The sequence below is a fragment of the Osmia lignaria genome, chromosome 7, assembly GCF_051020975.1.
Source record: "Osmia lignaria lignaria isolate PbOS001 chromosome 7, iyOsmLign1, whole genome shotgun sequence".
Lineage (NCBI taxonomy): Eukaryota > Metazoa > Arthropoda > Insecta > Hymenoptera > Megachilidae > Osmia > Osmia lignaria.
This window is the reverse complement of record NC_135038.1, coordinates 2,554,428-2,689,640: the sequence shown is the minus strand read 5'-3', so window position 1 is coordinate 2,689,640 and position 135,213 is coordinate 2,554,428. Positions and strand designations below refer to the sequence as shown.

At 38.8% G+C, this 135,213-nt stretch overlaps 8 protein-coding genes and 3 long non-coding RNA genes across 22 annotated transcripts; 7 read left to right on the top strand and 4 right to left on the bottom strand.

Moving 5' to 3' along the window:
• Positions 1-4,528: 4,528 nt before the first annotated feature.
• LOC117609699 (uncharacterized) lies at positions 4,529-8,799 on the bottom strand. The gene is made up of 5 exons (XM_076689154.1): positions 8,496-8,799; positions 6,412-7,622; positions 5,224-6,307; positions 4,894-5,124; positions 4,529-4,836 (listed from the first exon to the last, which is right to left on the bottom strand). The coding sequence occupies exons 1-5, from the start codon at positions 8,797-8,799 to the stop codon at positions 4,529-4,531; spliced, it is 3,138 nt and encodes a 1,045-aa protein (XP_076545269.1).
• Positions 8,800-16,979: 8,180 nt separating this feature from the next.
• LOC117609656 (uncharacterized) lies at positions 16,980-26,137 on the top strand. 3 transcript variants are annotated; one of them, XM_034336264.2, is made up of 4 exons: positions 17,733-17,812; positions 18,205-18,274; positions 18,653-18,799; positions 21,043-26,137. In XM_034336264.2, exons 3-4 carry the CDS (start codon positions 18,680-18,682, stop codon positions 22,891-22,893), a joined length of 1,971 nt encoding a protein of 656 aa, XP_034192155.1. In that variant the 5' UTR covers positions 17,733-17,812; positions 18,205-18,274; positions 18,653-18,679; the 3' UTR covers positions 22,894-26,137. The 3 variants fall into 3 exon arrangements, with proteins under 3 accessions (XP_034192154.1, XP_034192155.1, XP_076545057.1); XM_034336263.2 differs by lacking the exons at positions 17,733-17,812; positions 18,205-18,274 and adding an exon at positions 16,980-17,443; XM_076688942.1 differs by lacking the exon at positions 17,733-17,812 and having other exon boundaries at positions 18,150-18,274.
• A 25,532-nt stretch (positions 26,138-51,669) lies between these two features.
• LOC117609704 (uncharacterized) lies at positions 51,670-58,695 on the top strand. The gene is made up of 3 exons (XR_004582648.2): positions 51,670-53,694; positions 53,760-53,849; positions 55,023-58,695. It is a non-coding gene; the product is annotated as an uncharacterized LOC117609704 (long non-coding RNA).
• A 10,867-nt stretch (positions 58,696-69,562) lies between these two features.
• On the top strand, positions 69,563-70,699 carry Bin1 (histone deacetylase complex subunit SAP18). The gene is made up of 4 exons (XM_034336317.2): positions 69,563-69,941; positions 70,059-70,165; positions 70,276-70,470; positions 70,543-70,699. The coding sequence occupies exons 1-4, from the start codon at positions 69,870-69,872 to the stop codon at positions 70,628-70,630; spliced, it is 462 nt and encodes a 153-aa protein (XP_034192208.1). The 5' UTR covers positions 69,563-69,869; the 3' UTR covers positions 70,631-70,699.
• A 546-nt stretch (positions 70,700-71,245) lies between these two features.
• Positions 71,246-73,094, top strand: LOC117609701 (ciliary microtubule associated protein 1B-like). The gene is made up of 4 exons (XM_034336316.2): positions 71,246-71,381; positions 71,670-71,882; positions 72,168-72,372; positions 72,839-73,094. Exons 1-4 carry the CDS (start codon positions 71,333-71,335, stop codon positions 73,092-73,094), a joined length of 723 nt encoding a protein of 240 aa, XP_034192207.1. The 5' UTR covers positions 71,246-71,332.
• On the bottom strand, positions 72,930-78,792 carry LOC117609703 (uncharacterized). Of its 8 annotated transcripts, XR_013062351.1 has the most exons (4): positions 76,730-77,950; positions 75,638-75,752; positions 73,712-75,577; positions 73,185-73,632 (listed from the first exon to the last, which is right to left on the bottom strand). It is a non-coding gene; the product is annotated as an uncharacterized LOC117609703 (long non-coding RNA). The 8 variants fall into 8 exon arrangements; XR_004582647.2 differs by lacking the exon at positions 76,730-77,950 and adding an exon at positions 72,930-73,068 and having other exon boundaries at positions 73,397-73,632; positions 73,712-76,621; XR_013062355.1 differs by lacking the exons at positions 75,638-75,752; positions 76,730-77,950 and adding an exon at positions 78,153-78,792 and having other exon boundaries at positions 73,712-74,861.
• Positions 78,793-80,351: 1,559 nt separating this feature from the next.
• LOC117609730 (ciliary microtubule associated protein 1A) lies at positions 80,352-86,229 on the top strand. 3 transcript variants are annotated; one of them, XM_034336371.2, is made up of 5 exons: positions 80,352-80,492; positions 80,642-80,836; positions 81,241-81,391; positions 82,296-82,495; positions 85,059-86,229. In XM_034336371.2, exons 1-5 carry the CDS (start codon positions 80,408-80,410, stop codon positions 85,121-85,123), a joined length of 696 nt encoding a protein of 231 aa, XP_034192262.1. In that variant the 5' UTR covers positions 80,352-80,407; the 3' UTR covers positions 85,124-86,229. The 3 variants fall into 3 exon arrangements, with proteins under 3 accessions (XP_034192262.1, XP_034192263.1, XP_034192264.1); XM_034336372.2 differs by lacking the exon at positions 85,059-86,229 and adding an exon at positions 83,401-85,049; XM_034336373.2 differs by lacking the exon at positions 85,059-86,229 and having other exon boundaries at positions 82,296-83,366.
• Positions 86,230-91,731: 5,502 nt separating this feature from the next.
• Positions 91,732-94,504, top strand: LOC117609737 (uncharacterized). The gene is made up of 4 exons (XM_034336377.2): positions 91,732-92,895; positions 93,874-94,064; positions 94,146-94,271; positions 94,343-94,504. Exons 1-4 carry the CDS (start codon positions 92,868-92,870, stop codon positions 94,463-94,465), a joined length of 468 nt encoding a protein of 155 aa, XP_034192268.1. The 5' UTR covers positions 91,732-92,867; the 3' UTR covers positions 94,466-94,504.
• A 4,386-nt stretch (positions 94,505-98,890) lies between these two features.
• LOC117609695 (uncharacterized) lies at positions 98,891-102,799 on the bottom strand. The gene is made up of 5 exons (XM_034336310.2): positions 102,777-102,799; positions 101,993-102,529; positions 99,238-99,604; positions 99,093-99,179; positions 98,891-98,974 (listed from the first exon to the last, which is right to left on the bottom strand). Exons 1-5 carry the CDS (start codon positions 102,797-102,799, stop codon positions 98,891-98,893), a joined length of 1,098 nt encoding a protein of 365 aa, XP_034192201.2.
• A 1,528-nt stretch (positions 102,800-104,327) lies between these two features.
• On the top strand, positions 104,328-109,520 carry LOC117609733 (structural maintenance of chromosomes protein 5-like). The gene is given in 9 exon segments (XM_034336374.2): positions 104,328-105,107; positions 105,174-105,501; positions 106,478-106,756; positions 106,825-106,953; positions 107,031-107,895; positions 107,972-108,101; positions 108,173-108,419; positions 108,496-108,903; positions 108,980-109,520. Coding segments are annotated over 9 exon segments (2,709 nt in total). The 5' UTR covers positions 104,328-105,048; the 3' UTR covers positions 109,244-109,520.
• Positions 109,521-115,537: 6,017 nt separating this feature from the next.
• LOC143305463 (uncharacterized) lies at positions 115,538-116,056 on the bottom strand. The gene is made up of 3 exons (XR_013062414.1): positions 116,036-116,056; positions 115,810-115,867; positions 115,538-115,737 (listed from the first exon to the last, which is right to left on the bottom strand). It is a non-coding gene; the product is annotated as an uncharacterized LOC143305463 (long non-coding RNA).
• Positions 116,057-135,213: the final 19,157 nt, after the last annotated feature.

The following is a 135,213-nucleotide window of genomic DNA, read 5'->3' as shown; positions in this document are numbered from 1 at the left end:
TTCCACTATGGAACTTGCTTTCTGTGAAATCTATTTGTAGTTTTTGGGATAGATTCATTAGCGGATTCTATAATAATATTTGTAAATGCATTCACTTTGTCATTTATATCAGGTAGTAGCTATAAGAAAGATAGGGCTTTTAGACTTTCTAATTTTTTGCGAAATAGCTTCTTTATATTTGTTGCAATCAGCTTTTTTAAGTAGCCAATGTGTGGACTTGGGATGCTCTGGGGGATCGAGTAAAAATTTTGTATCATAATAGGAAAATGGTCGCTACCATACAACACCCAACTAGTGGTCTCCCAACCCCCAGATATGTTGTGGTCCTCTAGGAGTTTTCCAATCATTTGTCCTTTCTGGTCAATTTTATGTGAGCCCCAAATATAATGATGACTATTTAGATCGCCTAATAGTATAAAAGGTTTCGGGAGTTTGTTACGCAGCATAGGATGCCGCTCGCGGATCTATAATAGCAGTCTTATAGTTTAACAATCTTACGGGTTTAACTATCGAGAGCAATAAACTCACCGTAAGACATCGTCCGTTTTGCCTTCTATATACCTGGTAAAAATGGTAACAACGGTGAATTCATGAACCGATGAATTTACTACATCAATTTAGAAGCACGGTCAGTCATGTTCAATAGCACATTGTCTAATTGCTAGAAACCTTTCTAAGCTGGTCGGTGTAGTATTTTGTCACGTACCAAATCAATCACCATGAAACTCCAAAAGGTCCAACAGTATACAGACCTTCTACAGTACAAGGCCAGTAAAGTCAGAACGTTTATTTGGCATTCGCATTGTCTGCAAACGCTCACGACGAGCAGTTTACAATCCTTTACGAGGTCTTGCCATTCACTTTACTTAAATTCTAACTCCTCTTCCGGGTCTTAAGCGGACCCCCTGCTGTGCATGTGTCTTGTGAGATCTACCAACCCCGGCAGGGTTCGAACCGTCTTGCGCTCTGTCCCAGGTACCACCGGTCACAAAGACCTTCAGAGCCCACAGTCGCTCGCATCTGGCACACAGCCTATACCTGAGCCATCAGTCGCTCTTGCCTGGGAGATATCGCCGGTTCTGTGCAAACACGCACCTTAAGACTCCCACGTGCACCGCAGCCGATGGGTTTTCGGCGAGCTTACACGGGAAATGTCCATCGACTACCTCCCTGCGGCTCCTTGCTGACCGTTCGTAAGACCCAGGAGAGGGAGAATACAAAACTTGGAACGAGACACCGAGACTCGAGTCCACTTACTGTCGATCCTCAGATCTGATCACTTCGTCAGCTTTCTTAAAGTCAATTTACACGGTCTTAACGATACACTCCGACGTAGCTTCATAGTTCAGTTTTAACATACCTCTGAGGTATTAGTTCTCCAAACACACACAAACATTTGTACAACATCTTCGAATTAAACATATCTGCTTTTAACGACTTATCTTAAGTCTCAGTGTAAATTTATTCTCCTTACAAAGGTAAAAGGTTGTAAGGAAGTACGCACCTTCCGGTGGTGGAATCCGCGTTACACAACGGTATCCTCTATCCGCGAAGGCGTACTGAACAGAGTTGGCTAATTAAGCCTTCTACTTCTTTTAGTGATGAGACAACTATTAGGAATGTATACATTACAAATAGATATACAACCTGATGCAAGTACGACACTAGTAACTACAGCTTCTAGGTTTGTGTTAAGAGAAATTTCTTGAGAGGCTAAGTTCTTTTTGACGAAGGTAGCAACACCACCACTGGCATGGTGAGCTTGAGTGCGATTTTTATAGAAGGGGTTGTACTGACGCAACGTAGAGCGGTAATCATTCTTAAAATTAGTTTCTTGCAGGCAAATAATAGTAGGATCATGTTTTCTTATTAGAATATCAAGATGTTCTTTTTGTGGGAAATAACCGTTTATATTCCACTGTAATGTAAGTTCATTCATTGTTCTTTGCTTCTATCTTCTAAGTACACTCGTCGATACTGCAATCGGAGGGGTCTTCAATATCCTTTGATAGTAGTGATAGTTTTTTAATGAGTCTGGTATATCTTTTCTTGATGCTTCTATCCGTAAGGAGAGGGTAAGCGTCACGAAGAGTAGAGATGATTGTATCAGTATTATCAGAGAATTCATGACATATTTCTTTAATGTCACTGCACCCTTTCGTCTTTTCTATAAAGCTCTTTAGTTGTAAGTAACTTAATTGTTGCAGGTTGTTATTTCCGGTAAGATACTCCTTTAGCGGAGATAGGAGTTCATCAATAGAGTCATGTTCAAGGTTGTCATCAGGATTATCTATTCTAGGTTTCTTCTTCTTGAGAGATTTCATTTTAGCTTCTTGGTCGTTTTTCTCATTGGGGAAATCATCCGAGGTAGGGTTCCAATCTGTTTTATTATTTGATATTTGTCAGGTTGTATATACACTGGAACTCGACGTTGATAATGGTCTTTTATAATTTGGAGGGGTTTTGTCAAGGAGTTTAAAGTCGTTATTAATATTGTCTGGTGGCTGTAATAGAGGTACCAAGCATTGGGTTTGAACATCATTTTGACTTAGTTCAATAGGGTTTAAGTTGTTGTTTATAACTATATTACTCTCTGTACAGTCCTTAGCAAGATGTCCAGATTGCTTGCAGTTGAAGCAGGTGACAACATCGGTAGATACATAAATCCAGAAGGTAGTGTCCTCATATACTATTTTCATGGATTCAGGAAGTTTATTTGCATCGTCGGAATGCACATATTCTTGACGGCGGAAACTCATAATATGAGCGTTTCATTATTCTCTGTGAGCTTATTTGCTATTTCTTGACTTGCCAAATACATACAAACTCTGTTTTTAGAAATTCTGGAAACAAATCTGATATTCGATGGGTTAATCAGTAATCCTATTGCACTAACGTATTCTTTTATAGTGATACCTTCCACAGCATTGGCAACAATTGCTTGATCTTTGGTTGGAAAGGTAGTAGCTTGAACAGCAGACGCATAGGAAAATACTTGTTGGTTTGGGCGATTCATTGTTGAAACAGTCGTTGAGTCTTGAGTATTTTGACGACTCCTGTAGTCAGAAGCCATCAAACTATTATTTAAGTGCTTCTACGAGCACTAAAATGACGATTTTATATCAGAAGTACACCACTAACGAGTCACTATATGTTTAACTTGAACACAGGAAACTTATCACGCGCAATAGAATGATACTCGCGTACTCATGTAAATATAAACACGTCCGCACTGTACGCCGTCTCGAACCCAAATCAAATGCTCTTTTTATTCACGGCCACCAGCAGCATAAAAATGTCTAAATACAGTAAAATCTCGGTTAGTGCATTTCAATCGGAACCGAATGCGAACTTGAATCGTGTATAGAACACATTTCTCGAGTGAGTTCAGCTCGCGTTTGATGTGATGATAGCCGAGAATCGAGGCAGAGTACAGGAGAAAAGCAAAATACCCAGATACGTGTGAAACAATGCTAACGCAATCAAAATTTTTGAACTTTTTAATGAAAATATTTGTTCGGGATTGATGGAAATCCCGGAAGGATTGCGCCGGTAATAACTGACACTTGCTGGATGGGTTTTACAAAGTGATTTATTTTAGTCAAACAGTAAAAATTGCAACAATGATTTGTCAGATCTGTCTCGAATTGAGCAGTGATTCGACAATGAATTGAACAAATGTATGATCGCGAGAACAGAAACTTGAATTGTCTTTGTGGTTTGAACAATCGAATACAAGAGCAATGAAATATACCGTTGAATGATTTTACCGTGAACTGTCGACGTTTAACAATATAGTTAATTGTATAAATTCAGCCCGCTGCTTTGATGATGCCCGTGAACGCGTGCGTGATCGACACGTGGTTGGCGGCTCGCGTGTTCAATGAATTTGGTGTAACTGATCGATACCTTTCGCAATCCTGCTGCTCTGCACAATAGCTGTGGATTCCTGAGGTCTTGTTGAGCGGTCTTGATCGTTTATCACTGCTGAATTGTACTTGAGTTGCACTTAGAAGGATGAACTGGTGAGCACGTTTTTCCGTTGTGAATCGATGATCAATAATGGCGTCGTGGCGCGCGAACCGGCGAGAAGACCCCTGCTCACGCGTTGACCGAGATGGGCGGCTCCTGATCGATAAATCGATCGACCGTGAGCGCCATCATGGCTGAGCGGATTCTCAAACATTTCCGCCCGCCATCAGCAACTCGTTGATGATGATTCTGCAGGGGTAAGCTCAGCTTGATGGTGAACAGGCAGGATGACAAGCTTGGTGATCGGTCGGACGAGAGTGGTGGTTGCAGTCTTCACAGTTGCAACCCTGATGAGGCCACCCTTGCCGGTGTGAACTTTGGTCACTCTTGCGAGTGGCCACTTGCTTGGTGGAAGATGCTCGTCCATGAGCAGCACCAACGAGCCTGTCTTGATGTCGTGAGATGGATGGTGCCACTTTGAAATTGACTGAAGTCTCTGCAGGTAGTGTCGTGACCATTGAGACCAGAAGTGCTGAACCCTTTGCTGGATTAGTTGCTATTTGGACAGCCGACCTGGTGAAACTTCGAGCAGCGATGGTTTTGGGATCGTATTGAGCGCTGAACCGATTAGGAAGTGTCCTGGGGTGAGCACAGAGATGTCGTCGGAATCGTCGCTGAGCGGCTCCAATGGTCTTGAGTTGAGCACCGCTTCGATCTGTGTCAGGAGAGTGGAAAACTCTTCGAATGTCAGTAAGAGCTCACCAATAGTTCTCCTCAGATGGTACTTGATCGATTTTACCACCGCTTTCGATTTTCCTTCCATGTGAGGAGCAGCTGGTGGGTTGAACATCCATTGAGTGCTGTCTGCCGACAGAATCGATGCGACGTGTTAGTGCTCCTTTGAACTTGACGTGAACAGACGTTTGAGCTCTGCCTGGACTCCAATGAAATTTGTACCACAGTCAGAATACAATTTGTGAGCGATCCCTCTTCGTGATGAAAATCTTCTGTAGGCTGCCAGAAATCCTTCGGTTAAGTAATTGCTGACAACCTCCAGGTGAACTGCCGATGAGGAGAAACATACAAAAACACAGATCCATCCTTTGATCGTTTTCGAGCCTCTTCCCTTTGAACTTTTCATTGTGATCGGTCCTGCATAATCGACACCGGTGTGAGCAAATAGTCGTGATGGCGTGACTCAAAAGAGAGGTAGTTGGCCCATCATCTGACGAGCACGAATCCCCCTCTGACGAGCACACACGACACATCTCAATATGTGAGATTTTACAGGAGCTCTTCCACCGATGACCCAATGCCGTTGTCGAATATATGCAAGCGTGAGCTGCGTTCCTCCGTGGAATGTTCGCTTGTGAGCGTCTTCAATGATGATCTTCGACAGGTAAGCGTCCCGTGGGAGGATCGCTGAATGTTTCCCATCCCTGCTGAGCGTTGTATTGGTGAGTCTTCCTCCTACTCGTACTGTTTCCTGCGAATCGATGAAGGCGGTGAGGCGACAGAAGAGGTGAGTTGTATGCAGGGTTGAGCCTGAGTTGAGCATCTTGATTTCGTTGGCGAAGTACAAGTGCTGAGTCGCTTTTATCCAAAAGAGCTGCGCCTTCTCCATATCGCAGGATGGAATGATGATCACGGGTGGAGCTTCGAGCTTTCTCTTAAGCCGCGAGGCAAACCTGAAACAAAGTGCAGTCAGTCTATACAGCTTAATAAGAGACGAATATTTGTAAATGAGATCCCAATGATAACTTAGCTTTTGAGCTGAAGCAAAGAGTGAGACATTAGGTCTCACTTCGAGCTCGCTGGTTAGAGTTGAGAATTCCTTTTGCTCCGGCCAATGATCGTGATCTAGAGCCATCCATGACGGACCTTTCCACCAGAGCTCTAGTCGTTGGAGTTGATCTGTCGAAATGCCTCGGGAAGCACAGTCGGCTGGATTAGAAGTACCTGGAACATGCCTCCAATGCGCATTTGGGGTGAGTTCTTGGATCTGAATAACTCTGTTCCGAACATAATCCTTCCAACGTGATGCTTGCGATTTGATCCATATGAGTGAGACTTGAGAATCCGTCCACAGGTGCGTTGCGTTGATCTTCACCTTGAGCGTTGTTTGAATATATTTGGCGAGCTTTGCCAGTAGGAGTGCTGCAGACAGCTCCAATCTGGGGATGGTGAGCCTCTTCAGTGGTGTAACTTTCGTCTTGGAACAGACAATTGACGTCGTTGAGTTGTTGGACGGCGAGCTAACAGTGATGTAAATCACTGCTGCCATGGCAAGTTGAGAAGCATCAGAGAACCCATGAATTTCCACCGTTGAAATATGCTAATGATGAACCATCGTGAAACAATTTGAGATGGTAATGGATCGTCCCAATTGATTTTGTGTAGCCAGAGCTCTTGTAATAGTATTTCAACTCGTACTATTACCGGTGAGACAAAACTTAATGGATCAAATATCCGAGCCACTTCGGACAATACGAGGCGTTTGGAACACTTACTTGGTTGATCAGTCAAGGTTGATGAAAAGCCAAATGTGTCGGTTTGAGGCATCCATTGAATTCCGAGTAATTTGGTAGCATAGTCGTCAAATGAGATGGGAGTTGACGATTGTGTGGATGACGAAACAGCCCTTAGTAAATCTGGGTGAGTCGCATGCCATTTTGCGAGTGGAAATCCGCCCGCGTTGCACAATGCAATCAGCTGGTGAGCGACCTCCACAAGTTCCGATATTGAGTCTGCTCCTCCAAAGATATCGTTTACATATCTGCCATGTGTGAGCGAAGACGTTACCAGAGGGAATCGATGACCCTCATCGTGAACCAGCTGCATAAGTGCTCGTGTCGCCAGGAAGGGAGCCGCCTTTGTGCCATACGTGATCGTTGTGAGCTGGTAAGGGATGACATTGCGGTCTTCATCGATCCAAAAGATTCGCTGGAGATCCCAATCATCCCTGTGAACTTTTGTGATGTCTGTGGCAAAAATGTGGTGATAGTGGCAAAGCCAAATTAGAACATCTGTAACATTCAAGAACAAATTAGCACCAGTATGCATTAAATCGTTGACTGATTTGCCTGATGTCGTAGCCTTTGATCCGTTGAATACAACCCTGAGCTTCGTTGTTGAACTGTCGAGACGTAGAACTCCATGGTGAAGCAAATAGTATGGTTGAAGGTGAGTAGAGGACTGAGGTGTCGAACCGTCAGAAGAGACCCTCAACCCTCCTGATGCCGAAGCATCATGTGCCAAGGTCATCTCCCTATCAGGCCCAATGTTCTCAGCCTCTCTTGATGTGATCCGTGAATGATCTGAAGCCTTTACCATGTGTCCTAATTCTTCGTACTCTTTCATGAACTCGACGTAGAGCTGGTTGTATGTTGAATCCTTGGCGAGTCGTCGCAATGTGCTTTGTAGACATCGTTGAGCAATCTTGTGTGAATTGCCTAGAAGTGATGCTGGTGCTTTGAGTGGGATGCGAACGATGTACCTTCCTGTGTGGTCACGAGAGTGAGTCGCACAGAAATGGGCTTCGCATTCTTCTTCTTCTTGGGTGAGCGAGCTTGGGGCGTCCATTGCTGACTCCTCTTGAACCCAGAAATTGGTGAACAGCTCCTGCAGATTGCTTTGATCTTCGTGAGCAACTGCAAAGTGTGAATAATTAGTATTTGTAGATGATTCGTTGACTGGGCCGATGACGAGCCATCCAAAAATGGAAAGTTGAGCAATTGGTGTTGTTGGTGATCCCTTGATGATGTTTGGCTTGATGATCTTTCCGTAGAAATCCGCTTCAATGATTAAGTCGACTTGGTCGGGGTGTCATGAAAACATTGTCCGCCAACCTCAATTTTTTTATGTGAGGCCAATCCGGAGTTCTCAGTGAGAACGATGGCAGGATTGTCGATACGGCTGTGAGCACGTGAGCCTGCATTGAAATAGCCTGTTGTGAGTGTGTTGACTGCAGCGTGATGTCCACCACATCGCAAGTTTCAGTTGATTTTGTTCCACCAACACCAATTATTGTGATGGATGATCGGTGTCTCCGAAGGTTGAGCAGGCTGGTGAGATCTTCGGAGATGAATGAAATTTCGGAACCTGGATCGATGAGTGCGCGAATTTGGTGAACTGTCGTTGAAGTGGTGAGAAGTGCTTGAGCCGTTACTAAGAGTGTTCGGTAATCTGTCGCTCTAACGACTGCACTGAGTTCCTACTCGGTGGTTTGTGCTGCCGATGATGCCATCTTTGGTGAACTGGCCGTTGTTGTCTGTTGCGCTGAGCGTTTCTGTTGAGCAGACATTGGTGGAGGGGGCACTGGCGGGGCGCCACGCAGCATTGTGTAGTGCCGAGCCGAACACTCCTTGCACTTTTGTGTCGACCGAGACAATTGAAGCATAGCCGATTCAGGTCGACACAGATTGCCCGGTCCCTGAGTGCCATCCTTCTGAAGTATTCGCATGACACAATGTAATGCGGTTCGCCACAGCAATCGCACTGTTCGAATGGTGATGGCCGCTCACAGCCAAACGGTTCTTGATACGAGTACTGCTGAGCCGGCGATTTGGCTTGAACTGGCGGTCTCGGTTGAGCTGCTGCGTAGGGTGGCCTACTGGCTGCGGCGTGAGCCAGTCTGCTTGCTCCTGCTAGTTGGGCTGCTTGCCTTTGTGGAACCGGCTTCGGTTGAGCCGTCTTCGCTTGATCTGTACTGAGAGACTCCAGGATCCGTACTCTCGCTGTTATGAATTCGACCAGTTTGTCAAATTTTGGATACTCTGTGGACGTCACAAGAGAGGACTCCCACCTCTCCTTGGTCGTCCTATCCATTTTTCGGCAAACTTGGTGGACGAGCATACAGCCTCCCAGTGTGCCAGGTTCTATTAGGTTGAGTACCGCGTTCCTCGTCTCAAGGGCCGTTGATACGATGGCTCAGGCTCTTTGCTTGTTCTTGGCCCATGACCAGTGGGCCTGCTGGCAGATAAGCGAGCTGGTCCAGGTGAGCCTGAATGAGGCGACGCTTATTCTCGTATCGACTCCTGAGCTGGGAGATGGCGGTATTGAGTGATGGCCCGGTGAGCGACAGGTTCGAGATGATCTGGAGCGGTTCTCCTCGCAGGCATCCCTTCAAATAGTAGAATTTCTCTATATCGTCCAGGTCCTCCCTTTTCATCACCACGGATCCAAACAAATCGATGAACGATGGCCAATCCGTGTAGCTACTGTTGAACATTGGCAGCTCAATGTCTGGCAGCTTGGATTGAGTCATCTTGGCTGGTTGATCTGTCTGCTGAACCGGTCGTTGAGCCGTGAGCCTGGTCTTCTCCTTCGCAATTAGGAACTTCGAATCGGAGTAGGCGCCCTGTATTTGAGCGAAGCATTCCTCATTGAAATACGGATGATCAGTCATCGAGGAGGGCTACACCACCTCGAAATGGGCATGCTCCTTGCCAAATGCCTTCAGAGCCTCGTCGGCCTGCTGCTTCAGGTGGCCAGCGTTGTCCTGAAGCTTGGTGAGCAGGCGCTTCATTGAGCGGAGTCGTCCCTGTTGCGTCTTGACCTTGAGCTGTAGGTCCACGGGCAGCGTGGAGGGTGCATTGGCGCGTGTTGCATGTGAATACGGTGACGGTGACGGTGTTGGCGCTGGTTCCGTGGCGGCCAGTGCTGGTGATGACCATCCTGATGCGCTTTTTTCCGGCACCTCTAACGACTCCTTGGAGCTGTCCATTTCACTCCACTTGTCGGTTGATATTGCCGTTTGAGCCATTGCTGTGTGGAAATGATCCTGTTGATCTGACTTGTTGATCCGGTGAGCGGGTCTTCTTTATCGACTGGTGAGTCGGTATGCTGAGCGCCACCTTTCGATAAAGAAGACCCGCTTATTGATCATCGATTCACAACAGAAACACGTGCTCACCAGTTCATCGTTTTAAGTGCAACTCAAGTACAATTCAGCAGTGATAAACGATCAAGACCGCTCAACAAGACCTCAGGAATCCACAGCTATCGTGCAGAGCAGCAGGATTGCGAAAGGTATCGATCAGTTACATCAAATTCATTGAACACGCGAGCCGCCAACCACGTGTCGATCACGCACGCGTTCACGGGCATCATCAAAGCAGCGGGCTGAATTTATACAATTAACTGTATTGTTAAATGTCGACAGTTCACGGTAAAATCATTCAACGGTATATTTCATTGCTCTTGTATTCGATTGTTCAAACCACAAAGACAATTCAAGTTTCTGTTCTTGCTATCATACACTTGTTCAATTCATTGTCGAATCACTGCTTAATTCGAGACAGATCTGACAAATCATTGTTGCAATTTTTACTGTTTGACTAAAATAAATCACTTTGTAAAACCCATCCAGCAAGTGTCAATTATTTCCGGCGCAATCCTTCCGGGATTTCCATCAACCCGAACAAATACTAACGTATTTGTGAGATTTTTCTGATTAAAACAAGATCAAACATGACATAATTTGAATTATAATTATTTATTTACTTATTTATATCTAAATAAGTAAAAATAATGCAAATTATATGGTGGTTGGTCTTATTTTAATCAGTAGAACCTTACAATTACATTGGTGAAAGTTTCATTTAGCAAAAATGAAAAATAAAAAAGTTATTGTTGAATTAATATTGTCTCGCTCAAATGTTTTTTCTCGGGCCGTTTAATTCTCGGACCTCTTTCTCTTCCGCTATTTATCCTTTTCTACGTTTGCCAGCATTGAAGAACTCGCTCTAGCCGTGTTGTTCTTCCAAGGTCTCATTTTCGTTACCTATTCATCAAATATTTGGGCGTAACGCAAAATCAGGCGAGTCCAGCATAATATCACATTATATGCTGAAAAAATATACTAACTTCTCTGTCTGAAAAAATGTTAATAAATCTGGCAACATTTATTTTCGGGATGTTTTTCAATCAGCATTTCACTATTCTCCTGTACAGATCGTGTGTAGCAGCAGTGGCTGAAAAATATAAAAAATCCAGGATATTTTATGCCGTTGAAATGAAATAAATCACTAACAATGAAAAAACTATCGATATAACACATTGAATTCTGCCTATAGATGTGCGTTTGCGACAGCACATGCATAAGTCAAAGAGGAGGTTGTTGCGAACCTCGCTTGTATGTACGAGTGCAGTATCGTGTGAATTTAGCTGCAAACCTGTAATCGCAGGAGTTAAATGAAATGTAATATGGTGACGATGCCATAAGAATATGGCTACAGCATGTCTGCGCTATGTTATATCAATGCTCATAAATTAGGAGCCAAAATTCAAAAGATTAAACAAGCAATAGATAAGACATTGTAAAACTTTCAACGCGGGTGATCGTGCTGGGAGAGAGAGTTGGAAATTCGGAGAAATAGAACTGTCCCACTTGAAATTTCTAAGAGACTAATTTATTGCGGGCTGTATCTAATTCGATACTCTTAACGAAAATCATGTTTGGTTCTTGAAACTGTCGAAGTCACTTCGACATCCTGTTTATCTACAGAGGGTTGTAAATTCTCTCAAGGGTTGCCTCGGCTCGCTAGCGCGAGATCTTTCATTTCCCGTTTTCTCTGGATCCCACGCTTTCTCTTAGTATTTAAATACGTGTGCACAGAATCGTTCTCGAGTCTTAGCGGAGCACCACCATTTCCATTCGCTCAAGGGTGGACCAAAGCCAGGGAGAGGGACCGCCTCCGGACAGAGATGGACTCCTCCACCATTGGACCAGGGATGATCCTGAGGGAGGATTCAGGATCCAGCGAGGAGGGGATGACAGCCAACATCGATCGAAGATCTTCACCGCCAAGCCTAGAACGATTCAAAGCTTCAACCCGTCTTGTTACATTTCTTGAAAGAATAAAGTCTAAAAATAAAGAAATACAAACTTCATTTTTTTAACGCAAAGTGTTTGTTTTTTTAAAGGCCGCACCGCGAGCAGAGTGCTCAGTGCTTCACGGGCACCTTACTCACGTCCCCAAAATCCCTATAACCTGGAACGGCGCACGCAACAAGGTATAACAAGAGGCGACACTCCCGGCGGCACCTTTGATGTCGACGATTCGCTGTCCCTTTAAATGGGTTGTATCAACGAGCGGGAAGTTTGAATGAATTGTATGTAATACTTTCTTTTCATAACAATCTTTTATATCTAAAAACCTTTTTGCGTCGTCAATTTTTTTGTATATTATTAATCGAAGTATTTACATTAATTTTACATAATTGAAAAGTGGGAAAGTAAGAAATATAATAAAATGATAATATTAGAAATTATATTTGAACATAAATTATACAATTATACAATAGGATGAGGGAAGGTTGCGGATAATATATTTGAAGACATTACAATATTTACAAATTTAATACAATATGAAGTCTATCTTTTTTAACGCAAGTTTTAAAATCCCTATTACTATATTTAAGTGTATAATAAATTTTTAATCTAATAAATAACTTTAATAAATATTCTAGAGGAAAATTGTTACAAGGATGAATAAAACCAGTTACATTTCTACATAATTGATACATATTTTTACCTACATGGGTGCGAAGTAAAATAGAATTCCTGGTTTATGATGGTCTGAAATGCCATAAACTCTTGCTTTTTGGAGCATTCTGACAAAGAAGTTTCCACAAAATAGGGTATGTACGTAAATCCACAGTACAAACTGATCGCGCGTTCGCGACTGTTCACGGCCGAAAACAAAGATTGCCGAATGGACCTTTAAATGGGTTATATCACTTTGTCTCTCTCTATAAGTAGTTTCTCTCTCAGAGTGTCGCCTCTTATTATACCTACTCTTTGCATAAGTGTTGGTTGCCATCCGCTGGCCATTTCTCTTCTGTTTAGAAACAAGGTTGCGGACCATAAAGGCTCCATTCATAACTGCATATACGAGATTTCAAGAAATGTGTATTCAAATTCAATTAGAAGTGAATATCATTGATGTGATGGGTTACGTTGCTGTCATAAAGCGGCCGGTAACGTTTTCCTGAAATAATAATATGTAAGCATAGAAACTGCGACCTGGAATATTAAAAATGCGTATTATAAATAATTTGTTATTATTTCACGAAAGCGTTGCCGACCGCCTTAAGGCGGCCGGATGTGCATATATACCATAACCTAACTGATTACATCAATAACATTCACTTGTAATTTAGTTTGAATAGCTATTTCTTGGAGTTTGGTATATACAGTTGTGAACGAAACCTTTACTCTCGCTCGACCCTCGTTTCTAAACAGAAAAGTGGCAACCAATTTGACGCATATCTATGTATGCTGTCACAGATCAGCAACTATATTTTTGCGAATATTTCGGAAACTAAGCGAGAACGCTCCTTATATGTATAAGAGAAAGTTGTTCAAAATATCAATTTTTATAACATATCAAAAAATCATCGAAATCGGGAAGGACGTATTTGTTCTGCAGTTTCACTAAAAAAAAATGTAAGAAGATAACTAAATGAGGTCAAAGGATGACAATTTTTAATAATCCGGCTTCGAGCGATACAATATGTTTCTTTACTAGACGATGCTATCCGTCGAACAGGCCAAACAAGACTGACTTTTCCGGTCCAGGAAAGTCGGCTTGTCTTGACCAGTCCCCAAAATCCTTCCGTACCCCTTGGGAGTCTAACTCACAAAAATCGGCCAACATCTGGGCGGCCGTGCAATTAGGCGCTAGGTTGTTAGCGCTCCAGCTCCGTCACCGAATTTTCTAACAAAAAGAATAATAACAGCAACAAAAAATAATGATAGTACGTCTTGTGACACATGGGTTGAAAATCGCTATCCTAGTCGATAGAACGATGCGTGAAAAAAAAATTTACGCGTCGGATATCAGCAATTTCAATATTTTATAACTTTTTGACGATTTGGGTAAAATACGGACAAGCACGCCATTCTTTAGAGCCTCCTGAACACATCCCTCAAATTTCTTTGCAATCTGTTCAGCAGGAACGAATAATGGTGTGTTCTACGTTCTAGCCATTTTTCTAGGGCGAACTTACAACTATGTATGTACTTACTTACTCACAGCACAGCCGACTCTAGTACTAGCCATGCTGAACAACGTGGCAACACCGCTCACGTGACAATCGGGAGTCCTATTTTCAAAAACAGAGTCCTGTGCTCGGAATTGTAATTAACGTCTTTTTTAATTAAAAGCTGTAGTAATATACACTATTTTGTGTTAATTATGTATAAACAATATATAAACGTTGCAACTATGACAAATAGAAGTGATGTATATATTTTGTGTACTCTCAAAGTAGTTTGGTGTTGTGAAGCATGATATTTGAAATATTTACAGTGGTTTCAAGAAAATTTAGGTATGAAGCAAAATGAAACCATCTTTGGATCAAATTGAAACATTTAAGAATTGATGAACGTGTATATAAGTTAACAAAAACCTTGAAACAAGCGAAATTATTGGAACGAAACCAAAGAGGTTATGTAAAGTCCAAAGAGTAGTCGGGAGTCTGACGACGTTGATTGGCTGAGAGTCTGGGAGTCCGGGAGGCAGATAGAGTAGGGTAGGTGTTGATATATTCAGACCGGACTCTCGCGGTGTTGCCATTTTTACTTCAGCACGGCTAGTACTCACAGCTAACTCTAGTAAGTACTAGCCACGCTGAAGTAAAAATGGCAACACCGCGGGAGTCCGGTCTGAATATATTGTTACGTGTCCGAATTACGTGTCCGCAGGTATGACAATCCGTGGAGCGCGGAGGCGCTCCGCTCGCAAGGCGCGGAAATGAAAATAATAAACAATTATTATTCTTTACTGAGCTTTAATATTTTAAACCTTTCAAATGGCTGACTTGAAACTTTGAATTTACAATACGTTTAAATTGCAGCGTGAGAACGATTTCGTAAAGTGAGCGACAAAATCATTCTGACGGTTCAGCGCTTGGCGGAGATCTTCGCGCGTCGTCGATAGATGCCCCTTCCTTGATGGATCCTGGATCCTCCCTCAGGATCATCCCTCGTCCCATGGTGGAGGAGTCCACTCCGTCCTGCGTAGGCCCCTTCACCCTCGGGCGCGTGGAAGTGGAGGCGCTCCGCCAAGGCGCTAGAACGTTGCAGCGCACATGTACTACGAGAAAGCGTGGGACCCAGAGAAATTAGGAAACGACAAGACCTTGTACTTGCCAAAGCAACTCTCGAGGAAATTTACGACCCTCTTAGAGTGCATGAAAAGACAGGATATCGAAAAAGACTTTGTAGCTTTTAAGGACGGTTCGTGACTTGATCGAAAACAACGAATTGGCTATGGTCTATCATAAATTAGTCTTTTAGGAATTTTCGAAGTGAAACTATTCCATTCTCTGAACTTCCGGCCTTCTCTCAGCTCGATCACCCACGTCGAGGGGTTTACAATTTAATCCTTGTCTATTTATATAAGTGTACGCACAGATGATCTTTGAATTTCGCTTTTAATTTATGACTATCGATACAAAAGGTCCTCGAAGAACATTCAAGACATATCGATACAATAGACTATCGATAAATATTCCCATGGCAGTGTCGCCACACCACTCTAAACATATTCACGTGATAACGTTTCACGTAACACCTACCCTACTCTATGTGCCTCCCGGACACCCAGCCAATTAACGTCGTCAGACTCCCGGCTACTCTCTGGTCTTCACATAACCTCCTTGGTTTCGTTCCAATAATTTCACTTGTTTCAAGGTTTTTATTAACTTATATACACGTTTATCAATTCTTAAATGTTTCAATTTGATCCAAAGATGGTTTCATTTTGCTTCATACCTAAATTTTCTTGAAACCACTGTAAATATCTCAAATATCATGCTTCATAACACCAAAGTACTTCGAGAGTACACAAAATATATATCACATTTATAACAATTTTATACTACCACGGTCGAATTATTCGGTCGACACAGGTACAATGAAATCCAGTTCAGGACCCGACAGATAGTAGAAAGAACGTTTTCCATGTCTTACAAGGGGTTTAACAACGAAGTTCTTATGTTCCACAGCAACGGTAGTTGCATGTGCTGTGTTGCATAATTTAGCCCTAATTTTCAATGACATTCTTGTAAAAGAAGGTGAAATTGAAAACCAAAATGAAGATGGAGAAGAATTATTAGGAATCGTGGAAAATGTTAATGGCATTGATGGATTTGCTACACGTGAAGCACTCATTGTCCTATCTTTCATTGAGTAATTGTGTCAAACGAAATATAATAAGGGGTTTTTTATGCCGCAAGGCTTTTTCCCCTTATTGTGTCTATCGAGCCAATAAATAATCATTATTCTTTCGGCTCAAATTGGTTCAATTTATTGATTAAAATACTCTCATCCACAGTCATATCACAACCTATACCTTCAACCACAGGATTTTTGCAATATCTTTTATACATATATACATATACTGCTGATTTATTAATGATCTTCAATAATCGATAAGTTTGCTACAACTACTTTTAATTCATTTTTAATGATTTAGAATTCTCAGTTTTATTATAAATATTTAAAAATTTAATTTTATATTTAATATTGTTTAGGATTCATAATCAATACAAAGAATTACATTAAAATTTTTTTTTAAAATAATTTCAGTCGTAAGTTTAATTTTGTGTTATTTTGTGTTCGTATTTCAGAATGAAACTTTAAATATAAGATATTTTTATAACGTATGTGATAACATTAATAATAAAATTGTTACTTTTTCAATTGAATTGATTTTTTCTTAATAAATTTAGCTCTGTCTATCGCTCGCTCAATTATTTGAATTAATTCAAGCGATAGTGTTAAAATTCAATTCAAAAAACGCGGCACTAACAAATAATGCTACAGTTTCAAAAATCATTTTGATTGGTTGTTACAGTAGAGAATCGACGAAAATAGCCGAACGTCAAATAAACATTGCTTAAGCATGGACTTCACTAAGCAAAGCTTAAGCATCGCTTCCTCAACTAAATCGGTCTTATTCGCCGACTGTGAATACATAGCGACTTAAACATTGCTTATTCGAATAAGACGATCTTCGTCAAGACCGTCTTAAGTCCTTGCTTAAGTTGCGACTCTGAATACGGCCCATAGAGTCGGCTGTGAACTACTTCTAATCTAGGGACTTTTACATGTACGGACTGACTAATGCCACAAAAATTACGCCAGTAAGCACACGTGTGGACTACAAGCTCTATCTACAGTGAATAATTGGATTTTATGTTGACGGTGATGTTCGATAGGAAATAAGACGCTGACCGCGAAATGTGAAATGCATTTATTTCTAAGTAACGAGAAACGCCGTGAAAATCTTATTTTACGTGTATCACGGTATTTAAGATAACAATGAGCTGGGAAATTAGCTGTGCCGATATGTGTCGTGCATGCATGAAAGTTGACGGCGTTCTTCTTCCGATGTACGATGACGACACGATTAGACAGAAAAATTTACCTGACAAACTTGCTGAACTTGCTTCTATACAAGTTAGTAAGAAAAACATATTTGTTATGCGTTTTTGATTGTTTAATGAATTGACCAATTACTCATTGCAATTAATTCTTCATCATTGTTGCAATATTACAACATAACCTCAAAATATTTTTGGAGATTCATTTGATAGATGTAATTTCTATATCTTATTTTGTAGAGATTTTTTTCATGTTTAATTACGATCAAATAATATTTATTGTAGTTGAAGTGAAAGTTTAAGAAACTTAAACTTCCTAATTATCTACATAGATTATGCGTATTATATGTATACAGTGCTACATCGGTATACGACCTTAATCCATTTCTGATGTTTGGACTGATACCGAATAGGACGTATACAAAACCAACCTTTCCCATAAGAAGTAATCTATAAATGATTAATCCGTTCTTAAGTAAAAAAAACTCCCATTGATATTATATCTACATTAATGGGGTTACAAAATAATTTAAACACTGTTTATGTCATGAACAGCATTTGAATGATTTCCTAGAAGTTTATAAAAAATATTCACTAGTTTATTTAACATAATTTATTTGTAAAATATAAATGTAACTTAATGATAAATTCTAAATTAACAAACCAAATGGAATAAATTTTATTGCCTTCTGTTTTGCGGTTATAGTTTGTTATATGATATTCTTACTTGTATGATAAGTTAGTCCAAATATAATTGATTATTAATTTAATTTATCCTCTGATATAATTATTTAAAAATGACGCAAAATTCACACAAAAAATTTATGTTGTATACAGAGTAAAATTTGTCACGTTCAAACAGGACTTATTCCAAATTGGATGTATTCCAAAGCAGACGTATACCGAGGTACCACTGTATTTTAATTAGTTACATAGTGTATTAGGAAATTATAAGCCATTAAAAGACATTATGAAAAGCTACTTTGCAATTATATACATCAAGTTAATTTAATTTTAGTCTAATTCAATATAATTAGAAAAGTATCTATAATACTTAATAGCAGATATGCCTTTGAAAGATTGTTATCCAACTATATGTTATAAATAAATTTACAATATTGCAACAAACTGCAAACTATCTTAGGAGTAACTAAGTTGAACGCTGTTACATAGGATATAATAAGATTTTTAATTCTTAATTGAAACTTGTTTTAATTTCAGTATCATATAATTTAAAATATTGTCTCAGATTTTAATGTATTAAAACGCTTTTCCTTTTTTACAGATTGATAGATTTGATGGCTTACCAAACATGCTTTGTGCAAAATGTGCTTATCGCACTGATGCATTTTACGATTTTAAGCTACAAGTTCAAGCTACTGAAAGAAAACTTCGTAAGATGTTTGAAACACAAATTCGTTGTGTTGTGAAGGTAAGCATTTTATATTTTGCTATTAATGTAACTAAATTACTTTGTTTTCTTTAATACTAATAACACAAAATGATAACAAGTGTGGGAAATGCATTTATTTTATTTTACTTAATCATTTCTTTTTTTTTCAATGATTGAAAAGATTGTGAAAGTATTTATGAATTATAAAATTCCAAAGAAATAGTTTACCGTGTTACATTGTTTTAATTAAAGTAATTTTGTCTTTTAATTTCACATAATTTACTTGCAATGTTTGAATAATTTATATTTATCAGTAAATTTCTTGTAAGATGGTACACAATTGTACTAATACAATTTAATGTTTTCATTACAGTTAACAGTTTCCATTAGAAATTCCTTTTTAACTACTGGCAATCATTTCAATTATTATTTGATTTTATAAGTTATAATAATACGTTTCAGCCATGTTTCTTACAGTAATTTTTGTTAGTGATTTTAAAAAAACTGAGAGCAAGGTTAAAAGGTGAAAACATAAATTCCTTGGTCTTATCTTTTTATCAGAGAACAAATCTAAAAAGTCGAGTGGATAAGTCTATCATATCATTTTAATACATATATTGTTATATGTTATTCATTTTGTTTAGTATTATTAAACAAAACTTTTCTGTTTATTTTGCATAAGCATTTTATTATGATTTTATTATTTCCATACGTTAGTTTTCTGAACTTTCACCTCGTTATTTATTATATGCAGAAAATGGTATAATAGCAGTATATAGTAAAATGTAATTTTTCCATATAGAAACATATTAAATTGCTTACATTTTCTTTTAGTAATTAATACCTATACTAATACCCACTATTTTATATTAACAACATGGTATTTCACTAGTTGTAACTGATAATACGTAAAATAGAAATTGTAAAGTAACTTATATACTGTCAAAATAATACTGATGATGAAGTTTCTTAAAAACAACAATATTTCACAATTTACAAGAGTATTGATATCAGTATAATAAATTATTTATATTGCATAATAGAATGAAAGTGGTAGGTTAAATTGGCTTAAATAGCAGTGATAATTTCAGTTGCTAGTTTTTAATTATAGAATTTAATATTTTCAGTTTTAATATTATTAAGAAATCAGATTTAATATTTGCCACAGAATTGCAACTTTTGTTTATTTCATTTCCTTCACAAACATGGTAATACTATCAAATATGTAAAATTGATGTTTCAGCTACTATGTTAATAACAAAACCACTTGTTTGCTTTGACTGCAATTTGAATACATAAAAAATTTCTACAATTACCTATAAAAAAGTATTATGCTATAAAAGTAACCTAATAAAATTTTGTTTACATATTAAATTTATGTTAACCCTTTTTTAAAAATGAAATTGCAGCAGGTTACTTGTTCAAATAATGTACAAATTACTCCTCCTCAAGAACAAAAGTAAAAATGGTAATAACAAAAATTAACGAAGCATTTATGCTTATGATAAATGATTTCAGTGGAAGATATGATATTAAATACTAGGAGTCAAATCTACATTACTAATTGTGTCTCTTTACATTATAATTCTTATAGTAGGTCATTAAGTATGGAATGTCCGATTACCTAAAGTACCAAGTTCGACACTTGATATCTCTATTGTTTCACTTTGATCGTTCTTTGTTTTTTTTTTTTTTTTTTTTCTACGTTTCGGTTTATGATTATCTGTCGAACTGCTTTTTGCAGATTACATTCTGTAAACCATGAATAAGTGAAAAATTCGTGTTATTTTCGAATATGAATTCCGCCGTGGAATTAATGCAGCGTAAACAGCTCGAAGTGTCAACGAAGTGTTTGGCAAAGATGTGGCTAATGAACGCACAGTACATCGATGGTTTGAGAAATTCCGATCTGGCGATTTTGATCTTCAAAATGAACCACGCGGGTGATCTGAGGCAGTGGAAGCGAATACATCTCAAACTACGCGTGAAATAGCAGCAAAGTTTGGTGTTAGTATTCCAACAATATTAAACCACTTGAAACAAATCGATAAGGTTAAGCGCTGAAGAAAATTGGACATTTCATACTTAATCACCTACTAGAATACTTTTTTGTTGCGTTATACTTTTTTATGTAGGCTATAGTTTCTCTTATTGATTCAATTCTACAATTTAATTGTGCGCTTGTGTTTCCTCATTTCCACAAACTTTCATGACACTGTGCATACTTAAACATTGTTTGGAAGCATTAATATCGTTTCGAATTGGTTCGTATTGCCTTTCAGGAAGAAGCAATGGGCAACGATTTCGAACAAGATTGCGCGGAACAGTCAAACGAATCACTGGTGGTAAAATTGTTAGATGATAAGCATAAAGACGTTAAGGAAGCGTGTAATACAGTCGATTCGGATGAATTTTTAGTCGAAGAAATTAGCGCGGGTGTTAAGGACGAACAGGCATTAGAGCTGGACGTGGTTCAACTGGTAGAAGAAAATGCAGAATTTAATAAAACTGAAATGTCTGAACTAAGAGGCATCATAATTTCAAAGTTGTCGGGGGCGGAAGTGGATCAAGATAAGAGATTAAATAACGAAATACCCGAGGAGATTTCGAAAATCTTAGAGTCCCAACAATTAGATTATACGATAATGTATATACCTGAGGAAGAGGTATCTTTAGAGCACATTAGTGCCGAGAATGTGCTTTCTTGCGATTCCACCATCAAATTAGATGATAATAAAAAGGTTATCGAGTCGGAGTGTAACGGCGATAGTTTACACGAATCGACGAACAACGAAGAGTTTCTCATAACCGTGTGCGACGATAAAATTGAGGGTAGGCAAGCGAATCACGAGGTTGAAGTGACCTGGAAATCTACGATTCCGGAAGAAAGAGTAAACGGTAGAAACGCGCAAAAAGTTTCGCTGGACTTGAACCAGCAACAAGCGGAAGGGAGCGGTGAGTCGGACTCGGATTACTTCGTTGACCCAAAAGACAATATATTGGGTAGCTTAAACGACACGATCACGAGAATAAAAGAGATCAAGCTGGAGGACGATATGATACAGTATCAATGCACGTTGTGTTTGCAAAATTATGATAAGTTGACTGGCGTTTTGTTGCATACCATAGACAACCACGTGCCAAGCAGTGGGCCATTTTTTTGCGTGGTATGTGAAAAGGACTGCGAAAGTCATCGCGACCTGCGGGCGCACGTGAAGACACACACCGGTCAGTTTCCCTATTCCTGCTTCATATGCAACAAAGCGTATACTATGAAGAGGTATCTGAAGCGACACATGGTGTGCCACACAAACTTCCTTAGGCACCGGTGTCCAAAGTGTGGTTCCAGGTTCAAGGTGAAGTCGGAGCTGGAGTCCCACATCGCCACCCATATACGAGGAGCGCCATATGCTTGTAGCCAATGTCCCCGTCTATTCAATCACAAAGGTAACTACAAGCGGCATTTGATCTCGCATCTGGACCCGCAGGGTCTTCATTTGCCTAAGTATCCCTGCAAAGTGTGTGGGAAGAGGTTTCTTAATAATCGCACATTGGAGACTCACATGCGTGTCCACACGGGCGAAAAACCGTTCAAGTGTGACGTATGCGGCAGGTCCTTCTCGCAGCAAGGGAACCTATTGAATCACGTAAGAATTCATTCGAATCCGCGAAGCTATACGTGCGAAGTTTGCGGAAAGCGCTTCAATCAGAGGGCTACCCTGAGGGACCATAGCCTGTTACACACTGGAGAGAAACCGTACGTTTGTAATGTATGTGGAATAGCTTTTACGTTCAGCGCTGCATTGAGGCGTCACATGTGGACTCATACCGGCGGGAAACCGTTCGCCTGTGAAACTTGTAGCGCTCGTTTCGTCGGCAAATACGATTTGCGACGACACATGAGGATACACACTGATAAACCCAGGGCGAAACGAAGGAAAACAACGATCAAATCGAACGACGTCCAACAAGAGGTTAAAGAAGAAAGTATTCCAGTTTCTGAACATCCTGATACAGAGACTATTCTAATCGAACAAGTCCTCCTTACTCAGGATGTCACGCAAGTTGTACAGCAGCAGGAATCTGAAAAAGAAAACGTCGATGCGCTTTTTAATCTAATACAATACGGTTAACCACTGCATAAACTGTTTTCTTTGTACATCTTTTTGAAGAATAGGATATACAGCTTGTCGTGTACTTATAGTCGAATGATTCTCCTCCTTTATAATTTTATTCTCATTTGTTTCGCCCTTTTTATTATTAGTTTTCTTTTTTTAATGAAAATATTATATTAATGTATTTTCAAATAATACTGTATATTTTTATCGTATGAGTGTGCGTGTGTGTGTGTGTGTGTGTGTGCAGTGAAAGATGTGTAAATTTTAAGTATAACACTGTCAGGTAACGGGTGTCAGGCTGGAGTAAGGAAAAATGAACTTCGATAGCAGTTGAGTAACTACATGTCAGCACGACTTCGTTTGTATTAGGAACGTTTTCCAAAATCTAGGTGCTCATTATCACTTATCTTTCAAAACTTAATCAAGAACATTTTAGAATCTGATTATTGATCATGGATCGTAAGCACTCATAATCAAAATAAGATTTATGATCAATTATTGCAGGTATGACTAAACTGTAGCTTGCGAGCCACTTTTAACTACTATCCCTACTTTCTCACTCCACTGAACCATAGGGAAATGCTCCTTACCATAGCTACTACTTGTATATGTTACAGTTAAAGTATAAAATCCAGTTAATGTATACATCCACTAGTTAATATATACTTCTACGTGAATTCTTAGACAAAGTATGAATTGAATAATAAAATGCACACTATACCTAGTTAAAGTATTCAATTCCTAGATAATGTATACATTAAAGGCGCGGCGAGGCATTAGTTACAGCGTGAATGTGGTTTAATATTTTTCCATGTGACAGCTAGGTATACAAATATTTATAAACATCATTTTAATCTCAAAGTATCAAAATTACGCATATGTTTAAACAAAGAACAAAATTTACTACTTTTAAATTAATTGATTTATAAATTAATGATTTATTATTTATTATTGATTTACTTATGTCCCTATATTTTTTGAATAAAAATAAGAAAAAATACAACTATAAACATAATTTATTACAGGAAATGAAGGTTTACAAAAAAATTATTTATTGCAACATTGCATACTAGTGTTACGTTCCACCTTATGGGTGGTTATTTTACTGTTAATACGTTCTACGGGTTTTGCCGATTAAAACGCTAAGGCGCACCTTGACCTTCCTTGCGGGTAGTATAGGATACAGGATTGGCATTTAGTAATCGTAATACACATACAGGGTGTCTCACTTAAACGGATACAGAGCTCTTATTCCGTAACTATTAATGATACAAAAAATTGTTGATATGGAAATTGCATGGGAAAAGGGGGTCTATGTTTTGGCCGAAGTGAAAAATCTTTTGCATTATTAGTTTAAGAGATATGATGGTCAAGTTTAATTTTTTAAATGGAACCACATATTTTTTTTCAGATCATGTAATAGTGCTTCTCAAGACGAATTCATTAAGCTATAATGTATACACTCGATTTTAATTAGTTTTCAAGATATAACGTTTACAAATTTCCCGATTTTCAGTAGATACGTCTCGGTTTGAGTCGTAAAAGTGACCTTATAAAAGTTCCTCCGAGATTGCGACTATGGTTTCATTCCCATATTGCGACTGGGTCTGGTCCCGCGCCTATGCGTGTGTTATTCCTACGCTTATGCTTTTCTCGCTCGAGTCAGTCAAGCAGTGTAACCCGATGCCCGTCGCGGTTCTTTTGATGTGAGTTGGCGCCTTAGCAATTCGTAATATTGCAATATAATTTTCTAATTTCAACGATTTTTTGTCTGAAACTTTTTTTAACATACTTTTGAGATTCTTCCGATTAAAATGAGACCAAACACGATATAATTTACATTATATTTATTCTATCCTCAGCCATAAACACACACAGAGCAGTCTTGGGTCCGGCGACTTGACCTCCTGGGCTTTCTGCCCGCAAACACAGCAGGGTTCCATTGTGCGGGGCGGCTATTGTGTTGCGCGCCGAGAGAATCTCCCTGTATAAACAGCTACAGGCCTATGGGTTCGATGACATCTGGACTATTATATTATTTTAAGTAAAAGGCGAGCGGCGGCGATAGAGTCTTGCTGCCCAGTTATCGAATTTCGAGTCTCCTCTACCGTCATTGCAACATTTCGATTCTGACCACAGTCGCAATATGGGAATGAGATCACAGTCGCAATGCCTCGGCTACTACAAAGCTGTTATGCTATCCTTCTCTTTTACGATCCTCTTTTACTACAAAGGCGAGCCGCGGCTCGCAAAAAAGGGGAAAATAGGGGGCTTGCACAGAAGGAAGGACTCGCGGCTCGACTTCGATCGGCCGTCACACCAATTTCGCGGGGGAATGCGCAAGGAGGATCGTCTTGGGAAGGGAGGTTTCAGGGTCTATTTTCAGTTCTACACGTTACGCATTGGAGGAGAAATATGGGGGGGAATTTCGAAGGGAGGAAAAGGGCAGTCGCGAATGTGGGGTACCGGACACGGGCAGAGAGATACGCGGACGAGAAGTTGCCGTTACTAGACTCAGAATTACAATATTTAATAATCGGAAGGACTTACCCGTATATTTAATAATCGTGGGCTCGCACTCGCGTACTCACTCACACTCCCGCTTCTGTACGGTCCGCTGTCTCTATATCGCTTATCTGATTCGCTTTCTATACTCTCCATACGACGCCGTAACGCTAATTGATGGCTCGTCGCCGCAGGAAAATTTTGGGGTGGGGATGGGTTAAGGGAAATTGGGCCATCTTTCGGGTAATAAGTCGATCGATGATCGATGAGCCGGTAACGGGGATCGATGGGGCTGACGGAGGCTCGATGGTGATGGCTGCAGGCTGGTGGTTCCCGGACTCGACGACAGGTGGTTCCAGGGGGATCCTTTTTTGGCCGCTGTTTGGTTGAGCCGGTTGGACGCCTACCGGTCCATCGTTGCTCCCTTTTCGGGGAGGGCTGTGCAGCAGTTGTCGGCCTCGGGACTCTTTCCACGAAGACGGGGGTGGCAGCTTCGTGGTGTGGCTCTCCGTCGCTTCCACCGGCCCGATACTGGCGGGTAGAAGAAGGGGGAAAGGGGGTGAGGAAAATTATAATAAGTTGTAACGGAGGGCACACGTGATACCACGTTACAGCACAAATTTTGGTTCATTCATACTTACAATTTTAGTCAAGCTCTTTTATCATTTTCTCACAGCGTTTTCACACACCATTTCCATACATAAAAATTACAATTACAATTACAATTAGTAAGACTTTTCCTGGCTTCCCTTGGGGAGGGGGGGGGGGGGGGGGGGGGCAGTATTCCTCTATACACCTTTTTATTTCCAAATTTCCATCAAGCTGATTTCAAATTATTTTCCCTAATTGTACACCTTTTTACAGACCATCAGACTACCCCTCATTATCAGATCGTGTACATCCGTTTCTGGCTCAAACCCTTTCCTTCCCAAGTAATTCTCCAACAGTTCCCTTTCCCAATAAAACCTGTCACATTCCCAAACTACGTGTTCCAAACTTTCCATCCCCCTCCTACGCGGTCATGCTGGGGATTCAACTACCTTTTCTCTATATAGCAACTCCCTCAAGTTAAAATGATTAGATCTAATCCTATTCAGCCTAGTTATAAGCCTTCTTTCCACACCCTTGATCTTCAAAATCCGCGGTTTTCTTGAGCCTATGTTTGGTTTTTGGCTCGTAAAATACCTTCTCCCTTTATTTTCTCCTACTTTCCTAGCCCTGTGTATTGCTCTCTTCCACGCTCCCTTCAGGATATACCTATCTATGTCCTTCATAGCGATTCCATACTCTATACTTTCTTCTCCTTTTGCAGCCTTCCCCGTAAGGAGATCTGCCCTTTCATTCCCTTCTATCTCTACGTGGCCTGATATCTCTGCTAACCCTATCCTTCCTTTTTCGCCTTTTTCCAATTGTTTTCTGTCCTCCTTCCCTCTCTGGGCGGAGGGCATTTCCATTAGTTCCTGTGCTATATCATGCACCCAAGGATTGTCACTTCTCTATTTCCCAGGTTCTGGATTTTAAGGCTATACGGACCCTTTTCTTCGGTAAGAGTTCTTTGGCCTGTCTAATTGTCATCAGGATGGCAAAAGCTACCGCTGAGAAGACCGAGGTGACCCTGTGGACGGACCAGTTCTAATCGCTAGACCCGCGTAACCAAGATTCTCTTGGTTCTACATCCCTCTGTGTACATTTCCACCAACTGGTCCCATTCTTCCCCCGTACACAATTTTTCCTTTGTTTTCCCCATCAACGTCCTATAGTTTAAGACCATCCTTTTCCTACCCATTTCCCATTCAATTCCTAACCGTCCACTATGCAGAAAACTTCCCATCTCTAACCATTCCTCTCTACCCAGCCAACCTCTTCGACCTCTTCTACTCCAGTCCTCCGCCCTCAGCCATGCTTTTGACCATGGTTCCATGTTTTTCAGCAAGTCCTTATTTCTAACTACTAAGGACCTTGTGAGGGTCTCCAACACCAGACCCGTCTCTTTTACTCTGTGTTTAGTTATAAATTTTTCCAATAAAGACTCGACCCTTGTCTCAAAGTCCATTATTCCCGCCTCTACATTCATCACATTAATCGGGGTCGAAATCCTGTATTCCATCGCAATCCTAATACCTGAATTGTGTAATTTCTGTAGTTTCTCCCTTCCTTTTTTGTTCTCCCAAAAAAAGAAGTATATCCCATACTCCAGAACTGATCTAATCAGGCCATCCCCTCCCAATATCCGACGAATAAATGTTGTATAGAAGGAGGCTCAGGACCGACCCCTGTGGTAGTTACCTTGTAATTCTACCTTTCTTATTAGAATCAAAGTTAAATTGTTGAACACTCAAAATGTCGGTAATACAATATCGCCGGTTTCAATACCACTCTTTCTTTTATCATCTTTTCCAACAATTTTCCCAAGCAATTAATCATTGAAATCAGTCTCACTGCTTTTTTCCCTGGCTTATCCAGGAACTTGATCATCACCTTCTTCCATTTCCTAGGGATTTTTCCCTTATCCCAAATGTCGTTATATAAATCCAAAATCAGTATCTTCATATCCTCATGCAGTCTGTTTAGGATGCCATATGATATATCATCCTCTCCGGGGGCCTAGGTTGCTTTTACATCCTACAGGGCTCTGTTCAGTCCCTGAGGCTAAAAGGATTCCCGCTCCCCTCCTCCTCCCCCTGCCCTGGTTCTCTTTTTCCCAGTACTCTTCTTGTCCTTCGTTCGCATTTTCCCCTTCCATTTGCTCATCTTCTTCTAATATCTTTGTAATTTCCTGTTCTTCCAAATCTTTTGGTCATTCCATTTCTGATCTGTCTCACCTTTGCCTACGCCTCTTTTAAGCTAGTATGATAGTTAATTGAACCTACAAATTCCTTCCAGGTTCTTTTCCTGTTAATCGGCTTCTTCATTTCCTTTTCTACTTCCTTCAAAAGCTCCCATTTCTCCTGACAGGGTCTTCTGATGAAGCTCCTGCCTTGTTTTATGTTTCAAGGTGCTATATTCTTCGTCCCACCAAACCTGTCTATTTACTTTTCGACCCATTCCCGTGTCTAGGGCCCTATCAGGTCCTCGGCCTTTTCTGGAGGCGGGTAGCCTTCCTGCTCCCCTGAGTGCCTTCTCTATTGCTTCCGTTATCAATACGCACCTATCTTCCAAGTCATAATTCTTCCACCCTCTAGCCAGCCAAGTCTGCCTAATTCCCTTTGCTTCCTTCCTAATTATACCACTAAATTTTACCCAGTCTATTTTATTTTCCTTAAACTTCCTTGTACTTTTCCCCACTAACTCCGTCACATATAATCCCCTCCCCCCAAAGGATAGGAATATGATCTGGTGATCTGACCCCATAGTTTCCTCTTCCTGAGTTGTCTTTCCCATTTCCATTAGCCTTTGCGTCCCGATAAACAAATCCAGATTCGAAAGGGGATGGGACCCTGACCCCACCCTTAACGTTGTGTATCTATTCATGACAAACATATTCGCATCCCTAACCATCTCTTCCAGGAATTTTCACTTTCTATTTTCCGATTTACAGTTCCATAATCTGCTTCTTGGATTGAAATCTCCCATTAATAGGGTGTGCACCCCATTTCTAACATTGGCAGACAGATCTGACCAATCTCTCCTGTGCCATATCCCACCCGGTCTCCTATAAATTACCAAAATATCTATCGGCTTACCTTCCCATCTTACCGTAATCCCAATCACTACCCTGTCCTCTTCCTCCCATTTTAAATCGTTTCTTAAAGTAAAGTCAATATTATCCTTAATCACGATCGCGAACCCCCACCATACTTCTTCTAGGATCCGACCTTATAATCCTATATCCTGGAATATTTATCCTATCACTTGTCTTCAGCCATGTTTCCGTTATTCCCATGATTGGAAATTTAGTTATATTTTCTTTTACCTCCCCCATTTTCCCCCACATACTGCCGGCGTTCCAGGTTCCTATCTTATTCTTACCTTCTACATTGTTTATCGCCATTTTTGCAAACATACATTTCACTTCTTACCGACCTTATCTATACGGTATGTTAGAGAAATTCTGTCCCCGTCCTTCTCCCCTCTCTTCTCTTCTCTTCTCTACTCCCCATGCAAAGAGAAAATATACAGATCACCTAGAATAATATTTTTATTATAAACTTGAAAAAGAAGGACGGAAACCCCCCTTCTTTAATGCCGAGAGCATGGCATGCTATGCTATAGAAGGCACTCTGTGGGTCGTCCAGAGTAACCAGGAAGTCACATGTGATGAGGTTGTAAAGATAGTGTACTCAAAATGCCTCTGTTAAGGAGGAAAGTTTTGGATCGTTTTGGAGAAACCAAAACTCCTGGTAAGCACCCAACTGAGGAGAATTAAGGCAAGAAATTGGTACATTCAGATCTGGCGCTGAAATACAACATAAGTTATCAACTCCTTGATATGATGACCTCGGTAGAGATTTAATTGAGGCAATTGTCTCTTTTTCAGAAAGAGCACAAGTCGGCTTTATTTATTTGTGTTAAATGCCCATAATGCTGATTGAGGCTTTCTTCAAACTTCTCTGTAGCCACCTGAGTTCTAACAAGGGGAAGCCGGGACATCTGGGACACGGATTTTGATGGGGTTTACATATGTAGTGTCGGTGTAGTACGACAACATATGTTTCAATGTTGGGTCCAACACTCAATCGTTTTCAAAATACTAATGACAAAAGGTACCGATGCGTTGAGGAACAAGTACGTTAAGCTTTGCTACCGTAATAGAAAGTAGCGATGCTGGTAACGTAATCGTTACGAGCCTGACTCGTAATCGAACGTCTGCAGTTCGATTCCGGATGAAGTCGAATTTTTCTTTTTTATTTTATCTTTTACATTCCAATATGTGACAATTATCATAATAACACATAAAACAATAAAATTCACGGCACCATGCAAATCTAATAAAGCATGCTAGATCGCACTTACATTTTTTTGTTTTAATTTCTCGTAGAAATTGCAATTGTTTAACATTTAAAGGAACTTTTCTATTCTGTGTCAATTTACTTCATTAATTTACAAAATGTGTTTGGTACTCGTTTTTTTTATCAGCCCATCGCCGGGTAATTTGATGCAACGTTGAAAGAGATGAGATTGACTCATTCTCCTGTCTCTGATATCGAATTTACCGGGTGTTATCTGCGTTTATTTAATAAACAGAAGGAAGCGATACAATATTTTGTTCAAGATACCTTGTTCATTTCGAGAGTCAGTTCTGGTTCATGCGTTGTCGAGTATCGAGAAATTAAAACAAAAAAATGTAAGTGCGATCAAGCATGCTTTATTAGATGTGTATGGTGCCGTGAATTTGATTGTTTTATGTGTTTTTATGATAATTGTCACATATTGGAATATGAAAAATAAAAAAATAAAAAAATTCGACTTCATCCGGAATCGAACTGCAGACGTTTGATTACGAGTCAGTGCCGTTACCAGCATCGCTACCTTCTATTACGGTAGCAAAGCTTAACGTACTTGTTCTTCAACGCATCGGTATCTTTTTTCATTAATATTTTGAAAACGATTGAGTGTTGGACCCAACATTGAAACATATATTGTCATACTACATCTACACAACAGCATATGTAAGCCCCATCAAAATCCGTGTCCCAGATGTCCCGACCTCCCCTTGTAAGATGGATTGGTTGATTTTGTATTTGAAGCCAAACCTGTATTGCTCTTATCACAGTAGGAAGGTCATCATCCTGAGTTACGACATATGCTGAAGAAATGACTCCTTTGAGGTCATCACACCTGTTGGTCAACACATAAGAGGTAAGAGGTGTATGAGGTTCGCCGTGTAGCTCCTTTTAGGGTGCATACGGTTTTCAGGTGATTACACCTCCGTATGCGGTCTAGTAAAATTTCGTAAGGGTTCTTCTCCGAACCTTCTAGCATATCTATAAATGCAGTGTAAATGTTGGTGAAAAATGAGGTATTAAAGATAGCATGGTAAAAAATAAGAGCCAAATTAACAAAGGAGACAGAGATGGTCTCATCCAAAGCCCTATCTTCCAACGGGGTGATACGATCTGTCACTTGACAGTTGTGGATCCAAAGTATACATTTCCTAGCCATTATAACTGCGTAAGGTGTCTCGGCATGTATTTGTGAAGGCAAGGGGTACTTCTCTTTTAGATCTTTCTGGTGTAGTTCAGTGAGACGATTCTGCAAGAGTACACCCTTGTAACTGATCCTCGTCCTTGCACAGGGTGTATAAAAATTATATGCCACGACCACCATAGCGGGATTCTACACCTCTGAATTGGTGATTTCTTTAAAAAATGGACTGCAAAATTGACCTTGACCTTGATTTTCAAGGTCAAATTTTTTTATTGCCCTGTCGTGTAGTGCCCGTCGAGAGAAACAAAGGTCTCAAAGGAACCATGGGTCCGAAGTCAACTGTTCTCTTAAAAAGCGATGTTAAAGTTTCGATGATTTTTAAACACTATATTTGTAATGTTCTTATAACTTCACCATTACGTATAGAATAAATAGTGTGGTATTAACGGAGCAACAGGAAATTAAAGGTTTGCTAGAGAAATATATCACTCTTTAGTGAGGAATAATTCTCCTTTGACACCACTCGACTTCTTTTGTTGGAGAGCCCTAGAAAAAATCTTATGAAAAATGACCATTAGATTATTTTTTCATACTATGTCTATATTTTAGGCCTTCGATATTATATTTTTGACACATACTTTATTTCTTCGGCTTCTGTTTCTTCGACGAATCCATAAAACAGCACCGTTTTGACGTATTAGTCTCAACAGTCATGCTTGTGCTCCAACCTCGATGTGGCCACCATTTTGGTCCAGGCAGTGTCTCAGTCTTATTTCTATATTTCTTCTTATTTTTTGGCTAATGCTCGAAATTGATCGAAGGCGTTGAGAAGCTTGTTCAATTCTATGTTTTAATTGTTCCACAGTTCAAAGCTCCTGGCTTGAAAGGTGTTACGTCCCGTCTTGCGGGGCGTTTATTATATGCTAAATACAATATACGGGTTCTGCCGCTTAAAGCGCTAAGGCGCACCTTGACCTACCTTTCAAAGATAAGGGGTATAGGATGGGAGACCGGTGATCAAAATACGCGATTGTGGTTATTCGAACGTGTACGTATATTTTAATTGGTTTGTATTACATACCCTTCGCTGTCTTCGGGTGTTGTCAGCAAATGCTTTCCTTGCACGCGTCGGTCACTCGCACACGAGGTCTCGCTTTACACTTAGTTCGCGGATTTGACGGAACACTAAACTCGCGGCGCGTGGCTACGACTCGACCCTGGAAGATGCAAGCGGTTGGTGGTGGTCCTGCACGGCACACGGGTGCACTCCTGGAGCTTGTCCTATTATGGGCCTGGAACCTCAGACCTCGGGGATACACTCGTGTTGAACCGTCGGCCGAGCACGTCGTTGATGATCTTCCTGGTTTCGAGTTAGCCAAAACGCGGGTCGCGAACGAGCAGAACTTCGTCTCTGCTTTACGCTATCACGGAACTGGCGTACTTGCGTTGCACCGATAATTTATACTCCCAAAAGGGGAGTAGGTCACGCCCTTTGCTTGCGAAAACCTGCAAGCAAAGGGTTTTCGCCATCGTATTCCGCGAGTTCCCTGATTTAGTGTCGCAGGCGTTGCTAAGCGAGAAAACGCTGATGTTTCGCGGATTCCAGAGCAAGACCTCTTTGGAATGGCGAAAGACGAAAATGGGTTATACCTAGGGATGTAACAAAGGTAAACGATTTGTTTTACTGCTCCCCAAAAAAAGAAGTCCAACGGTGTCAAATCTGGAGAACGAAGAAGCCACAAATGTGGAGCAGATCTGCGTCCTATCCATCGCGTTCCAAACATTTCATCCAAAAATTGTCAAACCGGTCTGCCATAATGAGGAGGAGCACCATCGTGCATGAAATAGACGGAATGATGTCTGTGTCGTGGTATAATTTTACGAAGTTTACTCAAGAAGCGAGTTCGTAGAAATCGTAGATATGTTGCACTTGTTAATGAGGTAGGCAAATAAATTGGGCCAATAATATGATTTTCAATCATTCCAGCCCATACGTTGAGGGCGAAACGTCCTTGATTGAACCTTTCAATCATTGCGTGGGGATTTCTGTAAGCCCAAATCCTCGCATTTTGTTGATTCAGAATGCTGCTACTTGAAAAACTGCTTTCATCTGTGAACAACACATTTTCTAAAAAATGTGATTTATTTTTGGTATGGTCGTAAACCCTCTTCACGGATTATTCGATGCACTGTCATATGATTGATTCCTACCCGATGAGCTATTCTTCGTAAGCCCATTAATGGATAAGAACGAGCGAGAGCAATAACCTGTTCCTCTTTACGCCAATGGATACGGGGTCGGCCTGCTCCCCGATATGTTGTAAAATGACGTAATATAATTTCTTGATTACTAAATTGTTGATCTAACCGCTGAAAGTCGCGCCGATCTGGCACTTCGGCTGCATGCACTGGTCTTCCATTATTATTCCTCGCTGCGATATTGCGATATACTTCCCGAGCAAGAGAATAATTTCCCGCTGCTTCGTCAATAGCACGCACCATGATCCGAATATTTCTGTAGCGAACCAGATGGTTAAGATATCTTAATATCAACAACACACTAAGAGACTGATCATTACTGCGGTGTTTGCGTGCAACAGTAATCCGTCTGTGTCCCTACTAGCTATTTACTTTAGAAACACATGAGAATGTAAACACACTGTAACTGTAAAATTATTCTCGAAGTTAAATCGAACTTTACATTGCAAAAAACGTACTGTTTCATGTACGTTCAATGTATGTCCACCGATTACTCTGAGATGGATGGGCAAATCGGAACGAAACCTTTTGCATCTCGTAGAGTATTTCTTCCACTTGGTCCCGCTAAAAAGGCATTTTGCATTTTTTCATTGCTAACGATTTTTTTGCATAGAACATAATGCTTGATTTACATTTTTCACCGGTTGCTCCGAGACGGTTGGACCAGTCGGATCGAAAATTTTGCATCTTGTAAAGTATATCTCCCGATTGGTTCCGCAAGAAAATTTTTGTAGTTTTTCATTCCTAACGACTTGAGTCGGTCCCAACCATTTGACGAGGGTATACATTCGGTAGAACAGCTGTTTTCATGGTCGGGTCAGTGAACTCCCTTCATTTATCGCACTTAGGTATGAATAATAGGCGAGGTATTTCCTCGTCGAATGTTCAGAATCGACACAGTGACCCAGTGACAAGTATCCGCTTTCAGCGTAGCAGGTTAATTTAGGAACGAATGACAAATAACGTGGTTAAATATACCATCAATGCCTCTGACGGAGAATCAGTGAACTATTCTTATGTCTATTTTACGTCTGATGCGTGCAAATCGTAGATTCCATTTTACGTCTTCCAGAAATGATAAATTGTGAAAAATCGAATTTCAGTGATATTGTGCTATTTCAAGGAAGCTTGGTCTGGTGTGTTATCAGTGAAAAAACGATTAAATCGTTCAATATTTGCTAAAATGTAGCCGAGCACAGCATTCGGCAGCCATGTTGTTTCCTTACAACAGCGTCTGTCTCAATCGTACAGTTTCGAAAATTCCATTTTTCTCAACGTATGGTGTTTATTAGTGTTCAAGCGGACCAGGCCGACCTATAGCGAAGTCTACCCGTGTGTGCTGTACCCGCGAAAATTTCATTTATGCAATTATCGAGACGAAAAATGGAATCTACGAAATCGAGTGTCTCTCTCACACATGGTGTATACGTGCATGCTTTCCGTGGATTGTGTAAGTGCACGCATACAGGTCATGGCACAAGGAATCTGTGCCCTTAACGACGTTCGTCACGCGATAGATTTGTGGATGTAAGAGCCTTGGCCAATAAACATAATACGTGTGACTGGAGGCAGGTCAACGTATTTGATTGGACGGCAACTTAGCTGCAACGAACAGTAGTTTAGGCACCCTAGTATGGTACATATTTTGTGAATTTTCTAAAAAAGTAATGGATTTCATGCAAAACCAGCCAAGTATTGAGTTATATATACTTTTCAAAATATTTATACTTGTGTAACATCCCGCAGGAAGAAGAATAAATAAAAAGCCACCATTATTAAAATATATATTTATTTTTTTTTTTTTTTTTAGTTTTTATACAATCAAAGTTATAACACTTCGTTTTTTTATTATTATTGTATTAACACAATTCAGATTGACAATTATATTCATATTTAACAAATAGGAAAAGTATGTTGTATTTAATTATATTTATACTTAACAAAATTTATACTCAAAAATATACATCGATAATTACCGCGTCGATAATTCTACCGCGTCGATAAAAGATCGACGTAGGACACATAGATAGAGGTTATTGTCAATAATTGAGCCTCGTGGGGTTGGGAACCCGCTCTGCCGTTCCGAAGCTTTCGCTTATACCGGCGGTGTTAAATGGCGCGTAGCGCTATGAGTATCTACCACCCAACTCAACCTCCTCACCAAGGGGAGACGGACCGGATCAATCCCGCTCATGGCAAGCCAATCATCGCACGGGGCGAAGACCCAACACCAGATTCTTCGTCGGCGTGTAAGGAGTTTTATTCTAGGACGCTCTGACTTTTATCAAGCTTACCTGCGTGGTCTCAGCTCATCCCACCAGGCGCTTAACGTCCACAGCCAGAGCCTCGTTTGCCACCGGTAAACCGGTGCCCGGGCCACAGCACGAGGAGGAGAGTTTGGCACATGTCACCGCAGGGGCTGTTCTGCAAGGCCCCGTACGGCATCTTTGTGGCCCACACATAGATAGAGATAGGAATAACACGTAGAAAGAGATAGGAATAGAGCGCAGAATAAAGAAAGATAGCACTACGCATAGACAGAGACAGCGATACGCGCGGAGTCACGTACACTCCGGTCAAAGTCCAAACACTTCCGGTATCGAAAACGCGTATAGAAAAAACTGCTACGTAAGCAAATCTCGGGTATAAATACGAGCGTGCCGCGAGGAGCTATTTCACTTCGATTCTGATCGTAGTCCGACACGGATCTATGATACGATTACTACATAGGTTTCCAGTAGCTTAGATTCTTTTGTCGGCAAGGCGGCAAAGGTTCCGCGTCAGACCCGGAGCGCTCGACCACCGGTTCGCAGCGGTTCTCATATGTGTCAGGTTCGCTACCAAGCTTAACGAGCGAGCGAAAGCCGAAGCTCCTTGGATGCGGCCTGTTAGTACACTGGCTCTAGAGCGACGATACCGTCCTGCAGTGTTCGCAACCAAGCTTAACGAGCGAGCGAAAGCAGAAGCTCCTTGGATGCGGCCTATCAGTGACGGCTAAGTTGCTCAGAAATCGTACTGCGGCCGAACGGGTTAGCTCCTACAGTGTCGGAACGGATCCACGCCAATTTCCCGACAATCGAACAATTTATTTGAATAATCTTATTTTTTTGTTATAAACTCAAGTTATAGATTTAGAATTTTTATAATCGTATCTAGAGACGCGTTCACTAATCAATTAAATCTTTTCTTTGTATTTTATTTTAGGTCAAACGCGATTGTTATTTTTCTTTGTATTTTTTTATATACAGGACGCACTCATTGTAACTAATATAATTAATTTTCCTTTTGTATTTCAAGAACAGGGCGCAACATTTGTACATTGATTACATTAATTCTTTATATTATTTTCATTACTTACATTTTTATATAACTCAAATAATTACTTACCTTTTCTTTTTATACACATATTATAAACAAACACATTACATTTTTTCTTGAATAAACATCATTACGATTTTTGAGAAAGGAATTAACGTTGGATTTCACTCCTTTACCGCGCACCACCCGAACCTATGATCCCTTCATTATATAATTATTTACGAGACGCCTTCTTATAGGGAACCGCTCTCCCTACGCAGTCGGTGCAGTAGCGTACTCGCGATAATAATTCCGGGACGTTACACTTGGCGTTTGGCTGCCCCGTCGCGATTCAACAAAATTTGTTGTACGTTATTCCAAACCTGTGTAACGACCCGCTAAGAAGACCCAGCACTTTTTTCATTTCATTTTTATTATTATAATTTATTTTTAGTCTAAATTTTGTATAAAATGGTTAATTTAATTTTTTATGTTTAATTGAGTTTATAAAAAAAGTATTTAGTTTAATTTGTATTGTATTTTTTATAATAAATAATTTTCATTAATCGACAATATAGTCTGATTGAATAAGTCGATAAGCGATTAGTCGGTAAGTCGGTCGGTGAGTTGATTATCGATAAATGATCGACAAACGAATGCATACGCGCCAGCGCAACCCCGATGATCTCGCGGTGGGGTGAGATTCTAGAATAGGGTGATCGCGTAGACTAAGGAGCAGGGGTGCTCGACCGTCACGTGATGGGGAATTCCAGAAATCTAGAGGAACCCTATAATGAAAAAAAGCGCCAAGTCAGCAGAATCTGACTATAAATAGAGGCGTTCCACGCAGAGTCAGATCAGATCTTCCCTGACTTCGGTCAGATGCAGACAATACTCTGGAAGTAGAGGAAAAGCTTGCGCTGAATTGCTTAGGCAACTATAGAGCGCGAGATTAGCTCTATCCTTCTCTTTCAGTGGTGATGTACGAGAGTTCGGATCAGTGGACACCTTACTCATGGTACGCAACGTGTTGAACACGTGCTAATACTAAGTCACACGTTCAAGTGTAAAGAGCTAGCGAGGAGCGGAGCTCCTTGAGCAGGCCTGTATTAGCATAGCTCTGGCTAGACCAGAAACCGATTGCGACCTGTAGGTATAGTCCGCTCGTGTCCGAAGGTATCATACAAGCTACTAGAATATAGTTTTCCAGTACTTAGTGTAACTTGGCAAATTGTACAGAGTGTTGGCTGTATTCGAAGATCAAGTCGCGTTATTATTACTTATTACTTACTAACTACTAATCATATATTTTCCACTGTATTTCACTATCTAGGGCGTACCTATTATAATTTCTTATTGTATTTCATATTCTAGCCGTACCTATTGTTATACTTAGAGCAATTATAGTTAATTTATTTACTTGAATAAAAGATAATTTTAGTTTGGTACATTAATGTTGGATTTCACTCCTTAACTGCACACCACACGAACCTATAATCCCTATTTTCATTCATACGAGTCGCCTTCTTGGGGAACCGCTCTCCCTATACGTCGGTGCAGTGACGTACCTATCACTGGGTCGTTACACCTGTGAATACATTATATAGCATTAAACAACTATTTATAGTAACTAACTTTATACTAGGCTGCCATCCGCTTCGTGGCTGACGTACTGGAGCGTAGCGATTGATTTGCAGTAAATGTAACTTTAACAGAGTTGGGACATAATATAGCATTTAAAATTAGTGTTTAACAAAACAAAACAACCGAGGTTTTAATTTACGGAACACGAATTCAAAGCTCGCGCGATAGCGTAATTCCGATTTCTCTCTTTTCGTCCTTATATGAAAAGATTTTGATCTAAATAAGGGTTCATTCGAAAAAGGAAAGTTCAATGCAAGGCGGACTAGTCACCGTTTGAGTCACAAAACTCTTTTAGTGACCTAAAAAGTACTTGGAATCTGCGGATGTATTCTGTCGACTTTTACTCTACTTTGGACACTCATATTATTAGATATCAACACAATCTCGTTCAATCATGACCAGACCGCGCTGCATTGGACCTTCCTCTTTCGAACGAACCCCCACCCAGCCCCAAATCTTCTTATATAAGGACGAAAAGTGTTTTCCCGTAAACCCTTATTTAGGCCCATTTTTGCCGGTAATGTCACCTCACTACATTACCTGTGTCTACCCCTTTAAGGGGGTAGACACGGCACGTGACCTCTCCGATTCGGGACGTCGGTATTACAGCAGTAAAATAAATTGTTACTGTTCTTCTGTTCCTATGAAATAAAGAAGATTACTTATAAAGATTGTAATTTCTAAGTAAGCGAAGAAAATATTTTATTCAAAATAATTTGAAAAAGTATTGTCATTTCTGTTGCAGTTTTGATAATCACCCAGCATCGTTAAACACATATAGATGCATAGGCGACCGATGTATTCCCGTTTTGAATTCTGTACGCGCCGCCTTGACACGGCTGATGCCGCGCGCCGTCGCAATACGACCTTAACGTGTTAAGCCGAGTATCCACCTGTATCAAACGCCCGTATCATATCACCGTTCCGAACCCTTTTGAATAGGCAGACGTTGCCTCGTTGCATGTAACGGCGTGCTGCGGCTCGGACAACATTTCTTCGTTTCTTGATAAAAACGGTTCGGCAATAGAACTGGGCCACTACAGGCGAGGAGTTTCGTTATGCTGCGTGCCGTTGCATCGAAGGAAAGGTTCATGCGTTTGCACTTGACATAACGTTTCGTGCCGTCACTTGGGTTTCAATTTATTTGAAATCTTGCGGTATTATTGGATTCATTTCAAAATCGATGAAATTTTATCGTCTAAATATATTGAAACAGATCAATTATCTTCGGTGATACGCTGTACATAAAAGAGCAATGTTAATAATCACCTGTGTGATTATTGAAAAAGGACAATGTTAATTTTCCAGAGATTTTTCCGTTGCCGAGTATCGAAAGTTCTATTGGGCTGTGATACGCAGGTGAAGGAACGGGTCGATCCGAAAATTGTCGGTTTCTTGCCGTTCAAAGGATAGGTTCGGAGACCACTTGAAACGTAAAAACAACATACCCAGGGGAAATTGACCCAGCTGTCAAGGGGAAATATGACACTTGAGGCACGAGATAATATGATCTGGGATCGGATATATCAGATAATACTAACGCAACGACTGAACTTTATTATTTTTCATTTTTTTCTTATAAAACTTTTACCGAGATATTTGTAACGTTTTTCTGATTAAAATGATACCAAATACGATATGGTTTGGACAATTTTTACTTATAATAGTGTTTGCCTATAGAAGTTTCTTTCAAAAAACGAAGAAATATTGTCCGAGCCGTAGCACGCCGTGGCATGCAACGAGGCAACGTCTGCCTATTCAAAAGCTTTCGGAACGGTGATACGATACGGGCGTTTGATACAGGTGGATACTCGGCTTTAGAGTATCGCACGCCATGATGTTGAACCAACGCGAATATCAGTAACGGCGCATGTGCGTAACGTAACCCACAGCGCTAATGGCGCCTCTAGCAGCAAAAATGTGTAATCCACGCTGACGTACGTATGACGTAGGTGTTAATGAAACTGATCGAAATTTATCGATGAAAAAACAATTAATATCTCATAAATAAATGCACCGATTGAGGTGTTATTGGGCTCAAAAGAAAGAGAAAGACAAGCCGAAGCAGATTGTGTTATTAGAATGGAGTTCAGTTGCGTTCTTTTTCTGCAACAGCAAATTATTTTTTGCATAACGCTCAAAACGCTCTGCTTCGAGATAATATATGTATTCACGCCGCGTCGGTGAGCCGATGGCGAGTTCGGTCCACCGACGCTGCGACGTGAATGTGTTAATGAATTTGTAGCCAACTTCACTGCGACAAGTTCAGTGCAACTCAGTGTACTCGATAGAGTTTCGCTGTCGCCGACGGACCAGCCTTCGGCCTAAACTACTTGACGTGGAGACTCTACCGAGTCTCCCAATGAGACGGCGTCTGCGATGCGGTGGACGTGGGGACCGGGCGGAGCGTGCGAAGTGCACCCTTTGCCCCTGTGCCGTCCCTCTCGCCAACATCTCATCGGTCTATAGTACCTCACGATTATTCGACGAAGAGTGATTTCCCTCAGTCAAGCGATCATCGTCTCAGGCTTCAACCCGCGATTGGTACCCCAAATTGGGGACATCATTTGGCAAATCAGAGTACGTGTCGAAGGGGAAGGCCCACGCGTATTGGTTGTCTAGGCGCGTTTTTCAAGTTCTCATCCCTCCTTGATCTTTCATTTCAACTCTGTCTAACGTTGTCTGTTTCTTTCTACCCCTCTAACGCTACACGAAATTCGTGCGTCGCAATTTCTATACTTTCTAGAATATTCGAAATGTATTCTAACTCGATTTTATTTGAATCTCGTTAAACGACGAGGCTTTTACAGACGATGTTTTGGTATCGATAAAACATTTTAATTAGCGATATTTGTTTCTTGTTAGTTCATTCGATGCATTCAATGGTCATTCAATTTTTCATTCTTTATACGTGTTTCTACGGCTTGCGTGATAAGGGATACGGCAATCTATGTTTTACCATTAGCTAGTTATGGGTATATTTCGTATGTATTCTAACGCGAGTCTACGTATATTAGGTGTTAACAATATATATAAATATATTCTAGAATGTTTCTTCGTGTAAACGCTTGGCAGATTTCATTGTCTAGTAATTGTGACAATGCGTGTTTATTACCCCAGTCGATCGTTGTCTCGAACGTTCTTGAACGTTGGTCAACGTTTTCGAATTCCCAGTGGTTGTCACGCAAACCTAGCATTTCATACTTATTCAAACAATTTCATACCATTGAAATCAAATCGCTTTCACACTGTATTGCATTCATTCTCTCGTGGAAGAACCGGCTGACGCATGCATTACAGGTAGAAGAGGTATCTGAACGTGTGTGAAGTTAGCCCCGCACTTTTCGAATTTTGTATTTTTTGAAATTGTGCTGCATTGTGCTACGTTTGTGCCGTATTGTGCCGTAAACCGCAACTCCGTAAATCAAAGCGTATTCAAGAAAATAAAAAAAGAAAACAAATTTTTGATAGCCCCGCACTTTTCGAATTTTGAGTTTTTCTTTTTTGTGCCGTATTGTGCTATGTTTGTGCTGAATTGGGCCGCAAATGAGAGATCGATAACATCAATAACAATTAAGAAGATAAATAAAAACTGTAGCCATAGTTAATCAAAAATGCAAGGAAATCTGTTGGAAAGATAGGATTTATTTTAGGAGAGGTTACAAGGTGTAGGATACAGTTTTCCTCTTTATTTATTCGTACAGAACATTTTACAAAGAGCGCCATGTTTATACTTTTCCCGTTCGATAGGCGTCCAGGTATTATCGCCGTACTCTCCATATCGAACGGGCGTCTAGAAAACTAACTCTACTAGGGCGTCCAGTAGATGCTCTGTACTCTCTCGACCGACAGGCGTCCGGGTATTATCGCCGTACTCTCCGGGTCGGTCGAGTGTCCAGGAACAGGTCTCCCGTACTCTCCCTTCTTCCGGTAGGCGTCCAAGAATTGTCGCCGAGCTCTCCTACCGGGATCTCTCTCTCTCTCTTCTCCGGCAGGCATCCAGGTATTATCGCCGTACTCTTCTGCCGGAGTCCCTAACCTGCTGACCAAGAGCGGCCGATGGTCTTACCTCGTCCTTTCTCTCTGTTAACAGCAGGCGAAGTAGACCGAGGCCGTCGCGAGCCCTTAATTTATATCCGCTCGTTGCTATCCGCGGTCGCCGAAATCAACAATCTCGTCGTCAAGAATGAATTTGGCGTTTTCCGCGCTCGCGTTCCACGTCTCCGCTCGCGCCTCGCGTCTCAACGACTTGTCATCTTTCGCTTCTATAAAAAAATTGAAAAACATGGTTAATACTCCGGAAGACAAAAATTTTCTCTGCACAAGTTATCGCACAAATATACAGTGGTTCACAAAATTATTCGCTCACCGTAGAATATGTACCTCAAATTGGACCAAATGACTTGAGGTTTCTCGATAAGCTATATAGATTAATTGACTATGATATAAAATTACAATTTTTCGAAATCGGGAAGAAAATAATAAAAGTGTAGACGCGTGTCCGCGAGATAACATAACAGACGATTATTTCAACAATTATTGCAACTGTAACGACCCAGAGATAGGTACGTCACTGCACCGACGTATAGGGAGAGCGGTTCCCCAAGAAGACGACTCGTATGAATGAATTAGGGATTATAGGTTCGTGTGGTGTGCGGTTGAGGAGTAAAATCCAAACATTAATGTGCTAGGTTAAAGATTTATTCAAGTAAGTAAACTAATTATGCTTATTCTGAGTATATAACGCTAGTATAACACTCTGTACAATCACCAACTACGCTAAGTAATGGAAACTATACTTCAGTGGCTTGTACAGTACCCCCAGACACGAGCGGTCTTTGCCTACAGGTCGCAATCGGTTTCTGGTCTAGCCAGAGCTATGATAATACAGGCCTGCTCTAGAAGCTCCGCTCCTCGCTAGCGCTTTACACTTGAGTATGTGACTCAGTATTAGCACGTGTTCAACATGCTGCGTACCATGAGTAGGGTGTCCACAGATCTGAAGTCTCGCACGTCACCACTGAAAGAGAAGGATAAAGTTTACTTTTGCGCTCTATAGTTGCCTAAGCAATTCAGCGCAGAGCTTTCCTCTACTACCCGAGTGCTGTCTGTATTCGACCGAAGTCGGAGAAGATCTGATCTGATACCGCGTGGAACGCCTCTATTTATAGTCAGATTCTGCTGACTTAGCGCTTTTTTTCAATATAGAATTCCTTTCGATCTCTGGAATTCCCCATCACGTGACGGCCGAGCACCCCTGCTCCCTAATCTACGCGGATCTCCCTACTCTAGATTCTCACCCCATCGCGAGATCATCGGGGTTGCGCTGGCGCACACGTGGTCGCACGTCGATAATTTATCGATAATCTAGCTTACCGGCTGACTTACCGTCTAAACGTTTATCGACTTATTTAATAGACTGATTTATCTCTTGAAAATGAAAATTATTTATTACAAAAAAATATATAATACAAATTAACTAAATATTCATTATAAATTTAACTAAATATTAATAACAAAAATTAAATTAAACATTTTGTATGGTGTTTAGTATCGGAGTAATAGAGAGCCGGCGATCTCTAAATCCAACCGTCGCCCCGTGTTTACGTTGAATCGTGCGCTCTCTTTCCAGCATGCGAACACCGGAAAGATCGAGAGATACCGCGACGCCGTTAATCCTAATCGAATTAGCTAAGCCGCTTATTGGGTATTGGAACAAGTGGTGAAAGCTAATTGGCTCATGACGTCACAATATCCGTAACGGTTTAGCCGAATTCTGGAGATCGCTGAGCCCTCGCGCGCTTTTTTACCTACCCAACCGTGGTACCGATCACCCGCGCAGGAAATCGAAGACTCCGAACTCTCGAATTACGAAGACCGCGTCTAACACCGTCGCTCGATCAGCGTTTATCGCGTCGATTTCTCGTGCTCCTGTTCAGTTTCGTCTATCTCTTGTTGTGTGTGTTAACCGTTCGTGTGCGTATCGTGTGTGGTCGTAATTGCTCATGTGTGGTGTGCGTCCCGGTGTGTTCATGTACAATAAACGTTTCAAAAAATGAAACCTGTGGTACAGTCACTCTCGGACCCTACATTCATTTCCCGGCTGTTGAACATATGGAATATTAAATTAAAATTTGATTATAATAATAAAAAGTAAAAATGAAAAAAATGTTGGCTCTTTTCAGCGGGACGTTACACAACTATTGTTGCAGAAACCGTTGGAATAGTCGTCTGTTTCATTGTCTCGCGGACACGAGTCTAGAAAAGGCAATTTTTAAACTTTTTTATTTGAGCCTGTGATGAAAATTTGAAATATGACATTTGTAAAAAATATGTTATGTGTATGCTGAAAATTTCTTACTGTCGCTTTGTAAATCCATCCTTTTTTTTGCTTACTTCAAAGCCGTCCGTAGCACGCGTTGAACTGTCGATGCCAGTGAAATTGGAAAACGCGACAGCGTTGGCGTTTCGTTTTTTTTTACACGTACTTACAAGGGAAGTTCGGTAACTCGAAAGTCCCGATTTTTTTAAACATTAATAAACATTGAATGGTTTTTAATGCTCTATAAAACGAGACAATTAAATTGATAGAAATTCTTTGTTTAAATACAAAAAGTCCCCCCACCACTATTATTTTGAAAAATTTTGAATTCTGTGTCACGTTGGAAAATACGTAGAACCTCATTATAAATGCAAATATGTATGCTAAATTTGTCGAACAAAGTGGTATTTAAATAATTTAAACCGACACGTGCACTTTGCACTCCCATCTTTGAACGATGCATTATCACTTACCATTTACTAGTATGACCTACTAGTATGTGTGCAAGCACACATGTATAATATGTATGATATGTGTTTATTATAACCATTTTTTTATATCTACGATAGTTTTAAAGATATACAGGGAAATATGGAAACACCTATCTACCATCAGGGTATTTTCACCCTGAATAACTGAAATTGGGCCAAAAACAAAAATTGTGCTATACTTCTCTTGAGGACCCCTGTACGATCGAAACTCTTCCACATGAACAGTTTCAATACTATTCTTTGACTAAAATCTTTAAAAATTTAAGGCTTGGATCTTGCTTCGTCTGAGGTTCGAATAAGAGTGTCCGTCCTCTCAAAGTCAGCTCTCTTCGATCCGTTTCCCCCTTTGATTTTATATCTTCAGCGCGCTAAACACTTGAGAACGATAAGGGCGAGGTTCTGGGAAAGGACCGTGACTTCCGAACGTTTCAAAAGGAGGTTTAGGATTTGTCGACACTGGTTTGACAAATAATTATTCGGCATTAATAAGTGGTAAAATACGAGTTTATTCATGAATGCAAGGGAAAAAGCCCGAAGGCTTAAAAAACTCTTGAAGTTCGAGCTATGTGTGTGAGTGTGTCGCGTGTGATATGATTGATATATGAACGATTGATGAATGAGTGATATGAACGTTCGACGTTCGTGGTTGCCGGCGGGACCTTAGGTTTGTGTTCAGGGACCGGTAAAGTCCCGGGCGATGCGCTTTAATTGTTGCCGCTGCGAGGTCTCAGGTTTACGAACCGGGTAAGGCCTCGGGCAGATGATTCGATTGTTGCTGGCGGGACCCTGGGTTTGTAATCAGTGGACCCGGTAGGGCCCCGGGCTGGTGAATTTTCTGTTGGCGCGACGAGGTCTCGGGTTTACGAACCAGATAAGGCCTCGTGCGCGTTGTGTTTTTGAGTAGGAAACTGTTATAATCGAGTAAAAGCACTCGACTTCGTAATAAAAAACTGATCGCGGCAAGACGCTATTGAATTCTGAACTAGGTAAAAAAGGAAAAAAAGAAAACAAAACTGTTCGATCGTTCGCGACCGTGGTCCGTTGGTGACTGTTTTATGGAGGCAGGACGACGCCCCTTATTTCCAAGTGCTTCGACGTATCTGTTTCTTAGAACGAAATTTCGATCAGCCCATATCGGGCACGTTTTCTAAATATTTAATAGTGAACGCTCCAACAACCCCTACAAACCTGCAAAGTTTAAAAAAAATTCGGGATTTTCAAGTTACCGGACTTTCCTTGTTAGCGCGTTGCCATGGCCCACGTTGTCATCTAGTTCTTTCTAACAATAAGACGTCTTCGCGGTAACATAGAAGACATATTATTGAGAACATTTCCAAGCATTTATGCACAATTAGAAGAATTATACGCCGTCCTGAACATGCCCTGCATGGCTGAAACGACGTACCTGCGGTACCGGCCGAAAACGGCCTTTTTCAAGGCCAAAAGCGGAACAATATCTCCCTTCAACATTATATATAATAGTACTCTGTAGTAAATGTCTACAATAAAAGAAATGTAAGAAATTGTAAAAGAATCATTTAATAAATTTGTATTATTTAACTTTGTATTATATTATTTGTAGTAACGATTGTCATGTAGTTAGAAGCTTGAAAAAATATATTTCCAAAAAAAAAAGAAAATTGAGTCTGAGCGGACTCGAACCTACGAAAAAAAACTTGGAGCGGCTTAACAGTCAGACGTTTTAACGCTGGATCACCGACGCTGTTAAAAGTACATTTAATCTTCTGAAATATAACGCACGTAACGTACTTTTATCAATTAGGTTTATATAGTTTTTTTAATTCTTATTCTATTCCACTGCATGTAGAAACAGTGTACTAAAGTTTTCGAATTTTTTAAGAATCCATTTTGCAATGAAAAATTAAGAAAAATATTCAAAAACACATAGATCATGGAGCAGAATATCCTTGATTTTTTTCAAAATTTTTCATAAAGTACAACAAAAGATATAAAGCTTAAACTGTAAATTGCGTTTCGCTCTGTAACTACCCTTCAAGTAAGGGTAACGGCTTCATGCTTGGCATATTTCACCCCCTTATCCAGCTATACCCTTTCTATTATTTAATTTCGTATTATATTATTTGTAATTGTAATTTATAATGTTATTTGTGGTTGTAATTTACACATTCATAATTATCATTTATATTGATTGATAATATCCAAATCTAGCATTTCAATATTCTTCAACGTTCAAAAATAGCAGACAATATAGAAGTGACGTGTTCTAGTAAAAACAGGTTAACTAGGGAAAAATATAAAATAAAGCAATATATGATTTTAGTTCGTATTATAAAATTGATACTTATAATATAAAATTCTGGTTGTTCTCATTGTAAAGAACATACTTTGACGTATAAGAAAGCAAGAAGACGTAAAAATCGATTTTTCGCATCTTCATCATTTTTCGCGACAGTCCATTTCACATTCGACCTTATAGGTAAGTCGCTATGTCACTTACCGACGACAATGTCGATACATTAGTATTCTATTTATTCACATAGGTAGTCCTCCCTCCGCGTGCATCTCGCTCATCGGCTCACCGACGCGGCGTGAATATGTTTATGAATGTGTAGCCAACTTCACTGCGACAAGTTCGATGGAACTCAGTGTACTTCATGAAGAACAAATCCGAAGTGTACGAAAAATTCAAGATCTTCGAGAAGATGATTGAGAACAAGTTCGGGCAGAAAATGAAAATGCTACGCTCGGATAATGGTCGGGAGTTCTACAATAAAGAAATGAACGACTATCTCGAAAAATGTGGAATCCAGCGAGAAACGACGGCACCGTATAATCCGGAACAAAACGGCAAAGCAGAACGCGACAATCGTACAATTGTTGAAAGTGCGCGCACGATGATAATCGCGAAAAACTTGCTGTTGAGCCTGTGGCCAGAAGCAGTGAATTGTGCGGAATATGTTCTAAATCGAACCGTGTGGACGAGAGGTGCGGTAACGCCATACGAAGCTTGGACTGGAAAAGCTCCAAATCGACGCATTTACGAATTTTCATTTTTATGAAACTTCATTATTCAACGGAGTGTACCGCGTTCTCCACGATACATTATATCGTCGCCGACGGTTCGGTCGACGCACACATATTCACATATACGAGCTGCGAATGAGCGCGCGGTCGAGCATAGAAAACGAACGAACTGCGCCCTACAGAATAAACGCGAAACTAAATTTCTGGTCTGTTTTACCTTGTTGACGTCTTTCGCGAGTGAACAATCAACGAAATCGTAGTTTTCAAATTACTTCTACCTGGAGACTTGTACATCATCCCTTGGGTGCTCGTTTTCTTCTATCCGACCCAAAGAATATCAGTCTGGTCCCTATTTGGACAAACTATTGGCAGAAATGTTTATATTATGAATAAATCAATGCAGGTGAGTCCGTTCCGCCATTTTCTTGACCGTTGACAGACAGTAATTTCAATATTTTATAAGTTTTTGACGATTTGGATAATATAAGGACCAGACAAATATTCTTTAGAACCTCCTGAACACGCCCCACAAATTTTTTTACATTCTGTTTAGAAATGAGGACGTAATTTGAAAACTCGCGTCTAGGGATTTTTCTAGGGACTGTCGGTAAAGTTTTCGACGCTTGCATCACCTTAAATGTACAATATCAATCATAGTGTCCTTTCGTCTAGTGAAAAAGCACTAAAGGGGAAGGTGCCCCTACCACCGTGTCACGCGCGAGCGCGCAGCCATTATGCCTCGTTCGCATGAGAAATACCTTTGTATTTTAGGAGAAAAGAAATTTTTTCAAATAAATGCTTAATCAGAGGCGGTTCATTCCTCAAAGAGTAAAATATATAACCATAACAATTAAAAACTCGCTTGTCGAAATAATTAATTGCGTCGAGCCTCGGACGGCGAAGGTGGCTCCCTCCGCCCTATAGAATGGTGCACGAAACTGCGAAAGCACACCGTGATTTCATACCGAACCGGAAGCTGCATAAGAGCCTCTCTCTCGCACTGTAACTTCTGTCCTTGTTTAGCCCCATTTCACTCCGACTCCAGGCTCGTCGAATGCCATCCTTGTCGTTTCGCTTACGTCGAGATAGCGCGAAACCGCCTCTCGTTCGAATGCCTCGATTACTTCTTACCCACTTAAAAATTGTTTAAACTATTACAAAAAGTTGTAAACGAAAAACTTTAAACGCTTGAAAATGAAAATATAAAATGATCTGTTGTTTAAGACACTGCAACATGTTACGAAATATAACGGTACGGTCTGTTTTTATTCTGTTATTTGCAGACGGTAACTGATATAAAAATGTTTTTGGGACAATTATTGTTGTTGTTAATCCCATTTATCGTTTTCTTTAATCAAAAGCTCATATTTATTAACCCGATGAAATATTATTATAAACAATTACTCTTTACATTATATTCTTTTAACATTCGTATCTAAAATAGTCATTCACGTTAATTAAGATTGATTACTATTGAATACAAATGATTTTAAAAATTATCTGTTACCTACATGTAGAGAAAGTGGAGAGGAACGAGGGGAACTGGATATTTAATTGAAGATTTTTATTATAGAGCTGCATCCACGTTCAAGATTTTGATGGCTCTGAAAAGAGCCGTATCTTTGCTAGTTTTGTGACTCGTGAATGAGCAATATTTCGCGGGGGAGAGTTACGCGAGTTATAACAACCTATTGCTCAGGCGTACGCAACGTTTTTCATCTATCACGAATGATTTACACTCCTTTCCTTTTTCTTTTTTTGCTTGTGTATCTAATAAAAGAGTTCCTACGTTTGAAACCTCAAATTAATATATACTGTAAGATATTAATAACTTCCAAAACACAATTAATATGCAATGGAACGACTAGAAACTAGTAGAACAGTGTCGAACAAAAACAAAACATGATAACGGAAGCAAAATCATTCGAGATGCTTCGTACTTGCACGTGTCGCTCTTTCGACGACCAATAAATGTATAACTACGTGGCATAAAAAAAGTAAAACGCAGACAATGCGCGCGTGCCATTGGCTCGCGAAAATTCTCTGTTTCTTGAGAAGAACCGTTTCCTCTAATCCCCGCCCCTCGCCCCTCCATACCCGGAAACGGAGGCTATATTAACGGGAGATTGCACATTAACCAATCAGTCGATCTGTCGAACATGGGTGACAAAATTTCATATGCACAACGCATGAGAATAGCAACGTTATACTCGGACGCGGGGTGGACTACTCAGCAAATAGCTGAGAGGGTGCGGTGTAGCTCCACAACTGTGCGTCTGTGGATTAGGAGATGGCAGCAAGGGGGAGAAGAAGGGCTTGAAAGTCGTTATGGACCACGACAGGTGCCGAAGAAGACTACCGCCGAACAGGACACGGCACTCATCGGCCAAATTGCTGAAGATCCTTTTCTTCCGGCGACAGAAGCCAGTAATTATCTTGGTTTGCCGATTTCCGCGTCGACCGCTAGACGCCGCCTCCACGAAGCAGGTTTCAGGTGCTATCGGTCGGCGCGGAAATTGGCTTTAACGCAACAGCACCGCGAAGCCCGTGTGGGCTTCGCGCTGCAAAAGTTGACGACGTCGCCGGAAGAATGGGATCGCACAATTTGGACCGACGAGAAGGTGTTCTCCTCGGCACCCGGTCCCAAAAACATTTTTATATCAGTTACCGTCTGCAAATAACAGAATAAAAACAGACCGTACCGTTATATTTCGTAACACGTTGCAGTGTCTTAAACAACAGACCATTTTATATTTTCATTTTCAAGTGTTTAAAGTTTTTCGTTTACAACTTTTTGTAATAGTTTAAACAATTTTTAAGTGGCTAAGAAGTAATCGAGGCATTCGAATGAGAGGCGGTTTCGCGCTATCTCGACGTAAGTGAAACGACAAGGATGGCATTCGACGAGCCTGGAGTCGGAGTGAAATGGGGCTAAACAAGGACAGAAGTTACAGTGCGAGAGAGAGGCTCTTATGCAGCTTCCGGTTCGGTATGGAATCACGGTGTGCTTTCGCAGTTTCGTGCACCACCTTCGCCGTCCGAGGCTCGACGCAATTAATTATTTCGACAAGCGAGTTTTTAATTTTGCTGGTTATATATTTTATTCGTTGAGGAATGAACCGCCTCTGATTAAGCATTTATTTGAAAAAATTTCTTTTCTCCTAAAATACAAAGGTATTTCTCATGCGAACGAGGCATAATGGCTGCGCGCTCGCGCGTGACACGGTGGTAGGGGCACCTTCCCCTTTAGTGCTTTTTCACTAAACGAAAGGACACTATAACGCATACTGTATATTTAAACCGCTAGGAGGGGAGTATGTGTAGCGGCGCTATGTTACCGTTAAGTTGGCATTACTACATCCAGGCTAAGTTAGTCTGTAAGCACATCTATGTGATACCCATTCATAGTCGGGACAAGAGACAAGAAACAAGCGAATAAAAAAGCATTCCCGAAAATGCACGCGTGCTGGTTATTGTTTCTATACCCGAGTAGTTCCGCTACAGTCGAATTTCTCAATTATGTATTTTCACGATTGCCCGATTCTTTCCAATGGCGCTTACATCGATTCGGAGGAGGCCTCGAATAGGCCCTCCAAGCTCCACTCTTGTGAATTTGATGCAAATTTTAACTCGGCGCATAAAATCCAGGCGGCGCTGAAGTCGCTTCTCTACATGCATACCTTGTATCATTGATTTTAACATACACAACTAAAGGTATCGTGATGTCATGTTCCCGCGAAATTTGTCGCCGCGTTTTTCAATTGTTTTAAAATTTAAAGAACTGAAGACATATGGCGCACAGTGGATGACAGTGGTGACAGAATTTCCAGGTTCGTGAATTCCATTATTATAATTATTACTATTATTATTATTACTACTATTATTATTACTATTGCTATTATTATTATGACTATTATTATTATTTAAAATTTTTTCTACGTTTTTAGGTTCTTCAATAACTTCTGCTGATAAGATGCAGCAACAGGAGGAGAAGATAGAAATTAAGTAAATACTGTAAAGTCGCGAATTTCTCTCTCTCACTGAGTCCTCGGCGTACTTTATGTAATTTAATCTGCGTTGTCAGGTAGATAGAGGTTCTCACTTACCTTTCGCTGGATGAGTAGAACCTATCTAAGGACGGAACCTGTGGTAGTGTGTCGTCCAGGTGTTGGAACGGTAGGGTAGATGTTTCGAGTGAAGATCACGCACTTCTGATCACAATGTATGTTTATTCGTTTACTAGTACAGTTCTTGATTCGCGCACGTTTACAATTGAGTCTTACAGAATCTTGCTCTGTCGGAGCCCTGAGCTTCGTAGCAGAGTCATAAGCGCTAGACTTGATTAATTTATTGATATTACCGAAATCTTGCTCTGTCGAAGTCCTGAGCTTCGTAGCAGAGTCGTGTAGATTCTAGAGTATCGAACTCTGAGCGGTACTTCGCGGATTATCTTCGCGGATTTAACGATTTACGGATGGTCGGAATGATCTAGTCTGATCGCGATACTTTTGGTTTCGTACTATATTGATAAGTCGATGAACCGTTTTGATGTACTGATAAGAACTGCGCTGCTATACTAATGAGAACTGCCTATGAGAACTTCTTATGAGAACTACTGGTAAAAACTGACTGCGTGCGGGCGGGCCCGGTCGCGTTATTTTATATTGATGAGCGAGGTCGACATTTGATTTGGCAATTCGGGTGAACCACCTCGTTCGGATCGTCAGCGTTCTCGCCGTACGACGACCCGGCTGAGTTGCTTACTCAGAATTTGCGGAACGATGAATTTGGATGGTGCAATAGAAGTTTAAAGAATTTGGGTGATGAAATAGAAGTTTCAGGAATGCGTCACAGGACGTGACAGTACAGAATTTTTTAAAATTGTTACTGAAAACATTAACTGTTTACATTGGTGTTTTAGTAATATATTTAATTTTAATTATTAGAATGTATCTTAAAAGAAAGAGGAAGAAAATATGCAGCATCAGAGGGTGCATTAACGAAAACAGCAGGATGTTCTTCTTCCCCCAAGAGAGAAAGGATAAGAAGAGAATGGCACAGTGTGTGGAAGTATGTGACAACCCAAAGTCGGTGCTTCCACCTGAAAACTGAAATTCCGGGTGATCTGTAGCAGCTACTTTAAAGAAAAATACTTCATGAGGAAAAGATTAACAACATCAGCAGTTCCAACACTGAACTTATTTGGTAATAACTCTTATATACTTTTTATAGTATATGTAAATAATTCTTAATGAAAATATTTATTGCAGAGACTGTAATAAATATTGCATGTCAGAGGCTGCCTCTATTAAAATAGAGCAACAAGACACCTGGATACAAATGAAAAGAAGAAGAAGATTGTAAGTATTCAATTTACATATACAATATATAAAACCATTAACAACGTAGTTAATATATTAAGTATAATCTACGAGCAGTGTGTGTGTTTTATTGTATGTATGATTGTGATTAATTGTATATTATTATTGATATATATATATATATATGTATATATTATATTTTTGTACAAATTTAATATATTTTCTTTATTATACGTATATTGTTGTCATTTTTCCCCTTTCATTATTTTTATTTTTGAAAGTTTTGAATAAGTAAGACCATGCACACGTATATAGGGACCATGTGCTTGTGTGTGTGTACTTCACCGATATCATTTATATGTGTTTGTATTGACACCAGCGCCGCACAGTGGCGAATTTGCCCGAATTCGTGGCCAAAATTAATATTTTAGTATCTGATGCAAATTAATGAAATAACTTACAGTATTATGGTTCTAGAATGATAATAATGTACTTTTTTAATAAAAAATATTAATTTCTTATACAATATGACTTTAAAATCATGTTTAAATTATTAGATTGAGTAGCATATCTTTTCTTTTTACATGGATTGATTTTTTAGAGCATTCCACATGATGAAGTGTTAAATTTCAATATTAGAAGAAGGAAAAATGTACAATATAATACATATATACATTAATATACATGAAACAAATAATATTTACAGATAAACATACATATATATATATAGATTGTTCCAAAATATTCTAAAAAAATGTATTCTAAATTGTTCTAAACATCATTCCCGTTCTTCTTCTTCTATTTCTTCTTCTTCTTCTTCAAATTCTAGAATATTTGGAATGTCGAAGAATTGAATAACATCCGGAGGATATGTTTTTCCTTTTTTCGGCCATACTTTCCTCGTGCTGCTTATATATGGATCTGACGATACCAATAAATTGTGATAAATGTCCTCCATAGTTTTTATTCTAGAAAATTTTCTAGAATGATGCTCCCGAAACTTCTTAATATCTTTATTCCGGGACTCTTGAGCTTCTTCACCTAGTTGTCCGATTGGAAGGATTGCGTGTTTAATTATGTCTCCAGAATGAAATAATATTACAGTAACTTTGACTTTTTTCTATTGGTTCAATTAATGTTGTGGAGGTGGTGTACTGACGTGCTAATTGGCTTATGGGGGTGTGTCTAATTTTCCTAAACTGAAAATTTCAGTGGAAGGAGAAAAAAGGGACTTTCTGTAAACAGGTACAAAAAGAAATGCTAAATGTGGAAAAGAACTCCAATGCCATAAATGTACCCTTCGTCATATTGCCAGAACTATGCAACCGTAGGATTGAAAATACAAAACAGGTAACAGACTGTATTCATCGCCTGTGTTATAAACATGCCCTACTCATCATATTGCTAGGACCTTTTAACCGTAGGAACAAGAACATCAAGCAGGTAAAGCAGCGTACTCGCCATCCTATGGTATAAACGACCCGCTCCACGAACCGTGCGGCCAGTAAACAAATGATAATAACTCATAAGGTCGCAAAAAGTCGCAGCTAAATGAAGCAGATACTTGTTCAGTAATCTTCAAGGTTTCATTTTAAAAAAAAATTACCGGTCGATCTTGGTCGATGGACAACTTTTTTATTAATCAAGTAGAAAAATGTATAGGTCTTGTATTCTTATCTATCGTATCTTTAATAATTAAGAAAACGTAATAACACTGGGATGTATATTAACTAAGAACATGCTAGTTTACATCAATACTGATAAACTAGCATCATAGCCCGATAATAAATCACTAAGCTACTTTTAATTATGGTCGAAAAAACTGACGTTACAAAAATGCCAACTTTGAACTCATATATCTCTAACAGAATTACATATAAAAGATTGGCAATAGGGGGGAAATATGCTCTGATAATTCATAAATGAAATACGCTACAAAGATTTTTCAAATTCGCAAAAAAAATTTTTTCACTTTTGGCCACGAATTCGGGCAAATTCGCCACTGTGCGCCGCCTGGATTTTCTGCGCGAAACTAATTTTAGTTACAACATTAAGGGGGTAGACATGGGTAATAGTAGCGCGGTGACTTTACCGGCAAAAATGGGCCTAAACATGGGTTTACGCGCTTCCGTTATTCGTCCTTGTATGACAACATTTAGGGCTGGGTGAGGGCTTATTCGAAAGAGGAAGGTCCAATGCACACCGCTCAACTCATGTTTCAGTGGGATTATGTTGATGTTTAGTAATATAAGCGTCCAAAGAAGAGGTAAAAAATCGACAAAATGCATTCGCGGAATCGAAGCATTTTTAGGCCACTAAAAGAGTGCTGTGATTGAAATCATGAGTTGAGCGGTCTAGCCACAACCCTTACCTGTAAATTAAGATCTATTTTGTCTTTATTTGTTGCGAAATAAGGACGAATAACGGATGCCCGTAAAAGCATTCTCACAGACCAGTTCCGCCATTTTGTGGATAATACAGAGCAATTCATGTGACAAATTCAGTTCAGCTATTAGTTATAAGGTGGCGTCTAACTAAGAAGGCTGCCGATTTGGAATCGTAGCCAAAATCAGGCGTTAGCTTGGTTACGTCACTCGACTGAAGGCAAGCGAAAGCAAGCGAAAAAGGCAACAACGCCGAGTGAGACGCACTACAGTCATTTTGTCCTTCTCTCATTCTGAATGTTGAGATTGTCCCTTTTCGCTAGATTTTGACTGACGCCCGCCTGGATTTTTCACAGCACCCTATAACACACCTCGCTCAAAAAGGAGGTATAACAAGAGAAGATTATACCTCCTCTTTGCAATAATTCTGCAAACGTTTATATAAGTTGTATACGGGATATTTATTTATTTAAATTATTTGCATTCACTCAGAATATTGACTCCTTTATATTTTTTATTAGTTTCGTAAAAACAAAGTTACTATAGGTTTCTCAAAATACAAGCCTCACGCAATTGGGACGAGTTATATCTTAAATTTGGTAAGAGATAGGAAAAAACTATTGATGTAAAAGTTGAATGATAAGACATATGAAAAGTATGAGATATCTCACGAAATATTAGTTTTTTAAACATTGTACTGTTAGATATAGGCGCATCAGCAAAATAGTGAGAGGGAATAGTAGCGAGGGAAGAGGAGAGAAGGAGCCGAGGCCTCTCCATTTATTAGTTCTAATAGTACTTTTTTATGCAGAATGTTTCAAGGAGTTGATACGAGTAAAGAAAAAAATGCAATTCTATTTAAATAAAAATTGCATCTGCATTTTTTTAGTGCATCGTTGCATTCACGAAGAAAATGAAGTCATAGAAAAATAAACATTATCATACCATTGAACTTTTACATGAACAGCTTTTTCCTATCTCTTACCAAATTCAAGATATAACCCGTCCCAATTGCGTGACGCACGCTGTATGCTTTTATGAATTAAAAAACATTTATTTAAAGAAGCTAATAACTTTTTCTAAAAAAATTCTCAGATTGCATGTTCCTTCGGTTCTTCAGAGTAGGCATATATTTTTCAGCAGCGAGGCGTGCTACGGTGCGCCATATAAAATCCACGCGTTCAGTCAGTCAGAATTTACCGGAGCGGGACAATTCTATCATTTAGGTTCAAAGAAGGATAGCATGATCACCGTACATCTCACTCTAAACACGCGTCAATGTTTCGATTTTGTTCTTCAGCCGTATTGTCGCGATGCCTCTGGCGAGATGAGCGTTTGAATGTGTTTGTAAAAATACTTGAGGCGCTGTTGCCTTCCTAGATCGTATTGCGCGCACGCTAGCTGAGAATTAAACCTTTCAAATTCGTAACAGACCACGCAAGTGGCTCCACCAGGCCCAACGAAAAAACTGCTGTAATACCGACGTCCAAAATCGGAGAGGTCACGTGCCGTGTCTACCCCCTTAAACTATTCCCACTGATTGCACAAGAACTTGATTCTTTATTGCACTATATTTAAACGAGAGTATCACGTCTCACTTCTTTGGCGTTTCTTTTGGAATGGGAAATCACCCTCGCCATTTAGCGCGTCTTCTACCAACTAGGCTTACCAACTAAAAATCTATGTACAACTTAATCTAGCAACTAAAACTAACTAGCCTAACTTAACCTAGTTACTCCCAGAGAACGCTTCGGGAGCGCGCATAGGTGAACGCCACACAGACCACGCAAGTGGCTCCACCAGGCCCAACGAAAAAACTGCTGTAATACCGACGTCCCGAATCGGAGAGGTCACGTGCCGTGTCACCGACGAGATACTGTTAAAGACTGCCAACCCCTGTGTTAAAGTGCGGCACGTCAAGTGGGCCTAGTGGGCCTGGGGTACGATCGGTAAATAGGAATGATGGATACTGTAGAATAGTGATATTATCCATTGTACCGCCAAAAAAAACTATTATACCACCAACGAGATGATTTAGCTTTGTCACAGTACAATAATTATCTCGTCGGTGCTGCTTGGAAAACAATTATATTTTACCTTATAATTGGATTACATTTTTATTATAATACAATAATACAATTATTGTAATAATCGATATTAAATAAATATATGAAAAATATGAATATTTGGTACGTAACATTGTGAAAAAAATAGAAGAATTAAATAAAAAATAATTCGACAATTACTGTTATATTTATAAAATAATGATTCTTAAACTAAAAATATTATTTAACTGTTAACAGAGATTCGTCTCTTAGCATACTGTTAACAGGTGGGCATTTTTACTTTTTTCACAGGTAACGGAAGTCGGCATTTTTAACAGAGAATGACATACTAAGCTCTTAGTATATTCCCTTATTCTGCCATGTGGTGAACAGAGTCGAACGTCCCAAACGTTTGAAAGTTCGCGTTCTTGCATACCCCGCGCTGACACTGGCGCACTCAAGGGGGGGGGGGGGGGGGGGGGGGGCTAAGGGGCTCTAGCATCCCCCACAGAAAAAGGAAGGAGAACAACAGAAAATTTTCCAAAATCTGTTCCTAATTAAATTAGTGTTACTATTTGTCACATATTAATAACACTGTTTTTTGTATTAAAAATATTTTTATTCGTTCAACTTAGCTCCCTCCAAGAACAAATTCTGAGTGCGTCATTGCCCGCACATACCCCATCATGGCCCATCATTGACTGTCCTTTCTTTTTCAAAGTTTTATGGCAAGACATTATAACAGAAAACAGACCTCGAATATTCTGAAAGGTCGCAGACTGTGTCAAGCAGTGGACAAATTTGTATATACTATTGTGGTAATTTTAGATATTTATTTTTTCGTGGAATACAAATCTAACACTGAAAATACCGCGACTTAGTTACTTTTACAATTTTTGCTATCAATCGCACCGTGAGTTGCTCGACTCACAATCAAACATGGAATAACGGCTCTTGCTCATTACCGATCATTCGCAGCATATTCTGAATAAATAAATAAATATAATTCAAACTATATCGTGTTTGGTATCATTTTAATCAGGAAAATCTCACCAATGCGTTAGTAAAAATTTCATTAAGAAAAAGTTAAAAATAAAAAAGTTTTATTGTTGAATTAGTATTAGTCACACCGATATTACGGTTCGGATCATATTACACGGCTTCCTGGTCAAGCGTCTCGGTTCGCCTAGGGGGATCCCCCCAAGTGGACAGGATAGTGATGTTGCACTTATCCTGCCAATCTTTTGTTGCACTTATCCAGCTTTTACTTACTATTAAATAAAAGATTTTATTGAAATACATTTCTCTTCTTTTCGACACCTGTTACTTATTATATTATTATGATTATTATGATTATTACATTATTATTATTATTGATTATATCCTACAGAACCTATGTAATATTTTTCATTCATTTTTATTTCTAAATGATTTCTAAATGAAATTAGAAGAAAATAATTTTTTTTGTAACTTCTTTTCTATTCATCATTTTTTCTAAATGAATATTTATTTACCTTAAAAACACATACTTTACAGTTAGAACTAGAGTTCGTCATTTATTAAAAAAATAATTTCCAATGAACTAAAGAGGGTTATTAAGTTACCTCCTTTAAAATATTTGACGTCTTAAAAAGTATCTCCGAAAGGTTTGTAAAACGAACTTAACTCGAATCACCGAAGAAATAATAATAGCATCGACCAGATAAAATATCATCTCATGTCTCATGATACAGTTCAGCACCGAACCTCGTCGTTGGTAAACTCACTGATTCTGGTTCTGTTTCTTACTGCGGTCGCAATATATTCTAGAGGGCGTAAGAAAACGTCGAACTTTTTCGCCGCCGCGAACTCCCATAAGGATGGCAGTCTTTAACAGTATCTCGTCGGTGGCCGTGTCTACCTCGGGAGTTTGGAGGGTCCGGCCTCGAAGGAGATGCGAGCGTCGAGGCGGAACTTCGAATTCCGCGTCGGTAAAACAGTAAACGTTGCATCGAAAATTAGGCCAAATAGAAACTGATTTCAGCGCCACCTCAGTTATTGCATACAACTAACGGCATCCTATTCTACATCACTTTTCGCATACACCTAAATGACAAACGAATGCTACGATAGCTATATTATGTATGTAGCGTCAGTACGTGTTCAAGGGTTGACAGGTGGCAGGGTCATTGCATTTGGGGCTTTGACCTGCTTTTCAAGTCTTTCTCAGGATTCTTTAGGCTATCGATACCCCGAGCCATACGTATGTCATCGGACTTAGGCCGGCGGTAGTTGATACTTGAGGTGCGACGAATTCTAAGAGTCGCGGACGTTTTGTTTATGGAATGGCGATAGAGAGTTCGATCGCCGATCTTCGAAGGAATGCGCCTGTGCCCGATGACCCGAAGTCATGGTGCGGCATGGCACGTGTAAAAAGATAAGGATTTTCTAGAAGGATCTGGCCACGGAGTGAGGAAGATCTTGCATCTTCTGGTAGGAGGACCATGAGGAACGGCATGGCACTTACCCCAGAATCGCGAGAGGAGAAACACCATTTTTTGACATGTACATTACAGTCAAAGTATAAAATACGATACTGCATACATGACCTAGGAAATGTATGAATGACCTAACTCCTTCAGCCAATATTATATATATGTTAGGAATCGGAATTATCGACCGATAATTGCTGGCAGTCAATAGTTCTCCTATTACCGCTTTGTAAAGCGCTCGCTCCTCTGCTGTCCCCACCACCGCTCTTTCTCTCTCTATCCACTGGTTTTCTTACCACGAGCTACGTGCTACTTACTTATTCGAAAGAAACGGAAGAGAAAGGATCGCTAAACAGAAAGAAAGAGAGAGAGAGATACGGAGTGCGGACACAGAGGAACGGGTTGTAACTTAATCCAAAAATCACTCAATTACACTAAATCAACTTTATTCTGTGACTGTAAAATAAACTGACCATTTACAAACTAATAACTGGAAGCTTCAGTCACCCCGATAGCAGTTAAACAATCTAAACTTAAACAATATACATTTCTTGTAATATAACATAACCAAGGGAAGAATATTCCTACAAATCAAATGCCTGAAGTTAGTTTTTTTTTTAATAATGTGTCCCGATATTGTACTCCGAACTCCTACAAATCGAATGCCTAAGGTTAGTTTTTTTTTTAAATAATATGTCCCGATATTGTACTCCGAATTCCTACAAATCTTGCCCTTTCCGACAGAATAGGAAAATAGTAATGTAGCGCTGTTGGAGCATAGGCTTATTAGCGAGGTCGTCAAGGCAATTAGTCTAAATTGTATCATGCTTGGTATCATTTTAATCAGAAAAATCTCACCAATGCATTAGTAAAAGTTTCATTGAGAAAAAGTCAAAAGTAAAAAGGTTTTATCGTTGAATTAGTATTAGTCATACCGATACGTTTCGGCTCCTCGCTTTGAATCCTTGGACCACTCTCTCCTCCACTATCTGTCCCTTTCTATGTTCACGCTTGGCTGGCGCCGCATGTAAACACAGATTAAAACTTCTTTATTGTTAATTCATTTTTTATGAAATTTTTACCAAATTGTTTGTGAAAAACTCCTGATTAAAATAATACCAAACACGACATATGTAGTTTGGTGCCATGGAACTGATGTTTAGATGACAGAGTTCAGAAATAGCAAATACTATTATATGTAAGAATTGTCCAAACCATATCGTGTTTGGTATCATTTTACTCAGAAAAACGTCACAAATATCTTAGTAAAAGTTTTATAAAAAAAAATGAAGAATAACAAACTTCAGTCGTTGCATTAGTATTACCTTCTTGATATATCCGATCCCAGATCATATTACACTACTCGGCGAGCGAACTTCCCGGCATCTCAAAGATGCCCCCCCCCCCCCCCAGTTTACCCACCAGTTGTGGGGATGAGTTTTTCGTTTTCATTGAATCTTTACTATTGACTCAAATGCCTGGGCTTATAGATTTTTAGATATATTATAGAAATCGATATTTTGCACAACTTTTGGTAATTATTGAGATTAGGTTACACCTCACCGATTTTGATGAAATTTAAATATATTGTAAAACTCAACATTTTGAACAACTTTTTCCTATACAAATAACCACCGCTCGGCCTTAGTTATTGAGATATTTTCGAAAAACTGTCGAAACTAATACATTGAATTCTGGCCATCCGTGTGCGTCCGTGACAACGTACGCATTAGTATGGGATCACCGCTTTTCTACTGTTTCTACAGGCAACAGCACGGCGACCGATGACCAATATATACCTTGTGTACTTCTGCATTCATGATTTTAATGTATCGTAGTTATGATGGCAGCTGGGAGTTTAATATAGCCTAACCTAACCCAATCTACTCTACCTAATCAGTGAATTAAGTTAGGTTAGGGTAAAGTGATATTCTGGCGACCAGACACACATACTGGGATTCAAAATCATGAAAATTAGTTAAATTTAATTTTTAAGCCCACCCGTAATATATTGTGATGCCCAGTTTGATCCAATACCTCGATGTTGGATGCAGGAAATGAGGTATCACTTGAATGTATTTAGTTAGAGATCGACGTTACGTGGAAATTAGAAACTTTATTATAAACTCGACGTTGTTACAAAATGCTGTGCGCGTGACAAAACTAAGACTGCCTGAAGAGCTGAAAAATAGGGCTATTTAAGGATTTCAGAAGGTGAACTTTGGGCTTTAGCTGTATAGGGGAGAGTTGGAAGGTAAAGGGTCCAAAGTGAGTAACGGTGAAAGTTGGTGACTAGTGAAAGATAAAGTTTTAGATGAGACAAGAATGAGTAAAAGGAAATATTTGATTATGAGTGTACAGTAAAACCTGGATAAATGCAACCAAGATTGGGACCCAGTGGTTGCATTTATCCAAGCGAGGTGTCGAATCTCGGGTTACACGCGACGACCAGCCAAGCGTGAACGTAGAAAGGGACAGACAGTGGCGGAAAGAGAGAGGTCCGATGATGAAAGGAAAGAGCCGAAACGTATCGGTGTGACTAATACTAATTCAACTATAAAACTTTTTTATTTTTGACTTTTTTTTATTAAAACTTTCACTAACGCATTGGTGAAATTTTTCTGATTCAAATGGTACCAAACACGATATTGTTTCAATTATAATTACTTGCTAAAATTGATGTTAAAGGTTGGCGAAAAGCAACAGAGATCGAAATCAAAACCAGTCGCGGTGTCGGCTCTGGTTTCAAAGGTTTCATTTATCCAGGCAAGGTGTCGATTCTGGGCATTTAATGTTGCATTTATCCAAGCGAGGTGTCGATTCTGCGTCCGTACACATGTTTTGTATTCAGCCGACATGCCGATTCTGTGTCCGTACACATGTTTTGTATTCAGCCGACATGCCGATTCTGTGTCCGTCCACATCTTTTGTATTCAGCCGACATCATTTATATTCAGTCGTGGTGTCAATTCTATGTTGTTTATTCTATTACTATTGTTTATAAATATAATTCAAACTATATTGTGTTTGGTGTCATTTTAATAAGAAAAATCTCACAAATGCATTAGTAAAAGTTTCATTAAGAAAAAGTTAAAAATAAAAAAGTTTTATCGTTCAATTAGTATTAGTCACACCGATATTACGGTCGGTGCATATTACACGGTTTCCTCGTCGAGCGGCTCGGTTCGCCTAGGGGGATCCCTCCAAGTGGAGGGGATAGCGATGTTGCATTTATCCAAGCATTCTTTCGTTGCATTTATCCAGGTTTTACTGTATCACAATATGTATATTTATATTGATGTGGGTCGCCGTACTGCTGCCTGCAAAAACAGTAGAAAAGCGGCGATCCCATACTAATGCATACCTTGTCACGGACACACACGGATGGCCAGAATTCTATGTGTTAGTTTCAACAGTTTTTCGAAAATATCTCGAAAACCAAGGCCGAGCGACGGTTATATGTATAGGAAAAAGTTGTTCAAAATGTCTAATTTTACAACATATTTAAATTTCATCAAAATCGGTGAGGTGTAACCTAATCTTAATAATTACCCAACTTTTTCATTGAACTTGTCACAGTGAAGTTGGCTACAAATTCACTAACACATTCACACCGTGTCGGTGAGTCGATTTCGCCCATCGTCTCACCGACGCAGCGTGAATGTGTTAGTGAATTTGTAGCCAACTTCACTAACACATCCACGCTGCGTTGGTGAGACGATGGACGAGATCGACTCACCGACGCGGCGTGAATGTGTTAGTAAATTTGTAGCCAACTTCACTGCGACAAGTTCAATGCAACTCAAAGTACATGTAAATGATGATCCAAAAATCATCGAAATCGGGGAGGACATATTTGTTCTGCAGTTTTACTAACAAAAAAAAATAATAGCAACAAAAAATAATGATAGAAATAATGATCTCGTGACATATGGGTTGAAAAGCGCTATCGTAGTCGATAGAACGTCGCGTGAAGAAGAAATTCACGCGTCAAAGTCCATCGCCTCTTCCAGGCTCGAGCGTACCGTTCTTCATGATACATTGTATCGTCGTCGCCGGTTCGGTCGACGCATACATATTCACATATACAGGGAGATTCTCTCGGCGCGCAACACAATAGCCGCCCCGCACAATGGAACCCTGCTGTGTTTGCGGGCAAAAAGCCCAGGAGGTCAAGTCGTCGGACCCAAGACTGCTCTGTGTGTTTTGGGTCTGACGACTTGACCTGGGCATTTTGCCCGCAAACACAGCAGGGTTCCATTGTGCGGGGCGGCTATTGTGTTGCGCGCCGAGAGAATCTCCCTGTACGAGCTGCAAATGAGTGCGCGGTCAAGCACAGAAAACGAACAAACTGCCCTCTACAGAAAAAACGAGGAACTTACTTTTCTGGTCTGTTTTACCTTGTTGACATCTTTCCCGAATGAACAATCAACGAAATCGTAGTTCTCAAATTACTTCTAGCTGGAGACTTGTACAATATCAATCATAGTGTCCGTTCGTCTAGTGAAAAAGCACTAAAGGGGAAGGTGCCCCTACCACCGGGTCACGCGCGTGCGCGCAGCCATTATGCCCCGTTCGCATGAGAAACACCTTTGTATTTCAGGAGAAAAGAAATTTTTTCAAATAAATGCTTAATCGGAGAAGTGAGGCGGTTCATTCCTCAACGAGTAAAATATATAATCAGCACCATTAAAAACTCGGTTGTCGAAATAATTAATTGCGCCGAGCCTCGGACGGCGAAGGTGGCTCCCTCCGCCCTATAGGATGGTGCACGAAACTGCGAACGCAGACCGTGATTCCATACCGAACCGGAAGCTGCATAAGAGCCTCTCTCTCGCACTGTAACTTCTGTCCTTGTTTAGCCCCATTTCACTCCGACTCCAGGCTCGTCGAATGCCATCCTTGTCGTTTCGCTTACGTCGAGATAGCGCGAAACTGCCCCTCGTTTGAATGCCTCGATTACTTCTTAGCCACTTAAAAATTGTTTAAACTATTACAAAAAGTTGTAAACGAAAAACTTTAAACACTTGAAAATGAAAATAGAAAATGGTCTGTTGTTTAAGACACTGCAACGTGTTACGAAATATAACGGTACGGTCTGTTTTTGGGACAATTATTGTTGTTGTTAATTCCATTTATCGTTTTCTTTAATTAAAAGCTCATATTTATTAACCCGATCAAATATTATTATAAACAATTACTCTTTACATTATATTCTTTTAACATTTGTATCTAAAATAGTCATTCACGTTAATTAAGATTGATTACTATTGAATACAAATGATTTTCAAAATTATCTGTTACCTACAAGTAGAGAAAGTGGAGAGGAACAAAGGGAACTGGGTATGAAAAATTGAAGATTTTTATTATAGAGCTGCATCCACGTTCAAGAGTTTGATGGTTCTGAAAAGAGCCGTTTGTTTGCTAATTTCATGACTCGCGAATCAGCAATATTTCGCGAGGGAGAATTACGCGAGTAAACGAGCGACGAGCATTCATAACAACCCGTTGCTCAGACCTACGCTACGATTTCATTCACTTTTATCAGAGCGGTGTAACAACAAATTATTCGGCGGTGATGGGAAACATTTTTCATCTGTCACGAATGATTTACATACACTCCTTTCCTTTTTCGTTTTTTGCTTGTGTATCTAATAAAAGAGTTCCTACGTTTGATAAAAAATTAATAACTTCCAAAACACAATTAGTATGCAATCGAAGGACTGGAACCTAGAAGAACAGTGTCAAACAAACAAAACATGATACCGCAAGCAAAATCGTTCGAGATGTTTGGTGTTTGCACATGTCGCTCGTTCGATGACCAGTAAATGTGTAACTGCGTAGCATAAAAAAAATAAAACGCAGACAATGCGCGAGTGCCATTGACTCGCGAAAATTCTCTGTTTCTTGGACACCCCCCCCCCCCTCCCCCACCACCACCACCCCACTACCGCGGAAACAGAAGCTATATTAACGGGAGGGTGCAGAGTAATCAATCAATCGATCTGTTGAATATGGATCTAAAATTATCTCATACGCAGCGAGTACGAATAGTTACATTATACTCGGACGCGGGGTGGACTATTCAGCAAATAGCTGAGAGGGTGGGGTGTAGCTCCACAACTGTGCGTCGGTGGATTAGGAGATGGCAGGAAGAAGGAGAAGAAGGGCTTGAAAGTCGCTATGGACCACGACAGGTGTCGAAGAGGACTACCGCCGAACAGGACACGGCACTCGTCGGCCAAATTGCTGAAGATTCCTTTCTTCCGGCGACAGAAGCCAGGAATAATCTTGGTTTGCCGATTTCCGCGTCGACCGCTAGACGCCGCCTCCACGAAGCAGGTTTAAGGTGCTATCGGTCGGCGCGAAAAATGGCTTCAACGCAACAGCACCGCGAAGCCCGTGTGGGCTTCGCGTTGCAAGAGTTGACGACGTCGCCGGAAGAATGGGATCGCACAATTTGGACCGACGAGAAGGTGTTCTCCTCGGCACCTGATCGTCGAGTCCACGTATGGCGACCGCCAAACCAGCGGCTTGATCCGGAGTATGTCGTCCACAGCGATCGACAAGGTCGAGTCAAGTGCGCGATGTGGGGGTGGATCACCTCAAACTCGCTTGGAGAATTGATCGAGGTGTCGTCCAAAATGAACTCTGAGGAATACATTGAAATTTTGGAAGACTTTTTCCTCCCGAGTCTTCGCGCGATGTATTCCGAGGAGGACATGCCCACCTTTCGATTCGTCCAAGACAAGAGTGCGGTGCACACCTCCCGCATCGTGCAGCACTGGTTCGACCAACATCCGGAGATCATTGTCCTCGATTGGCCGGCGAAGTCACCGGACCTCAATCTCATTGAAAATGTTTGGAGTGAGATTGAGAGAAGGTGGCTTCCTGGCCATGAGAGGACGCGGATCTCCTTGGTCAGTCACGCTGTGCGCGTCTGGGAGGAACTCCGGATCAACCCGCACTTCTTCTCCAACTTGCGTAAGTCCATACCTGATCGACTGACGCAAGTTGTGGAGAATAAAGGGTATTGGACCAAATATTAGATATAGAGATCGTTCAGACTCGGCGGGAGTATAACTGGCAAGGGGAAGAATTCCCTTTGCCAATTATACTCCCACCGAATCTGAACGATCCTTATCGATCACGTTAAAGGTTCGACAGGTCACCGAGCACGATTTCATGTGGATACATGCGGGGCAGTGACCTCAGAAATGTTAAGACGGCTATAAATTCTTGTAATTCGCACTCTTAATTTTTGTTACGTTTTGTGCCTAATAAATTCTGTTTCTGTCTGTTTCAGCAATGACGATATTATTTTGATGGGCGAAGTACGCTCGGTGTAGTGCTCCACAGAGATCCACCCCGCGTCCTTGTGACGAATCCGTGACACGAAATCACCAAACTGGATTTCCAGTCACGAGAGAGTCACGAAACTAGCAAAGATACGGCTATTTTCAGAGCCATCAAACTCTTGAACGTGGATGCAGCTCTATAATAAAAATCTTCAATTTTTCATACCCAGTTCCCTTTGTTCCTCTCCACTTTCTCTACTTGTAGGTAACAGATAATTTTGAAAATCATTTGTATTCAATAGTAATCAATCTTAATTAACGTGAATGACTATTTTAGATACAAATGTTAAAAGAATATAATGTAAAGAGTAATTGTTTATAATAATATTTGATCGGGTTAATAAATATGAGCTTTTAATTAAAGAAAACGATAAATGGAATTAACAACAACAATAATTGTCCCAAAAACAGACCGTACCGTTATATTTCGTAACACGTTGCAGTGTCTTAAACAACAGACCATTTTCTATTTTCATTTTCAAGTGTTTAAAGTTTTTCGTTTACAACTTTTTGTAATAGTTTAAACAATTTTTAAGTGGCTAAGAAGTAATCGAGGCATTCAAACGAGGGGCAGTTTCGCGCTATCTCGACGTAAGCGAAACGACAAGGATGGCATTCGACGAGCCTGGAGTCGGAGTGAAATGGGGCTAAACAAGGACAGAAGTTACAGTGCGAGAGAGAGGCTCTTATGCAGCTTCCGGTTCGGTATGGAATCACGGTCTGCGTTCGCAGTTTCGTGCACCATCCTATAGGGCGGAGGGAGCCACCTTCGCCGTCCGAGGCTCGACGCAATTAATTATTTCGACAACCGAGTTTTTAATGGTGCTGATTATATATTTTACTCGTTGAGGAATGAACCGCCTCACTTCTCCGATTAAGCATTTATTTGAAAAAATTTCTTTTCTCCTGAAATACAAAGGTGTTTCTCATGCGAACGGGGCATAATGGCTGCGCGCACGCGCGTGACCCGGTGGTAGGGGCACCTTCCCCTTTAGTGCTTTTTCACTAGACGAACGGACACTATGATTGATATTGTACATCATCCCTTGGGTGCTCGTTTTATTCTATCCAACCCAAAGAATATTAGTCTGGTACCTATTTGGACATACGATTCACAGAAATGTTTATATTACAAATAAATCAATGCAGACGAGTCCGATTCGCCATTTTCTTGACCGTTGACAGAAAAAAATTTCAATATTTTATAACTTTTTTACGATTTGGATAATATAAGGACCAGGCTAATATTCTTTAGGACCTCCTGAACACATCCCTCGAATTTTTTTGCATTCTGCTTAGAAATGACTCGCGTCTAGGGATTTTTCTAGGAACTGTCGGTAAGGTTTTCGAGGCCGAACTCCGAATTCCGTATCGGTAAATCAGTCAGCGTTTCATTGAAAATTAGGCCGAACATCAAAGTTGCGACTGTGAATACCGCCCTAGGTGATATTAATATAACGTGTATTATGTATAATTTATGTAGAATTTAATGTTAAATTGTTCAATTACACAATTTATATTTTATTAGGAAAATGTAACTCATGATTTGTAAAGTTTTTATATTTCTCTGCATAAAGATTTTCAAAACATCGCGCACAGCGCAGGCCAACGGGCGAGTGCGCATGTGTAATTAAACAAAGGCACTAGGAACTTATATCATCGATATATACATACATACATAAATACATATGTCAAGGGACGCGTGCAGTATTGAGGATTAGAAAAAAGCATAGTATTTTGGTTTACTAACCACTACAGTTGACATTGTTTTAATATTTTTAATTCTTATAATAGCTTTAGCATGACGTCAGCAATAGAATCTATGGTAGTAGACGAAAAACAGCTACCAGAAAAACCAATAGACAGAGAAAAAGTAAGTAGTAATACAGTATTTGAGAAATATCCATGGATTTATAGTCTTTTTACAACATTTGAATATCTGTTTAATTAAGTAATATTAAAATTATATTATTTTTATTAACATTTCTAGACATGTCCACTTTTACTTCGAGTATTTTGCAATACAGGACGACATCATAATATAATGGAATACAGTAGAGGAAATGTTCCCTCAAATGAGTTACAAATATATACATGGTAAAATTTTTTATTAATATCTATAGGTTTTACGTTAATATCTCATAAATTTTTTAATTAAATACATTTACAAGTATTGAGTCAAATTAATTTATTTCATATACTTGCAGGATGGATGCTACTTTAAGAGAAATTACAGGATTAGTTAAAGAAGTAAATCCAGATGCTAGAAGTAAGGGAACATATTTTGATTTTTCATTAGTAACTCCAGAATTACGAAATTCTGGATATCGTATGCGTGAAATTGGGGTTACCTGTTCAGGACAGAAAGGTGCTGATGATAACAAAACACTTGCACAAGCAAGGTATACATTTTTTAATAAATAAACTTAAGTTTAAGGTGAATGAAGTAATTTCATTTATTTATGTAATTGTAGGTTTACAATTGGTGATTATCTAGATATATCTATTACACCACCAAATCGGCAACCAGCAATTAGGCGAGGTGCATTACGTCAGTATTGATCCAAATAACAAAAATTATACCCTCCATAAATTATTTCAATAATTCAGTAATTTTGTATTAATAAAAAATATTTAATTCAAAAGCTGTTGTTATGTTATTAGTGTGTGATTTATTTTTCTAACCTTAAAATTACTTTTCTTTTTTATTACCACTGTCATCATACATATTTTTACTATTTATTGTTACAATTAATTGTAGTTTAATTCTAACTTCTACTATTTGAAAGTGTTCAAAAATATTTTAGTTTCATTTTTCTGCTAACTTACCAAAACACAGGAAATACATGATTATAAAATACAATGTAATCTATTTACAATAACAATATAAATTATTAGCAAAATGATTGTACATAGAAAATTAATATAATTGTAATTTAATTTTGGTTTATTATTTAATCCCTTTGAAACATACTGAGTATTTTACCATGAATAATAATAAATTAAGTACGTTTGAAAGGTATAGAATCAAATAAATACAAAGTGGTAAATAAAATGCAACTTAATTTATAATTTTAGTTTTAAATAAACTTTTTTATTTAGTGAAAATACCTAATATCAATGAATATTCAATCAAATACTTTAAATACTCTGAATATAGTTTACACATGTCTTATCTTAAACATTCAGACTGTTAATGATTTTTAGTCTTATTTCTGGTAATTCTTTAAATCTTTCTTTTATATGTACTTTATCTGACAAAATATGGAGAATAAAGAAAACAATGAGAAGCTATTAAATTGTATGATAAAAGGTAAAGTTTTATTTGACAAAATTTATTTACTGAACCAATATACACAATGCCTTTTGAATTAATGATTCATAGAAAATTTACATTTGTTCAGAAATGCTTTGATGCCACATTTAATTAAATAAGTGTAAAAGTTTAAGTTGTTGAATACAAAAAAGTATAAAATATATCAAGTTTTATTTAATAACACTATTAACTTCAAATAAGTACAATTAATATTTTCTAATATTAACTGATGACATAATTTTTAGTATATCAAAATTGTGTAAGTTATTATTTACATATGTGTAGGTCCTGGTCCTAAGTATAAATTAAGGACTTTAGTTGGATACGAAGAACATTGTCTTTCTCGAAAGAGAGGTCCAGCTTATACTATAAGACCTCGTACAGAGCTTCATATGCGAAGTATTGGTCCTGGACCACAATACAATGTTTCAAAACTGACAAAATATGGAGTAGATAAGCCACCTGCATATACAATAGCTCCTCGAGAACCTTTTAGATGTAGGTATATTTATTCTAATTCATTTCCTGGAGACATGAAATATGCTTTACTGAATGAGAATATATTAAAAACAGTACCATTTATTATGAACATCAAACATGATTTTAAACATTGTTAATTATTTTTGTACTAATTCCTTTTTGTATTATTCAATAAATGTTTAATCCAAATATAACATTAGTGAAGTTAGTTGAAACAAGACTGGCAATTCATGTAATTTGTTTAAAAATATTTAATTATTTTCAATAAAATATATATTCATCCCGTAAAGTAATTCTTTATAGTAAGAGATTCAGGACCAGGACCAGGAGCACATTACCCAGAATTATGTCTTCCAATGAATCATGATGTTAGACCTCCTGCTTACACTATTAAATCAAGAACTAAAAAAGGACTAAGCGATAGTGGGCCTGGTCCAAATGTGTACATTTTACCTTCATGTATAGGACCTAAAATTCCTGACAAAGAAGCTCAAGGTGCTTTTTCCATGTATGTATATAAATTTAAAATTTATATTAAATTACAAACTTTCTAAATAAGTTAAATAAACGATTAAACTACAAAAACTACATCTAATAAAATTATTTTATTTAGGCTATGATTTGTGTATATTTATAAAAATAATATTTGTAGAAATAACAGTTTTAAATATACTTTTAATTGTATGTAATATACATGATTTTATTTTATTTATTACTTGATTATTAATTGTGATACTTATTAATTATTCTGTAATTTATTTGTTCTTGTAAATATGTAATGCAAATATTTTATTCAAACTGAATTCCACTATAATATTAAAATGTAGAAGTTACAAAAGCAATTAAATTACATTAACCAAAAAACAAGTTGAAGTGTTTTCTTTGATTTTTGTATTAACGGTTATCCATAAAAGATTAAAAACAAAATAAAATCAATTGCAAAATTATAGTTAAAAATAAGTACAACATTATAGATCTGGCCCGCATAAAATACGCCAAGAAGATGTTGGCCCAGGACCAGCAGCATACACAAATATACGAACTGACCTTATAAAACATAGCTCTCCAGCATTTAGTTTAAAATGGAGATATCACAGAATAGATACAGATGTAAGTCCAATGCCATATTTTCCACAGTATAATAAAGGAAGACGAGCACCTACCTACTCCTTTGGTATAAAACATAGTGAATGTGCTGGAATACCTATCACAGAATTAGATGAAGATTGATGTTGTATATTTAATTTTATAAATTACTAAGAAGTGTCTACTTAATGTTTATACAATGGTTTTATACAGAATATTTACAATATTTGTAATGTCAAATTTTTATAATTTGCTTTATATAATTAAAATATGTTACATAAAATCTAATTGATTCTTGCACATCTTTTTGTCCGTCTTCAAAACGCATAATCCATTTATTAACAAAAAGTATTCCTCTTACAAAAGAATTCTCATTGTAATAAGTTTGAAAAATCAATTTCTTTTTCTTTTGTATAAATAAAAAATATAAGATTTCAGAAATGTACTTCTAAAATTTTGATGTGGAGCTTATAGGAGTAACAAAGTTACAGTCCTTTAAGGTCGAAGCCATACGATCTCTTGTTTTACATGAGCTTAATTAGGAGATGTGACTGTTTCAGCCAATAATACGTTACAGCTGAAAGTACGGATGAAATATGATCAATCAGACCCGCATTCCTTTCACATTCAATCTTTTTAGCTCTGTATACATACACTGTTGGCCAAAAGCTTCCCCTTGCTCCTAATCGCAGAAACGCAAAATGGTACAACCACAAAATTTCATATAGAAGTAGATAATGTACAAAAAATTGCGAACTCACCAGGACAGCTCTCAATGCGTAGCATATGTACAGCTTAAAGTACAGCAGTTACACGGTGGGAGGAGGAGTTGAATAGGTGTTGGATGATAGTTCAAAGGATTGCCATCCGTGCTGTATTACCCTTGCCATCTATGTATATCATTTGCCACCTTTGGTACCATTAGCCTACCTCTGCCATCACTATCACATGGTGTGCACAAGTCGAATTAGTTTATATAGCTCTACGGCGTCATTACTGGCTGACTGACTCCTTTTTTCCCCCACTACCTTCCCCTGCAATCCCCTTAATCCTTCCATCTCGTAACGCCGTACCTGGGAATCATCAAGTCCAAGATACCACTTCAGGCTCTAGAATCTTTGTGACGTATTCAGTGCTTGTCGTACGCGCTAACTTTTCAAACCATTACATTTATCTGAAGGTGTCAGTAGTGTACGTTTTCCTTGTCTTCATCCATGAGCCCCAGCCTCCAGACAGAACCATGACTCAGAACACATAATTTGTTACCACTCTGTTCTCCAGTCTTGCCGTGTGGATTACCATTTGAACCGTTCACGACAGTGTCTAGTAATCAGAGGTAGTTTAACGTGCAGTCAGCTCATTGGGATTCTTATTCACTAAAATCTCTCGGCGACACACCATTGACGCTGTAGAAGAGTCCCGGGCACTCATAGGCACACTATCCGGAACTTTTATGAGATGTCATTGCACCTGAGCCCTTACTGAAAACATCTATAGCCCAAACAAAAGATTCCTTCCCGCGGAATAGTCAATATTACCGACCGGGAGGGTGAAGCGCGAGGACTCTTTCCTTTATTGAAAGGTCGCGACTAGTGGGCTGGATTTAGCTGGAAGTAAAGCTCCTAGGATAGGTGGACCGTCGCCCCTGAAACGTGAACGTCGCCCCTTAGGATGTGTCCGAGTCACCCTTTTCCGCTCTCACTGTTTGAGCTCCAGATTATTACACCCTTGAACCTCCTCCACGGCTTTTTCTTGCTCCATTATTTTCTTACAGAAAGAAGCAAAAGCTTTCTACGATCTCTCGTTGCCGAGTATCTCCTTGACGGCTGTAGTGAGTGAGAGGACCCATCCAATAACTTCCCTCTGGGCTGTCCATCGGTCCAAGAAAACGAGGCACTCTTGCAGTGTATACTGGATTGAATTACACATCGTTCTACAGTAGTGGCAATTTAATGCCGCCTCCTTGCCGAGTTAGCATAGGTATTCAATGAGCATTCGCGCCCGATAAGTACTGTAACCACGCGGTAGGTGGACCATTCGAAGCCGCAGTTTTACGTCTTTCGTTTTCGATGATGCCGCCATAATTGGGCGTTAAACGATGTTACTGTTTTGGGGGTGCTCAGAGCATCATACAGGGTGGACGATTTATCTGAAGACATTGAAATATCTCGAGAACTATGCATCGGATCAAAAACAGTGGGTAATGAAAGTTGTTCGTCTCGAAGAAGGACATTCAATGATACCAAACTCGACAACCTACCGCCACCCGCTGGGGGTGAGGGTGGTGGAAGATAAAAAACTTAAATGGGAACCCCCATTTTTTATTGCAGATTTGGATTCTCCAGAAAAATGTACTCCAATTTGACCTACGGGTTTTTGCATTTTGGTTCACAGATGGTGCTATAATCGACAAAAATCGAAATGGGTAAAAAATCGTTGAAAATTCAGATCAGAAAAATAAAAGTGGACGTATTTGATATTTTTAAAAATGCTATTCAATAACCCCCATCTCTTGGGGGTGGGAGAGGGAATTATTTCAAAATCTTCAATGGGAAATCCTTTTTTATAGTAAATCTTGGTCCTCCATTGATTTGATATTATTGGTGTAATTTCTTTCACAGATGTCACTGCAATTGAAAACAGTTGGAAAAATTCATTGGTTTGTTTATCAATAAATTAAAAACTACTTTTAGCGTTATCCAGGAACAACGACGTGGACGTAGTATTTTTCTGCTCCCTTTGGGGTGCTTTTTTAATGTGAGTCCTCTTGCCCATTTTGATTTTTGTCGATTACAGCGCCATCTGTGAACCAAAATGCAAAAACCCGTAGGTCAAATTGGGGTACTTTTGGTAATTATTTAGTAGTTTGCCCTCCTCATCGATTTTCGTGACCTTGAAACATGTTGTCAAGGTCATCATTCTGAACAATTTTTCCCTATACATATTACCGCCGCTCGGCCTTAGTTTCCGAGATATTTGCAAAAATCTTTAGTTAAACTTAGATTACGAGTACACTGTATTCTGGGAAAAATGGAGACTGAATGGTGATTGAAGTGGTTTGAGGTTAGGGTTAGGGTCAGGATCAGTATTAGGGTTTTATTAATTATTATTAGGTTTTATTAATTCTTTCACCTTACATATATTGTATACCAGTTATCCATTTTGGGTTTCGTCAAAAATCGGAAACATTTCGGCCATCATGTCGAAAAATGCCATTATACGCTCATTAACATCATGTTGACGTCGGAATCAAAACTCAGCTATGTATCCCACGTAATGAAACGTACGAGTTCCATAACGAGTTCTCGTAGCTCTCGTATTACGCCATGTACGCTCTAAATCTAAACCTAACTTAAAACTAACGTAATCCTAACCCTAACCTCAAACCACTTCAATCACTCTTTCAATCACCATTCAGTCTCCATTTTTCCCAGAATACAGTGTACTGGTGACATAAGTATAACTACAATTTTTTACGAATATCTCGAAAACTAAGGCCGAGCGGTGGTAACATGTATAGGGAAAAATTGTTCAGAATGATGACCTTGACAACTTATTTCAAGATCACGAAAATCGGCGAGGAGGGCAAACTTCTAAATAATTACCGTATTTTTTTCTGGAGAATCCAAATCTGCAATAAAAAATTAGGGTTCCCATTTAAGTTTTTTATCTTTCCCCACCCTCACCCCCAGCGGGTGGCGGGGGGGGGGGGGGGGGGGGGGGTAGAGTTTGGTATCATTTAATGTCCTCCTTCGAGACGAACAACTTTCATTACCCACTTTTTTTGATCCGATGCATAGTTCTCGAGATATTTCAATGTCTTCAGATAAATCGTCCACCCTGTATAGTCTGTGCTATCTTTCAGGCCAAACACGTTTCATACAGCAGCCGATTTAACTGAACCAGCTCCATGTAAGAACGTGACTCGGTTATCCGACGCAACCTTGAAAAACGAGGAGAGGAGCATACTCTGTCTGCTTGTACTGCGTCGATGTTTTCTCCTGCAACTCGTTTCTGAAGTATGGTTATTGGGTAACCAACACGACTAGTTATAGGATAACAAACACCATAGACTCATCCTCAACCAAACACCCTAATCTAGATTCCTAGTTCCTTAATCACCCTGTACTTCGTATCTTTTCTTAGTAACACTCTTCGTTGACCATTATCCCCACTGTTACCCATCCTCACAAATAGAATACAAAAGCTCACAAAACCACAGAGCCCAGAGAACTCGGTTTACGGACCGTTTATCGAATACCAATTCATCGAATGACAATTCACCGAAGACAATTCACCGAATGGACAATTTATCGAATGGATATTTCACCGTATACCGATTCACCAAATACCACTTCACCGAACGCAGATTTCACCGAATGAGACAATTCATCGAATGTTTTTGATCTTATTTTATGTTTTTGTGTCTACTTGCCTTTTTTGTTTTGATTTTATTTTGTTTAATGACATCTTTTTTACATTTACAATTTGATCCTAACTTTCTTTTTCACGGGGGAATCTTCTACAAGACACCCCATCTTCTAAAATCCCCACAGTGGCCTACACTACCCACAACCTAACCCTAACTCTAACCCTAACCCTAACCTAAGTGTGAAAATAACCTCTAAATACATATTTTAAACTGAAAGGTACCTTAAGCGTATTATCAATTATCAATTTTCGATGAACTGTCAATTCCGGGAATTGTTTTCGGTGAACAGCATTCGGTGATTTGTGTTCGGTGAATTGTCTTTCGATGAACGGCATTCGGTGAACTGGATGGATACCGAAGTTCAGTAGACTCCCGTAAAACGTGAATTCCTATATAATATTGCGGCCACTGTTTTCATATAATGCGAATCCCCGTACAACGCATATACAGGGAGATTCTCTCGGCGCGCAACACAATAGCCGCCCCGCACAATGGAACCCTGCTGTGTTTGCAGGCAAAAAGCCCAGGTCAAGTCATCGGACCCAAAACACACAGAGCAGTCTTGGGTCCGGCGACTTGACCTCCTGGGCTTTTTGCCCGCAAACACAGCAGGGTTCCATTGTGCGGGGCGGCTATTGTGTTGCGCGCCGAGAGAATCTCCCTGTATATATGTTACTTATTTTTTTTAAAACTGTTCTATTTGTAAAGCATAGAAAATAAAAGTTGGCATGGCAATAATAATTCCAAACATATTATTTTAGATTACTCACGTTATACGAGAAAAATTATTGTAATACGAATTCATACAACACGTAACATATTAACCGTGTTATACAGGAGTCTATTGTAATAGGTCTGTTGGTCCCATTATGTTGTGACCTCCATCGCCTCTTTCGAGGCTTCCCTTATTATCACAGGTAGTGCTGCATTGAACGCCATCTTTTTATCACTTTTTACACGTGTTGTACTGATTGAAGTTGCCAGTGCTCCTTTGCTCTTATTTGAGTGCTTTTGGGAAGAGGGTGCACAATTATGGCTCCGTGCCCTAGATCTGGTTGGCATCTTAAAATCCGCATAAGGTCCGATGCAGACGAACGACATTGTCGTGCGATTGTGTGTATGTATATCTTTCTTTGTACAGGGTGTAAAAAAATTAAATGTCACGACCTATATGGGGTGATTCTACACCTCTGGATCGGTGGAGATCTGTCAAAGAAAGCGACCGCAAAATTGACCTTGACCCCTAATTTCAAGGTCAAACTTTTTTATTGGCTTATCGTATAGTGCTCATCAAGGGGATAAAAAGTCTGAAAGGAACCATGTGCCGGAAATCAACCCTTCTCCTGGAAAAAAGCCGTCAAAGTTTCCATATACCATAATGCATTAAACGTTGAGTCGCCCAGTACCCCTCTCCAGTGATCTTGGCGCGGTAGTCTCGCGTATCGCTCGAGTTTCACGGTATAGGACAATTCTTGAATTTCAGTCACAATGCCAGCATATAGGAAGGGTAAATTCTAAGAGAGCCTATTTAAAAAGATAAAATAACTACTACGTGTAAAAGAAAATAATAATGAATTTAATTCACTGAAATTTTGCACTTTGAATATAAACGCAAGATAAATGTTTAGTTTTATCATTTCACAGTTCGTTAACACATCGCAGTTATGCAGTTAATGCATCAGTTAATTATTACGCAAAGGACTGCATCAAATATTTATTATCTTATTATATTTATTATTATATTACTTATTATTATTATTACCTTAATATTATTATCTTATGTTACATATATTATTTTTTTATATAATTACTTTATATTATATTTTTATTATTATTGTTATTTATATATTATATTACTTATCATACTTGTATCATATTATATTATATTACGAATGTTTCGATTAAATTCATTTTTATTTTCATTTAAACGCAGTAGTTATTTTGTCTTTTTAAATATGCTCTCTTAGAATTTACCCTTCCTATATGCTGGCATTGTGATTGAAATTCAAGAATTGTCCTATACCATGAAACTGGAGCGATACGCGAGACTGACGCGCCAAGATCACTGGAGAGGGGTACCGGGCGACTCAACGTTTAATGCATTATGGTATATGGAAACTTTGACGGCTTTTTTCTAGGAGAAGGGTTGATTTCCGGTACATGGTTCCTTTCAGACTTTTTATCCCCTCGATGAGCACTATACGATAAGCCAATAAAAAAGTTTGACCTTGAAATTAGGGATCAAGGTCAATTTTGCGGTCGCTTTCTTTGACAGATCTCCACCGATCCAGAGGTGTAGAATCACCCCATATAGGTCGTGACATTTAGTTTTTTTACACCCTGTACTTTGAAAAAAAATACGACGATAAACATATAATCACAGCGGTATCGCACGACAAAAGATCACTCGTTTGAATTGCAACCATTTTGGAGCGGTCGAGCACTGGCTCACCCGTGTTTCTTCCTAGTGAAGAACAATTTTATTAGTTTCCTTACCACCATTTGTTATTTTTGTTAATGCATTTAATTTAAAAAATGTATTACAATTTTGAATAAATAATCTTATGTTTTAAACATTTCTTTGATTTAATATAATAGCAACAGAAACATCTTATTGTAAGTGATTAAAATGTCGGTATGTAATGTATTGTATGTACACTGTACACACATGTATATGTATAACAAATTATTAAAAAAATATTTTGAGCAGTGTATCAGAGGAAGCACTGAAAAATCACAATACTCACCAATATTATAAGATTCAATTATACTTACAATATTAGTTCTAAAACAAATTTTATATATTTGAGAATTCCAATACCAATGTTCTGATATGTATTCGTTTCATAGTTTTATTTTTTTTTTATTAGAGTGCATAATTTTTCGATTGTCGATGCGTTCACGAATCACCTAATATGCTATACTAACCAACTATCTGTATTTAAGATGGCGTAGTTCAAATGACAATATTACAATTTTAATATAATCAAAATTCTTTTGGAAATGTAAATTATCAAGTATAAAAATGTCATCAAAACCCCGTCCACAATCAGAAACTGAACCAATAAAAAAAGCAGAGAAACCTGGATCCTTTATATGTGGGATTAGAGGTGAATAGTTAAATATTACTTTAATATGTTACAAAGTCTGTATAAACATATAGCCTTGAAGCTATTAACTACAAAATATTTATTTGTACAAAGATTACTCAAAGACTTTAGTTTCCCATGACATAGCCTTAACAAATTTTATACCTTAGGTCCAGGCCCTAAATATCTACTTAAAACACTTGTGGGTTACAAAGACCATTGTCTTTCAAGATATCGAAATCCAGCGTATACATTTGGAAACAGACATGTTATAACTCGAATATGCGAAGGGCCAGGACCAAAATATTTGTTAGTAGGACCCAAGAAGAAAGGTTTTAGTTTTGGATTGGTTGGAAAGAGTTTTGGTATTATATTTTTTATTCATACAATGAGTTTGCCATATGAACTTATGAACTAATAATTCATTATTCAATCTTCTATTCCATTGGTTCTCAAACATTTTGTTGGACGGCACACTGAAATTATTCAACAAAATCCACGACATTCCTATTATTATTATTGTTTGCTTTTTACAGTTAGTAAAGATATGAAGACTTATTAATATTTGGCTTTTTCCACATAAACAATTCAAAATTTCTCAGCTACCTTGTGGCGGCACCCAGTTTGAGAACCACTATTCTATTTTTATGAATTCTCTTATAAGTTTTTGATTTAAAAAAATAATAACTACTTTCAAAAATGTAACATCAATTGTACTTATTTTCATTATTCCTGTATTAGAATTACACTAGGATTTTTTTATTGCTAGGTACTTGCAGTAGCCCTGGTCCAAAATATCTTCTACCAACCCCTAAATCAACAGCTTTCACAATAAAATCTAGAACTAAACAAAGACAAAAATGTGTTGGGCCAGGACCATACTACGTAAAATCTCCCACACCAGGACCAGCATTCTATATGTATGTATCTTCTGTTTTATTACCTGCTTGGTGTATTACTGGCATAACTTCTCCAAGTTCCATATACAAAGATATTTTAAGTCTATCAAAAGATATGTTCAACTTTATAACAGGAAAATGCTAAAAAAAATTTGATTTCTGCTTCTGCTAAATTATAAAATTTTTGGAACCTACATTGTTTCAAAAAACACGTACAATGTGAAAATTGAAAGTTTTTTGTGTTAAAAGAAATCAGAAAATTACTAATAGCTTAATTCTGAAAATATTTACAACAATAGACTAAATAACTCTGTCAGGCGGCGGTTCAGTATAATGAGCACGCCCGAAAGAGGGGGGGGGGGGGGGGAGTAATACGAAACCCAAAGAGTTGTTTTGAGGAAATAAACGGTTCCCAAGATATTTGCAAAAAACTGTTACTGCTACTGCATCAGGATCTTACGTCTGCGTGCACGTCCTTGGCAGCGCATGTGCTGGCATGGTGCGATCGCTTTTAATTATGGTTTAGTTAGTGTAATAATTTAATAACTGAGTGTGCGTTCAAAAAATTTGAAGCCGCCGCCAGCGTGCGTATGCAGAAACAATAGATAAGCGGTCGCACCACGCCGACGCATGCGCTGCCAGGGACGTACATATATAGGTAAGATCCTGATGTCGTAGTAGTAACAGTTTTTTGCAAATATCTTATGAACCGTTCATTTCCTAAAAATAATTATTTCGGATTTTTACTCCCTTCGACTCGCTCTTCACAACTATATATATCATACTCCTACAAGGCGTTGTCACCATACTGAACTTTTGCCGAAAATTTATACAATCTTTGCCACTTTAATTTGTCCTTACATTTAACTGAAATTTTTTAAATATAAGTAATTAAAAAAATGTCTAATGTATGTATGTTTTATAGAGGAAGACGTATAGATGTTGCAAAATGTGATGGTACACCAGGTTCTCGTCCTTACAGCATTGACTTGACTAAACCAAAAGCGCCAGTTTATAGTTTAGCTTACAGACTAGGTGCAAAAGCAATTTGCCGCTCTCCAGGACCTAAATATCACCCTATACTTCCTAAACCAACTCCTCAGTATTCTTTTGGAACTAAACATAGTGAGTGTGCTCCTCCATATATTGTAGAATGTGACGAACAATGTTAGAACACAATTAATATTTAACAAAAATTAACAGTCCAAATATATTAGAAAATACCTTTTATTCTAAATTTAATATATATTCTCATAATTGCTCTAAAATGTTTATCTGTCACTAATTTGATCTACACAAATATACGTTAATCTTTCGGAATTTTTCGTATTTGTTAATCTTGTAAGGAAACTGCGACACCACGTGAACGACAGATTCTCAATAAAATAGGCTCGTGCTTTCGTTTGCAGCGAGATTTTATTTACACAATAACGAAAACCAAAATGCTAAACCAAATAATGTAATGCAATAATACAAGTAGAAAAAGTAAATCAAAGAATATTCTACAACGTAAGCTAAGCGTTTCTAAACGGATCGGTCCTTCGCCCGTTTTTACGCAGATACCGTTAGACAATCCTTCGCTAACTGTCAATTTTCACGACAAGCATTCGTCACGCTGACTCATCTACTGGCTGCTAGATGGGTATTCGGTCGTCGCGCTTGTGGGTATTAGGTTCCACGGGAAAGGAATGGTAAAACAGAGCGACACTAATTTACGATAGAGCATATGTCTTTTTTATTGCACTGCACCTACGCCGTGTGTGCACTCTAACAGTTGTGCTTTATTGAATGCGTGGGACGCTTGCTTTTTTGCATCTTGCTAATGGTACAACAGTCTTACCAAACTAACTATAGACTAGAAACTAAAACTAACCTAACTTAACCTAGTGACATTTAGAGGGCGCATAAGAGCGCGCCGATGGTCGCTACATCACTCCCCTCCGAGTGAGTTAATTAATTTGCGAACGTCACATTTTTCTTTGGTTTATAAGTCTTTACATTTGCGTTTAAATTGCTTTCTGCTTTTTCAGAAAAAGCTGGCTTTAACCTTTGTACTGAGATGTTTACTTCTTTTCCGTGATAATCTATCTTGAAAATTCGGTCGGTAATTCTTTTGACGAATTTAAATAGACCTTCGTAAGGCGCTTCCAAGGATTTCCTAATAGCGTCTACTCGGACAAATACGTGTGTACACGTGTACAATGTTTTATGCGTAAAAGCATTCTTTACGCCATGGTGTGACTAGGACTCGGCTTTACTTGCCTAATATGTAGTCTAAATTTTTCCAAGAATATCTGTGGGTCCACTGTTTCATCCTGCCTAATAAAAAATTCTCCCGGCAATCTAATTGGGGTACCGTAAACCATCTCAGCAGCGGATACCTTAATATCCTCCTTATAGCTTGCTCGGAGTCCCAGCAGAACCGTTGGGAGGATTTCCACCCAATTTTTCGTCTCATGGCACATTATTGCGGCTTTTAGTGAACGGTGCCACCTCTCAATCATGCCATTTGATTGAGGGTGGTACGCTGTTGTCCTTGTCTTGTGACAACCGATCAATTTTGTCAGTGCTTGAAACAATTGCGACTCAAACTGTGTGCCCTGATCTGACGTGATGGTAGCTGGGGCTCCGAACCTTGCTATCCAGTTAGTATATAGGGCTGTGGCCACTGTGTCTGATGAGCACTCGACGAGTGGCACTGTCTGAGGCCACCTGGAAAATCTATCTATCACAGTTAAACAATATTTGTACTTGTTAATTACCGGTAACGGTCCGACTAAATCTACGTGGATATGTTCGAAACGACCGCTAGGAACTTCTATTTTACTTGGCGTGAATTTGTTATGACGGTGAATCTTACTTCGCTGACATGATACACGTGTGCGAGACCACTCGGCTATGTCGCGATTCATTAAAGGCCACACAAAGCTTTTGGCCACAAGCCTTTTCGCAGCGCGCCCGCTCGGGTGCGACAAATTGTGAACATTGTCAAAAATTTTCCTACGTAGTGTTATTGGTACGTAGAGTCTAACGCTATTTCATATCACATCTCCGTACAAGTATTCATCTGAATTGTCCAAAACTATCTTTTGGAAATTCCACTTGCCGGAGTTTTTGGATAATATTTTTTGCAATTCCCCGTCATTTGCTTGTGCTTGCATCAATTCTTTTGTTGAAATTATCACGGATAAATCTATTGTGCTCACTCTTGAAAACGCGTCGGCTACAATATTTTCTTTGCCTTCTACATATATAATTTGTGTTGTGAATTGGCTTATAAAGTCCAACTGTCTAAGCTGCCGTGGACTAGCCTTATCAGTCCTTTGCTGAAACGCGTATACCAAAGGCTTGTGGTCAGTTTGAATAAGTAGTTGTCTACCTTCGACAAAATGCCTAAAAAATTTGAGACTTTTATAAATGGCCAAAAGCTCCCTGTCGTAAACACTATATCTGGTTTGAGCTTTTTCCAATTTTTTTGAGAAAAAACCGAGTGGTTCCCACTCACCGTCGTTTAGCTGTTCCAGTACTGCCCCTATCGCTACGTCTGAAGCATCCGTGCGCAGCGCCAACGCTGCGTTCTCTCTTGGATGGTGCAGCAAGGAAACGGCGGCTATGCGTTCTTTAGCTTCATTAAACGCCTTTTCAGACTCACTGTCCCAACTTACAGGTCTCTTATCTTTTTTCCTAGCTCCCTTCAAATGTTTATTCAGCGGGTCCAGCCGTTCTGCTGCGCCAGGAAGAAACCTACGGTAAAAACCAACTACGCCGATAAATCTACGGAGATCGGCTAACGTCTCCGGCTTTGGAAAGTCTTTGATCGCTTTGATCCGCTCGTCCAGCGGTGCGATTCCTCTTATCACTAACCTTACATCCTAAATATTCTACACTAGTTTCCGCGAATTTACACTTAGCTAAGTTTATAACCAGTCCATTATTCCTTAATTGGTCAAATAATGCACGCAAATGTCTTTCATGAGTTTCAATATCGGGTGATGCTATAATTATGTCATCTATGTAACACTGACAAAAATCTAACCCGCGCAGTATGTTATCCCAAGACGCTAGAACGTTGCAGCGCACATGTGCTACGAAAAAGCGTGGGACCCAGAGAAAATAGGAAAAGACAAAACCTTGTACTTGCTGAAGGCAACTCTTGAGGAAATTTACGACCCTCTCAGAGTGCATGAATAGACAGGATATCGAAAAAGACTTCGTAACTTTTAAGGACCGTTCGTGACTTGGTCGAAAACAACGAATTGGCTATGGTCTATCATAAATTAGTCTTTTAGGAATTTTCGAAGTGAAACTATTCCATTCTCTGGATTTCCGGCCTTCTCTCAGCTCGATCACCCACGTCGAGGGTTTACAATGTAATCTTTGTCTATTTATATAAGTGTACGCACAGATGATGTTTGAATTTCGCTCTTAATTTATGACCGTCGATACAAAAGGTCCTCGACCGATACTACAGACTATCGATAAATATTCCCATGGCAGTGTCGCCATAACACTCTAAACATATTCACGTGATAACGTTTCACGTTACATCAATAATATATATTCCAAAAAAAGAAAAAAGTCAAATGTTTTAACGGCTAGATAGAAGTTCGCGCTAGCCAGTTGCCGCACAAATAAAATATACATATTCTTTATACTACTGTAACGTGTGTTGCGAGATTCTTCGTAATTCTAGGGATTTTTTAAATCCAAGGAACGTGGGTAAGCCGCCCGTGGAGCGCTAAAGCAATCTGTTCACGTGAAATATTTAAAAAAAAAGAAAACTAATTTTTAACTATTTAAAATGAACTAAACTTTTAATAACGATTAACTTTAAGTTTAATGTATTGGAACAAGAACAATAAATTGAATTGAAAATAAATGTTTTACACGAGTACTTCTCTTGAGCGTTTACAAAGAACAAAGGACAAAAGATTAGGACAAAAGAAAGGACAAAAGTTCCCCTATATATACAGCTTCTGATCACTAAGTAAATCATCGTTAGCAACGCTCATTAATTCTATCCATGACTAACATTTGATAACGAAGAACCGATTCTCTTCTACTGATCGAGTTGTATAATAAGGAGTCCTTTATAACAAAATACTGTTCTTCCTTTACAATTTAAATTTGACGCACTTCAGCCACCACATTCAACTTTCTTTACAACCTAGTTCATAATTTATACAGCCTGGTTCACAATACGTTTCGCACCATTTTTTGTTCCTGCTGAACAGATTGCAAAGAAATTTGAGGGACGTGTTCAGGAGGCCCTAAAGAATGGCGCTCTGGTCCTTATTTTACCTAAATCGTCAAAAAGTTGTAAAATATTGAAATTACTGTCTGTCCACGGTCAAGAAAATGGCGGATCGGACTCGCCTGCATTAACTTATTCGTAATATAAACATTTTTGCGAATCGAATGTCCAAATAGAGACCAGAGCGCCATTCTTTGGATCGGATAGAGCAAAACGAGCACTCGGGTAATGGTGTACAAGCTTTCGTTTAGAAAAATAGTGGGTTCTACGATTTCGTTGATTTTTCACTCACGAAAGACGTCAAAAAGGTAAAACAGACCACAAATTTAGTTCCTTGTTTTTTCTGTAGGGCGCAGTTTGTTCGTTTTCTGTGCTCGACCGCGCGCTCATTCGCAGCTCGTATATGTGAATATGTGTGCGTCAATCGAACCGTCGACGACGATACAATGTATCGTGGAGAATGGGACGTTCGAGCCTGGAAGAGGCGATGAACTATGATGCGTGAATTTCTTTTTCGTGCATCGTTCTATCGACTAGGATAGCCATTTTCAACCCATGTGTCACAAGACGTACTATCATTATTTTTTGTTGCTATTATTATTCTTTTTTTTAGTGAAACTGCAGAACAAATACGTCCTTCCCGATTTCGATGATTTTTTGATATGTTATAAAAATTGATATTTTGAACAACTTTTTCTTATACATATAAGGAGCGTTCTCGCTTACTTTCCTAGATATTTGCAAAAATATAGTTGTTGATCTGTGACAGCATACATTGCGTCAAATTGCTTGCCACTTTTCTGTTTAGAAACGAGGGTCGAACGAGAGTGAAGGTTTCGTTCACAACCGCATATACCAGACTCCAAGAAATGTCTATTCAAACCCAATTACAAGTGAATGTTATTGATGTAATCAGTTAGGTTATAGTATATATGTACATCCGGCTGCCTGCGGTCGGAAACGCTTTCGTGAAATAATAACAAATTATTTATAATACGCATTTGTGCATTTCTTGCAATTTTTTTTTACTTCTTATTATTATTGCAGAAAAACGTTGCCGGCCACTTTACGGCTGCAACGTAACCCATCACATCAATAATATTCACCTGTAATTGAATTTGAATACACATTTCTTGAAATCTCGGATATGCAGTTATGAATAGAACTTTTACGGTTCCTGACCTTCTTTCTAAACAGAAGACAAATGGCCAGCGGATGGCAACCAACACTTATGCATGTGCTGTCGCAGACGCACATCTATAGGCAGAATTCAATGTGTTATATAGATAGATTTTTCATTGTCAGCGGTTTACATATTTCATTTCAACGGCACAAAATATCCTGGATTTTTAATATTTTTCAGTCACTACTGCTACACACGATCTGTACAGGAGAGTAGTGAAATGCTAATTACTTAGCATCCCGAAAATAAATATGTTGCCAGATGTATTAAATTTTTTGTAGACAGATAAGTAGTACATTTTTTCAGCATATAATCTGATATTATGCTGGACTCTCCTGATTTTGCGTTACGCCCAAATATTCGATGAATAGGAAACGAAAATGTGACGCTGGAAGAACAACACGGTTGGAGTGAGTTCTTCAATGCTGGTGAACGTAGGAAAGGACAAATAGCGAAAGAGAAAGAGGTCCGAAAATTAAACGGCCCGAGAAAAAACATTTGAGAGAGACAACATTAATTCAACAATAACTTTTTTATTTTTCATTTTTGCTAAATGAAACTTTCACCAATGTCATTGTAAGGTTGTACTGATTAAAATAAGACCAAACACCATATAATTTGCATTATTTTTACTTATTTAGATATAAATAAGTAAATAAATAATTATAATTCAAATTATGTCATATTTGATCTTGTTTTAATCAAAAAAATCTAACAAATACATTATTACATTTTCATTATAAAAATTAAAAAATTTTGATTGCGTTAATATTGTCTCACACGTATCCGGGTATTTTGCTTTTTTCCTGTACACCTCGATTCTCGGCTGTCACCACATCAAACGCGAGCCGAACTCACTCCAGAAACGTGTTCTGTACACGATTCGAGTTCGCATTCGGTTCCGATTGAAATGCACGAATCGAGATTTTACTGTATTTACACATTTTTATGCTGCTGGTGGCCGTGAATAAAAAGAGGATTTTACAGGAAATAAGATACATGAATACAAAGTGTTGAAGCATAGATAAGGGTTATGTCACTCAATTTTGAAGAGGCAAAGAAAAAATGTACAGTGGCGTCAACTCTGCGTTTACATGCCAGGAGCCGAAACATATCGGTGTGACTGATGCTTTTTTATTTCTGACATTTTCTGAATGAAACTTTTACTAACGCATTGTCGGACTAATTGCCTTCACGACCTCGCTAATAAGCCTATGCTCCAACAGTGCATAATATATTACTATTCTCTTATTCTGTCGGGAAGGGCGACAGTCTATTATTTTCAATAATATTTACGAAGTGACATCTCAGCCGCTGTATGTCATGGGAATAGTTTTCTGAGCAAGGGTTTCCACCCAAAACTATGGTAGTGATGTATGCCGCCGCGTATACACCACAACTGTAACAATCTGGTTGCGCCTGAACTCTTTCAAAAAGTATATCATTTTTGCGAATATGAGGAAATCGTAATGCAATATATTTTTTTTCTTCCTCTACGAGCTTGTCGTATGCACTGCCAGGTAAACTGTCGTATACATGGAGTTTGCGACCGTCGAAATAGATACTTCGCCAGTGATCAGAACAGTTGCCTCCAATTATTTGCACGCTTTTGTCACTACAGCAGGGCTTGATAAATTTTGTAAACTGTAAGTATAGGACACTTTGCGTTTCAAAAGGAGCAGTTTCTCTGACGACACGCAGAAATCGATCCAACGATTCATCGTTTAATTTAGTTTGCACAGGTAGTACATTTTTCTGTACGTCAGTTACGGAAGAAACAGCAGTCTCCAATATATAGTATCCTACATCATCATCTATGAATTTTTCTTCTTGGTCGGAATGACTGACAATGACACACTCGCTATTTACTGCTTCAACGGTCATATTTGATGCTTCAACACTGTTCTGTATCATGTTTTCATATGTACGCTTTTTTGTGATTTTTCTACTAGATTTTTGAATTGATGCGTCTTCTTTTGCCCGTAGTATGTATTCTGGATTTCTAATAGGCATGTGTCTATTGTGGCGGCTGTCCAATATTTCCGGAAGCATGCATTCTTCGTAGAAACGCGTTAGGGAAGGTTCCATATGATTCGTCCAATACGCGTCGTCCCTATTTACGTGGATCATATGTATGCTTTGAGGTGTCCAGATAGCGAAAATACAGTACTTCCGCTGCGTTAGATGCAACTGACCTTGTACTTGGTAGAAATACTGGTGCTTCCTATTCATTTCTTGTATATCTCTCTTATCGAAGATGTTTCGTAAGTGACGTATTGTTTCTATTGCGTCTGTCGCTGTCAAATTCTCAGCAGATTGCGGGCATTTCAGTTCCAGTAAACCGTCATCGTCGATAAGTCCATCAGGAGATGCACCCAAGTATGGAATGTCGCGATCAATGAACAATCCACAAGTTCGAATTCTTGTTTTCATTGCGTTCGCCACGTCTTTTCTTGCTATGTGTTCTTTATCGCGACCGTATTTCATAGCAGCGGTATCGACAAATGGAGGATATAAAATGTTTTTTACCATTGCTGCGCAAGACGTTGTTTGTCTCATGCGACACACTGCTCCAAAATTCGAAGCAGTTAGCATTTCCTCCTTCAAAGTTCTCCATAAATCTGAATCGTTTTGCTCTCTTGTGTTCGTTTCTATTATTGTACGATTTTTTGCATTGTCTGCAAGCTTTTGAAAATGTTCCTTGCGAAGTTGAAGCAGCATATCACTCGGAAGATCTGGTCTTTGCGAGTTTGGACCATAATATTTATCCGTTCCTTGCACTGGCTTTAATTTCCTTGTCTTACCATAGGTCATTCTAAATTGTTTCGTTTTTGCAACTTTTTTTTGTCGCCGTTCCTCCAATCTCTTTACTAGTGGCGGAACGGTTTTACACATGTTCTTATGCATTTCTGTAAGTACTTGTTGCGTATTGTATTGCGTAACAGCTCCTGCAACTCTAGCATTGTAGGAACCTCTTGCACCAAAATTAATACGTTTTCCACCAATCTCTTTGCAGATAATTGAATTAAAAGTTTCTGCGGGATTGTTTGTAACATTCATTAACAAGCTATCCGAATAGCAGCTGAGGAATCGTATGGCTTTCTCGACTTCGCTATACAGACCGAACAATTTCAAAGATGGAACGTAATTTTTCTCAGCTCTGTTTACGTCCGGCATACACGTATGGTTGCGGCTATTGCACTCCTTGTGCTCACCAAATATATGGCTAGGAATACTTAAAATGTCCTTCTGAAGTTCTCTAGCTTTGATATGCTGAGGCCCTTTTTCTTGTTTTCGCGCATTGACTGCTAAAACAACAGCTCTACGAATATTTAAAATATTTTTTTTAATGATATTTCGGTATGCAACATAGCCACGTGCTCTCTGACCCTTCGTTTGCGTTTTCTCTGCAACGTGTCTCAACTTCTTACATAAATTACGAAGTAAGTGATTGGTACACTCTACTTTTCTAACAGTTACTTTTTGTTCTCGGTAAGGTCTGTTATTCACAATAGTATGATAGACGTTGCTATCACCATTGGCAACAACCGTTCTATATATCAAGCCATGCATTTCAATGCTGCAATTGAAACCTTCAGCAATAGCGTCACTTTCCATGCTACTAGAACTGGCATAACGATCATAGTTTTTATAACATTTATGATGTTTTGGGGATGTAGCTTTTCGTTCCGCTATATCACATATTGTGCAGTATTTATTTCGTATGCCGATAAACAGAACTTTTCCTGTGCGGAAACCTACAATGGCACCAACACCGGAAAGTGAATTATAATTCGTACCATACGATCTCTTCATCCAGCTACCATCCGCTATGACAGTTATGTACGGGATACCGTCGACGACTTCATTGTCTTCCGAAGCTAATCGTTTTTCTTCTTCACCTGCTGCCTGCATGATATACATTGCGCTTTTCATAAACTCATCTACAAGTTTTTCACGGAACCTGCGGTACGTCGTTTCAGCCATGCAGGGCATGTTCAGGGCGGCGCATAATTCTTCTAATTGTGCATAGCCGATTTCGACTGTGACAGTCGCGGTCGTCATGGCCTCATTTACATTCATTATATCTGAATGCATAGGTTCCGACCAAAGAATATCTTTGTAATTGCACATTTGGCACTTGAAGAAAAACTGTGTCAGACACCCATGCTGGCGACTACCGATCATTTTCCAGTCGCGAAAATGACATTCAATACCTCGCGCATGATTGTCGAACGTTCTATGTATTTCATTCCAAAAGAACTGAACGTCAACAATGCGGCGGCCTTCTGGCACATTTTCCGAAATACGTCCCACATCTACATGTCCGACGTCTACGACGAGATTGTCGTCGCTATTGTCCAGGACGTTTTGTACAGTGGGTCTTTCACTTGTACATTCGCATTGTACAACGACAGTTTCATCGTTTTTGCGAAGGGCGTTTTCTGATAAGATGCGCCCCACATCGTTATTTTCGCGAAGGGCGTTTTCTGATAAGATGCGCCCCACATCTTTTACATTATTTGGGAGAAATGAAGGATTTTTATCAGACATATCTGTCTGACTATCGTCCTTTATAGTTTTCCCAAAAGATTTTAGTGGTACATTATATTTTTCTTCGAAAACTACAGCAGCGTCAATCTTCATTGTCGACAATTGCCGTTGTTTCTGTCGCCTGCAAGGTAGAACGCATAAAATTATAAATATTTATAGGATAATTCATACAAATTACTGAAATGTATAAATCTGAAACACGTACAGTTTTCTGTAACCACTTTTCAGGGAGAGTTTTCTCTCTACACGCAATCCTTTACGAATACTACCTTTTTGATTTCCCATTTGTGTTTATTTTTTTCACAAATGCTTGGAGATTTTCTAAATAATATGTCTTCTACGTTACCGTGAAGACGTCTTATTGTTAGAAAGAATTAGATGACAACGCGGGCCATGGCAACGCGCTTCGTAGATGTGAAACAAAAACGAAACGCTAACGCTGTCGCGTTTTCTAATTTCACTGGCATCGACAGTTCAACGAATGCTACCAAGGAGAGAACAGGGTAATGGAATCGAAGATGGAGAAAACCGACAGTAAGTGTTTCTTTTTATCTTTACTTCGCGGGTGTCATTGATGTCTTTCGTACATTAAAATGAGTTATGTGCATTCTTAAAATTTCATCGAGATCGGTCAATGCATTTAGAAGTTATAAGTAAATTTCAGATAATCGCCTAAGAACAGAAGTAGTTACGTTCTTGGATGAAAAGCCACGATTTTCAGAAAGTAATTACTTGTAACTTCTCAGTGTATTGACCGATCTCGATGAAATGTTCAGTATACACATAACATATTTTTTACAAATATTATATCAGTAGAAAAGCAAAAATACCTTGATAAAATTTTTTAATTTCAAATAAGAAACTGGAAAGCGATCATTTTGACCCCTTTGGTAGTTCTAATGTCAAATTTTCATCACAGGCTGAAATAAAAAATTTTAAAATTGCCTTTTTTAGACGCGTCTCCCCGAGACAATGAAACAGACCACTATCCCAACGGTTTCTGCAACAATTGTTGCAATAATTGTTGGAATAATCGTATATTATATTGTCTCGCGGACACGCGTATACACTTTTACTATTTTATTCCAGATTTAGAATAATTGTAATTTTATATCTTAGTAAAGTATAGCTCATCGTCAAAGCTCGAAAAAATGTGCACTTTTCAGCCGATTTTCAGTTGTCTCCGCCTACCGCTATTCCCCTTGTCGCGACGTTCAGCGCGTAGCCAACGAACCGTTAGAGGCTCAGGAGCGTATCACTCGTAAACATATGCTGACAATAGCTTTCCACCCCACCTACGAGGTACTATTATCGATGCGTTTTTTGCCAGCATACGTTTACGAGTGATACACTCCTGAGCCTCAAACGGTTCGGAAGCTGCGTGATGAACGTCGCGGCAAGGGGAATAGCGGTAAGCGGAGACAGCTGAAAATCGGCTGAAGAGTGGAAATTTTGTCGAGATACATATCAATTTCAGGTACATATTACCCATGTTTTCCAATTTGTTTTCAGATGTTGAAGATAAAAAAGCAGAAGACGTGGAGCCGCTGTTGCTGCTGCAACAGCAAGTGCAGCAGCTGCAGTTGCAACCGCAACAGCTGTTACAGCAACAATCGTTGCAGATGCAACAAAACCAAACGGAGCTTGCTACCCTGCGGCAGCAAGTACAGGAATTGGGCGAACGGCAACATGCTGGGCTTATCGTAAGTCATTTTTTTGCGTTCATGTTCATACGTTATTTCTGCTATTGTTTATACATAATATCATAATATTTATTTTTGCAGCCGCAGCCACAGCACCAGCCAAAGCACCAGCCGCCGCACCAGTCGCCGCACCAGCCGCAACACCAGCCGACGCATCCAACGTATCACTCCCCATTAGCCGGGCTCTACGGGCCGGAACAACCAACCGTAAGTCGTTTTTTTACGTTATTTCTCTTATTCATTGTTTATGAATAATAACATTATATTTATTCCTCCAGGCATACAGGTCAGAACAGCGGCTGTTCCGGCAACGCCGCAGAGAGGCGAGGCGGCTGTGGCGGCAAGTAACGTGCCGTGACTGTTGCGGCAGCTGTAGTTGCTGCTGCGGGCGGCACACTTGAAGTGAGTACGACGATAATATCTGTATAAGTAATAATGACAAAGATAATATAAAAATATGACTTGTTTGATTTCAGGAAAAAATTATAAAATAAAATTTTATTTTTAGTATTATTAAATTAGTATAAGTTTCAAATATTCTTCTTTCATTTTATGTTGTTATTATTATTATTATTATTATTATTATTATTAATTAGTATAAGTTTCAAATATTCTTCTTTCATTTTATGTTATTATTATTATTATTATTATTATTATTCGTATTTTTATAATAAATGAACAGAAAATATAATTACCATTACAATCTCAGAGATATTTAATAAAATGAGAACTCACGCAGACTAGGTTTTAAATAAATTGAACATAATTAAAATAAGAACATGGTTATTATTATTATTATTATTATTATTATTATTATTCGTATTTTTATAATAAATATTATTCGTATTTTTATAATAAATATTGTCATTGTCTACTTACATTCTTGTCATTTATTCCCCTATTACTTATACTGTGTACTAACGATGTACAGTAAAACCTGGATAAATGCAATAAAAGAATGCTTGGATAAGTGCAACATCGCTATCCCCTCCACTTGGGGGGATCCCCCTAGGCAAACCGAGCCGCTCGACAAGGGAACCGTGTAATATGATCCGACCGTAATATCGGTGTGACTAATACTAATTGAACGATAAAACTTTTCTATTTTTAACTTTTTCTTAATGAAACTTTTACTAACGCATTTGTGAGATTTTTCTGATTAAAATGACACCAAACACGATATAGTTTGAATTATATTTATAAACAATAGTAATAGAATAAACAACAGAGAATTGACACCACGACTGAATATAAATGATGTGTACGGATGCAGAATCGGCATGTCGGCTGAATACAAAACATGTGTACGGACACAGAATCGGCATGTCGGCTGAATACAAAACGTGTACGGACGCAGAATCGACACCTCGCTTGGATAAATGCAACATTAAATGCCCAGAATCGACACCTCGCTTGGATAAATGCAACATTAAATGCCCAGAATCGCCACCTTGCCTGGATAAATGAAACCTTTGAAACCAGAGCCGACACCGCGACTGGTTTTGATTTCGATCTCTGTTGCTTTTCGCCAACCGTTAACATCAATTTTAGCAAGTAATTATAATTGAAACTATATCGTGTTTGGTACCATTTTAATCAGAAAAATTTCACAAATGGGCTAGTAAAAGTTTCAATAAAAAAAAGTCAAAAATAAAAAAGTTTTATAGTTGAATTAGTATTAGTCACACCGACACGTTCCGGCTCTTTTCTTTCATCATCGGACCTCTCTCTTTCCGCCACTGTCTGTCCCTTTCTACGTTCACGTTTGGCTGGTCGTCGCGTGTAACCCGAGATTCGACACCTCGCTTGGATAAATGCAACCACTGGGTCCCAATCTTGGTTGCATTTATCCAGGTTTTACTGTACATACAGGTACATTGGCGATTTCATTGAAAAGGATAAACTAACCTTAGGCATTCGATTGGTAGGAATTCGGAGTACAATATCAGGACATATTATAAAACAAATAACTTTAGATATTCGATTTGTAGGAATATTCTTCCCCTGGTTATGTTATATTACAATAAATGTATATATAATATTTGGCTGAAGGTGTTACATCATTCATACATTTCCTAGGTGATATATGCAGTATCGTATTTTATACTTTGGCGGTGACATACATAATATAGCTATCGTAGCATCCGTGTGTCATTTAGGTGTGACGTAGCATAGCATGCCGTTAGTTGGATGTGATAACTGAGGTGGCGCTGAAATCAGTTTCTGTTCGGCCTAATTTTCGATGAAACGTTGACTGTTTTACCAACGCGGAATTTGGAGTTCGGCTTCGACGCTCGCATCACCTTAATACATAGTTACGGAATAACGAGTATGTCACACTTCAGCCGGGACATCCTGTATACATATAGAAACCATGTTCTTGTGTGCATATCTCACCGATACAATACACTTATACATATGTATATGTTCGAAGCAACAGACGCCAGTGCTCTAAGTATTCATGTGTGCGAACTAATTTGCATTAAGCCTCGTACAGGGTTGAGCATTTTTGCCCGATCGAACGATTTCGGCGTACGAATGCTCTAGTCTAGGCCCTGTTCGCGAAGGCCCCGAGCACGAACGAACGCTTTCTGACGACTATCGGTCCATCAAAGGATGTTCGAGCGAACAAGCGCTCAGTGTGGACGGGTTTCTGGTACAGTGAAACCTGGATATCTGCAACGAAAGATTGGCTGGATATATGCAACATTGCTATCCCCTCCACTTGGGGCGATCCCCCTAAGGCCGCGTTCAGACTATGCAATAAAGTTGTACAACTTTCCATGCAACTGAGGTTCCGAATTTCTGTGTTTCTGGCCGTGCTTGTACCAGGTATGCCGTCCAAAAAAGAAAATGGTTTTCTCCTGTAGAAAACCATTCGGACGGCATACCTGGTACAGACACGGCCAGAAACACAGAAATTCGGAACCTCAGTTGCATGGAAAGTTGTACAACTTTATTGCATAGTCTGAACGCGGCCTATGCGAACCGAGACACTCGACGAGGAAGCCGTGTAATACGATCCGAACCGTTATACAGTAAAAGCTGGATATATGCAACAAAAGTTTGTCTGGATATATGCATCATTGCTATCCCCTCCACTTGGGGGGATCCCCGTAAGCCGAACCGAGCCGCTCGGCGAGGAAACCGTGTAATATGATCCGACCGTAATATCGGTGTGACTAATACTAATTGAACGATAAAATTTTTTTATTTTTAACTTTTTCTTAATGAAACTTTTACTAACGCATTTGTGAGATTTTTCTGATTAAAATGGTACCAAACATAAGGCAGGCCGTGCACCAAAGATGCATCAAACACGCAACATGCATACGTACGAACGTAGAATAGGTATCGCGGCTGAATACAAACTATGTTTACGGACGCAAAATCGACACCTCGACTGGATATATGAAACATTAAATGCCCAAAATCGATTCCTCGGCTGGATATATACAACGTTTAAATGCCCAGAATCGACACCTCGGCTGGATATATGCAACGTTTGAAAGCAGAACCGACACCGCGACCGGTTTTCATTTTCAACCCTCCTTTGCTTTTCGCCAAATTTTAACATCAATTTTAGCAAGTAATTATAATTGAAACTATATCGTGTTTGGTACCACTTGAACCACAAAAATCTCACCAATGCGCTAGTAAAAGTTTCATTAAAAAAAAGTCAAAAATAAAAAAGTTTTTTGATTCAATTAGTATTAGTCACACCGATACGTTTCGGCTCTTTCCTTTGATCATCGGACCTCTCACTTTCCGCCACTGTCTGTCCTTTTCTACGTTCTCGCTTGGCTGCTCGTCGCGTGTTACCCGAGATTCGACACCTCGACTGGATATATGCAACGTCTGGGTCCCAATGTTTGTTGCATATATCCAGCTTTTACTGTAGTACGTCTGTTCCTGACGACATTCTAACTTCGATTGGTTTACGATGCCCGAATGTGATGCTCGAGAGAACGAAGAAACATCCGAACGAACGTTCGTGCGCCGAAAACATTCGTTCGGGCAAAAATGCTTAATGATGCATGACGATTTCTTAGGTCTCGTTCAGTGTATTAGGACATCCCATAATCTGGCATCCCGTAATCACGTACTATGCGTTGCAGCTAAGTTGCCGAGCACCGACAAACTGAACCGACAACGGGGCAAGGGGACTGTGCGTTCGCTCCACCTAATCCCCTCCAGGAGCCCGTAACTTGAGAAGTGAGCGGCCAGATTGCATAGACGTAAAATTTCCATATTCGCGGAAGATGTATTTAATTATATAAACATGCGAATTTTTCGAGATATTAATGGATTTTTTATAATACTCGTTCTTGACAACAGTTGTTATTATGCAAAATTTATGGAAATTACATTATGGAAAGTGTAAAAACTCTCCTGTTTTCTTAATAATGTAAACCCCGAATCTACGTCTACGTCAATGCGTTTGAATCGTCGCTCTCAATCGCTTCATCTCATTCTGTTTCAATGTCTGTCCTTAGCGACGTTCGTCACACGATAGATTTGTGGATGTAAGAGCTTCGGCCAATAAACATAATACGTGTGACTGGAGGTAGGTCAACGAATTTGATTGGACGGCAACTTAGCTGCAACGCACAGTACCTGATTTCATGGTAACGTACAATGTAACTGCTAGATTCCTTTGCTTCGCAATTGTACAAATTTATATGTATATAAGCGAAGGAAGAAGTAGCCAAGAAGTGTTACAGGTGTTTGTGCATGGCCTCATCAGACGGTGCTTTTCGCAAGAGTGCCGAAAGAATCGATAAGAAACACATGCGCCAGCAACAACTTTGTACATATTTCTTCGTTCACTCTTGCATGGCCTCGCATACCATCGAGTCCACTAAGAATTGGAGCAGTATCAAAAGGTACCCGATGATGCCTCCCACGACCTGCAAAAAAGTTTTATTCTAGTATAATTGAACTGGGAGGAATTTAAACTAAAGCTTTTGCCCTCAGCTTTGCCTCTTTCACTATATACTGTACAGGGCAAATTTAGGGCAATCTTACCTCCGCAAGAAGCAATGCGTTCAAATCGATTACTTTCGCTGAAAACGTAGTGTCACCGTGTAGTATGTGCAGCGAGAAAAGCTGCAGCTGCAATTTAATAATATTTATAGACATCTTTTGAAGATTCGATGAATTTGTAGCTTACCTCGCGTTTCACCGACAAATCAGTCGCCTCGCTAAGGGCATCGTGAAGAGTAGTGCGGATTTGTTCAGCTTTCTTAGTCGCCGTTTCACAGGCCCAAATCGTCGTAACAAATTTAAGAAAATTATATATGACAGGAGTAATATAAAGCCAGTACCAAAATAGTTGATTTTTCTGAGCTTTTGTCCCACCGATGATCAGCACTATCCAAAAGTACAAATTCAAAGTAACAATAACACAAGTGTTGAAAGCTGTTACTACGTGTTGCGTGACAAACATCTTGTTCAGTAATTGTAGAATATCGGTGACCTGCAGGTGTTTCCCTTCTAAATTCTTCAATTTCATCAGCAACGAGGCAGTTGTTACGTCCCTAGTTATAACCCATTTTCGTCTTTCGCCATTTCAAGGAGGTCTCGCTTTGGAATCCGCGTAACATCAGCGTTTTTTCGCTTAGCGACGCCCGCGATACGAAATCGGGGAACTCGCGGAATGCGATGGCGAAAACCCTTTGCTTGCAGGTTTTCGCAAGCAAAGAGCGTGACCTACTCCCCTTTTGGGAGTATAAGTTATCGCCACAACGCAGGTACGCCAGTTCCGTGATAGCGTAAAGCAGAGACGAAGTTCTGTCCGTTCGCGACCCGCAGTAGATCCGCGAGTAAGGCTAAACTCGAAACCAGGAAGATCATCGACGAAGTGCTCGGCCGACGGTTCAACACGAGTGTATCGCCGTGGTCTGAGATAACAGACCCATAATTGGACCAAGTCCAGGAGTGCACCCGTGTGCTGTGCAGGACCACCACCAACCGCTTGTATCTCCAAGGTCGAGTCGTAGCCACGCGTCGCGAGTCTAGTGTATCGTCCGAACCGCGAAGCAAGCGAAAACCGAGACCCTCAGTGTGAATGACCATCGAGTGAATACGAGAACGAACGAGCGACGAACAACACCCGAAGTCGGCGAAGGGTATGTAACAACAGGGACAGAATATATATATATCTATTGAAGACCCATACATGTCTATCTTTAATAATTGAACACTCCATCCTGTACTCCTACACTACCTGCAAGGAAGGTCAAGGTACGCTTTAGCGTTTTGATCGGCAGAACCCAGAACATAGTAATAGTAGAATAACCACCCATAAGGTGGGACGTAACACAGTCCTCTGTTTGTGGCGCAGAAATGTCTTGGTGACGGGTTTTCGAAATTTATTAATTTCTTCGTTGATTTTCATGAAGCATGCTTTTAAAACGCACGCCGAGTTAATGTGGAACATGTCCATGACGAAGTTCACCAACATAACGAATAGAACGTAAAAATTTTTCACTGTTATGAACGTGTTTCCACTTTCAACGCAATTGAACACGTGACTTGAGATAAGCAAAAATACAAAAATATTCTTTGAATGAACGAATATCGCCATGTCGTTGAAGTCCTTTGACGCCACCATGGAGGACACCTCCGTGAGCTCTTGAAGAAAGCGCAGTATCGTTTTATATTGACCGTACGTTAACGAGATAGTGCTTACAGTCATGATGAGAACCACATTGAGATGCATTTTTTTTGGTATAGGAATGAGTGTCAACGGGGTGGAATTACTTATATATCCCATATAAAAGGCCACGATCAGGAACGTGGTCAAAATGGTCATTGAATAAATTACACGAATTCTTGAAATGGTATATCCTGAAGAGTCTAATTTGAAAGGAAAAACTCCGAATAGATTTCCGATGAAATGGCAAGGGTACATCAGCGAAACGAAATCCGTGGCGTGAAATAGTTTTCATTTCTTGTTCTCCTTTAATTCTGTTATCTTCCAAGCTTCAGACATCGTTCTTCCGAATAGTTCTTACTCACGAAAATTGTCTGTCTGACAAACTAACAGAAAAAAACTTCGTTATAAAAGTGGACAGACTGCTTATGTTTTCAATAAACTCGAGATACTAATGTTTAATCATGGATGTAGGGCGTTTGAACGATTCTCTTGGTATTAGAAAATTGCATGATATTAAAAAATTAATTGCAATACGATAATACATAACGTGAATAAATAATTTGTTGCATAGTTTGCTTTTAGCATGATTAAGAGTGGTGCTGTAAATTTATAATTTATTCCAGGCTCTTCGTCAATCGACCATAATTGTTTCTTCACTATTCAATTAAAAATCATTACATTAGAGCTTCTTCTTAACAGGGCTTTACAAGCAGAGATTGTACCAATAGTACGACATAAGTGGAAATAGAGCACACTATCTGCAAGAAAGAAAATATGAAAGAATTAAATATTAAATTCGAATTGTAAATTAAATGAATTTACCTTTGTCAAAATGGTTGCGTCCATCGGAAGACCCATCGCCGAGAAGGTGCTGTCACACTGCAGTACTTGCAACGAGAATAATTCCAACTACAGAGGTGCAAATTAATAAAATTCATCCATTAAAATCAATGAGATTTTATTCATAATTCTTCCATCATTTCACCTTACCTCGATCGTCGTCTGTTTGTCAAAAGTATTCACGACGATTCGGTGAATATTAGAACCAATCTGCTGGGCTTGGCTCTTAGTCGTCTCGGTGGTCCAAACAATCAAAATCAAATTGAAAGTATAATATATAATAGACATATTTATATCGGAAAACCATATGGTAACGATATTCTCTTGAGTAAAAAGTACTACATAATGATACACATTAAACGTGAGGTCAATGAAGATCATTATAAGTAATCCGATATTTCGAATATTATACGTCTCGTTAATTAACCGAACAGCAACAGTGATTTTTAAATGTTGTTTTCTAAGATTTCTCAGTTGTTTGAGCAACTCAGGATTTTCCTGCGATTGATATACTCTGCTGAAAAGATGCGGCTCTTCGTTGATCACCGTTTCGTTCAGTTTTACCAAGGAATCATTTATTTTTTCAAAACAAGCTTTTAACACGTACACATTGTTCACGTACAAAGCGTTTGCCGCTACCATCGACAAAAACACGTACCAACAGGTGCAACCAACTATGTATCCAAATCCCTTCACAGTGAGTACAAAAGACGGAATAAATGGGATGAAAAGCAACACGTCCTTCGCGTACACCAGTTTGGCTAATTTGCGAATGGTTTTCGGTGGCAGCAGAGTAGCAACATTTTTCACTTTCTCAATCATTCGTACGGTAGAATGATTTGAAATGTAGCCACACATAACGATCATGGGACTCAAGAACAAAATGAAATTGTTGTGTAAACCCATGGACTTGTCGATTTCAATAACGTAATTAACATTGTATATGGCTAATACCATACAAATGCTGAAAATGATCACCAAGATTACAGAAAATGAGAAACGAGATTTTGATATGTATCTCGATGAGACAATATTAAAGCGCAAAAATCCAATGCACATATTTACGAAAATACAATAACGCATTAACGTTCTGTAGTTTGTTACGTTGAAAAATGTCCATGTTTCGTTTTTATCTTTGATTTTCTTTTCACCGAGTTTTGGTACTTGGTTGAACATTTGGAGAACGTTTCTTGAAGTAGTATATAAAGTACCTTCTTCTTGGAGGTTGTATCATGTACTAGTGGAGAAAGAGTAATAAAGTTAGAATAGTGACATTTAATCATTATTATGCAAATCTAGTTGAAGCATCAAAAAACAGAATGAAAATATCATCCACTAATGGAAGAGGGTTTTAGTACTTCCGTTAAGTCTTTAAAATGGTAGTGCATGCAATACATTGTATGAGGAAATTGTTGGGAATAACAGTTGCATTATCTTGATTAAAAGTAATCGATAAAGTTAATACGATATAACCTATTTTATCGATTCTGTCTACCCTTATCTGGTGTTTATATCAACATTTACCGGGAAGTATTATTAGAAATACTTGAAGAAATATTTTTTGAAATACATATTCATAATTTGATATATTATTAGAAGATTTGCAATTTTTATTTTCATTATTTTTATCAAATTATATAATAATGTTTTTGTAGTTACAGACATGTAGATAATGACGACAAATTGGGTTAAAATAATACTTGTTGCTTGTAAGAAATGCTATGGTAGTGTTAAAAATTCCTGTTCAAAGCTATACACTATCGCTATTTTCTCAATTAAGAGCGTAGCATTTGACGTCAATGAGTACTATGCGTAGCTTATTTTATCAACTTCCTGTGCTTACTGTTGTTAATAGATATAATGTTTTTTAACCGCGATATTGCAGTTTATCATTGAAATTTTTTCTTCTATTAAATAAAACAACCATTTCGAAAGGGTTAAGGTGTCAGCAGTATTGACGATGCCATAAAATGTTTTATTTAGATCGCCTGCAAGAGTAATCAATTTCTATAAATTAGAAGCAAAAATATATAAACTTCAATACGAAAGTCAATTTATTTTAAGTGAATAAATAATTATAATAATGTAATGATTTTAAAACTATACGATTACTAATGCGTTTAAATATATTTAATATTTTATTTTATATGGGAAACAACCATAACATCAATTTTAATTTTTTATGTATTCTACATATACATTTATATATTTTCTTTTTTTTAAATAATAAATTATCGCGTAAAATTATTAACTTTAAGACACATCTAGAAACGTATATGTTTCTGGCGAAGAGATAATGCTGAATAGGCAGTATAGATTAGGTATTTTTGCTGCCAATAAGCACCTATCAGCACCTATTAACGCTTATGTAATCAGTAGTATGACTGACTAATACCTGAAACTGTTTGAACTGATATCATTTTAAATGTGATAGCTACGTAGCTTTTGTATGACACCGACTGAAAGTAGTTTATAACGATTAATTAAATATTTATTTCCGCATCGGCAAACCGACGCGGCGTGAATGTGTTACTGTACCAACTTCAATGCGATAACTTCGGTGCAACTCATACGGAGAACTACCCAAGTGTTACACTCGCTTATTAATGAAACTTTGCCAGCTTGTAGAGTTCGTCGAGCTGAATACGCCTATACCCCGTTTTGTGGGCAGACGGCTAATTGTTTAAAAGATATTAATAATTAAACTTATAATTAATTAATAATTAAAAGATATTAATAATTAATAACTACTTACATTGAGAAGTATGACAGACTCACACATACAAACGGTTAACTCTGTGCAATCTAAAGGTCCACGGTTCAAATCCATGGATCCCAAGTTTTTTTAAAATTATAATTTCTCTTTTTGAATAACTATTACAGCTGTGCTATAATCACTGCATTTATTAATAATTAATTACATACACTGCAATTTTTATAGAATTTAAGATATTCAAAATAGAATATAGAATTTTAGTTTAGGATTATATAGAATTTTAATTATACAAAAAGAGACAAATCATTTAAAACTAAAAAAAAAAAAAAATGGGAACCAAGCATTTGAACCAAGGACCTTTAGATTGCGAGTCATGTGTTTAACCACGGAGCGGATCCATGACTCGCAATCTGAAGATCCTCGGTTCAAATCCTTGGTTCCCAAAAATTTTTTTTTTTATGATCATTTTTATGTAATAGTTATTCAAAAAGAGACAAATTATCATTAAAAAAAAAGAAAAAAAATGTTGGGAACCAAGGATTTGAACCGTGGATCTCTAGATTGCGAGTTGTATGTGTGAGTTTGTCATACTTCAGAATGTAAGAAGTAACTAACTGTAATTGTTAATATCTTTTAAACAATTAGCCATCTGCCCCCAAAAGGGGGTAAAGGCGTGTTCAGCTCGACAAGCTCTACAAGCTGGCAAAGTTTCATTAATAAGTGAGTGTAACACTTCGGTAGTTCCTCTCGTCAGGACAAACAGCATCATGAACAAAAACAGTATTAATAAAGGAATAATTTCTTATATGTATTTAGAAAATTTCGTGTAAGTATTATTCTAAAATATTTTATTAATCATTTCAATATATGTGAAATGTTTATTTTGTTACAGAACTTATAATAGCGTTTCTCTAAAACCTGGGAGAAATTTAAATGTAATTATTAGACCTAATGGTACTGGTAAATCTACAATTGTTTGTGCCATTGTTCTTGGATTAGGTGGTAAACCTACTACCATTGGGCGCGCAACTCATGTAGCGGAATATGTTAAAGCAGGATGCGAACAAGCAAAGATTGAAATACATCTTACAAATGGACAGAAGGATGACATTGTCATTTGTAGACAATTTAATATACAGGGGAAATCTTCGTGGTTATTAAATGGAAATTCTTCAAACATTAAAGAAATACAACATCTAACAAAGACTTTAGATATTCAGGTATTAATATTAATGTTATGCCAATTTGATCTAAAATTCTTCATTCCTTATTTTATATTTAGGTGGATAATCTTTGTCAATTTCTTCCACAAGACAAAGTTCAAGATTTTTCAAAAATGAATGCACAAGAATTATTAGAATATATAGTGTAAAGTCGCGGAGTTCTCTCTCTCACTGAGTCCTCGGCGTACTTTATGAAATTTGATCTACGTTGTCAGGTAGATAGAGGTTCTCACTTACCTTTCGCTGGGTTGACAGAACCTATCTACGGACGGAACCTGGGGTGGTGTGTCGTCCAAGTGTTGGAGCGGTAGGGTAGATGTTCGAGTGAAGATCACGCACTTTCGATCACAATGAATGTTTATTCGTTACTGGTACAGTCTTTCGATTCGTTAGCGTTTTACAATTGAAGGTTACGGAGCCTTGCTCTGTCGAAGTACGGTGCTTCGTAGCAGAGTTATGTATGTTAGACTTATGTAATTAATCGAGTTACCGGAATCTTGCTCTGTCGAAGCACTGAGCTTTCGTAGCAGAGTCGTGTAGATTCTTGAGGATCGAACTCGGAACGGTACTTCGCGGATTATATTCGCGGATTTTTGTACTTGTACTTGAATTTCGAACTGCGCCTATGAGAACTTCTTACGAGAACTATTGGTAAAATTGACTGTGTGCGGGCGGGCCCGGTCGCGTTATTTTATATTGATAAATGAGGTCGACATTTGATTTGGCAATTCGGGTGAACCACCTCGTTCGGATCGTCAGCGTTCTCGCCGTACGACGACCCGGCTGAGTTGCTCACTCAGAATTTGCAGAACGATGAATTTGGATGGTGCAATAGAAGTTTAAAGAATTTGGTTGATGAAATAGAAGTTCCAAGAATGCGTCGCAGGACGTGACAATACATATGTTGTACTGATTTGAATTGTGAAATCAATTACAAAATTAAGGAAACTTATGTTTATTTATATGTATATAGAATGCGTCACAGGACGTGACAATAGAAAGATCAGTGGGTGATCCTATAATACTTGAACATCATACAAAGTTACTAAACTGTAGATCAGAACATAAACAGTTGGAGTCACAGATTACAAGTAAAAAAAGATTATTAGAATCAAAATCTCAGATATACGAAGGACTAAAAGAAAGTGTTAGCAGTATAAAAGAATGGAAATTAATAAAGAAAAAAATTATATCTTTGAAGCAGAAAAAGGCATGGATGATATATGAACACAAACGTGCAGAACTGTTTCAGGTAAATCATAAAATAAAATTCATTACTTTTAAATATTAAAGTTCTTTAAATGTACATCGTTCTTGCAGTTAAAAAGCAAAATGGCAGCTGCACGTAAAAAAGTAGTATCTTTAGAATCAGAGATAAAATCTATTAATGATTTAATAGAAAAACTAAAATCAAAAATTCACTCAATTCAGAGCTCTCAGGCAGATGTTGTAAGTTTATATGTTTTAAATTACAAAATAATATATAACATGCATTTTGGGCACCCTGTAACTATCTTATATTTCAGAATAATAAAGTAAAAATTAAGACTTCGAAGATGAAAGGAACATTGAATGATATTTTGGAATTCGAAAATGGTATTAAAGAACACGAAACTGCATGCAAACACAGAATTCAAGTAGAAGAAGCACTGGATCATGATATTGACGTGGTTAAGCAACAAAAAAATAAACTTGAGGATGATTTGTCTTTGATATTAAAGGGCATTAGGTCTGAAGACACCTTAATGAAACAGCAAAAAGAAATATCGTCCAATATAGAAAAGCATAGGAGTATCATTGCCATGCTAACAAGTAAACATTCCGCGTTAAGACAACAAGAGAAAAGTATGAATCTAGAAATCAGAGTTCAGGAAACGGAACTACAACTTCTTAATACTGATGCTAAACGATTGCAATTATTAAGGGAGAGATTATTGGATACATATAAAGCGGTACATTGATTAAGAGACAACCGCGATAAGTTTTCTGGGATAATACACGAACCGATATTGCTCAACATAAATGTAAAAGATGCTTCATACGCAAAATACTTAGAAAATACTATTTCGTATCGCGATTTAATCGCGTTCGTTTGCGAAAACAAGAAAGACATGAATTTATTTTTACATTTCTTAAGAGGCGAGCAGAAATTACAAGTAAATGCTGTACATTCTGATCCCACGAAACATATTTCCATGGAACCAAATGTTCCTTTAGAACATATTAAACAGTTCGGTTTTACTCATTATTTAGCGTCACTGATTGAAACACCGAGCACTATTATGAAATATTTAGTAACTATGTATAATTTAAATAATATACCCGTAGGAACAAATCTTGTTGATGATAATATTGATTCTATACCCCACAATATACGTTACTACTTCAGTCGTAAGTAAACCGTGTACCAGTTCAATTAATTGGTTAATTAATATGTATATATATATATATATTTTTTTTTTTTCAGGAAATAATGCGTATACAGTCAATAGATCTAAATACACAGGGGAGAAATCTACTATAATGCGATCAGTTTCAAGCAATGGAATGTTATCTATTGTATTAGATAAATCTAAGTTATCAAACATTGAACAAAAGTTTGTTCAAAATTTAACACATCAAATAGTATTATAGCTGTAAATAGTTTATAATAAAAATATGATTTTAGGTTGACAAGATTAAAGAAAGAAAAAGTTAATGCACTTAATAAAATGAAAGAAATCGAAGAACAAATGTGTGAAGAGAATAAAAAATTAGATGAGCATAGAGCTAGTAGAAATAAGATTCAACAGGATTTCCAACAAGTACAAGTTTTAAAATCTAGAATATCTGTGGTGGAGAAGAAAATTGAAAGTCTAGAAAATGAACGTACCAGTATTGATAAAATAAAAGAGCTTTTTACTAATAAAATTAAGGTTTATTTATTATCATTTCACGTTGTTATTGTTATACGTATTGCGTGTAAACAATATCTTTCGATGCATTTTTCAGGATGTTTTGAACAAACAACTAAGAATGTATAGAACATACAATAAAGAGCTCGAGGAATATTATAAATACACTATAGAAAATGAACAAACCGAGTTAATATTAAAACTACAAAATAGATCACTGAGAATGAAAATAAATGATTCTCAGGATATGAGAGATAAACTTAATATAGAAGAGGAGAAAGTACGACAAATTAGTTTAGAATTGAATCCAATGAAAAATGAAACACAAAGGATTTACAATGAAGCATTGCAAACTTCTAATGGCATTAGTCCTACAGATAAAAGGTTTGCCTCTCTGGATAAGGTTTTCAATAAATTGCCACCAGCCATTCAAGAACTTAATAATGAACTTAATAACGCGCAAGCAACAGTTTTTTGTATGGGAAACAATATAGATGGTGAAAACGTTAGCATCATAAACAAGACTATAGATTATAAATTAATACTATTTATTCGCAGATATTTAACTCTTTTAATTGTAGATATTACGCGAATACGAAGATATTGAAAAAACCACCGTAAACTTGCAGGAATTCATTCAGAAAGAAACACAAAATTTAGAAACACTTCAACAGAGGATGAATATGTTGCGAGAAGAATGACCTAAACCTCTTTCGAGCATTGTTGACAAGATTAATTCAAACTTTAGCTCACATTTTTCGGCAATGAATTGCGCTGGCGAAGTTACGTTAGCTCAACCAGAAAATAACGTAAGATATGCAAGAAAAAAAAAATTAAAAAATTAAATATTAAATTCGAATTCCAAATTAAATGGATTTACCTTTGTCAAAATGGTTCCGTCAATCGGGAGACCCATCGCCGAAAAGGTGCTGCCACACTGCACCACTTGCAAAGAAAATAATTCCAACTACGGGGATGCAAATTAATAAATTCATCCATTAAAATTAAGGAGATTTTATTCATAAATTTTTCCATCATTTCATCTTAGCTCGATCGTCGTCTGTTTGTCAAAAGTACTCACGACGATTCGGTGAACATTAGAACCAATCTGCTGGGCTTGGATTTTAGTCGTCTCGGTGGCCCAAACAATCACAATCAAATTGAAAGTATAATATATAATAGACATATGAATTTCGGAAAACCATACGATAACGATATTCTCTTGAGTATAAAGTACCACATAATGATACACATTAAACGTGATGTTAATGAAGTGCATCGTAAGCGATCCGATGTTTTGAATATTATACGTCTCGTTAATTAACCGGACAGCAACAGTGATTTTTAAATGTTGTTTTTTAAGATTTCTCAGTTGATTGAGCAACTCAGGATTTTCCTGCGATTGATATACTCTGCTGAAAAAATGCGGCTCTTCATTGATCACCGTTTCGTTCAGTTTTACCAAGGAATCATTTATTTTTTCAAAACAAGCTTTCAACACGTACACATTGTTCGCGTACAAAGCGTTTGCCGCTACCATCGACAAAAGCACATACCAGCAGGTGCAGTCAATTATGTATCCAAATCCGTTAACACTGAACAGGAAACTCAGAATAAATAGGATAAAAAGCAACACGTCCTTCGCGTACACTAGTTTGGCTATTTTGCAAAACGTTTTCGGTGGCAGCAGAGTAGCCACATTTTCCACTTTCTCAATCATTCGTACGGTAGAATAATTTGAAATGCGACCACGTATAACGATCATGGAACTCAAGAACAAAATGAAATTGCAGTATAAAACCATGGACTCGTCGGTTTCAATTACGTAATTAACATTGTATATGGTTAACACCATACAAATGCTGAAAATGATCATCAGGATCGCGGAAAATGAGATAAAGAAAATGAAATGATGGAAAAATTTTGATATGTATCTCGATGAGACAATTTTAAAATGCACAAATCCTATGCACATATTTACGAAAATACAATAACGCATTGACGTTCTGTAGCTTGTTACGTTGAAAAATGTCCATGTTTCGTTTTTATCTTTGATTTTCTTTTCACCGATGTCTGATACTTGGTTGAACATTTGGAGAACGTTTGTTGAAGTAATATATAAAATACCTTCTTCTTAGAGATTGTATCATTTACTGGTGAAGAAAGAGTAATAAAGTTAGAATAGTGACATTTAATGCGATATTTCTTCCCATTCTTCTTCTGTCGCAGAAATCTATACATGTTTTAAAAAAAAATTACCATTACCAAATATTATGTTTTTCACAGAGAGATATAGTTGAGGAGACACCTTCTACAGGTACGACACAACCTTCGATCGTAGAAGTACCAGAGGAGATAGAGCACGATCAGTTCCGACAACTGAGAGCAATGGGTACAAGAAAAAGAACGAAAAAAGAGAACGAAAATGAAGTTGCAGCTATAAATTGTTTAAAAGTATTGACTGATACTGCAGCTAAAAAAGATGATTTCTCCACCTACGGAGAGCATATTGCAGCTAAACTTCGGAGTAGTAACAGAAGTAAAAAAGAAATTGCTATTGCTCAGCACCATATTGACCAAATATGCTTCAATTTAATTATGGGGGCTTACGAATGCCAAGCGGGTTCAACATCAATGCCATCAACAACGAATACCGAAGATGCAGCTTTTCTGAATTTATTATAATAATGATTCATTGAGTTTTAATTTTTCTTAAATAAATATTAAATTTTTAACAAAATAATGGAATTTTACTTACCTTAACGAAATTCTTTAAAGTACAAATAAGAGCTTCACATACTTCAGGTACGACTTTTGAGATTAATTGTTTGGATATTTTGAACGTATACATTAAACTAGTAAATGAATCCCCTATAATTAATATCTCAGTGTTACGGCTAATCTTATAGAAGCAGGAATGGCTGCACGGAAGTTGGTATCTTCTTTTCCGATTACTGGACCAATTTTTTGTAATAGAATTTCAAAATCACTTTTAGACATCCGTACAAAATTTCTAAAACCAGAGCTATCGTCTAGATTTATTTCTTTAAGGAGATCATGTCCATATCTGTATCCTTCTTCTAAAAAGCTACGCCTACACAATCGCTTAGTAGCTTTCTGTTTCTTTTTCCGAAAATTAAAAAACAGATATGCCCCATAAACCGCGAGAGTAACCTCGCTCAGAGACATAGCGAAACATACTGATTTGATGTAGACACACGACATCGTCGGCAGACAGTCTACATACGTTGTCCGCGAAAAGTCGAGTGATGTTGCCGGACATGGTATGTAGACTGTCTGCGGGCAATGTCTGTCAGTCTGGACGGGGCTTTACAGAAAATCAAAAATACACTAGCCAAACTACAACTTATGGAAATAAAAGTAATTCGATCGAGATAAAAAAAAATAATTACTCCTTAACAAAAAGTGTCCGGACTAGTACAGTTAAGGTTTAGAAATCGAGAGTACAAGATCGTCTGACTAAAGAAATGCGTCAGGACAGGTCTGTTCGAAAGTCTAGTTAGTGGTGGGGGAAGCCTACTCGACCAGAAAAATCTAATAAAACGGATCTACTCGACTAAATCGTTTTACTAAATTACTTGACTAAACTGTAGTGTCCATACATAAGCAAGTTATTAAATTACTCGCCACTCGACTAAATTACTAGTCGTGTCTGAACCAGTCTTAATAGCAAGTTACTAAATTACTCGCCACTCGACTAAGAATACCGTCCTGATTTCTTTTCTATTTTAACACTGGAACTACCGACGTTTGGTGCACACCGATTCTTAGGTTGAAAATAATTTAGAAAATTAAATAGGGGTCATTCCATGCCAAATCGATCACTTTTCGACATCACCATCGGCGATTTTGTTTTAAATGAAATTTGTTTACATGTTTCGATATCACAAAGTTAATTATCGAGGTTGAAAAATTATTTTATAAAGCTCAATCCTTTTTGAATAAAACAAAAGAAGATGTAGCCCAATCGGACAACCATTTCCGGAGATAAAAATTTGTAAGTGAAGTCCATCAAACCTCGACGGCGTATAATTTTTAAACAAATTCTAACCCGGCATAATGATGACTTAACCCCCTGCCCCCGTCCCCAATTTTACATGGACTACAACATATTTCATTTAGAACAAAATCGCCGATGGTGACGTCAAAAAGTGATCAATTTAGCATGAAATGGCTCACAGATAAAGGATTAAACGGAATTTAATATATAAATCCATTTTTTATCTTGACAATAGCCAACGCACATTTCAACAAGAATACCTCGACAAACGTTATAACTGCCGAAGGCCCGTAGGGCCTGAGGCTTCATTCTCCCAGTTGACTCTGTTTTGCGTTGTTACCTTTTTTGTGCAGAGATTTGCGCGGAACTGGACGTTATCATGCAGTCATCATTGGTATTATTGGAAAGAACACGTTTTGGAATTGTGCAAAAATTCTTGATTTTTCAATTCCTATGGCTAGATTTTGAAATAATCTCAAAACCGTTTTAGATGTGTTTTTTCGCTATCTTAACAGTTAAAACAAAACTTTTGTGCGAAACTGGTTGAGAAAAAAAAGAAAAACATATTAACTGTTCCAAATATCTTACTTTTGTACGGACCTTCGGCATTCGCTTGGAGTTTAGCCTGCTTACTCTGGGTTTCCTAGTTTAAAATAAGAATCTTGAAGCCAGTCATTTTGACTGTTTTGGTAGTTCTAGTGTTAAGTGAATAACAGACTTTCTGTTGTGCCCCTAAGGATTTTTCCCCCACTTTGAGTACGAATTCTAAAACGTTCCGACTTCCTTCTGTGCCAAGAAATAAAACAAAGTTATAAAAGAATTCACAGTGTTTACTATTTATTTCAACCCATTCCTAATAGATAGTTTCCCTAATTTTTATTTTGAATGTATATACTACCAGCTTTCACGTGATAACGAATTTATAAAGATAAACTTCCTTTTTTTATCTATGACAGACGCCAATACAGTAAAATCTGGATAAATGCAACCAAGATTGGGACCCAGTGGTTGCATTTATCCAAGCGAGGTGTCGAATCTCGGGTTACACGCGACGACCAGCCAAACGTGAACGTAGAAAGGGACAGACAGTGGCGGAAAGAGAGAGGTCCGACGATGAAAGGAAAGAGCCGGAACGTGTCGGTGTGACTAATACTAATTCAACTATAAAACTTTTTTATTTTTGACTTTTTTTTATTGAAACTTTCACTAGCCCATTTGTGAAATTTTTCTGATTAAAATGGTACCAAACACGATATAGTTTCAATTATAATTACTTGCTAAAATTGATGTTAACGGTTGGCGAAAAGCAACAGAGATCGAAATCAAAACCAGTCGCGGTGTCGGCTCTGGTTTCAAAGGTTTCATTTATCCAGGCAAGGTGGCGATTCTGGGCATTTAATGTTGCATTTATCCAAGCGAGGTGTCGATTCTGGGCATTTAATGTTGCATTTATCCAAGCGAGGTGTCGATTCTGCGTCCGTACACGTTTTGTATCAGCCGACATGCCGATTCTGTGTCCGTACACATGTTTTGTATTCAGCCGACATGCCGATTCTGCATCCGTACACATCATTTATATTCAGTCGTGGTGTCAATTCTCTGTTGTTTATTCTATTACTATTGTTTATAAATATAATTCAAACTATATCGTGTTTGGTGTCATTTTAATCAGAAAAATCTCACAAATGCGTTAGTAACAGTTTCATTAAGAAAAAGTTAAAAATAGAAAAGTTTTATCGTTCAATTAGTATTAGTCACACCGATATTACGGTCGGATCATATTACACGGTTCCCTTGTCGAGCGGCTCGGTTTGCCTAGGGGGATCCCCCCAAGTGGAGGGGATAGCGATGTTGCACTTATCCAAGCATTCTTTTATTGCATTTATCCAGGTTTTACTGTACGTGCGTACCTCTCGACCGCGAGCGCCTCGATGTATCTTTTCGGGATACCGGTCGTTTTGACGCGCTTCGTGACCTCGACGCAGAGTAAGATTGCGTGTGTTCGTATGAACTGCAAGGCGATGCTAGCCGCTTCCCCCTTGCTTTATCACATCCTTGGAAGCTTTTTCCATGACTTTTGCGGCTTTGAGATTTTCGGAGAATCTTTCTCCGAATAATAGGCCATCGATCGGACTTTCATCCACAATCTGTTTTACAATAGGATTTAATCCTGGTAGAATAAAGGATTTTCTTGTTTTCGACATATCATGGTGCAAGTCTGCTAGGATTCTACCTGCATCGGCAAGGCGTTCAATAAATTTTGTGAAATCGACCGCCAATTCAGTGCTTTTCTCCGCCTTTAACACCTCCGTTAATGCTACGCCGATAGCATTAATTCCCGCTCCCAGCTGATTTTGGGCCAGGTACTGGTAGTGGTCCTTTTTTACCGCCAGCGTCGATAAGGCAGTCTTGATTTCGGGGTTAGGTTTTGGCGCTCTGGTTAGAGGACAATTACCGATTGTTGGATATTTTTCTTGAAGATCGCGCTATCCTTACCTCCTCCCTCATACAAAAAAGATGTTTCCCACGGAACAGCTTTTGTTACATATAGGGCAGGCCTTTCAAAGTTTGGCGCAGAAAATCCGGGCGGCGCTGGTGTCGATACAAACACATATAAATGATATCGGTGAGGTACACACACACAAGCACATGGTCCCTATATACGTGTGCATGCACTTACTTATTCAAAACTTTGAAAAATAAAAATAATGAAAGGGGAAAAATGACAACAATATATGTATAATAAAGAAAATATATTACATTTTTACAAAAATATAATATATATATATATATATATATATATCAATAATAATATACAATTAATCACAATCATACATACAATAAAACACACACTCTGCTCACAGATTGTACTTAATATATTAATACCATGTTAATGGTATTATATATTGTATATGTAAACTGAATACTTACAATCTTCTTCTTCTTTTCATTTGCATCCAGGTATCTTGTTGCTCTATTTTAATAGAGGCAGCCTCTGACATGCAATATTTATTACAGCCTCTGCAATAAATATTTTCATTAACAATTATTTACATATGCTATAAAAAGTATATAAGAATTATTACCAAATAGGTTCAGTGTTGGAACTGCTGATGTTGTTAATCTTTTCCTCATGAAGTACTTTTCTTTAAAGTAGCTGCTATAGATCACCCAGAATTTCAGTTTTCAGGTGGAAGCACCGACTTTGGGTTGTCACATACTTCCACCCACTGTGCCATCCTCTTCTTATCCTTTCTCTCTTGGGGGAAGAAGAACATCCTGTTGTTTTCGTTAATACACCCTCTGATGCTACTCTTTCTTTTAAGATACATTTTAATAATTAAAATTAATTATATTACGAAAACAGCAATGTAAACAGTTGATACTTACTTAATTTCTATCTTCTCCTCCTGTTGCTGCATCTCATCAGCAGAAGTTATTAAAAAACCTAAAAACGTAGAAAAAATTTAAAAAAATATCTTTTTAAATAATAATAATAGTCATAATAATAATAGCAATAGTGATAATAATAGTAGTAATAATAATAATAGCAATAGTGATAATAATAGTAGTAATAATAATAATAGTAATAATTATAATAATGGAATTCACGAACCTGGAAATTCTGTCACCACTGTCACTCACTGCGCGCCATATTTCTTCAGTCTCTTTAAATTTTGAAACAATTGAAAAACGCGGCGACAAATTTCGCGGGAACATAACGTCACGATATCTTTAGTTGTGTATGTTAAAATCAGTGATACAAGGTATGCATGTAGAAAAGCGACATCAGCGCCGCCTGGATTTTCTGCGCCGAGTTAAAATTTGCATCAAATTCTCAAGAGTGGAGCTTGGAGGGCCTGATATAGGGTAAGTTGTACAAAAATTGCGCTTCTACATTTAATCTTACATAAATTTCTTACTCAAACAATTCATTTAACTTATTAATCCGAGCCATACAACAAATTACAATTATTTGAAATCTTTATTTAAGAAAACTAAGTATTAGAAATTTCGATAACGGCGTCTAATTTAATCCGGTCTAAATTTAATCCATCTGAATACAAGCTGATTTTAATTTATCTACTCCGATTGTTAACTCTGCATTATGATCATTATATACTCTTGTTATTTAAAATTATACATCTTTGCCTAACTTGAATTTACATGGATTTTCATTTTAAAATCAATCTAATTTACTTTTCTGTTTAACTCTTTCCAGATTTGCCACCGCCAAAGCCTGAGTTTACAAATCCTTGAAAACAAGTCATCTAAGTAACCGATGAATGTTTGAGGATACAACCAAACCTGCCAATAAAACATTGAGCAAGACAACTCCTGCCACAGAATTCAGATTGAGCATCTGCTCTCTTCATTAAACCTTCTAAAGGGTAAGAAAATAACAACCTTTTCCTTGAACAAAGAAATTAGGCTAACAACATTTATTTGCAATTTCCCCAGGCCTCCTCAGAAAGAGAACCGCCACCTTTGTTGAACTATGTTTATTATTCATTTGTTACATTTAAAAATAAATTGGAATTAATTTTATGAATGTTCATTCTTCCAAAAGCCTCCAAACCCAAAGGACGTGCACATTACCACATCAACAACTTCAAACATACTACTACAATTCAAACACAATTCATTCAATCCAAATGTGGGACAAGCCCCCATATTTTTATCTGGACCGATCAAACTCGATTAACACATAAACTATGCCATTTGTACTATAATTGGTCTGGTCTGGACAAGCTATGTCACTAGGCTCCACCATACCACTGAAGACACTTCATCAAGAAAATGAAACATGAAATTTTAATTAAGAAGAGACTAACACTTCTCCCAACTTTGAAATTTGTTCAATAAGAAACTAGACAGATGATCTTCACCCATTTATGAAGTAACAGAATAATTTTAATGATGTTATCCTTTTACAAATAAAGATGATCTCTAATAAAAGATGATAAGAGAAAAGGTTTGATGAATTGTCTATACTAATGTGAATGTATTCATTACTAAACTGTAACGTCATTTCATTGAAATAAAGTCAAAATTTTCAGCAAGCCATTTTCATTTTTATCGGGCGTCCCGATATTTCAATTTCATTAACTCCACCTTCCAAACTCACGGGCTCCTCAGCCCCCACTCTACTCCAACTTCCGAAGGGTAACGAGTTAGTGGTCAAAGCTATTTGCTTTGTTTTGTCTATCCGTTAACTACGGGCCATCCAGAGCTCGAATACCCACATTACGTATGCCCTAGGTATAATAGATAGAATGTTAACTTTAACTAAATTTAATAAATGATAATTACGAAAAGCTTGCGTTCGTTTCTCGCCGCTCCTTCTAAAAGCGGTGTATTCCTGTCCTCTCCTGAAGATGAAGATTCCTGTTCGCCCAAATTCGTTATCCAGGGTCAGCAAGCGTCCTCGATCTCCAGGGTCAGCAAAGGTCCTCGATGTTCTGTTCAGCAATGGTCCTTAACGTCCAGGGTCAGCGTCAGCGGGCAGTACATGCGATTCTGAGGAATAACCTGCACGACCACCAGAACAGCGGTTATATTTAAAAATGGGCGGGCCCTATGAGAATATAACCAGTAGAGTCCACCTTCCTTTCCTTTGCAATTTTCTGTGCTGCTGGTAAATGCTAGGCGACAAGAGAAAACAACCATTTTCTTTTTCGCACGACATACCGGGTACAGGCCCCAGGTAGGCGCTCGCCGGCCTAAGGTCGAACCGACCGACCGTGTCAATTTTTCAAAACATCAAATTCTTTAATTTTCACCGCATCGGTATGAAAGTGGTACCAATGGATTGCTGGTGTTCTCCCGATTAAAATGATACCTCATATCACGTAAACCGAACTACTTTTAACGAAATTGGCTTTTAACTATGCATTTAGATTTTTCACGTAACTTGGTTAATTATTGTCCAACTTATGCAAGGTGGACAATCTTCTGCAAAGATCTGATAAAAAATACGGAAGTTGGTATTTCTACAAGAGAAAATCATTTTCTTTTTCGGGCGGCATACCTGGTACAGGCACGGCCAGAAACACAAAAATTCGGATCCGAAGTTGCACGGAAAGTTGTACAACTAAGTTGCATAGTCTGGACGCGGCCTTAGCCCAGGCCTGTTCAAGTAGGGGAATTTACTCTTGGAACACATGTTTTCGGTTCCCTTCCAACGCTGCTCCTTCAAGCTCCATCTCACCGAGGAGACAGTACCGCCGCTAGGAAAGACGGAGAGACGGTAGTCGGAACCGTTCCATCTTACTTGAAGGAGCAGCGTTGGAAGGGGACCCAAAACATATGTTCCAGGAGTGGATTCCCCTACTTGGACAGGCCTGCCTTAGCCGAATAGTGCGATTGAAGGGATTGTTTCGCGCGTACGTAACTGTATTTCCCCTCCTACAAATAAAAAGAAAAGAAGTGATACATATTAGACACGTTTACGTATGTACTAAAAATATACAAAAAAACAATAAGGAACAACTAGAGTCTTCTACTACGTTCTTCAACATTATTATTCGTAAGCCAAGTCGCTGCAGGTCTCAATAAAATCCTAGTTGCTTGGATAAAAAGATCTTCGATCGTTGTTTCCTCCTCCATGGTCTCTTTCAAATAACTCACCTCGTCTTCGCATTTCTATCCTACTCATTTTGGATGTAAAACATTAATGAGGGATTGGAGTGACATGACACGGCTAAATGTCCATGTCCGTTAAATGGTACGAGTCTCTAATTCTCGCACGTTTAGACGAGCCGTTCGACCTATTAATTATATAAATCCATCAAAAACTGTACGGTTGTCACGGTTGTCTAATGTAAAGGTTCTTTTTTTATGAACATTAGCTGATCCCTGTTTCACATTGCATTACAATGTCAGTTCTATAAGTATATAATAATAAAAATGTTTTCTACCAAAAATAAAACAAGACGGTCGCATTAGTGATTGCACAGTGATATAGACACATTTAATGCGTCAAAGTTACTTAAGCTATCACACCTTGTACGGTTTCATTTACAGACTGGTTACAATCATTTGGAAAACTCAACAGGATGTTTTCCGACTAAAGTGGAAAGGATTCACAAGTGTAAAGAAAGCAAACAAAAAGTGGACATTTAACACAGCTTTTCTATATGTAAGTTTTGAATGAAGAATCTGGCAAACCTTTCGATGTAAACCTTTATTTAGTTTAGTTTGTGATTGATATGATGATGGAACAGAAAAATACTTAAGAAATCTTTGAAATATGAAAATTGCGTTTTACTGTACACAGACATGCAAACTATGTTTCAAGTGGAAGGTTCTACACAACATTTTTATGTTAAATACATAACAGATCCATTTTGTACACGATTCCCTCATCAGAGTAAAGTAAGAAAACGTGGAAATTGCAAGGTGCAAACATAAATATTAGAGACAGGAAAAAATCCACCAGCAGTCAGACTACAAGGTTTCAATGACCTGGTCATAATAATTTTTACATCCGATCTGAGCGATCTGTTGACTTTATCCATTGGCAAAGTATTCCACGATCCGAAGTATATCGTTGTTATGATATTTATGCTTTCTTCCATCAAACCGTGGCAAGTGTACGTGAATATCATTAAGTGGATAAAGCTACCCAATACGTGGAATACGAAAAGCAAACGTCTTGAAGTACTTGCGTCTGACTAAAAATACATAATATAATGCAAGCTTATTACTTTGAAACGATTTGTATCAAGTGTAAAACGCTAATAATAATCCTTGAAGAAGTACGTTTGGGTATTCATACCAAAACTATATCATAGCAATCGAAACCCATTAACAGACTGAAAATGACCATATGAAATAAAACTGTGTACGAGCACACGTGTTCGAGCTTCTCGCAGAATTCAATAAGCAATTGATGCTGTTGAATACATTTCTTCAAAGCTGCGGAACATTAAGCACTGTATTTGATTGTATCTGTGTCTTTAACATCAGAGTTTCAGAAATGCAACATTTTATATTGTATGATGCGAAACTGATAGATCACTTTGGATAATGCTAAAGTAACACACAGTACAGGGTGTAAAAAAATTAAATGTCACGACCTATATGGGGTGATTCTACACCTCTGGATCGGTGGAGATCTGTCAAAGAAAGCGACCGCAAAATTGACCTTGATCCCTAATTTCAAGGTCAAACTTTTTTATTGGCTTATCGTATAGTGCTCATCGAGGGGATAAAAAGTCTGAAAGGAACCATGTACCGGAAATCAACCCTTCTCCTAGAAAAAAGACGTCAAAGTTTCCATATACCATAATGCATTAAACGTTGAGTCGCCCGGTACCCCTCTCCAGTGATCTTGGCGCGTCAGTCTCGCGTATCGCTCCAGTTTCATGGTATAGGACAATTCTTGAATTTCAATCACAATGCCAGCATATAGGAAGGGTAAATTCTAAGAGAGCATATTTAAAAAGACAAAATAACTACTGCGTTTAAATGAAAATAAAAATGAATTTAATCGAAACATTCGTAATATAATATAATATGATACAAGTATAATAAGTAATATAATATATAAGTAACAATAATAATAAAAATATAATATAAAGTAATTATATAAAAAAATAATATATGTAACATAAGATAATAATATTAAGGTAATAATAATAATAAGTAATATAATAATAAATATAATAAGATAATAAATATTTGATGCAGTCCTTTGCGTAATAATTAACTGATGCATTAACTGCATAACTGCGATGTGTTAACGAACTGTGAAATGATAAAACTAAACATTTATCTTGCGTTTATATTCAAAGTGCAAAATTTCAGTGAATTAAATTCATTATTATTTTCTTTTACACGTAGTAGTTATTTTATCTTTTTAAATAGGCTCTCTTAGAATTTACCCTTCCTATATGCTGGCATTGTGACTGAAATTCAAGAATTGTCCTATACCGTGAAACTCGAGCGATACGCGAGACTGCCGCGAGAGGGGTACTGGGCGACTCAACGTTTAATGCATTATGGTATATGGAAACTTTGACGGCTTTTTTCCAGGAGAAGGGTTGATTTCCGGCACATGGTTCCTTTCAGACTTTTTATCCCCTTGATGAGCACTATACGATAAGCCAATAAAAAAGTTTGACCTTGAAATTAGGGGTCAAGGTCAATTTTGCGGTCGCTTTCTTTGACAGATCTCCACCGATCCAGAGGTGTAGAATCATCCCATATAGGTCGTGACATTTAATTTTTTTACACCCTGTACGTTGCAGCAACAGTACACGTAATACTGAAATCAGAGTATCCATTAATTAGGAAAAACTATATGTAATGAGGCATATAAAAACTGTTATCATTAACCTTTGAACAATGGAGTCTGATTCAATCGAGACCTAAAATCACAAAAAATGTAAGGCAATAATATGAAATACAAAATTCAATTAAAATTGAAATTAAAATGTTAATTTAAGTGTACCTTCTCTGATCTTTGACTAATCATTCGATTATACAGAATTCACTTACGTTCATATTATTATCCCAGAAGTAATGAATATTCATAGTGTTCACAGACAGGCTGTACGTAGCTACAATAGCAACATTAAGCAACGAGATTTTTCTTCGGAATTCTTCAGCATTGTTCATAGCGATCCAAGCATTGGCAATTTTTAAAAAGATCTTTGATGATATGCTAGAAAGATCTGTATATGTCCACTTCCTTACCCATGGTACTCTGTGAACAACTGAATTTCAAACTTCTACGAGTATCAAAACGACACTAGGAAATATATTGATGTGACACCAGGACAATTAACAAGAACCCACCATTATACATTTTGAAAGACATGTCCTTTTTCGTTTGCACCTTGAAACGTACGAATAATAAGGGGTTGTCAGCATGGAACAGGATGTACAGACATCAATGAATTACAGTGACTCACGAAATTGATCAAATACTTTCCATCGTTATATTTTTTATTTAATCAAAATGCAGTGACTAATTATAGATATTTGGAAATGCATTTGATAAATAACACCGTACAACAAATTTAAACTTTTTCTCTGTTTTGCAATAGCCACTGGGTGATCGTTGTAAAGCTTCTCGTCCTGAACACGAATTCGAAAACCGCTCTATCACCCTCAGTTTTCGCAAAACACGAATTTTCGTAAAAACATGTGTTTTGGGGGGAAAGTAACCTATTACGCGAAAACTAAAAACGCTAGAACATTCGCATTGGTCTTAAAGGATAGAGGAGAGTTTCCCGAATATATTGATACATATAGTTATTATATTACATGATTCTGAATAGATGTAAATGTCGATAAAGGTTTAAAAAACAGCCGACGCACGCATTTCCTATGTATTACTTTCGTATTTTTTTTTAAAGAGAAGTTCTTTATCTAGCGCGAGTTCTCTATACAGTACCGAATTCTGTAGACATTTCCGAAGAAGAAACTATGTGGGATAAGTGTTGGGGCAGGTATGCAATTCGAGTAAATCGAAAAAATATAGGGTGATCCTCTCGCTACGCTACCCGAAAGGAAGTGCCGCCACAATAGAATGTAGTAGTCGACAATTAAAATAGAAAATTGGTTTCGTCTGAAGTTTCGTTGTTTGACAACATTGCATACCGTGGTGACAGTCTCTAAAGTAACAGGGAAAAATCTTATCATAACCGTTCTTATGTCTGATCGTAGTGATCTACCAAATTTATTCATTGACAACGTGGTCCATGGTCCCAGGTTGTAACGATATTCGTGCTTTCATCCATCAAACCGTGGTAACTGTACGAGAAGATAACCAAGTGGATGAAGCTACCAAGCGGGTGAAATGCGAAAACTAAACGCTTTGACATAGGTACAGGGTGATCCTCTCGCTACGCTACCCAAAGGAAGTGACGCCACAATAGAATGTAGAAGTCGACATCCCATTTCTGTCATCGCTTACTTGACCCCTGCAGCGAAGACGGCTGTGTGCGTGAAAATGTGTGTAATGAGCAGAAAAGTCCCATTTAAGCACTGCGAAAAACAGAATATTTTCTTAACACATTTTCACGCACACAGTCGTCTTCGCTGCAGGGGCCACCTCAGTCAAATAAGCGATGACAGTAATGGGATGTCGACTTCTACATTCCATTGTGGCAGCATTTCCTTTCGAGTAGCATAGCGAGAGGGTCATCAGATGTATTCGACTAATCAGAAACAAAAGCAGAAAAATATTATTCTGAATAGCATTAGTATTACATTAATAATGTAAGGTAGAAGTAGACATGTAAAAAAAAAAAATATATATATATACAGTAAAACCGGGATAAATGCAACGAAAGAATGCTTGGATAAGTGCAACATCGCTATCCCCTCCACTTGGGGGGATCCCCCTAAACGAACCGAGCCGCTCGACGAGAAAACCGTTTAATATGATCCGACCGGTGAGACTAATACTAATTGAACGATAAAACTTTTTTATTTTTAACTTTTTTTTAATGAAACTTTTACTAACGCATTTGTGAGATTTTCCTGATTAAAATGACACCAAACATGATATAGTTTGAATTATATTTATAAACAATAGTAATAGAATAAACAACATAGAATTGACACCACGACTGAATATAAATGATGTCGGCTGAATACAAAAGATGTGTACGGACACAGAATCGGCATGTCGGCTGAATACAAAACATGTGTACGGACGCAGAATCGACACCTCGCTTGGATAAATGCAACATTAACACGTTGACTGCCGCGTGCGTTTACAGTGAAATTTCCTTCAGGCCACGCGTATCGCGGTACGAAGCGTAGTCTGCTGGGTAATCCCACCGATATTTTAAAAATGCGAATCGCTCCTGCCCCGTTTGTTTCTATGGTATCATGCTCGGTCATTTATTTTCGTTACTTCACATTTGTTTCTCATCTCGCCACTGTACATTGAGTTGCAAGAACTTGTCGCAGTGTACAGGATCAGTTTGACTCTTAGTTTATATTAATTAATATTCAATAGTTTTCTTACTTCCTCTGCGAAATATAATTTCAACCACATACGAATGTTCTGCGCAAGTAGTCAAATAAGCGTCACCCCAATACGGGTGACGTGGCAGTCAACGTGTTAAATGCCCAGAATCGACACCTCGCTTGGATAAATGCAACATTAAATGCCCAGAATCGCCACCTTGCCTGGATAAATGAAACCTTTGAAACCAGAGCCGACACCGCGACTGGTTTTGATTTCGATTTCTGTTGCTTTTCGCCAACCTTTAACATCAATTTTAGCAAGTAATTATAATTGAAACTATATCGTGTTTGGTACCATTTTAATCAGAAAAATTTCACCAATGCGTTAGTAAAAGTTTCAATAAAAAAAAGTCAAAAATAAAAAAGTTTTATAGTTGAATTAGTATTAGTAGTCACACCGATACGTTTCGGCTCTATCCTTTCATCATCGGACCTCTCTCTTTCCGCCACTGTCTGTCCCTTTCTACGTTCACGCTTGGCTGGTCGTCGCGTGTAACCCGAGATTCGACACCTCGCTTGGATAAATGCAACCACTGGGTCCCAATCTTGGTTGCATTTATCCAGGTTTTACTGTATACTGATCAAATTGAGTAACCTTCTTTTTCGAAGTCGGTTAAAAATTCGAAATCTGAAGATACACTACTCGACAAAACCTTAAGTAAATATTACTGATCCAGGAATTTAGCCACGCATATTAAAAGTCCTAGTTGGATACACGTATCGGAAGTATGTGGTAACAATCAAGACCCATCAGCACACTGAAAGCTACTATACGCCAAAAGATAGTGAACTTGAACAGACGTTCAATCATCTCGCAGAATTCAATAAGTATTTGATGCTGCTTGACACACTTCTTCATAGCTGTGCACCATTGAGCACTGTATCTGATTATATCAACACTGGAGTTCCAAAAACGCAACATTCTATATCGTAGCATGCAAAACTGACAGATTACGTGTATGTTCAGTATGCACAAAAGGATCTGCACAAATATAAGTGAAGAAAATTACGAGCACGACAATCACCTGGAATTAATATATATATCATTTATAAACAGCATCGCAAAGCACATCAAACGTTAAAATTCGCTTAAAGAAAATAGAAATTATGGTACCTGAACTAGGAACAACAGTTCGTAATAGGGTGTTTCCGTCGTGGGAAAATCACTGAAATCGAGTTCTCTTTCCGATTTATTGCTTTCCATGTTTGCTGCAATATATAAGAAGAATTATTTATAAAATAATTTTTAGCAAAGAATAAAATCGACTTCAAAATGCGCCACAAAGTGTAAAATAACTTATACTTCACTTCTACAACAAAATGCACTAATTTCTATTTCTTAATGAAATAAGTTATATTTCATTTATACAAATACCTAACAGCTATTAATAAAACCTATTTACTCGTTAAATAGGATACTAAATACATTTCAACCTTTTTGGAGGCGGCGCAAAATTAAAAAATTTTCTTCAACTTGACCCGACTGTCAACCTTTGAGTAGCCGAATATAGGCGAAGCGTGTATATCTGTCTCTTTCCTATATGTATAAGTCGACACATGGTGCGGAGTCCGTGTTAGTGCGTATAGAATGTGTGGTTTATCTGCAATCATCGAGTATGCGGCGGAAAGACCCGATCGCGGCATATTCTATAGTCCGTCCAACGAGACCAGTCAGTAAATGTATACAAACTCTCGGGCGCGAAGCAAGATCGGCTCACTGTATATCGATCCCTACATACTAAAAAATAAGAAGCTATTTCTTTTGAAACAATAATTTGTTTATTGTAATGTAGAATTCGTTATTAATATAAGCACATCTAAATAGTGGGATAAATAAAGACATAAAGAAGGTTACAAACAATTGTAACCTTTTTATTCTAAATTCAATTCACAATTCGAACTACTGTCCGAACTGTTGACATTTATAATAAATGGTTTCATTACTGTATCTGTAATGTTATCCAATTGCCAAAATTTATTTTCAACAACATTAATAACGTGATCGGTGCAATTTTTGACTGTAGTTCCGAATACGACCGGTCACCGATCAAGATGAAATTTTGAGGGGCAGGGGGGGAGGGGGGAAGGGACTCCAAATATAAAGTGGCATCTTCGGCTTCCTATTAGTTTCCGAGATATTAATTAAAAACTTTCGTACAATACATAGAATTTTTCCTGTACAGACGCAACTAACACTATCGTCTTCGCTGTAGCAACCGTTATCGTCAAGTGTCGAACAGCCGTTCACACCATAGCGATATCGGCTTCCGTTTCTATAGGGTGTTTCATGTAAAATCCAGTTTTTTAGTTACATTACGTTATGTTTTATATTTTATTACTAATTCTCAAGGAATTAAACACATTTGATTTATACGTAGGTTAGTTTAGGGCAGATAAATTTCAACGCTACAACGGCCGTCGTATCTCCAAAGTTTTGAATAGGACACCCTATAGATAGTCAGGTTGGAATCCCCACTGTGTCAACGGCTGTTCGACACTTGACGATGTCAGCTTACTACAGCGAAGACGGTTGTATTAGTTACGTCTGTATAGGAAAAATTCTATGTATTGTACGAAAATTTTTAATTAGTATCTCGGAAACTAATAGGAAGCCGAAGATACCACTTTGTATTTGGAGTCCCCTCCCCCCTCTCCCTCAAAATTACATCTTGATCGGCGACCGGTCGTATTTGGAACTTCATCCCAATTTTTATATCGATTACTTTATACAAAATATAATTTGCGAACTTTGTATTTGCTATGCGTCATTTGTAATCCTGACGGTGTAATCCATCTCCCAAAATCATGACAAATAATTTTGAAAAACGCTAAATTTCCCGCCTGGCTTTCCAAGCAAGGGCTCACGGCAAAGGACCACCGAGGCTGCGTTCGCTTCGGACGCTCACGCGCTGTAAGCGCTTATAAATATCGCACACAACGTTCGCTTTGGCGCTATAAGCGCGCATGGATCGAGTAATGACGTTATCAAAACATCATAACTTGTGCTCACAAATGCTTATTCCATTCAGGTAGGGCAGCGAAAGCGTAAGCGCTAACAAACGCCTTCTGTCCAAAAGGAACGCTGTAATAGCAACTTATAACCATAAAGATGGCGTCCAATACAAAAAAGATACTTAAACATTTTCTTTTGTAAAGAAAATATTACTATATATACCTAAAATGCTCTTTAAATTGTTTGTTACTGTAATTTTCAAAATTTCTTCTACAAAATTTTTTAATCGAGGTACTGGTTTAGGTTTAGGGCGAGCCAGAAATATACATATTTCTTCTAACTTTTCATTAGAAAAGTTTCGATATTTTTCATCTTCAAGCAAATCCAATAAAATTAATGCTTGCGCAAATATTTTACAGATTAATTTTTTCTTCTCTTCCATTTTCGCTTACAACAGCCAAAGCGAATGATTGTACTTTTTTCATGTGAGCGCTCATAAACCAAAGGAAACGGTTGAAAATAGCGCTCATGAGCATGAGCGGTTACAGCGCATGAGCGCCCAAAGCCCGAATGTTGGCCCTGAGCTGGACACTTGACAGACAATAGAAAGAGCATGAACACCGCGCAGCTGTTTTGTTTACATTTACTGACTCGTCTCGTTGGACGGACTTATAGAAAGAAACAGCCCCCCCCCCCTGCCGCAAGTTTGGCAACCCCCGCGCCGAGGGCTCCATTCATAGGTTATTAGATCCATGACTTTCACATATGTACCGATGAAGTCGATTCAATTTCATGTACATACATCAGAAATGTTCCCAACTTCTGATGCAATCGTTACAATTACAGATGTTATCGACCGTATTTATAACGTTTCGTATTTTTTCTTACGATTTATTAATTACCAAGTGCGCTATACCGCAATCAAACGGTTATTGGCAGCATCGTTTATTCTGGTATTTTTAATTTTGCGCCGTCTCCGAAAAGGTTGAAATGTATTTCGTATACTATTTAATGAGTAAATAGATTTTATTAATAGCTGTTGGGTATTTGTATAAATGAAATAGAAATTGTTTCATACTTTTTAGTGCATTTTGTTGTAGAAATGAAGTATAAGTTATTTTACATTTTTTAGCGCATTTTGAAGTCGGTTGTATTTTTTGTTAAAAATTATTTTATTTCACACTTTTTAGTGGAACGAGCAGTACTTGTAGGATGCCGTAAGGAGGTTTACCGTTCTTATTGGTTAATTGCAATAACGACAGTTATTAACGATAACAAGTATTATACATTTTTGCAAAGAGGATCATTGTGGAAATATCTCCTACTAACATCCTCTGTCGCGGCTTCGCCCGCGTATCATATGCGTAGAATTTGAATTTATTGAAAAGTGATATTATAGAACTTCGGAATATATAACATTTTTTGTTGTTTTTTTTTCATTTGGTAGTAAAAGTAATTGGTTTTTGGAATTACCCGTTTTCGAAATTCCGACATATAATTGTCCGTGTGAAAAACAATCTGAGCGTAAGTTGAGTCCTATATATTTAAATGTCTGCCCGATTTACTGTTATGGCAAATGAATTGCAGACGTTTAAAGAGGAATGGTAAGTCGGTGGGAATCATAGTTATACAATATATAAGGGTGATCTCGCCTGCTGCAGGTCCTTACAGCGACAAAAATTTCGAAGACAAAATTAAATGTAGTCACTTGTTTTCGCCGGCGCAAGACATGTAGTAATAAAATTTTTAAGATGAAAATAAACGATTCATCGGTCGATACGGACTAGTATATATCATGCAAACTTTGCGAGTTCTCTTTTCGGTAGATACGAACGCGCAGCCACCTGGCGATTGCGAGCGGTAGTTAGGGAGTAGCGGGCATAGGTTTATTGTTAGAGCAGGCCTGGCCAACGCGCGGCCCGCCATGTTAAATTGTGCGGTCCGCCAGGTGATTTTACATTTCTATTGAAATTTTTATTTCTCGTTGTATGTATACAAAAAATATTAAATAAATGAAAATTTTCATGTGTTACTGCTATAATGCGCAAGTACGCCTACGAACTCCAATTCTATATTTGATATCCACGAACGTCAAATATTACTGAAAGAATCTGTTTCGTTAGGCAACCATCGGTAACGTTCATCTGTCATTTGAATGCAGTTATGAACCAATTCTTTTGTCTCCGTGAACAGTGAATTGGGAGTTCTCGGAACCAACACTTCGTTATTCGTTGTTGCGTGAACACCAAAAAGCCACTACGTACACGCTCGGATCTGTTTTATTACATTTTTTAAAAGCATGTTTACCTAAAGTGCGGCCCGATGTAACGTTATGCATCATCAAAGTGGCCCGTGAAACCATTTGAGTTGGCCAGGCCTGGCATAGAGCGCTGAGCGCTTAATACATTCTTTTGTATTTTTATGCGGACGGAATGTCATTCTTATTAAAATAATATAGGGGTATACTTCCGAAAGGCCCCCCTCACCCCAGAACAACCAAACTTCGGATTTATAGTAATTGAGGGACGAGAAATCGAATGAGCCAATTTTCAGAACTGGCAAATAAACCGTTCTCGAGATATACAGGGTATTCTAAAAATGTAGGACCCCTCTATTATCTCGATAAGAACGCATTTCCACGGAAAATGACTAAAACAAAAGTTGTAGGGGTCGTAAAGTATTATCTTGTAGTGACCTTGGACTTAACCTTGCAAGTTAGGGTTAGGGTTAGGTTAGGTTAGGTTAGGTTAGGTTTAGGTGCGGGAGGGGGCCTCACGTGGCGCTTGCGCGGCCACCGCCAGACGGGCGAGGCACCGCCAGAGCCGACGGTCGAGCAGGAGTGGAGGCACCAGGCCCGGCAAAATGCCCTGGACCGGTGGCGCCGCGAGCTCATCCAGAGCGGCGCAGCCGGCCAGCGAGCGGTCGGGGCGGTCCTGCCGGTTATCAACGAATGGCGGGACCGCGGCTTCGGAAGGGTCACCTACCGGACCACGCAGGTACTCACCGGGCACGGCTGCTTCGGTGACTACCTGTGCCGGATAGGTCGCGAGGCGACGCCGATATGCCACCACTGCGGGGCGGAGCGGGACTCCGCGCAGCACACACTGCTGCATTGCCCAGTGTTTGCGCGGGCCCGTCACGCCCTGGAGTGCGAGGTGGGCCCTGATCTCTCGCCGGAGGCGGTAGTGAGAGCCATGCTTTCCGGCGAGGATCAGTGGCGGGCGGTGACCTCATTCTGTGAGGAGGTCATCGCCCTTAAGGAGGACGCGCCGTCGGGGTAGGCCTCCCGACGGCGCCAACAGCAGATGAGGCGGACGGGGCGGTGGGCCGTGAAGCTATTACATACCAGGCCCACCGCCCCCACCGATAGAAGAGGATGGGGGAGCATCGGCTCCCCCGAAGAGGACTAGGGGGAGGCGCCAGCCTTCCCCAGAAGAGGAGGAGACGGGGAGAGGGATTTGCCCTCTCCCCATCAAAGGATATGGCGGCCCCGCACGCACGGTGCGGGGCCGCCGGGCCGCAGGCGGCCGGGGCTGGGGCCCCGGTCGTCATTGCACGCGGCCCGAGGAGTAGCCGGCGTCGGGTGTGACCCCCGACGTCGGCGGAGTTGGCACGTATGGGGGAGGGTCAAAGGTCAGACCCTCCTCGAGATGGGGCGCAGTCGCGCCAAGGGCGGGGGGGTCCCGGGGCCCTCCCTGCAGCCCAGTCCAGGTCACCGTGGAGGTTTTAGTGGGTAGAAATCCCACACTACCTCCTGCCCCTCCCCAGGGACTCCTGTGTCTTAGGAAGATTTTCTCCACGTATAAAAAAAAAGAATAAAAATAAAAAAAAAAAGGGTTTAGGTTAGACGTAAGGCGCCTGGTGGGTGTAGTCGCTAACCCGCTCAGGGTAGCTTTTTCGTCCCTAATTCAACATTCCTTACGCCGACAACGGGTCAGGTGTTGGGTTTTCCTTACCGGAGGACAATAATTGGCACGCCCGTAAAGATAATACTTTACGACTCCCACGACTTTTGTTTTAGTCATTTTCCGCGGAAATGCGTTCTTATCGAGATAAAAGGGGGGTCCCACACTTTTAGAATACCCTGTATATCTCGAGAACGGTTTATTTGCCAGTTCTGAAAATGGTCTCATTCGATTTCTCGTCCCTCAATTACTATAAATTCGAAGTTTGGTTGTCCTGGGGTAGGGGGCCTTTCGGAAGTTTCCCCTATTAATAATAAAAAGTTACATAAATTTTTGCAAATGTGATCATCGTGGAAAGATCTACGAAATGTGAAATGTTTTATCGCAATCGGTGCATTCTTTGCAGAGTAGCGCTAAAAAATAGGATTTTGCAATAACAATAGTTATTATAGATATACGTATACTGATTTTCGGTTGACGCGATATGTGTATAGAAACAGTAGAAAATCAGCGACTGCCACTGATCTATTCAACTGGATACGGCATGACGCTCTACGCCTGCGATTTTTCAAATTCGCCATGTTTGAGAATTGACCACTTCTCCCCCTGGCGAAAGGCACCAAACTAATCTGTTCCACACACTGCAATGTCTACTGTATTATATTATATACAATATATATTTTTTATTAATTAATTAATTCAGTTTACAAATACAAACTTGCACGTATCTGAAGAATATGCACAAAACATACAAAGAAATACAACTAAAAGTATATGTAGATAAAATAATACACAAATACAATATGTAAGTTACTTATTAAGTGGTTTCGTTCAAAAATTAAATTTTACATTCAGTTACATAAGTTTAATATTCGGACACTGCAGATACATGACAATCGAAAACGATGGCGATTTTGAGAAATCGCAGAGTACGGCTATGCTGAGACGTCGTATACCGTATCCAGTTATACAGATCAGTGGCGACTGCATGCTGACCCATACATCGCCAGAGACACGTAGGCATATGTAGAATTCAATGTAGGAGTAACAATAGGTTTTCACGAATATCTCGGAAACTAAAGCTTTCCGTTAATTATGCATAATGAAAAAGTTGTTCAGAATCATGCACCTGACAACATATTAAAGGGTCATTGAAATCATCCAATGTTGAGATTAGAAACTTCCTGTTTTTTACAATAATAATCATTAGAAAAAATGAAAAATGTTTTTTTACAGGACCAATCGGGAAACATACTCTACATATTGGTCCATCCATCCCGAAGTACTAACAATCAGTGAACAAACAGAAAAAAAAACACAAAAAACATATATACTGATCGAATTGAGTAACCTCCTCCTTTTTCGAAGTCGGTTAAAAACTGAACCTAACTTACAGATACACGTTTCCCAACACCTTCTCTTAACACGTTGACTACCATATCGCCCATATTTGGACGACGTTTAAATTTTCATTATCTATATCATTAAAGATTTGTTACTTGCTTAATTACAGATACTTTTGTTAGATATTGAAATATGGAAATTAGAAGTGTAAAGCAGAAATGGTTAAATCAATTCACTCACAAATTATTGGTGAAGAGCAGTAAGTAAGTACGAATACTAAGTCAGTACAAAGTACATCAGTAGCTTGCAATACTTCTGACCTTCGGCAAAGAACATCTGATCTACGAATCCGCAAGACTGCCACCTTACATGCTGCCATAACAACAAAAAGGATGTTGGTGCAACAGTAAGCGCAATACTGGGATCAGTATTTCCATTAGTCTCGTAACTTCGAAATAGCCTCAGCTGATGCTAATTACACAGCTACTCACGCTTATAAGCGTCAGTAGCCCAGAAGTAACCAATACTCATGCTGTTCAGCCAGTTGAAACAACGCGATTTTCCTTTGAACCTCGTCAACTTTGTTTGTCGTAAGCCAAACCCCTGAGAACATTAAGAAAAACTTGGCTAAAATAATCAAAAGGTCATTGTACATCCTGTTGTCCATGATGGTCCTTAAACAACTGATTTCTTAACTCCCCACATAGAACGCCGTACCCGGATAGACTTTTTAAGGCGTCATCAGCAGGTATACTGACATGACATGGCAATAATTTAGTAGGGACTTTGATTAACACCACAAACGGCATTTCTCTTGCTATTAGCACCTGAGAACATAGAACGGCGGATTACAAGTCCACAAACAGTTATATACAGGGTGTCCCAAAAAGAGTGTTAGTCCTTTAAGGGTGTTTGATCGTTTTCGCCCCTTAACCGGGAAAGGGGTTAGAGAACGGTTTCGGACGCAATTTTTTGCCGGTGCGCGACCTTGCCGAAGCGATGACTTCCAATTTGCAGAACGCGTCTATACGAAAAAGGTGCGAATTGTGACTACGAAGGATCTTTGATTCGGAGAATTGTATGTGAATAAAGTTTAATCAAAAGAAAAGTTTAACAGTTCTTGTTATCCGAAGCAGGTTGTTCGATTTCCGAAGAACTGGTACGCTAAGCCGTGTACGAAGAAGCATATTCGCAAGTATGCGGCGGCATATTTATATTATGGTTCCCTCGTCCCCGCCGTCGCCCGCCGGTCTAGCAGCCCAGTCGGCTCGCTACGTCGGCCAACGGAGCGAGTGAGATGGCTGGAGGCCGGCGGAACGAACAGCAGAGACGAAGGAAGCGATCTAGTTTCTAAAAGTTTCTAGTGTAATCGTTCGACGCTCGAACATACCGCCCGCCTTCTTTGGATGGCAAAGAAGCACGCATGCATCAAACAAATCTATCCATAAAGCTAACCTTAATGCGAACAGTAAAGTTACGTGCATCAAACCGTTGGACACAGTGCTAGGTGCATAAAAATAAAAGGACTTACAACTAACATAATACAAAGGTAAGTAATTACACTACAATAAAGTAATTATACTAAAGAACATAATAAGCAACCACGAAATTTAAAGGTACAAAGAAGAGATATAAGTGATTGAATCAATTACGGCGGTAAACCGCCCGCCATGACCTATATAAGTTTTCCAACGCGTGAAACGGAAAATTACGTGGAAGCGGATGAAGTGACGTCAGCAGAGGGCACCGGGAGGGGGCACAACTTGACTATTGGTCTGGTGACGGAACCGCTAGTAGTTCTCAAGGTGGCTACTCTCACTCGTCCATCTGGCCCTGGATGGCCCTAGTGTCCCCAGCTTCAGGTTTTCCTTCTGCTGACGCCACTTGGGAAGTTGCTGAAGGTGTTGCAGATATTCCCGCCTCCACCTGTGCCAAAAGTGAGAACGTAATGCAGATATTTGTCGCCAGCGCGAAATAAGAGAAATATCACGCGATTCGGATTTTGGATCCGGAACGATACAAATGGGTTCACCGATTAAAAAGTGTCCGGGTGTTAATGCCGACAGGTCCGAGGGGTCGTCGGAAAGTGGATGTAGCGGTCGTGAATTTACGCAAGCTTCCACCTGGCACAGAAGCGTCGTCATCTCCTCGAAGGTAAGTGTGGCGTTTTCGACGATTCTTCGTAAGTGATGATTGACCGTTCCAACTCCTGCCTCCCATAGGCCCCCGAAGTGCGGAGCATACGGAGGGATGAAGCTCCAATCCGTGCCTTCGGGTGCCAACGAAGCTGCGGCGTCTAGGTAGAAGGCGGAGGCGCCGCGGAACATGTTGCGCAACTCCCGGTCCGCTCCGTGGAAGACGGTCCCATTATCGCTCAACATCGTGGCGCAGCGGCCTCGGCGGCTGATGAACCTGCGAAAAGCGGCTAGGAATGAGGCAGCGGTAAGGTCTGAGACAGCTTCCAGATGAATCGCGCGAGTACTAAGGCAAATGAACAGCGCCATATATCCCTTGTAGGATTTGTGTCCTCTTCCTGGTGATGTTCGCAGCTTCACCGGTCCTGCATAGTCCACCCCCGTAGAAAGGAAGGGTCGCCGAGAA

What these genes read in the sequence shown, in the direction of transcription:
- LOC117609737 (XM_034336377.2), top strand. Translation starts at nt 92,868, where the DNA reads ATGGAATCGAAGATGGAGAAAACCGACA. An exon ending in GAAGATGGAGAAAACCGACA is followed by an intron (nt 92,896 to 93,873) that starts GTAAGTGTTTCT and finishes ATTTGTTTTCAG; the next exon opens with ATGTTGAAGATAAAAAAGCA. An exon ending in ACGGGCCGGAACAACCAACC is followed by an intron (nt 94,272 to 94,342) that starts GTAAGTCGTTTT and finishes TTATTCCTCCAG; the next exon opens with GCATACAGGTCAGAACAGCG.
- LOC117609730 (XM_034336371.2), top strand. Translation starts at nt 80,408, where the DNA reads ATGTCATCAAAACCCCGTCCACAATCAGAAACTGAACCAATAAAAAAA. An exon ending in CTTTATATGTGGGATTAGAG is followed by an intron (nt 80,493 to 80,641) that starts GTGAATAGTTAA and finishes TTTATACCTTAG; the next exon opens with GTCCAGGCCCTAAATATCTA. An exon ending in TTCTTTTGGAACTAAACATA is followed by an intron (nt 82,496 to 85,058) that starts GTGAGTGTGCTC and finishes CTTTTTTCCTAG; the next exon opens with CTCCCTTCAAATGTTTATTC.
- LOC117609701 (XM_034336316.2), top strand. Translation starts at nt 71,333, where the DNA reads ATGGAGAATAAAGAAAACAATGAGAAGCTATTAAATTGTATGATAAAA. An exon ending in ATTAAATTGTATGATAAAAG is followed by an intron (nt 71,382 to 71,669) that starts GTAAAGTTTTAT and finishes ACATATGTGTAG; the next exon opens with GTCCTGGTCCTAAGTATAAA. An exon ending in GCTCAAGGTGCTTTTTCCAT is followed by an intron (nt 72,373 to 72,838) that starts GTATGTATATAA and finishes ACAACATTATAG; the next exon opens with ATCTGGCCCGCATAAAATAC.
- Bin1 (XM_034336317.2), top strand. Translation starts at nt 69,870, where the DNA reads ATGACGTCAGCAATAGAATCTATGGTAGTAGACGAAAAACAGCTACCA. An exon ending in AACCAATAGACAGAGAAAAA is followed by an intron (nt 69,942 to 70,058) that starts GTAAGTAGTAAT and finishes TAACATTTCTAG; the next exon opens with ACATGTCCACTTTTACTTCG. An exon ending in GAGTTACAAATATATACATG is followed by an intron (nt 70,166 to 70,275) that starts GTAAAATTTTTT and finishes ATATACTTGCAG; the next exon opens with GATGGATGCTACTTTAAGAG.
- LOC117609656 (XM_034336263.2), top strand. Translation starts at nt 17,306, where the DNA reads ATGAGCTGGGAAATTAGCTGTGCCGATATGTGTCGTGCATGCATGAAA. An exon ending in CTGAACTTGCTTCTATACAA is followed by an intron (nt 17,444 to 18,652) that starts GTTAGTAAGAAA and finishes CCTTTTTTACAG; the next exon opens with ATTGATAGATTTGATGGCTT. An exon ending in AAATTCGTTGTGTTGTGAAG is followed by an intron (nt 18,800 to 21,042) that starts GTAAGCATTTTA and finishes ATTGCCTTTCAG; the next exon opens with GAAGAAGCAATGGGCAACGA.
- LOC117609695 (XM_034336310.2), bottom strand. Translation starts at nt 102,799, where the DNA reads ATGATACAACCTCCAAGAAGAAG. An exon ending in ATACAACCTCCAAGAAGAAG is followed by an intron (nt 102,530 to 102,776) that starts GTACTTTATATA and finishes GATCATTTTCAG; the next exon opens with CATTTGTATGGTATTAGCCA. An exon ending in ATTTGTCGGTGAAACGCGAG is followed by an intron (nt 99,180 to 99,237) that starts GTAAGCTACAAA and finishes ATTAAATTGCAG; the next exon opens with CTGCAGCTTTTCTCGCTGCA.
- LOC117609699 (XM_076689154.1), bottom strand. Translation starts at nt 8,799, where the DNA reads ATGGATAGGACGACCAAGGAGAGGTGGGAGTCCTCTCTTGTGACGTCC. An exon ending in CATTAAGTTTTGTCTCACCG is followed by an intron (nt 6,308 to 6,411) that starts GTAATAGTACGA and finishes GTTCATCATTAG; the next exon opens with CATATTTCAACGGTGGAAAT. An exon ending in GAGATGTGTCGTGTGTGCTC is followed by an intron (nt 5,125 to 5,223) that starts GTCAGAGGGGGA and finishes TCGATTATGCAG; the next exon opens with GACCGATCACAATGAAAAGT.